The 123,224-nt window shown below is 51.0% G+C and overlaps 4 protein-coding genes across 5 annotated transcripts in view; 3 read left to right on the top strand and 1 right to left on the bottom strand.

Annotated features, from left to right (window-relative positions):
- VSX1 (visual system homeobox 1) overlaps window positions 1-3,930 on the top strand; it is a 7,754-nt gene extending 3,824 nt beyond the window's left edge. Inside the window, exons 4-5 of the mRNA XM_070382075.1 lie at window positions 2,144-2,324; window positions 3,641-3,930. Of these exons, the coding sequence (XP_070238176.1) occupies window positions 2,144-2,324; window positions 3,641-3,930 (471 nt within the window). The remainder of the gene's footprint in view (window positions 1-2,143; window positions 2,325-3,640) is intronic.
- Window positions 3,931-29,328: 25,398 nt separating this feature from the next.
- On the top strand, window positions 29,329-74,310 carry ACSS1 (acyl-CoA synthetase short chain family member 1). Of its 2 annotated transcripts, none has more exons than XR_011466488.1 (14): window positions 29,329-29,676; window positions 38,469-38,565; window positions 53,217-53,416; window positions 59,086-59,261; window positions 59,629-59,781; window positions 63,567-63,714; window positions 64,672-64,809; window positions 67,016-67,108; window positions 67,987-68,099; window positions 68,308-68,434; window positions 68,942-69,098; window positions 69,174-69,237; window positions 71,459-71,577; window positions 72,840-72,979. XR_011466488.1 is itself a non-coding variant. In XM_070381189.1 (14 exons), the coding sequence occupies exons 1-14, from the start codon at window positions 29,385-29,387 to the stop codon at window positions 73,017-73,019; spliced, it is 2,028 nt and encodes a 675-aa protein (XP_070237290.1). In that variant the 5' UTR covers window positions 29,333-29,384; the 3' UTR covers window positions 73,020-74,310. The 2 variants fall into 2 exon arrangements, 1 of the variants encoding a protein (XP_070237290.1); XM_070381189.1 differs by having other exon boundaries at window positions 29,333-29,676; window positions 68,971-69,098; window positions 72,840-74,310.
- A 5,480-nt stretch (window positions 74,311-79,790) lies between these two features.
- Window positions 79,791-110,190, top strand: APMAP (adipocyte plasma membrane associated protein). The gene is made up of 9 exons (XM_070381188.1): window positions 79,791-79,951; window positions 87,745-87,861; window positions 92,378-92,493; window positions 102,601-102,693; window positions 104,429-104,545; window positions 105,637-105,811; window positions 106,316-106,450; window positions 106,866-107,058; window positions 108,228-110,190. Exons 1-9 carry the CDS (start codon window positions 79,860-79,862, stop codon window positions 108,426-108,428), a joined length of 1,239 nt encoding a protein of 412 aa, XP_070237289.1. The 5' UTR covers window positions 79,791-79,859; the 3' UTR covers window positions 108,429-110,190.
- Window positions 110,191-111,292: 1,102 nt separating this feature from the next.
- On the bottom strand, window positions 111,293-121,058 carry CST7 (cystatin F). Its single transcript, XM_005900954.3, has 4 exons — window positions 120,941-121,058; window positions 113,550-113,722; window positions 112,652-112,768; window positions 111,293-111,688 (listed from the first exon to the last, which is right to left on the bottom strand). Exons 1-4 carry the CDS (start codon window positions 121,008-121,010, stop codon window positions 111,611-111,613), a joined length of 438 nt encoding a protein of 145 aa, XP_005901016.1. The 5' UTR covers window positions 121,011-121,058; the 3' UTR covers window positions 111,293-111,610.
- Window positions 121,059-123,224: the final 2,166 nt, after the last annotated feature.

Below are 123,224 nucleotides of genomic sequence, written 5' to 3'. Positions count from 1 at the left end.
GAAACCAGTGTAAGTAGCTGATGAGGACTTTCTGCACACCAGCCCCATGCCATATACACACTTGGCCCTGAAATACACACTCACATACACACAGAAGACTGGTCTTTGTCTTCACGTTAAGCCATCTTATGTCTGACAGCACATCCTCTCCAAGTCAGAAGACATGCCACTCACTCAAGTTTTATTTTAATTAAAAAATATATTTATTTATTTTAATTGGTGGATAATTACTTTATAATACTGTGGTGATTTTTGCTATACATTGACATGAGTCAACCATGGGTGTACATGTGTTCCCCATTCTGAAGCCCCCTCCCCCTCCCTCCCCACCCCATCCCTCTGGGTTGTCCCAGAGCACTGGCTTTGGATGCCCTGCTTCATGCATCAAACTTACATTGGTCATTTATTTTACATATGATAATGTACATGTTTCAGTGTTATTCTCTCATATCATCCCACCCTCGCCTTCTCCCTATAGTCCAGTAGTCTGTTCTTTACAGCTATGTCTCTTTTGCTGCCTTGCATATAGGATTGTCATTACCATCTTTCTAAATTCCATATATACATGTTAATATACTGTATTGGTGTTTTTTTTTCCCCCTATTTTCTTTTATTTATTTATTTTTTACTTTACAATATTGTATTGGTTTTGCCATACATCAACATGCATCCGCCACGGGTGTACATGTGTTCCCTATCCTGAACCCCCCTCCCACCTCTCTCCCCATACCATCCCTCTGGGTCATCCTAGTGCACCATCCCCAAGCTTCCTGTATCCTGCATCGAACCTGGACTGGCGATTCATTTCTTATATGATATTATACATGTTTCAATGCCATTGTCCCAAATCATCCCCCCTCCCTCTCCCACAGAGTCCAAAAGACTGTTCTATACATCTGTGTCTCTTTTGCTGTCTCACATACAGGGTTGTCATTACCATCTTTCTAAATTCCATATATATGTGTTAGTATACTGTATTGGTGTTTTTCTTTCTGGCTTACTTCACTGTGTATAATAGGCTCCAGTTTCATCCACCTCATTAGAACTGATTCAAATGTATTCTTTTTAATGGCTGAGTAATACTCCATTGTGTATATGTACCACAGCTTTCTTATCCATTCATCTGCTGATGGACATCTAGGTTGCTTCCATGTCCTGGTTATTATAAACAGTGCTGCGATGAACATTGGGTACATGTGTCTCTTTCAATTCTGGATTCCTCAGTGTGTATGCCCAGCAGTGGGATTTCTGGGTCATATGGCAGTTCTATTTCCAGTTTTTTAAGGAATCCCCACACTGTTCTCCATAGTGGCTGTACTAGTTTGCATTCCCACCAACAGTGTAAGAGGCTTCCCTTTTCTCCACACCCTCTCCAGCATTTATTGCTTGTAGATTTTTGGACTGCAGCCATTCTGACTGGTGTGAAATGGTATCTCATTGTGGTTTTGATTTGCATTTCTCTGATAATGAGTGATGTTGTTTTCCTGTGTCTATTAGCCCTCTGTATGTCTTCTTTGGAGAAATGCTATTTAGTTCTTTGGCCCACTTTTTGATTGGGTTGTTTGTTTTTCTAGTTTTGAGCTGCATGAGCTGCTTGTATATTTTGGAGATTAGTTTTTTGTCAGTTGTTTCATTTGCTATTATCTTCTCCCATTCTGAAGGCTGCCTTTTTACCTTGCTTATAGTATCCTTCATTGTGCAAAATCTTTTACATTTAATTAGGTCCCTATTGTTTATTTTTGTTTTTATTTCCATTACTCTGGGAGGTGGGTCATAGAAGATCTTGCTGTGATTTATGTCAGAGTCACTCACTCTTTTTAAATAATATTTGACACTAATCTTTTGTTAAGATAAAACAGTCCAACAACTGAGGTTAGAAGGGACCATTGCTTGGTGAACATTCCCATCAGAGTAAAAACTGGCTTCTTTGCACAGTGTGGGATACTCTGATTTTGTCTTGTCATCCTTCACTCCATGGAAACTTTGGTAGAAATTGATCCGGATCACCTAGTACTACCAGTCCTGTGAGCTGTGAGACAGGCCAGGTGCTCCCAGAGAGGGTAGCTGGCCCTTGCACCCCTCTGTGCTGGGGAGGGGGTCTCCTCCTATAAGCCTCTCTGCTTCCCCTCCCACCTCAATCTAGGTCTGGTTTCAAAACCGGCGGGCCAAGTGGCGGAAGCGAGAGAAGCGCTGGGGCGGCAGCAGCGTGATGGCCGAATATGGGCTCTACGGGGCGATGGTGCGCCACTGCATCCCGCTGCCTGACTCCGTCCTGGGCTCTGGGGAGGGCGGCCTGCTGGGCTCCTGCGCACCCTGGCTCCTGGGTAAGGAAGAGGGCCTTGTGGCCGCGCCGCACAGGCAATGTCCGGGGTCCCTATGATTGGAGGGCCACTGCCAAGCCAAGCAGTGTAAATTTACTCCGATTTTTAAATAATTACAAGGCTTGGACTCTAATCGGTTGCCTTTTCATTGGAACTGTGTAGGCAGTGTGTGGAGGTCCAGTCAGGCCCTGGTTCTCTGAGTGGAATGATACACATTCATTACGTGAAATATGTATTTCCAGTGTTGAGTACTGTCAACCACACAGTTCAGAGCTCATGGCAATAGGAAGCAAGATGGTGCAGGCAGTGAACCTACAGGCCGTTAACCACACGCACCCTGGACTCCAGAGGTCTGGTTCTTTGTCCCGGTTCAGCTGATAACAACCTGCAACATAGCTGTTCTGTCCCCTAGTTTTGTGCTAGAACTGTCTGCTCTGTTGGAGTTCAAGCTTTGAGGCTGGAATTTCTGAGAAGCTGGCATCCTTACTGGTCTGTTGGCTATTACCGGAGAACCATGGGCTTGGAGAAATGAGTTATAGACAGCATCCAGGCAAATTAGGTGGAGGAAAACACAAGGCAGAAAGTTAGGATTAGGGGGATGCTCGCAGGGGGCCAATTTTAGGCTGGGGAGGAGGAGGGTTTTTGTTCAGCGAAACTTTTTTGAACTCCTACCCACCTGAAACTATGCTGGGACTGAAGATATCAAGTTATCTTTGCCCTCAAGGACTGGAGAGCCTGAGAGGGAGCGCTGGGCAGGTCACCCGACCCACCCCTCCTAGCTTACATGGGCAGGTGGGGGGAGCTTACTGAGTCTGCAGGTCTGCGGCCTTACAGGAAAGTGGGCCTCAGGCTGCCAGACACCTGACTTTTTGAGAGAAGCTGGACATCTGGCTTTTGATGTAAATCTTTTGATTTTAAAATCTTGCCAACAAACTTTAAAATAAAAATTTAAAAACCACCACGTCATCCAAATAAGGCATTTGCCCTGGCTGTGCCCAGTGTACAAACCCTAATGTTGAGAGTTACCTACAAGACTCTCTGGTAGGCCCCAGACAGGCACCAGCAATGGAAATTCTAATGGGATTTAGAGAGCAATGACAAGGAAGAAATTTTACTTAATTGCTATATTTAAAGATTGGAGAAGGAAATGGCAACCCACTCCAGTATTCTTGCCTGGAGAACCCCATAGACAGAGGAGCCTGGTAGGCTACAGTCTATGGGGTCACGAAGAGTCAGACATGACTGAGTGACTAAGCACATATTTAAAGATATCTGTTTTTATTTATTTTCTTCTTCTTCTTTTTTTTTTTTTTTGCCAGGGATGCATAAAAAATCTGCAGGGACAATAAGGAAAGCAGAAAGTGAAGAAAAGCTGGCAAGACTCTGGGGCTCTGACCACCTCAAGGAAGGTTCTAGCCCCCATCAGGCGGGACCCCAGAGGGGCTTGGAGGAAGGCAGTCCTGTGAGCAGTGTGGAAGACGTGGTCATTGATCTCTCCAGCTCCACACGCCAGGAGACTGATAGAGCACAGCAGGGGGTCGGGGCCCAAGGACGTCCAGACTCTGAGGGGCTAGAGGGGCTCCAACCTGGGAAGGAGGGGGCCTTATGAGACCCTAGGCCTCTACCTGCAACACGCAAAGGCTGGAAATGTGCACATTCCTCACCAGCATTTTTCAGAAGACAAACGTTGTCCAAGACAAATGCTGTCAGCTGGATTTTCTTCTTCCTGTGTCAGGATAAAAGGCAATGTCACTTGCTTTAAGAAGACAAATGGTGACTCTTGGAACATTCCACTGCATTCTAGAATGGAAATCATTCCTTGAAGGCACGTGAATCAATTAATTAGATCTAATACTTGCATTCTCTTCTGTAGGTAGAACTTGAGGAGGGAGGATTTCAAGCCCCAAATGCATTCTCACTGCCAGACATTCTGAAGTTTGGTTTAGTAGACTGTGTGGATTCATAGGCTAAGTATGCTGTCCTTACACTGAATCAAAAAATACAGAAGTATTTAATCTACAGAGAATCATATATCTTCATAAACAGTGAAGACCTTGTGCAGCCCCCATATGATTGAAATATGATATTCTTACCTTGAACTTGGCTTTAGACATTTCCATTTTCTTGTTAGACAATGCTTCTGTGTCCCTCTGAGTGTCATTTGATTGGGTCTGTGCGTCTTGGAACAGTTCCTCCAAGGAAGCTCTCTCTCCCTTCCCTTCTGATACAGCAGGGAACCATTTCTGAACAGCTGTTGAATATCTATAAACAGTGTTTTAAGGTCAGATCAGGCTTCTCAGTTTTTTAAAATTTATGTTTGAGAGCACTTTAGAGACTTGATTTCGTGAATGTTTCCTTGCCTCTATTTCCTTCCTTTATTTATTATTTAAAAATAAATGTTTTATGGTTTGCTCGGTTCTCATGCACCCACTCTGTCCACATGTTCATCTACTGCCACCCTGACCAAGGGCATCCCCATTTCCTGCCCCAAACTTTATGCCTGAAGCCTTCATGCTTGGCTGCAGCTCTTACCCAGTGTTGCTCTGTAAACTCCTATAAGGCAGTGGCTGTATCTAACTCCTTTTTTAAAAAAAAAAAATGTTGTAATAGTTCCAGGTACACAGCAGAGCAACTCAACCATATATTATACATGTATCCATTCTCCCCCAAAGTCCCCTCCCATCCAGGCTGCCATGTAACATTGAGCAGAGTTTCCTGTGCCATAGAGTAGGACCTTGTTGGTTATCCATTTTTAAATATAGCAGTGTGTACATGTTGATCTCAATCCACCTGCAATGCAGAGACACAGGTTTGATCCCTGGGTGGGGAAGATCCCTTGGAGAAGGAACTGGCACCCCACTCCAGTATTCTTGCCTGGGAAATCCGGTGGAGAGAGGGGGTCGCAAGAGTTGGACACAACTTAATGACTAAACTACCTTCACCACATGTCAATCTCAAATTCCTTAACTATCCCCTTCCCTCCAGTCCTTTCTGAGTTCAGAGTCCAGAGAGAGCTTGCAGCTCACTGATGGGGAAGCTGAAGGGGAAAACGTGCCCCCCAGCCCCCCGAAGAGGCAGAGAGGAAGGAGGGTGGGGACCTTCTACAGATGACTTCCCCCCAGGAATGGGTGCAGCACCCCTCAGGCTGGACATGGCTCTTTAGTCTCTGCAGATGAGAAAACAGAGCCTCTTCCCTGTGGCCTCTTTTCTCATGCTGAGCTTCTCCCAGACTACTGTGGAAATTAAATGTCACCTATCCTTATGGTCGCAGCAGCAAACCACAAGCACCACTTTCTCTCATTCATTCTGGCACCTGGAGATCTCGCTCGAAGCCTGGGCCTGATGGTGGGAGGGCTGTTGTGAGGAGAATCTGGAAGTTGATTTCTCTGCCTCCCACTGGACTCACAGAGCAGGCCCCAAGTGACACGGCCACACTTAATCCATTCCGTCTCCTGCCTCCAGCCAGCTCTCGGATTCTTGCCTCCATCTCCTCCTAGTTATCCAGAATTGAGTTTGAGGGAGAGAGCTAGTAACCTGTGCAATTTATATATATCCCACTCATAAAATATTATGCAGCCACTAAAAATAATAACAAGGCATATTTCTGTGGAAACATGTTCATGAAATGTTACTGAGTGGAAAAACTCCTAAATGAATCCCCCAAAGGATACAAGTAGAAAAAAATAGGTAAAGCAGAATAAAAATGCAATAAAGAAACTTAACTGGCATAAAAACGATACAGATAGTAGACAAATTTCTAGGCAAAATTACCTAAAGGAGGAGAAGGCAGGTAGAAGCAAAAGAGAAAGGTCCTAGAGACAGTAATAGAGGCCATTTAAAAAGTATATAAGAACACTGGTGTCGCAGTTTTTTTCAGTCATGGAATGGGAATCATAATAGAACACCCTCGTTCCCGAAGAGAACGGAAAGATGTGAATAAAGTGCGTACCTCCATTTCCAGCATGGCAGAGAAAGAGAAAAATAAATATTGACTATTGTTGCCACTGTTACTGGCACTCCTCTTAGTCTTCAAGGCTCAAGGAAAATACTTGTCATCATCATTAGGTAACAACATGGGACCCAATAAATAAATAATTGGGATACAGGTCAGAGCACCGTGCAAACAGCTGTTTAAGAGCCCCAGGGGCAACGGCTTAACTCCACTCAGTGTCTGCGGACGCAGGAGAGGGACCTGCCCAACACGGAGAAACGTGCTTTGCCTGGTGAACTTGAACCTGGGCTGGGCCTTCCAGCAGCTGGAGGACGCAGGCACGGTCTGTCCTGACTCCTTCGCCTTTCCTCCTGGCTTGCCCCCCTCCAGACAGCCACTGGGCACTCCGCAGGCCTCCTCACTTCCCATTGGTCAGAATTACTGTCACTCTTAGGTCTAAACCAATCGTGAGTCAAGGGGACAGAATTCCTTCTTTGGCTTAGGCCAGAAATTCACTGCTGGAGAAGGACATGGCAACTCACTCTAGTACTCTTGCCTGGAAAGTCCCATGGACGGAGGAGCCTGGTAGGCTGCAGTCCATGGGGTCGCGAAGAGTCGGACACGACTGAGCGACTTCACTTCATTTTTCACTTTCACTTTTCACTTTCATGCATTGGAGCAGGAAATGGCAACCTACTCCAGTATTCTTGCCTGGAGAATCCCAGGGACAGAGGAGCCTGGTGGCTGCTGTCTATGGGGTCGAACAGAGTCGGACACGACTGCAGTGATTTAGCAGCAGCAGCAGAAATTCACTGCAAGGAGATCCAACCAATCCATCCTAAAGGAAATCAGTCCTGAATATTCACTGGAAGGACTGATGCTGAAGCTGAAGCTCCAATGCTTTGGCCACCTGATGTGAAGAACTGCCTCACTGGAAAAGACCCTGATGCGGGGAATTATTGAAGGTGGGGGAAGAAGGGGACAGAGGATGAGATGGTTGGATGGCATCACTGACTCAATGGACATGAGTTTGAGTAAACTCTGGGAGTTGGTGATAGACAGGGAGGCCTGGTGTGCTGTAGTCCATGGGGTTGCAGAGTCAGACATGACTGAGCAACTGAACTGAACTGAACTGAAAAATTCATCTGTGGTCCCCAAGCTCCTCTTGCCCTGAAACTAAGTATCCTAGGCTTCTCCCAGCAAAGAAGAAAAAGGAGTGGCCACTGACCAGCCAAGGGTCAGGCTGGCCACAGGCAGGATGTGAAATAATGTAAGTGACACTTAAAAAAGAAAGCAGATGAAAATCCTTTGAAATGTTCAGAGCGTTTATCTTTGGATCGTGGGTTAATGGATACTTCTTTTCATATTTTCTATGTTTTGTAAACTTATGTAAAAATAAAACAGTTAAGATGAATAATATTAAAATGCTAATTCCTCTTTCTTGATTTAGGGCTAAGTATACACAGGACAAGAATCTCATTTAAAAAAACAGCGAAGACATTTTATGATACAGAGTCCATATTTTGCCTGCATCTCTTGTTGGGTCGATACAAGTGCCAGGTTAATAGGAAACACATGGTCCCTTTAAACCCTCATTCAAATCATGCAGCCAATGGGAATCTGACCACTGACAGTAGGAAGGAATTGTTCCCAGCTTTCAAAATTGCTTGCCAGCTGAAATTTTGGCTGTAAAAGCCTAAAAAGGAGATTTTAAAAAATTATAATTTTAGCAAGGTCAATTTGGACGGATTCCTACTATGAACCGGTGTCACCCTGGCTGCCTTTTGGTGACAGGAGCAGTCCATCAGTGCATAAGAAATATGTATGACCCCAGGAGATATTTTCAGAAATGACGGAAGAACAAGATATGGCAATCAGCGTTATTTCTGTGGGTTCACCAGTATAAATACAATAAACTATTGTTCTCGGTGGTCTACAAATCATGTCCGTATTGTCTTTTTTGATTCCCACAACAGGTGAGAAACTGAGCTGCAGAAAAATTAAGTGAACTTGCTAAGCTGATTCTCAATTTCTAGGGCTCAGGGACAGAAGAGCTAAGTCACCCTTAAAGCAGACGGAGGTGGTGATTTGCTTGGCCACACATGAGCCCTGACTGAAGCTGTCTGCTCAAGCCGGAGAGCAGACAGACTGAAGAGCAGGGAGAACAAACGTGTGCAGATACACAGGTGACAAGGCTGGCCACCAAGGAAAGCAGTCACTTTATGTTTTAAAATAGTTATTTGGCTACACCAGGTCTCAGTTGTGACATGTGGGGTCTAGTTCCTTGACCAAGGATTGAAGTTCAGAGTCTTAGCCACTGAACCACCAGGAAAGCCCTGAAAGCGTTTACTTTTTGATACATTATTGGGACAATTGTTTATCTAAACGGGGGGGAAAATGAAATGGACCTAAGTTTCATGCCTTATAGGAAAATATGTCCAGATGAATCAGACAAACATGAAAGGCAGAACTATGGAGCTTTTAGAGGTCTGGGTGTAGAAGATGCTTCAGTTGCCCCAAAGCGGTGGTTGAAAACAACAACTTTATTTTGCTCACAGTTTCATGGGTCTTTTTACAGCATGAGGCTTACCAAGCCTCAGCTTCTCTTTCCATCCATCTATCATTTCATCTCTCTGTCCACACATTAGATACATTTTTCTGAACCATTTGAGAGGAAGCTGTTATCTCTGTTTTTCCAGCATTTATTGAGATATAATTGACATATACCATTGTGTAAGTTTGAGGTACACAATATGATGATTTGATACACATGTAACTTGTGAAATGTATTAGTTAAACCATCCACGTGGTTACTATTTTGTTGTTGTTATGAACATTAAACCTCTAGTCTCATAGCATCTTTGAGATATACAACACAACACTGTTACCTATAGTCACTGTGCTATAGTCATTAGAGCCCCAGAATATATTGATCTTGGAACTAAAAGTCTGTAAGCTTTGACTAACATCTTCCTATTTCCCCCATTTCTCTGCCACCTGTCCACTACCACCCTACTCTCCATTTCTGTAAGTTTGATATTTTTAGATTCTGCACAAGCCAAATCATACCTTGTCCCACCTTCTCTGTCTGACTTGTTTCACTTAGCAAAATTCCTTCAAGGTCCATCCATGTTGTTGCAGATAGTAAGATTTCTTTTCTTTCTTTCTTTGGGCTGCAACGAGTGGCACGTGGGATCTTACTTAGTTCCCTGACCAGGGATTGAACCAGAACTCTCTGCAATGGAAGTGTGGAGTGTTAACCACTGGAGGACTGCCAGGGAAGTTCCTGGATTTTCTTACTTTTTAATAGTGACTAGCATTCCACTGCACACACACACACTACACACACTACATCTTTACCCATTCACCTGCCAGTGGACACTTACATTGTTTTCATACCTTGACTCTTGCGGATGAGGCTGCAGTGAACATGGGAGGTGTGGATAACTTTTCCAGACAGTGAGTTTTATCTCCTTTGGATAAATATCCAGAATTGGAATTGCCTGATCATATGGTAGTTCCATTTTTAATTTTTTTGAAGACCTCCCCATGTTGTTTTCCATAGTGGCTATTCAGTTCAGTTCAGTTCAGTTCAGTTCAATCACTCAGTCATGTCCTAATCTTTTTGACCCCATGGACTGCAGCATGCCAGGCTTCTCTGTCCATTGCCAATTCCTGGAGTTTACTCAAACTCATGTCCATGGAGTTGGTGATGCCTTCCAACCATCTCATCCTCTGTTATCCCCTTTTCCTCCTGCCTTCAATCATTCCCAGAATCAGGGTCTTTTCAAATGAGTCAGTTCTTCGCATCAGGTGACCAAAGTATTGGAGTTTCAGCTTTAGCATCAGTCCTTCCAATAAATATTTAGGACTGATCTCCTTTAGGATGGACTGGCTGGATATCCTTGCAGTCCAAGGGACTCTCAAGAGTCTTCTTCAATACCACAGTTCAAAAGCATCAATTCTTCGGAGCTCCGCTTTCTTTGTACCTACCCCTTTATCTCTTGATACTGTGTGTATTTTTTAAGAATAAGGACATTCTCTTACATAACCTGAGTAGTTATCAACTTCAGAAAACTTGAGTACAATACTTGAAATCTCAATACAAAATTCTAAACCTGAGTAGAATACAGTACTCTGAATACAACACTTCTATCCAACACAAATACAGAGTTAATTAGATACAATATCAAATACTGGATTAAATACAGTGCTCTCATTTGAATACGAAGCTATTATTTAGTGCCTTTATCTAGTATTGATTACAATATTCTAAATCTGAATACAAGAGTTTTATCCACCTCTTTGCTCACATTCCAGTTCTGCCAACTGACAACAATGGCCTCCACAGATCCTTTCTTTTCCATCCAGGATCCAGTCCAGAGTCTCACATTGCATCTAACCATCATGTCCTTCATGACAAGATGTCCTTCTGCAGCCTTTTTTTTGTCTTTTGTGACATAGATATTTTTTAAAAGAGATTATTTATTTGACTGCACCAGGTCTTGGTTGTGGCATGTAAGAACTACTTCTCTGACCATGGATCAAACCCCGGCCCCCTGCATTGGGTTTTTGGAGTCTTAGCTACTGGACCACCAGGGAAGTCCCAGCATTGATATTTTTGAAGAACACGGATCAATTATTTTACAGGATATCCCCTCAATCTAGGTCTGCCGAATGTTCCTTCATGATGAGATTTCAGGTTATCCATTTTTGGTGGGAACAGCACTGAAGTGAGCATCTTCAAGGACTGAAAGGCTGACTCTGAGCAGAGAGTGAGAGACAGGAAGCCAGGGACTCCCAAGTTACCTTCTGGACAGCTTCCCATGTGATTGAATTTTTAATAGGGACATATCAAGCTTCCCTGCCAATTCAGGAGATGTAAGAGATGCAAGGTCGATCCCTGGATTGGGAAGATCCCCTGGAGGAGGGCATGGCAATCCGCTCCAGTATTCTTGCCTGGAGAATCCCATGGACAAAGGAGCCTCCCAGGCTACAATCCATAGGAACGCAGAGTCAGACATGACTGAAGCAACTTAGCACACATCATCGATGCAGTTTTTTAGCGTAAGAGAAAGGTACTACCGGAGGGCACCTAGCTTGGAGGAAAGTGTTGGGGGCCAGAGTGACTTTACAGGGGGCTGTCCCCCACCACCTCTTTCAGAGAAGGAGTTAACTTAGAGCTCCAGTTAATAATAATTCCTGGGCGTGATAAGAATGTTTTAACCTACAAACTCCTCTGAAGGTTCTCTAGCCTGCCTGACAGGCTTGTCTGGCCACATGTGATTGCTCACAGCCTCCAAACCATGAGAGGCACGAGATGCTTTAAACCTTCTAAAAACAGGTTCCTTAGAAAAGTTAGAAAACTATTAGTATAAGTATAATGGGCTGATTAGAAACTGTATTGGTGAAGGGTTTTTCATTTGTTGAGCCAATGTTTGTTGCTAAGTCTCCACATCCCCTGCCCTTACACACATTAATGAATATATAGAAGAAATAAGTATTAACCTTTGATATTAATCACGTTAGACCTTAGGCTAAGTAAATTCTTTCCTTAACTAAAACCCACTACACCCTCACCCTATAGGAATGTAACTTTATTTGGGTGGCGTCTGTTTTAAGAATAATCACCCCTGGAGAAATCAGTGTCCTGGTTGACTGACCGCTGTCACAAGGAGGGTCATAAATTGTCAGCAGGCCCCCCCTGGCCAGAAGATGATGTAACACCCCTAAGACCTCTGTATACATTTGTGTGAAGCACCTGACTTTAATAAAAGTCAGGACTGCTGTCCCCACGTGACTTTTGTATAACATCTCAGTGTATAAAAACAGACTCTGGAAAATAAAGAATTGGGATCAGTTTCTCGAAATACTGGTCTCCCCATGTGGCTCTCTCTCTCACTCTGGCTGAGTCTCCATCTGGAGCGCGGAACCCACCACGCTTACTAATTATGCCTGGGCTTCTAAGATCCGACCGGGGAGGCCTCAGTGTCTCCTCTCCTTCGGGAGAACTGAAGGACGCCTGTGGCCTACGTAAGTGGTGCAAACTTCTTGTTTTGAAGTTTTATTGGTCTCCCGCGTAAACCAAGCTACTCAGCCTCTTTTCTCCACTGAATTTTCCTACTGAGCTATCCTCATCCTATTACTCTTTATATCTTTGATAAAATATTTAAATAAATAGGTCGCCGACGCCGTCCCAGCTTCGAATACCCTGGATCAGCCGGGGCAGGACCCCGGCAGGTGGCGCCCGAGACAGGGATGATTCGAAAGTAGGTCCCCAACCCTTTCCCCCAGTGTTGAATTTTAGGGACGGATAGGACCCCACTCAGGGTGCTGTGGATCCCCCTGTAGGATAGACAGGGCGAGTAGGAGTGGGAAGTGTTGAAAGTGTTAAAGAGTTAGAGTTAGAGAGAAAAAATGGTTTCTGAAGTTAAAAGGCCAAAGAAAAGCCTGATCTTTTGAAAGCTAAAAGCTTTATCTTCTATTATATTTAACTTTCTGACATGGATAACACTGAAACTAAGAATGGCAACTCTTTATACAAGTAATCTTGAAACTGTTAAAGAGGCTACTGTTAATTTAGATACTTGGGTGAAGGTAAAAAAACCAACTAAACACTTATCCTATAAATATGATTAAAAATGTTCTGGATCCTCGTCATGAGGCTGTGGGATAGCCTATGGGAGAGGCTATAGCGGTGGATGGTAGTGGGTCTCCACCTTCTGCGCAGATCATATTTTCTGCCATTGACTAGGAAAAGGAGGGACACTGTGCTCTACCTCCCGAGGACTGAGAGGGCTTACAGGATGCTGCGGCCGGGCGCCCTGGCGAGCCCCCTCTCCCTCTACACTTTAAAACTTTAAACAACAATTTCTGATTTTAGGCAACTACTCCACCTCCACTTGCATCTCTCAGGGCCTAAGAATTCCCCAGTTTGCATCCAAAGCCTCCCAGAACATTGCCTAAGGCTGAAAAAGATAAAGTTTTATTTTTAAACAAAGCAGCTTTTAAAGAATACACAATATACAGAGCCTGCTCCTCGCAGAAAACCCCCTCTGGGGGGGGCCTCACCCAAGCAAAAAAAGAGAGAAAAATAAAAAGAAAAAAGAAAAAGTGAAAAAGAAAAAAGGAAAGAAAATAGAGAAAGATCTAAAGATAGAAAAAGAACTAAAGAGTGAAAAGGAGAGAGGAACGGAGGAGGAAGGAATCAGGGAATGCAGCAAGATAGAAAAAGGAAAAAAGGAAGTTAGAAAAAGAGACACAGAGAGAAAGAGAGGGAGGAGGAAAGAAAAAGTTAGAGAGAAAGAGGGTAAAGGAAAAGAAACAAAAGAAAGAGAAGACAGTAAGAAGAAAGAGGGAGAATGAAAGAGGGAAACAAGAAGGAAATGATAGAAAGTAAAAGAGAAGAGGAAGGAAAAAAGATAGAGTGAGGGAAAGAAAACTTGAGAAAGATTTAAAGAGAAGAAGGAAGAAAAAATCAGCAGAGGAGAGAGGAGAGGACTTACAGGACACTGTGGCCAGACGCCCTGGTGAGCTACCTCCCCCTCTGCTCAAACTTTAAAAAAAAAACTTATCCACCACTTTCTGATTTAAGACGATTGCTGCCGCCTCCTTTTGCGCCTTCCAGGGCCCAAGAGTTCCCCACTTTGCCCTCAAAGCCTCTCAAAGTGTTGCCAAGCCTGAAAAAGATAAAAAGTTTTTTAAACAGTGGAGCTTTTAAAACAGACTGTGTACACAATATGCAGAGCATGCTCCTTGGAGAAAACCCCCTCAGGGGGGTCTCACCCAGGCTAAGAGAAAAACAAAATGGTAAGGGGATTTAGCAACAATATTAACCCCTGACAAGCTGGTTACTCCAACGGGAGTGGCTGGCCCCCTACCTGAGGGCATTGTAGGACTTGTGCTCGCTTTCTTAAAAAAAAAAAAGAAAGAAAAAAAAGAAATAAAAAGAAAAAGAAAATTTCGGTGGTGAATGGTGTAGTAGATTCTGATTATGTTGAGAAATTAAAGTTTTGACCTCACCGCCTACTAAAACTGTGCAAATTAATAAAGGTCAAAGAGTAACACAGCTTTTGCTTTTACCTTAGTATCAGACAGGAAAAAACTTGACTTCTTAGGCTAGGAGCCACAGAGTATTTGGATTTAGTGATCTAGCCTTTTGGGTGCAGAAAATTACAGGTCCAAGGCCTTTAAAAGATCTTTTAATTCAAGAAAATAAAATGTCAGGGCTATTAGACACAAGAACAGACGTCTCTTAACATTGCTGGGAAAGACTGGCCCAGTTCCTGGCCCACGCATACTACTGAAAATGAGTTGGTGGGATTAGAGAAAGTGGTATGTGGGGTGGGAATGCTGTGGAGAAAAAGGTAAAGCAAAGTTTAAAACCTTGAAGAGTAGTGAGTTCTCCATTGCTGGAGGTATTCAAGCAAAGAGTAGATGGTTGCTTGTCATCTAAAAAGCTATAGACCAGATTTAGGTTACAAAACAATAACTGGAGAAGCTTATAAAGATGTTGTGCAACACCTCTTTACTTGCTTCTCATATTTAGGTGCCAAAATTTTGAAAACTGACAATGCCCCTTTGAAGCTGCGGAGAGATTGTTTACTAACTTTAAATGATTTCCAAAAATTATTAGGGGACATTAATTGGATATGCCCACATTTAAAACTGACTACTGCAGATTTAAAGCCTTTGTTTGATTGCTCAAAAATTGATCCTAATTCCAGTTCTAAGAGAAAGTTGACTAATGAGACAGAGTTAGCTCTTGTTAAAGTAGATGAGACTTTAAATGATCAATTAATTAGGATTAATATTACCAAAAGATGAGATTAAATTATTCTTGCCACAAAACATACACCTACAGGGTGCTTGTGACAAAAAGGCCCATTGGTTCCATCTACCAGTGACCCCAAGAAAAATAGTTTTATCTTATCCCAGCTTGGTGGCACAATTAATTATAAAAGGAGGAAAAAAAGAAGTGTGGAACTTTTTAGAAAAAGAAGTAGCAAACATAGTAATTCCATTCAATAAGGATTGCAAGTTGCCCTGATAGATTTCAGGGTAAATTTTGTTTCATTTGCCCTCAAGCCCCATAGTAGTTAAAAGTTCAAAATGTTAGATTGGCAGTTTGAAGATACCTGTGGAACTTTCCAACCCTACATAGTTCCTACGCTCCCCTTTACCCTATGGGGGGAGGGACGTGCTGTCTCAAATAGGAGATACTCAGAGAAGGGTTTTCTCAATTTCTTAGTTATCAACAGGCGGTACAATTAACAATACTATATATATTATTATAAATACATAATATAAATATATTTGCCTAATTGCAGTTTGCCTAATTAGATATGGATATAAATAAAATATAATAAAGGTATACCTAATTCTATTTATAGATCTATACTTAATTAATTTGTATATAATTAATATGTATAGTATATATGCATATTATACATATACTGTATAATTAAATGTATATTGCAGTAATATAATGTGTGTGGCTGATATTAATTGGTATGGTTTGATGTGCTGTGATGATATATGTTCTATATACTGTATAATTATATATGTGTGACATGTATTATTGCAGTACATTGGTTTGTGTTCTTATTGGCTGCTGTGCACATGTTGTATTGCTGTAATATATATTAATATATTAATTATAAAGATTGATTCAAGTATATTGATTTATATATATTATATGTCAATAAGTTTATACTTGTTGCCATATATAAATACATATATAAATACATTTTGCATTTAGGTATATTTGTTTACCAAAATGAGATAAGGAGGTTATACATTTATTATTTAAATTTATACAGAGACCTAAACTAAACATTAGACCTAAATTAACATATCCCTAAATTTATGTTGTTAAAATGTAAATTTTAAAAATTTAAAAAATTAAATTGACAACTGCTTGACAATTCCTTTGCCATAGAACCCCCATAGGTGTAATTGGGGTAGCCAGACAAAAAATTGGTTTTATGGCAAAACAGCCCCCCATAAATACTGAGAATAAAAATACTGAGGATAAAAAGCGATCTGTCTTTAGTCTTCCGGCAGAAAATCTTAAACAGCCTTATTTATGGTTTCAATGGAAGGTTTTGCCTCAAGGAATGAAAAATAGCCCCACCCTATGTCAAAAGTTCGTTAGTGCTGCTTTAGAAGATGTTAGAAGTAAATACGAACAAGTCTATATGATCCATTATATGGATGACATCTTAATTGCCCACCCTGATAGGGCTCATTTACAAACTGTCCTCCAGGATTTGACCCAGGCAGTAACAGACAGAGGTTAAAAAATTGCCCCAGAGAAAATTCAAGTCAATCTGCCCATAACCTACTTAGGACGGGTTATCAGTTCAGAAACTGTAACTCATGTCCCATTAAAATTGAGAAAAGATCACCTTTAAATGATTATCAAAAACTTTTAGGAGATATTAATTGGATCAGACCTTATTTAAAATTAGCCACTGCTGAATTAAAGCCTCTTTTTAATATTTTACGTGGGGATCCTGACCCAACTTCTAAAAGACAATTAACTGCTGAAGCTCAGGAAGCTTTAGACAAAGTAGAAGCAGCCCTATCTGATAGCTATGTAAAAAGAGTTTATTTACAGACAAACTGGTAATTCCTCTGCTTAGCTACTCCAACTGCGCCTACGGGAGTTTTATGGCAAAACAGCCCCCTAGAATGGGTCCATCTCCCCGCCCAAGCTAAAAAAACAGTGGCTTCTTATCCAGGACTGATACCTATGTTGATATTAAAAGGGAGAAAACGGAGCATTGAATTGTTCGGTAAAGAATCAGCAGAAATTGTAATTCCATATAATAAAGAACAACTTGATGCTCTTCTAATGTTTGATGAGGACTGGCAGATTGCCGTAGGAAATTATTGTGGTCAAATTCTGCATCATTTACCTTCGCATGTTTTGCTGAATTTTATATCCAGACATCCAGTTATTTTTCCTGTCAGATGTAAACAATCTCCTGTTCCAAATACGCAAATAGTTTTTACTGGCGGGTCAACAAACGGTAAAGCCTCCATAGTTACTAAAAATCACTAAAAGGTTTTAGAAACACGGGAAACTTCAGCTCAAAGAGCTGAAATAACAGCAGTCATAGAGGCTTTTGCTATGTTTGCAGATGAGGAATTTAACCTTTATTCTGATTCTCAGTATATTGTCAGGTTGTTTCCACACATTGAAACTGTGGTTTTTGTCTGACAATAAAACTACCGTATTTCATTTGTTAAGTAATTTACAGCAACAAATTTGGAAAAGAAATAAAATATTTTTCATTGGACACATTCGGGCTCATTCCGGATTGCCCGGCCCTTTAAATGCCTTTAATGATTTGGCTGACTTGTTAACCAGAAATACAGTGGCTACTGTGATTGAGGAGGCCAGAGCCCCTCACTCACTTCATCATCAATATGCTACTGCCTTAAGATATTAATTCCAAATTCCCAGAGAAACTGCTAGGGAGATTGTGCGTTCTTACTTACACTGCCCCACTGTTTATAATAGTCTACCTACGGGAGTTAATCCTCATGGTCTCAAACCTAACGTACTCTGGCAGACGGATGTAACTCATGTCTCTTCATTTGGAAAACTGTCTTTTGTTCATGTAACTGTAGATACTTTTTATCACGTTATTACAACTGCTCGTACCGGAGAGGCAGTTAAAGATGTGATACAACATCTCTTTACTTGTTTTTCATATTTGGGCCTACCAAAAGCTCTGAAAACTGACAATGCTCCTGCTTACACTTCTAAGTCTTTTCAGGAATTTTGTATAAAGTTTCAAATTAAACATAATACAGGCATCCGTTATAATCCCCGGGGACAAGCCATTGTGGAAAGAGCACATCAAACATTAAAGCTTCAAATTCAAAAATTAAAAGAAGGGGAGTTTAAGTATAGTTCTCCCCATCAAATCTTGCAACATGCTCTTTTCGTAATAAATATTCTAAATACTGATCTGGCTGGAACTACGTCAATGCTTCGTCATTGGTGCCTGGAGCAATTAAATGCAAAACCATTAGTCAAATGGAAGGACCTCCTCTCAGGACAATGGAAGGGTCCTGACCCATTATTAACTAGCGGTCGAGGATGTGCTTGTATTTTTCCACAGGATGCAAATTCTCCAATTTAGATCTGGGACAGGTTGATTCGCCATGTTGCAGACCCCCAGACATCCAATTCCCCCATTGCTTCGATCACAAAAGAGGAGCCTGCCGGCAGGGGAGACAAGATAAACATCGAGATCCCGGCGAGACTGACAGGGCTGCTGCAGCGTGAACTCCAGCCAGAAAATAATTCTACTTATTCTGTTTTAGCTTATCCACCCTCGCCTTATGTTTTCCTTTTTACTAATGACTCCAACAAACTTAATGTAGGCATGAATTATTCAGGTGGACCTAAGGTAGTGACTTGTGAACGATGTATGCTTTCATCTTGTTTAAACCCTCAATGTAATGTTTGCTCCTTTGTAGTGTTACAACGTCCACCTTATTTTATGATGTAACCACTTATTGATATGTTAATTATGGTCTCGCTGTGTTACAACAACTACAGGATTTAATGTGATCGTGACGGTTTGTGGGCCTACTTATTTTAGGAATATCAGCTTTGATAGCAACAATTACTTCCGTTACTGTGGCAGCAATATCATTGACTCAACAAGTGCATACTGCCCAACATGTTGATACCATGTCTAAAATTGTTTCTTTAACTCTAGCAACTCAGGAAGCTATAGATAGGAAATTAGAGATGAGAGTAGATGCCTTAGAAGAAGCAATTATGCATATTGGGACTGAGTTACAGGCTTTAAAGGTGAAGATGGCTTTGACATGCCACGCTGATTACAGGTGGATATGCGTGACATCTTTGAAGGTAAACGAGACAGATTATGAATGGGAAAAGATTAAAAATCATATCTCAGGTGTTTGGAACAGTTCTGATATTGGCCTGGACTTAGGGAAACTTCATAATCAAATACAGACCTTGGAACACTCTCGACTGGATTTTACCGCCACTGGAGCAGCTAATGATTTTTTTAACACCTTCTCTAATTTTATTTCTGGAAAAAATATTCTGTCTAATATCCCTAGTCTCTAATCCTACTTCTCATAATCATTCTTCCTTGTATTGTCAGGATTCTTCAGCAGAGCATTCGGAAGCTCGCAACTGAGCTGCATCCGGCTGTTTTAACAAATAAAAAAGGGGGAGATGTTGGGGGCCAGAGTGAGGTACTCCGCCCATGGCAAAGGTCATGAGGAAGGAGGCTCGACATACGCAAAGGCGGGATCGAGCCTCAGGAGTCGCCCTGGAACTCCTCGAGCATCTACCCCTATAACCAGAGCCTGCCTACTTTACTACTTTGTGCTCACCTACACCTCTGACTTTACGGGGCGCTGTCCCCCACCACCTCTTTCAGAGAAGGAGTTAACTTAGAGCTCCAGTTAATAATAATTCCTGGGCGTGATAAGAGTGTTTTAACCTACAAACTCCTCTGAAGGTTCTCTAGCCTGCCTGACAGGCTTGTCCGGCCACATGTGATTGCTCACAGCCTCCCAACCGTGAGAGGCACGAGATGCTTTAAACCTTCTAAAAACAGGTTCCTTAGAAAAGTTAGAAAACTATTAGTATAAGTATAATGGGCTGATTAGAAACTGTATTGGTGAAGGGTTTTTCATTTGTTGAGCCAATGTTTGTTGCTAAGTCTCCACATCCCCTGCCCTTACACACATTAATGAATATATAGAAGAAATAAGTATTAACCTTTGATATTAATCACGTTAGACCTCAGGCTAAGTAAATTCTTTCCTTAACTAAAACCCACTACACCCTCACCCTATAGGAATGTAACTTTATTTGGGTGGCATCTGTTTTAAGAATAATCACCCCTGGAGAAATAAGTGTCCTGGTTGGCTGATCGCTGTCACAAGGAGAGGGTCATAAATTGTCAGCAGGCCCCCCCTGGCCAGAAGATGATGTAACACCCCTAAGACCTCTGTATACATTTGTGTGAAGCACCTGACTTTAATAAAAGTCAGGACTGCTGTCCCCACGTGACTTTTGTCACGTGTATAAACATGTATACACGTTATAAACGTGTATAACATCTCAGTGTATAAAAACAGACTCTGGAAAATAAAGAATTGGGATCAGTTTCTCGAAATACTGGTCTCCCCATGTCGCTCTCTCTCTCACTCTGGTTGAGTCTCCATCTGGAGCGCGGAACCCACCATGCTTACTAATTATGCCTGGGCTTCTAAGATCCGACCGGGGAGGCCTCAGTGTCTCCTCTCCTTCGGGAGAACGGAAGGACGCCTGCGGCCTACGTAAGTGGTGCAAACTTCTTGTCTTGAAGTTTTATTGGTCTCCCGAGTAAACCAAGCTACTCAGCCTCTTTTCTCCACTGAATTTTCCTACTGAGCTATCCTCATCCTATTACTCTTTATATCTTTGATAAAATATTTAAATAAATAGGTTGCTGACACCGTCCCAGCTTCAAATACCCTGGATCAGCCGGGGCTGGACCCGGCAGGTAAGCAGGCAGGCTAATCATCTTCTGAATCCTTTGAATAGGCCAAGACTCAGTATTTAGGAAACCTTCCTTTCTGCCCAGTAGAGAAAGCCACTCTCCTCCCTCACCCCTGGCATTTATAGACTCTTGCAGCTGCTGTCCTGGGAGCCTGCTAAATGCTCAGAAGACCCCAGAAGGTCGAGAGTCCTGCCTTCTGTCTGCTCTGTTTTTCTATATTCCTGCTGGGCATGTAACGGCAGCCAGCAAACCAAGGGCTGTGGATCTGATCTTGCTTTGGGTATTCTTAGGGCCTCACTGTGGAAGCTAAGCTGGGGCTGCAAAGGTTTCAGAATCCTGGGAATGGGCTCAAGGATTTTGTCCTGTGTACAACCCTAGGGTGACCTCTTTCAGAGAATTACTGGGAAACTCTTTGTTTTCCAATCTTAACTTCTGCTTACCCAGACCCTATTCACGGGATTTTATCAGGGAGCCCACCTGGAGAAGGGCACGGCAACCCACTCCAGTATTCTTGCCTGGAGAACACCCATGGGCAGAGGAGGCTGGCTGGCTACAGTCCGAGGAGTCGCAAAGAGTCGAACACGACTTAGGGACTAACATGCACCAGAGCGCCCACAGGGTGTTCCAAACCCTGTTTGGGTGAAGATCACCTTCAGCCACACCCTCTAATGCTGTGAAAGTTTTCTCCTCTGGGGAATTTCTCATGCAGCTGTATTCAGCCCAAACAAGCATGCCATGTACTGGTCACCACTCACAGTCCCTGTTAGTGGTCGCCCCATGCTCGTGTAGGGCTCCCTGATGACACAAAGAGTGCAACAACTTCCGGAGAGAATGCACTGAAGAGTGTGTTGTGCTCTTTCCCATACCTGGCTGGGGAGAGCAGAACTGCACCCATGACATCCGAGCTCAAGGCCCAGATGCAAGACTTCTCTTCCAGGAGCATCTTACATTAAGGCTTCCTCTGGAGTTATCTTGGAGAAGGCAATGGCACCCCACTCCAGTACTCTTGCCTGGAAAATCCCATGGATGGAGGGGCCTGGTAGGCTGCAGTCCATGGGGTCGCTGGGAGTCAGACACGACTGAGCGACTTCCCTTTCACTTTTTCCCTTTCATGCATTGGAGAAGGAAATGGCAACCCACTCCAGTGTTCTTGCCTGGAGAATCCCAGGGATGGGGGAGCCTGGTGGGCTGCCCTCTATGGGGTCGCACAGAGTCGGACACGACTGCAGTGACTTAGCACTGGAGTTATCTGTCAACAGGGAACCGTAGGGACCCATGGCTTTGTTCCGACTTCTTTGGACCCTCTCCACTTAAAAATTCATCCAAGGCTGACTGCCTTCTTGCTCTTTCCATCAAAATGAATGGGTAAAGAAATCCTCACAGGAGCTTCCCTGGTGGTCCTCCGCACTTCCAATGCAGGGGGCCCAGGTTTGATCCCTACTCAGGGAGCTAGATCCCACATCACGAATAACACGGTGGTGCCACATGTTGGCAGGACTGTGGCTGTGCTTGGGCCTGAGTCGAGAGTCTGACTCCGTTTTGTCAGACAACCCGCTGCCCCCAGCCCACCCTCGGGCTGCACAGTGTAGCAAGGGGGAATCCTAGTTCCCCCAGCCAGGCATCCAAGCAGTGCCTTCTGTGTTGGGACCCCTGTGTTGGGACCACGGAGTCTTAACCCTTGGACTGCTAGGGAAGTCCCACAAGTCTGATCCATCTAAATGCACAGGTTGAACACATCTGTGTAGAGAAATTTCTGTTTTTCTATCCCCTTCCTTCCAACCCACCTACCGCTGTGGGCGTCTCCCTTTTGAAATATCTTCAGTCACATAATTGTCCTGTTAGCCACCTGTTGCTGTGGTTAAGTGCCCAATTTACGGTATTTTGTTATAGGACTCAGACACAAACCCTCTTCTTTTCTCAATTTATGGTCATTTAAAATAAAGAACCCATCTGCCAATGCAGGAGACATAAGAGACCCGGATTCGATTGCTGGATCAGGAAGATCCCCTGGAGGAGGATATGGCAACCCACTCCAGTATTCTTGCATGGAGAATCTCATGGACACAGGAACCTGGTGGGCTACAGTCCAAAGAGACGGACACGACTGAAGTGACCTAACTGCAATTACCATTATTCCCTCTGCCCAGTTGGTCTACCACCTTGATCTCTGATGGCTGTGTACAGTAGATCTTTTCCCTCCTTTCCCATTCCCAAGTTCAAGGCTGCCCTGGGCACAGTCAACCTTTGCTGACCAGTTCCTAGAGAGATGAGGACTGTTTAGAAGGCCTTGTTCAGGAGATGCTCCTGGACTTCCTTGATAGAGATGTGGCTTCAAGACCCCTGCTGTGTTCTGCCTGGTCCTGAAGCAGCTTAGTTAAAGGTAGAATCCATCACTTCCCTGGGGTTCCCTGGCATCTCAGACAGTAAAGAATCTGCCTGCAGTGCGAGCCACCTGGGTTCGATCCCTGGGTCCAGAAGATCCCATGGAGGAGGGCATGGCGACCCACTCCAGTATTCTTGCCTAGAGAATCCCCACAGATAGAGGAGCCTGGTGGGCTGCAGTTCATGGGGTCGCAAACAGTCGGACATGATTGAGTGACTAAGCACAGCACACAGAATCCATCGCCAGGTGGCAGTGTTGTCCAGCTTTAAAATTTGTCAAACTCTGCAAGCCTAGAAATATAAGCTATCCCTCGCCTTCTCATTAAATCGGTCCATAATCTGTCAATCCAGATTCCTAGGGCCCCGACTCAATCCACACATAACCCTCCTGGGTCCTCAGCTGGCACCTGCAGGGTTGGGCTCTGTTTATTCTGGGGCCCCCAGGGGCTGACCCCAGAGGAAGTGATGTTCACACTAGGAGGTCAGCACAGGTTTGCTGCTGACCCTTCCCTGTTGTGGGCTTTGTCTCCAAGTCATGTTCCTATCGTAAACCTCCACATTTGGGGTGGTTGAGCCGAGAGGCAGGGGAGCCCCAGAGACTGGTGGTGAAGTGGTTTCAGCTACCTTTGCTGTCTTGGACAGGAAAAGGAACTTTACTTCTTAGATCAGCCCAGAGGCTGCTGCCCGGTTTCACTCTGTTCCTCTCATCCCCGTCTTTTCCTGAGGAGCCTAGCATCCAGAGTGATCACTGCCAAACAAGCGTCTAAGTAAGGATATCCCCTAGCCTGAGACCTGGAGGGGGCAGGGTGGCCACTGTCATCCCGACCCACCCGTCCCCTTGCCCTTGGCAGTAGAGCCATCCTTCCCCCACCCCACCTGCCTGCTGCTCATGGTTGGGTCTCAAAGGAAACCCCGAGACTCAGCAGAGGGCATCCTCCCTAGTTGCCCAGCCCCTGAATGTTAATTTTAAGCATGTTAAAATACAAACCTTCCTAGCCCAAACTGCAAGCTGCACTTCTCAGAAGCTACTGGACCAAAATCTGTCAGTTGGTCTACCCCTGATTATACTTGAGTTCAGTATGGAGTTGGTTCCAGGGGAACTGACTTCAACAGGAAACTAGAAGTGATGAGTTGGGGGGTGGAAGGGCGTGCTGATATGGCTACTGGAGTCCTGAAGTGGGAAGAGAAACAGCGGCTGCAGACTGGGGGTGGGACAGCACCTCTCGAGCTGGGATGATGGCAGTCTGCTGAGTTGGGAGCCAAAGAAAGACAGGGAAGGGGTAGGGAGGGTGTAAGGTACGCAGAACTGAAGCCCCTCAGCCCTAAAATAAGTCTGTGCAGCCCCCACACCTCAGAAGCTATGATTTTACATAAATCGAAAAAGCCAGCACATCCTTATTGCGAGGAACTCACCACTAGACATCTGAGAGCTGAAGGGTTCAGGATCTCTCTCCCATTCATTCATTTTGCAAATGACAACACTGAGGTGCTTGCCTTACACATGGTGGGCTGGGGGCAGTGAAAAGGCCTGGTGCAGGGCTTTTGGCTCCTCCACAGTGCCCTCTGTCTACCTGGCTTCCTTGAGGTGGGCAGAGGAGGAAGCCAGGGCTTGGTCCACGGTGACAGCGGTCATGGCTCACAGTTGTTAGAGACTGGTCCTGAGCAGGACCTCCTGTGTCCTGTGGTTGCCCCTGGCTTGCTGTCACAGCAAGTGTCCACGCAGAGAGGCAGGGAGAGCCGTGGGTGTGAGGTCCCTGTGGGCCCGGGCAGTGAGAGAACTGGTTCCTTCAGGTACCAGTGACACTTCACAGGCAAAGCCACTGTCTTCTCTGATGATGCTCTTGACCACTGTGGGCTGTAGGGGGTGTCTCCTGGGGGCCACAGAGAACCCCAAGGCCAAAATCCTTTCTGTGCTGTGTGGGTGGTTGACACCCCTGTCTTTCCTGCTCACAGGGGGCTGGAGAGAGTTAAAGGCTTCCAGGGTCTGGTGTTATCGGCATTTAGGGAATTCACTGAGGGAGTTGCTTGAGAACAGACTTACCCGGAAGTCTGGTGGCTCCTCAGATGGGGGTCCCTGGCTCTGGGAAGACACCACTGCCAGCCCTGAGCCACCTGGAGTTCTCTCTGGTTTTCACCTGTGGCCTCTCCCACTCTTTGGTGGTGAACCCTCTCACCCTGGGGCCACTGTGTTCACCCTCCCTCCCGGGGGTCCAGTGTGCGTGTTATGGGGCACTGCATGGGGGTCGTGGAGCCCACCACTGCTGAAGCCATGGAGGCATGTCCCCACTCTCCACTGCTGCCACTGAGGTCATGGGAACATTGGGAAATGGGGACTGGAGGGCAGGAAGCCTGACAGCCTTGTGCGGCCAATCCCAGACCTCCAGCGGCTGCGTCCTTTCCTTCCTCCAACACACTTCAAGGCTCTTAGTGTGGATTTTTCTTTTTGGTTTTGCTTTGTGTTTCAGTCATTTGAGCTGATGCCTGTCTCCCTGCCACTCCCTCTCTTTGGGCTCAGGGGGTGTGTCTGGTTCATCCTTGTCCAGCTAACAGCCTCCACACTGGCCCATACACACAGCACGGAGGGACTCCTCAAATCCTGTCATTGAAGGGAGCTGGGGGAGTGATAACTAGGGCTGAGGAGCAAGAGGGTCTGGTGACTCAGTGCTGGGGGTTTCCTGGACCCTTATCTACAAAGCTGCTCCTTAGAAGGGCCCAGTGGCACAGCTCCGAGCAACACGGTAGGTGGGGCTTAAGAAGGCAAACACCTCAAACTGTGAGCGCTGGAGGCTGAGGCTCCCCACTTGCCAGCCATGAGACCTTGGGTGGGCTTCTCCCCTCTCTGCGTTTGCTAAGTGAGGATCAGAGCATCCTTAGGATTGTGAGGGTTGCTGTCTCCGACTTGAACATCGGGGCTGAGATGTAAAGTGAGCCCCATTTCCCTCTCAGGCCTCCCACGTCTGCACCTGCCAATGTGCTATTTTCTGCAGTGGAGGGCTCTGCTTGTGTTTTAAGGGCTGGGGCTTCTGTGATGCGGGCTGCCTGGAGGGCCGACTGTTCTCAGAACAGTCCAGGCCCCATAGGAAGCTGTTCTGTGGACGTGGCTGGGTGTGGCTCCACCTGCTGTAGTTCCCGGAGGAGAGCCGCTTCCAGGAGGCAGTCTTGGCCTTGGCCTCCGTGACCTCACCTTAGGTAACCTGGGCCGCAGGGCATGCAGTTCTGTACCACCTGGTTGGCTCTGCAGTGTTTTCTGTACACACAATAACTTCTCTTTATCCAGCCTGAAGGAAAGCCAGCTTCATACTTCTTGAGAGTCAATTCCATGTACTTTCCCTATTGTTCTTGCAGTAGGGGCGGGCAGGGGGCTGGGCAGGGCTGGCCAGCCGCTCTTATCACTCCGCAGCGGCAGTTAGAGGCCCTGCTGCTCCACCAACAGTCAGCTTGCAGCTGTCCCGGGTGGTACAGAGCACAGTGAGAGGTGGATTGTGGCCTTCTTCCCTGGGCCCTCCTGGCCTTCCAGTCTCGTGGTGGTGGGTTAAGCCTGGGGCCATAGGGACGGACTGAGAACTGTGTCTGGCAGAGTCCTCACCTCGGCTGCCCACCACCGATCCCAAGCTCTAAGCGGCAGCAAACCTCTCCCCCATCCCACCTCCAAGACCTGATGGCAGCAGCTGTCTCCATGGGTCGCCATTTGTGGAACCCCGCCCCACTATGGGTGGCTTGAGGAGCCTGAGTTGCCATCTGGGGCTGGGTGGGATCTAGGGACCAGGCTGTGAGGGGCTGCCTGCTGAGATCTGTCTCTTCAGTACACCATGCACCGATGAGAGGACCCAAACTGGATGCTGGACAATTGCTCCTAGGCAGGGTAACTGGCCTGCACAGGGACCCCTCCTCTTACCAAGGACCTGGGCCTCGCAGGGCAAAAGCTGAGCCTTGGGACCTTGAACCCGTAAAATGAGGGGTAATCATGTTGTTTTGCTTAAGAGGTTTGTTATGTGTTAACAGCTGCAAGGAGGCATGGAGACAGAATTAAATGACTCCCCTTCCCTTTCTGGTCAGAACAGATACTAACGTTTGTTTTGGTGGAGGTTTATAGGAATATCATGACTTGACCATGAGCTGACCTCAAGAACAAAGGCTCTGACAACATGAAGTCTGCAACAGCTACCCCACCCCCCCTCTACCTTTCCAAGAAAATGGCTTTGCTGAAAAGTTTTGGGGAGTTCAGGGTTTTTAAGGCATGAGCCTCCTCCCTCCTTGCAGGGCCCTGCAATAATCCTTTCTCTGCTCCAGACTCAGGTGTTTTGGTGTTGGTTGGCCTTATGTGGACTTGTGTTTGGTAACATTCTCTGCAGGGGTCTCTAGGGCCTGCCTCTGTGGCCTCTCAGGGCCTGGGCTGAGTCGGAGCAACACTGCTCATCCTCTTGTGGGGAACAGATCCCTCCTCTTGAGGGGGAGCCTCTCACCTATAGAGCAAATGCCTGGGAGTTTTCACCCACTGCTCCAGCATCTGTAGTCATCTTTGAGACCCCCGGCAACACTTAACGGTCTTTCTCTATTTTAGTTTTATTATTTATTCTATTAAAAATGGTGATTCAGGGAATTTCCTGGCAGTCCAGTGGTTAGGAATCTGTGCTCTCACTGCATAGGATCCAGGTTCAATCCCTGATTGGGGAACTAAAATCCTGCTGGCTGTGTGGCGAGGCTTAAAAAAAAAAAGTGATTCAGGCCAAGTGGTGAAGCAGAAATTGAGGTGGGAGTGGGGTTGCTGCCCAGCATGTGTTTATTTCTCAGGGCTCAGCGTCCTCATATGTTCCACTTGGGAGCTGAGAGTGGGCAGGACTTGATAGCACCAGATAATTTTTAAATTAAGTAGAAAAATGCAGGTCAAGCACTTGGCACAGAGTAGTGCCCATGTGTAAGTGCTAACTCTTCTCATTGCATCCCAGCCCCCCCAGCCTTAAAAAGCAGGTACCATGTGCAAGCAGGCAAGTACACGCAGGCGCACAGGAGGGGGGGCACACACACACACACACACACACACACACACACACACTCTGGGGCTAACAGCAGAAGTTCCTCTTACAGCTAATGGGATGGAACTCAACCAACCAACTTTCAGAATTCCCCTTTCCCTTCTGTTTATCTTATTTATTATGTGTTTAGTTTGTGGGTGTTGTGATATTCGAGTCTGGCTGAGGCAAGTTTCTGTGGCTTCCCTTCTATCTTTCCTGGCTTGATAACTGGGACACAGCCTCCATTCCCGGGCTCCCTGGGTACAGCTGGGAGAGAGAGATATCATGCGTTTCCCTCTCCCCAGGGCTGCACAAGAATAAATGAGTTGATGTCTGAAACTTGCAGCCTGCGAGGGACACCCAGGGAGCTCAGTAGCCGGGCTGGTGTAGGCACAGAGACATTTAAGGAACTCACCGGAGGTCAGAGAGCTAGAAACGCCAGGTTTTGAACCCAGGACACAGAAGCTGCAGCAGCGGGCCAAAACCCCCGGGCGTTTGCTTCGCTGCCACAGGAATGCGGCGGACCCTAGACCACCACCCTGGGTACCCCCACAGCCTCTTGGGCAGAGGATCCCACTTAGTCCACGGAGCGGGGGTGCTGCTTGTGTGTGTATATTTTGGCGGGGGTCCGGTGCAGGCAGACCTGCGGGTTCCTTCTCCAGGGCGCACGAAGAAAAGAATGCCTTCGGCCTCTGAGATGCTGAATGGACCTAACTGGTGGTTCCCCGGCTCCGCGGTCGCTCCCGCGCCCGGGAGAGCCTGCGTCCCCGGGTTCCCAGTCTTTGCGGTTCCCCGCGCCGCGCAGCCGTCGGAGCTGGAAGACGCACCGGTTGAAACGCCGGCAGCCCGCCCCGGGACCCCGTACCCCGGGCTCCGGGAGGCCCCCCTTCCCCAGCTGCTCCCCTTCCCTTGGCGCCCCGCTCTGGAGCGCGAGGGGAGGAATTGGGAGGGGCGGGGCGGGGGCAGGGCCTGAGGGCGGGCCCGGGGCGTTGGCCGGAGGGGCGGGGCGTTGGCGGAGCCAGGGAGGGGCGCGAACACGCGAGGACCGGGAGCGGGAGCGGGATTGGGCGAGGGCCGGGGCGGTGGCATGGGGGCGGGGCCTTTGGCGGGGCGGGGCCGGGGCGGGGCGTGGGCACGCGGGCGCCCGGTTGCCACAGGGCTCTGAGGCGCGGGACTCTGAGGCGCGATGGCGGCGCGCTGCTTGGGCCGCGGCGTCGGGCGGCTACTGGGCGGCCTCCGCGGGGTTGGGGTGCGGGCGCTGGCGGCCCCCCGGCTCTGGAGCAGCGCCTCCGCCCCCGTAGCGCCACCCGGCTCCTACCAAGAGCGAATCGCGCTTGCAGCTCGCGAGCCCGCCGCCTTCTGGGGGCCACTGGCGCGGGACGCTCTCGTGTGGGACACCCCTTACCACACGGTGAGCGACTGCGACTTCCGCAGCGGCAGGATCAGCTGGTTCCTGGGAGGCCAGTTAAACGTGTCTGGTGAGTGGTCCTGGGGACCGGGGCGCCCCAGCTCGCGCGGCCGGGGGACCCCGAGCCCAGCATGCGGTGGCTCCACACGCCCCCTCCTCGGCGCTCCGGCGTCGCTCCCCGGCAAGCGACGCGGCCACCCCGCCCCAACCCCTCCGGCCCGGGCCCGACTCCTCGGTCGTGGCTCGGGCTCCCCGGCGCCCCCCCGAGTCTAACGGTGGCCCCCACTGGCCCTAACACCGAGCGTGCCGCTCGTGGGGTGGAAGGCAAGGGGCGCGCCAGGAGCAGGACTTCCCGCCCGCGGGGCCGGCCGGCGACAGAACCGAAAAGCTTCTGGCCGTTGTCACCGCCAGGTGCCGGCCGGCGACCCGCCTGGGGAGCAGCCCTGCCCGTGTAAACAAACGGAGCCGCGCCGGGTGGCGGGGAGGAGGAAGCCGCGCCGGCAGCCGGAGTCAGCCCGCGGGCGGGCGGGCGGGAAGGAAGCAGTAGTGGGACCTCCCCTCTCTCAGTTTCACCTTCGCCCCGAAGACCCAGGGGTCCGGTCTTCCGAGGTCTCAGAAGCCAGCTGCATCCCCAGTCTGTCCTCTCTGGCCCCTACTGGAGATTGAATCCCCTACGGTTCTGTCCAGACTTGGGACTGGGGTTCACACTGCCAGCCATGCCCCTGGTCCGCCAGGGGCAGAAGGCCCAGCAACTGAGGGAAGGAGGAGGCAGGCTAGGTCTAGGGTGTGAGCAGCCAGATGGGGCAAGGTCAGACCGGCTCAAGGAGGAAGGGGGTAATGGGATAGATGGGAGTCTAGGGGCTGTTTAAGGAAAGGTCTTCCTGACCAAGGCCTGAACTGGGTAGCGGGGTCTAAGTCTCCAGGTTCCACTTCTTTACTGGTCCAGTTTTTCTGTTCCTCTGAGTCTCAGCATCCTCCTGTGTAGACTACTGCTACTGCTGCTGCTGCTAAGTTGCTTCAGTTGTGTCCGACTCTGTGCGACCCCATAGATGGCAGCCCACCAGGCTCCCCCATCCCTGGGATTCTCCAGGCAAGAACACTGGAGTGGGTTGCAATTTCCTTCTCCAATGCATGAAAGTGAAAAGTGAAAGTGAAGTCGCTCAGTCGTGTCCAACTCTTAGCGACCCCATGGACTGCATGCAGCCCACCAGGCTCCTCCGTCCATGGGATTTTCCAGGCAAGAGTACTGGAGTGGGGTGCCATTGCCTTCTCTGCCTGTGTAGACTAGAGGTCGCAATACCCACCTGAGGGGCTGGTTGTGATGACCAGGCACACAGGGTATGGAACAGACCCAGCACTTACTAGTGAGCAATAAGTGGTAGTGATTTTGACTTGTGAAATTTAGAAGTAGCCAGAGTTACAGGTAGTTTCTTGCAGTTATTTTTCAAGCAAAGATATTTAAGGGAACTTTGGACCAGACTTTTTTTTTGTATATTGTATATTGCTTTGCTGATTTAATAAAAATGACTCAGTAGATAAGTGTCTTCTTTAGAATTGAGTCAGCAGAAAGTGTCCTTGGATTAGTGGGAGAAAAACTAAACCCTTAGGTTTGCAGGGTTGGTGGAATGCACCCTGGATTGAGAGAGCTGCGTGCAGGGGGAAGGGGTAGAAGGTTGCAGTTCCTTTAGAAGCTGCCTTGGACTTGGGCGACCTGAGGCTGCCAGGGACATTCAAGGTGAACTCGTGCCACCTTTCACTCTCAGATAAGAAGTGGGGAGTGGTGGTGGTGGTGTAATGACAGATCCAATGCGACGGGCAGCCAGGGCCTTGTGAGCCCTACTCGGTCAGGTTCAAGGTCAGGGTTAGGGTGTGCAACAAGACACTCCTCTGCCTCTTTTTCTTCATTTATTTCTCCTTTATGGTTACCTTAGCCAGAAACTGAACTTCAGAAAACTGCCTTGTAGAAAAACAGCATTTCAGCCACATTCTCTCATCAAATGTGTATGTGACCCACTCATCTGTCAGAAATATCTCTGATGGTCACCAGTGTCTGTAAATCAGAGGTGATCATATGAAAAAGGACCAGACCAAGTCATGGCTATCCTGGGAGCCACTAGAAAAGTTGTGGGCTGGGGTGGGAGGGGGTGTGTTTTGGCATGCTCTGTCTGTGTGATGGTCGTGTGATGATGGCTTATTTCAAAGGAGCATCACTTAAAACTCAGTTTGCCCCTTCAGGAAGGTCTGTACGTACAGTTTTCAAAGTGTGGTCCCTGGATCAGCAGCATCAGCAAGACCTGTGAACTTTGTAGAAACATCCTAGATGGCCAGAGCCAGGAACCTGGGGGTGGATCCTCCAGGTGATCCTGATACACACTTAAGGTTGAGAACCACTGATCTGTGTCCAACCAGGGCAGGTGGGGCACCACTAAATGGGTGGGTTGGGATGAATGCCAATCTGTCTCTCTCAAACAAACAGAGTCCTTGGGTGGTACCGTACACTTCAGTGGTGCTGGGTGTGTCTTTGGAATCATCAGATCAGATCAGATCAGTCGCTCAGTCGTGTCCGACTCTGGGTTTGAATCCTTGTTTTCCCCTGACCATTTTTTTTTTCTATCTAAAGTCTTGCCAAGTGCTTAATTTTTTAAAATTCATTTTTTAGTTGGAGTATAGTTGACTTACAATTGTGTTAGCTACACAGCAAAGTGAGTCAAGTATATATATACATATATCCACTCTTTCAGATTCTATTCCCATATAGGTCATTACAGAGTACTGAATAAAGTTCCCTGTGCTCTACAGTAGGTTCTTATTAGTTTACACTATTTTATGTATAGTAGTGTGTCTGTGTCAATCCCACTCTCCCAATTTACTCCTCCTGCCCTTCCCTGACTGTTCTTTGGTGCGTCTCCTCATTTGTAACGTGAGAACAGTGCGTAACTGAAATTCTGTTCCAGTTCCTATCCGTGCCATTTTCTTAGTCTCTCGGATTCCGTGGGTCAGGACTTTGGACAGGGCCTGACAGGAGTGGCTTGCCTCTGCTCCCCGCTTGTGGGACTCTAGTCATCTACCTTGCTCACTCCCAAGTCTGCGGCCTGGCCTGCAGGCTGGGCTTAGCTGGAGCTGTGGCCCGGAGCACCCACAAGGAGCTTCTCACAAGGTGGTGACTAGACCCAGGGCTGTTGGCTACCAGAGGTCCCAGAGACCAAGGCAGAAGCTGCTAGGCTTCTGACCAGCGGCAGGTGACCTGGGACTGCGTGTTAGCATTGAATGTGAAAATGCTTGTGAAGCACTCTGCACTGTCTTCAGAACATTCCTTGCACCCAATCACTGGCCTTTGTTATTTATTAATGAATCCTGGGAGGAGGCTGTAACCTTGAACCTGCTCTTCTGCCGTGTTGCTTTGCCTCTGAATGGGACCACACAGGTTTTCCATCTGACCAGCCTATTCTGGGAAGCAGGCTGAGGAGGGCACGCAGGTGGCTGACGTGGCTCTGAAAGCCCTCCTGGACCATGGGAGAGCCAGGCCGGTGGGGGTTGTGGTGTCAGAGGGCCCTGGGAGGGGTGGGGTAGGGGTGGGGAGGTAGACCTGACACCCCCTGCAGTGACTGGTTTGCATGAAACCCGAAGCTCTTTAGAAAGCCACGTTCTGATAAAAACTCCAGCTTTTGAAGTTTGGCTCTTTCCCTCGCAGGGCTCAACAGATGTGTTTGCTCTGTGGGTATAAACTTGAGACATCAGGAAGCTGCAGATGCAGAACTGGAGGGTAGTGACGTGTTGCTTTCAGAATACAAAACGAAACTCTATTTTGAGTCTGAATTTGAAACACACGTATGTGTATTCTTACTTTCAAGCTTGGGGATAGACTGTTTATAACTAGCATTGAACACAGAGATTCCTTGGACACTTTTTGGAACATTCCTTGTAGCAGTGGAAACCATTTCGCTGTAGCTCTCTCCTCTTCATGACATGTCTCGAATAATTCAGACGGCAGAAACGTTGAGATGGCGAGAGCCTGCCTCCGAGGCTGCATTTCCTCCCAGTGGCTGAAGTAGCTCACTCAGGTCTTTCAAGGAACTCTCAGTGAACACATGACCTCAGGTCTTAGGAGGAGGGACCCTCGGAAAGCTCTGAATCCTCCCCAGTTGTTAGAGACATGACTTACTTTAAATAGCAGATGTTTCTGGAAAGTTGGCAAATACAGTTTTTGTGATTGACGTAATACCTCAAATTATGCCAGGGAGGTTTTCTATTTAAAGAAAACCTATTGTGACTCCTCTTGTGAATATTAACTCCCTCATCTCTTTGGATTAAAATTAAATTTTTGTAAAGGGAGGAGGGGCAGGGATGCATTTAAACAACCAACAAGTTTGTTGGATGGAAATGCCTGCATTCGTGTGTACATGTTTATGATGAAACTGATGACCCCCTGGTCACCTTTTCTTTTTTTAATAATATCTTAATTATTTTTTTATGTGGGCCATCTTTTAAAAGTTTTTATTGAATTTATTACAACATTGCTTCTGTTTTATGTTTTGATTTGTTTGGCCTCAAGGCTTGTGGGATCTTAGCCTCCTGACCAGGGGTCAAACCCTGCATTGTAAGGGGAAGTCTTAACCACTGGATTGGCAGGGAAGTCCCTCATCACCTCTTCTTAAAAAGAAACCCAAACTCACCACACACACCCGCTTACCTGCTTGCAGAGCCATATCAGGCCCGGGTGCAGACTTGCCCTTAGGTGAACTTTGTGATGCCTTATCTCATGACATCCTTGTGACACCAATTTGAAGTGTCTGGTGGCCCCATTGTACAGATGTGGATGTAAGGGCTCTAGCTCGTGTTTGGTGGGGATCATGCATAAAATGCCCCAGTGCCTTGGAGCCTGCATTCTGATGAGGAGAAGGACCACAGATCAGTAAAGGAGCAGGTTCACACTGGTGATAGTGCTCAAGGTTTTACAGCTGCTAAGGGGAGAATTAGGAAGTTTGTCCCTTCATCCCCTGCCCCCTGCCGAGGTGAAGGAATCTTAGGGAAGTGGTCCCTGCACATAGGGACCTTGTGACCCAGATGGAGGTGGATTTAGCAGAGCTGATGTTGTGTCAGAATGGGGGCTGCTGGGAAGATGAGTCAGTGACGAATGGGGTTGTGGGAGGAGAGATCACTGTGTGCTGGGAAGTTTGGAAAAGGATCGAAATAAGAGGTCGGGTTTGAGCCAAACCTTAAGTTGCTCTATCTCCTTGCCCAACTTTTCTTGGAAATACTTGGAAATGAAATTCCGTTGTCTTGCTGCCCGGTTCTTTGGTGGAGGCTTTTTTTAAAAAATGAGAGATGTAAGGGTTTCCTTCTCTTCCTCCTTTTTTTTTTCTCCCCTCTGCACTTGAGGCAACAGCAGGAGCAATGCAGATGTGTTAAAAGTCAACATACACATGGCATCATACAGCCACGTCACTTCAGACCTGGCCCTGTGCTTTCTCTGGACACTGTCATCTGAGGGTTGTCCATGGCAGCTGTGAACTCAGTTTCCTTTGGGGACACAGTCGCACCCCATGGCAGGAAAACTCCAGTGGCATCTAATTACTACCATGCCTCCTAGAGTCCGGAACCATTACCACCACCAGTTAGAGAGTAAGATTTAGAGGTGGTGTTTAGAGATAAATAGACGAGTCTATGGTTAGTGAGTGGTTGGACAGTGGCCTGACTCTACAGTGTGATTTTAACTGTGACCCCAGGCTGCCATCCAGTGAGGGCATGGCCGGATGTCTTGCAGAGATGGCAAGGGTCTTTAATTACTCCTATCCAGGAGTCAGACACAACTTAGTGACTAAACTGCCACCACCACCACTGGAAAAAGAAAGCTGCCCGGGACTCTGGACTGTACATACCAGGAGACTACATCCGCCTGTGTGAAAGAGGTCCTGGACCTGCAGTCACAGCATCAAGTTGGATCCTGGTAGAAGTGAAATCCTCAAGTCCACCCAGACCTGTTCAGTCAGAGACTCAGGGTGGGGCCTCAAAACTTAACATGCTCACAAGTCATCTGGGATCCTGGGGAAGTCAGAAGCCTTGATGTAGGCCCCAAAAGGAAACTTCTTGAGGGACAAAGCCAGGAAGATGAGAAGAGGTCTGTTCTCTCTCCCAGGCACGCACCCAGCCTGGTGTCAACTGGACCCCACATCATCCTCTAACTTGAGGACTTGGCAGGTCCATCCATCATGCAGAACTTAGGGCTTCCTGTGCTCGGAGCCCTGGGTCAGGCTGCAGGTGTCCAAAGAGGAACCGGGCATGTGACCCCTGCCCACAAAGGGGCAGCAGGCTGGAAACACCACAGTGGGTGTTAGAGTCTGGGAGGCATAAGGTCCCGGGGAAGAGTGGTGCTCCATAGCGGAGTGAGGACGTGTTGGCTGAGACCTGGGGGAGGCTGGGTACCAGATGGTGTGCAGCAGTGGGGAGAGGGGGATGATGTCCCCCAGGCAGGGAGAAACTGTGCAAAGGCCCCGAGGCAGGACCTGAGCAGACTGGGCGTGGCTAGCAAGGGGGGTGACAGGCCCACCCCTGCTGAGAGTGGCCACCACTCAGCTGCCAGGTGTGGTATGGCCTCAGCTGCTGACTGTTCAAGAGGAGTCAGAAACCTGTGGTCTTAGTGTGAAAACTCTTCTGAAGTTTGGACCAGGGCTTCCCTGGTGCTCCAGTGGTTAGGAGTCTGCCTGCCAGTGCAGGGGACTCAGATTCGATCCCTGGTCCAGGAACTAGGGTCCCACGTGCCATGGGACAACTGGGCCTGTGTGTGACAATTACTGAGCCCACGAGCCCCAACCACTGAAGCCTATGTCCCTAGAGCCTGTGCTTCTCAACAAGAGAAGCCAGCATGATGGAAGGCCCACACACCACAACTAGAGAGTAGCCCCTGGCTTTCTGCAACTAGAGAAAGCCTGTGCATGGCAATGAAGACCCAGAACAGCCAAACATAAATAAATATTTAAAAAATGAACTTTGGACCAGACCGACATACACATGACTGATGTCAGGTTTATTGTATAAATCCAAGTTTTGCCACCAAGCCCCTTCTCAGTTTGTCTTTCTGCTTTTGTCTCTTATTTTTTTTGGGGGGGGGTGGGGGAGGGGGGAGGATTTGTTCTCTTCTGTTTTTCTAGTAATTCAAAGAACTTTCCTGTGACAGTAAGTAGGAATTTTCCCCATGACATCCACCCTTCATTTATCAAGTTTGTGAGGTATAGCTTATATACCTGTTAGAAACTTGAAATTTTTAAAAAAATTTATTTTTAATTGAAGGATAATTGCTTTATAATATTGCGTTGGTCTCTGTCATACATTAACAGGAATCAGCCATAGGTTTACGTATGTCCCTCCCTCTTGAACTTCCCTCCCACCTCCCAGAGTAAGTGATAGATAAAATATCCTGCTGCTGCTGCTGCTGCTAAGTCGCTTCAGTCGTGTCCGACTCTGTGTGACCCCATAGATGGCAGCCCACCAGGTTCCCCTATCCCTGGGATTCTCCAGGCAAGAACACTGGAGTGGGTTGCAATTTCCTTCTCCAATGCATGAAAGTGAAAAGTGAAAGAAGTCGCTCAGTCGTGTCCGACTCCCAGCGACCCTATGGACTATAGCCCACCAGGCTCCTCCATCCATGGGATTTTCCAGGCAAGAGTACTGGAGTGGGGTGCCATTGCCTTCTCCGAAAATATCCTGAGAGGGAAAAAATGGGATTCATATGCACACAGGCACACACAGATGCAAGCTAAAGTTTGTAAATGTTTCCATGGGAGTTCACCCTCTCGAGGATTATGGGTTTGTTATGGGGAGAGTCTCCCATAACTTCTGTCAGAATGGTTTTCCATCAGGAAATATTTGTAGGAACTCCCAGCAGGGTGATTATCGGGTGGTGACTGACCTCGTATTCTTGTAACCTCTCAGGATTGCTTTCCATCTGATTCTGACCCAGCCCTGTGAGTTAGACTTGGCAAAGGGTACATCTCCCATTTCTGTAGAAGAAGATTAGTTAGGGAGAAGATAAATAACTGCCCCAAAAGACAGGAAAGGAAAAAATTATATACCTCGACATGAGGGTGACCCTGAAGACCAGGTGGGCAGTGGCTGCTGGTCCCAAAGCTGTTCTTAGGTATTTATTTCCCTGCTGATGGGGAGGTGAGGAATGAAGACAGGCCACGAGGGCTGGCTGGAAGGGGCTCTGGCAAAAACCGGCCAGAGCCAAGCTCACCTTGAAGTCCAGTCAGTGGTGGTGAACAGGAAGTTAGCAATGAACATGATCCTAATGATCTTCAGGTTGACAGTAAACCACCACAACCGACCTGTTTTTGTGGGCAGTCATATGACCTGAGCTTCGGTAACAGAGGGGGGGAGCGAGCCTCCTGGAAAACTAGCGAGAGATTTCCCTCGTCAATGCATCGCTTCTGGGAGCTGGGTGCTGGCTGGATACCTGAGAAGGGATGTGGGTCCTGGATTGCACCCCTACCCCACAAGCACCCTCCACATGCACTGCATGGAATCAGGCCATCCTGTTTGCATCGAGTCTTCTTTCCTGCAGCCCAGGGCTGCAGTGCTCAGCCCTGGCCGTGTCAGAATCGCCAGGGAGCCTTGAAAACCACAGGGCCAGTTGGGTCAGGTCACTGGTGGGGGGTGGGGGGGGTGGGGGCGGGGAATGAGGCTGGGGATTGGCACTTGGGGAGTGCTCCACACATGAAGCACTTCTTTAGAATTCCCAGTGGTCACCTGCACCTGAGAGGTCTCTCAACCTAGGGAGAATGGCGCAAACCAGGCCAGCTGGACCCTCCCCATTCTGACTCCAGTGGCACCAAGTGTAACGTCCGTGCTCCTGTTTTTGTGCAGTCAACTGCTTGGATCAGCACGTTCAGAAGTCCCCAGAGAGCATTGCTTTGATCTGGGAGCGAGATGAGCCTGGAACTGAAGTGAAGATCACCTACAGGTATGGTGTGTCCCCTGATGGTAGGTGCCTCTGCGTGTGCATGTGGGCACTGGTGCCAAACACTGCTGCCAAGCTGTGGATGGGAGGAGGCCTGGCATGCTCATCCACCTGGGCAGTACTTGGTGTCTTTAGATTCTGCTGGAGAGAACAGGGTCCTCAGAAACAAGTATGATGAATGTTCGAGGCACAGGGTCACTCTTGGTCAAGCAGTTCCATGTGCCTGTGACCAGTTCTGGGCACGGTATTATATCAGGGGGCATTTCCACTTTGGAAATGTTCTCTGGTCTCAGGAAAAGTGGATATGAACATGAGCTGAATCACATACACGCTGGGGTAACTAAAATCAGCCCCTCTTAGTGCGTCATGATAGTGGCACAACAGTAAACCCAAGATTTTGAAATGGGGCTAAAATAAAACAAGGGCCATGATATTTAAGGGATCAGAGGGTATCTGTGATCACGTATTCTGTACACCAAGTGTGTGCACTGGGGGGTTTGAGCAGACCTGGCATCGGGAGCAGGTACTTGTCTTCCTGAAGCCCTGCTCCTTCCCGGGACTGTCTTGCTCAGAGGTGTCTGGTCTGTGGCCACATCCTCGTGGGAAAACCCCTTGGCTCAAGCTTCAGTTCACCTTTACAGGGCTATTGCAGGCCTACTGGGAGCCTAGGTTGTGGTCCCTTAGTACCCCAGGTAGTTGTGGGCATGATTACCCTCCTGGTGGGTGGCTCAGGGCTTCTTGGCCAACCATTCAACAGGTGTCACTGAGTGCCACTGTAGCAGTCATGGCAGGCTGGGGTGCATTACAGTAATAACATCCCCAAGCCCATGGCCCCAGTGTGGGCCAGTGACCCAGTGAAGGTCGCTTTACATGACCTTCAAGCTGAGGTGCTGCTGACAAGGAGCAGCCTCAGGAAGATGGTGCAGCCTGAGGAAGATGGAGAGAGAACGTCCAGTCCTAGCCCAGGGATCCCAGGAACAGAGAGAAGGTGCAGGTGTGCTTGGCTGATGGGGAGGGGAGGAAAGGGACACAGCAGGAGGAAAGTTCAGAGTTCCAGGCCCCAGGGACCCCTGGTTTCCTGCTTGTTTCTCAGACTCAGGTTTTATCACAGATCAAGTGCACCAGGCCTGGTAAAGCTGTGTTCAGGTGGATTCCTGCAGAAGCAGCAAAGTGACGTTTGTTAATCTGCCGTGGCTCCTAGCGGGCCCTGCCCTGCTCATCCCTCCCCCTGCACCCAATACCCTCAGCTGTCACAGTCCCTTTCAGCCTTTACTGCCCATCACTGCACTGAGCTGGATCCCCTGGACAGATACCCTCCGAACCCCACGTGGCTTGGGAGCCCCGGGCTCTGCGCACTGGAGTCAGGGGCGCTGCTCTAACAGGTGAGCCGCTCCAGAGTTCTTCACCCTTACTGGCCCAACTTGATCTATGTGTGATTGTTCGGTAGAAGATGAAGGCTCTGTGATGGGGGTGGAGGAGGTGAAGGGGGTCCAGCTATGGACTAATTTCCTCCTGTCCTCCTGTGGATCCGGACCATGAGCTGGTGTTGGGCCATGTCGGGCCTCTGAGGGCCTCTGGGCGAGCCTCTGAGTGTGTGGTTGTCACTGTGGGAGAGTCTCAGGAAGATTGCCAGCTCGTTAAACAAAGAACAACTTCATTTCCGTTGCAAAGCTGCCCTGAGCAGGTATAAACCTATAAGTGCAGGCAAAGAATTTATTATTCTCTCTAAAAATACACAGACTCAGCCTAACAAAATGGTTTTACAAACTTCAGCTAGTCTTAATGCCCCGTGACTGTTGCTATTTACTGTTTGAGGGAAAAGAGAAGCGTGTGACTGGGTTGTCTGTAATGGCAGCTAGTTTTTGAGGGACCTGGATTAATCATTTTCCTGGTCATGTTAGGTTTTCAATGTGAGGTTTTCTCCCTCCTGTCTCAGAAGAGAGCTGCCTACACTTGGTGCTGGTTGTCCTGCCAGCATATAAACTGCCACTAAACTGAAGTGCACTCCTGCCAAGTGTCTCACGTGGTGGCACCCAAGGTGCCCCAGGACGGTCACAGGCCTTGGTGGCCCGAAGACAAAAGTTCCAGACCCGTGACCTGAGAGCCCTTGAAGGAGGCTGTGTGGGGCTGAGGTTCTCAGGGACCAGGGTGCCGAGGGCAATGTGCTTTCCTGGGACCCCACCTGCCTTGTCTGTCTGAAGCTCGGGGGACCCGTCTTGTTGCTCAGGGGCACAGGCCTGTCCTTTCTGAGTCTGCCGAGTTCTTCTGAGGAAGTGCATCTGAAGAATCAGCAGAGAGCTTGTAACATGAACCCCCTTCTGTCCCAAATACTAGTGACACATGGGTCCACATGTGCGCACACACCCTTGCACACATACCCGAAACGTGCACGTATCTACAGCCTGCTCTCCATGTCCAAGGATCCTCCTTGGACTGCTCTCCTGGGTTGCAGAGACACCGCCCTGCTCCTACTCTGGGAGTTGGGCCATTGCCTGGGGGTGGGGTCTACGCTGCCTTCAAGTTCTCAGTGCTGTTGGCATGTATTTCCAACTGTGCCTCCCTAGGGTGCGGGAGGTCTGGTAGGACCTGCTTTGGGAACCCTGGGGCAGCCCAGTGTCCCCATCCTGTCCTACGGCTGTCTGCAGCGCTGGCTGTGCCAGTTCCCGGGCGCCTCCTGCCTGCCGGGCCGAGGCACGGAGGCCACTAGGCAGCGCGGTGGGCCTTGTGTGGTGCTGGCCGCGTGGCTCTGGGAGAAGGACAGCCTCTTTGGCTGGGGTTCTGTCCTCCAGACACGCTTCCTTCTTCAGGCGTGGTACTCACTTCCTGATGGGAAGTAAAGGGGCAGGGATCAGCCTGGGATGGCCGGCAAACATCTCCCGGGGAGGAGGGGCAGCCTGTGACCTGAGGCCGGAGCCCGGGCCACAGGGCCGCCCAGCTGATTTCCAGCCTGCCTCTGCACAGAGGTGTGTCTGAACCCGTCTGAGGGAGCCAGCAGGCCGGCAATCCTGGGCCCTCTGGCACTGCCTGAGGTCTGTAACGCCAGGCAGGCACAGATAACTTGGGTGTCTCCCTGAGGGGGTTCAGCCAGATAGCACTGGCTGCTGCTCCTCCCAGCCGTCCACGTACCTATTTCACAAGCTGGTCCTTCATGGTCTGTTCAAGCAGACAGATTCTAGAGATGCTTGGGGGTGGGGATGTGCACAAACACAAATCCCTTTCCCCTAGACAGGTGGGGGACAGTTCAAGACCACTGCCTGCCTGGAGCCTGGAGTCTGGGCCAAGGATTTCCAAGTGGGGAATGGACAGAGGGCGGGGAGCAGAGTGGACAGCTGTGGCTGGCCCCTGTGTACTGCACTCGAGGCCTCTCAGCAGGGGGTGCCTCTGAGCCTGGTGCCCAGTCAGAGCACAGAGTGGGCTGAGAGTCTTCACCAGGCCCTGACCCAGGATCTCCCATCTGAGGCTCTCTGAGGAGGGGTCCAGACATGAGCCCTTTACAGTTGTTTTAAAACTTTATTTTATTGAAGTATAGTTGATTTACAATGTTGTGTTACTTTCTGCTGTACAGTAAAGTGATTCGGTTATGCATATATGTATATAAATATTCTTTTTCACATCGCTTTCCATTATGGTTTATCACAGGATATTGAATATAGTTCCCTGTGCTCTACAGTAGAACCTTGTCACTTATCCAAGACGTGACCTTTTAAAAAAGCTGGAGCAGATTTTAGCCCTGGCTTGGCCTTCCGCTGTGAATGTGGGTTACTGTGAGGGCAGTGCGGCTGCGGTCGCGGGCAGGCTGTGCAGCTGAGCTGGGTGGCTGGGCTGCAGTGAGGAGAGCAGGCCTTGTCTCCCCCGCCCCCCATGTGCCCACACGTGAGCTGAGTGGAGTTTCCATTGTGGCTTCAGCCCTGGAGGGGGTGATTTCTGTGGTGGTTCCGGCTGGGCTTTCTTATATAGAGGGTGCACAGTGAGGAGCCCCTGTGGAGGCGCAAAGCAGACACATGCCCGCCCTCCCCCCCCCCCCCCCGCCCCATGGAGGGCACCTCCTCCCTGGGGCAGCCGGCATTGAGCATTACTGGCCCCAGTGCAGAGGGGCCACTGGGAACACAGGATGGTCCCCAGGCTCTGAGGCGCCCCTCTGTCTGCGGCAGCCAGACAGCAGCCCTGGGCAGAGGGGGCGGCGAGGTCTGAAGCCTGGAGGTACCTCCTCAGAGGCTGGCTTGTGTCCCGGTTGTGGCCACTTGTTACTGTCACAGAAGGGCCACCTGGGCTCTGGCAGGAGGAAGCAGGAAGTCTCGCTGGGACGTGGCTGGAGACGACGTTGAGGAAGTCCTGGGAGTGAGTTTTGAGAGGCCAGGAGGGTTTCACAGGCCAGTGCGCTGAGGGCGGGGCAGCCGGGTAGGTGCCCTGTGTTCCCACCCGCTTTATCCCCGACTATGGGCGACCTAGAGAACATTTCTGGCTCACGGAGCCTGTTTTCTCCTCCCCTGGGTGCTGGGTGCTGAGCAGCCCAGGGAAATGAAAGCCCAGGCCAGGATCTGGGAGGATACAAGCCTCATTTAGCTGTAGGTCCGGGCCAGGCGAAGGGATGCCAGGAAAGGATTTCAGATTTGATGAGGGGAAGGGCTGGTGGCCCTGCTGCTGCTGGTGCTGGGAGGGGTGGGTGGGTTTTCCAGGAAGAGGACCTCACCTTGGGAGAATAATTTAGGGTCTGCTAAAAGGCAGCATTTCTGCTCCTCCCAGCCCCCAACCTTGCACCTGGCGCTTCTCACCCGCAGATGAATTACAGTTTGCAGCGAGCAAACTCCTGTATTAACAAATTAGGGCAACTAAAGGGGAGGATTATTAACTGGTATAGGGTGGTGGAGAGGTGGGGTGCTTTGGGATGAACCAGCGCCATTTACCGTGAGGCACCAGAACAGGGGCACCTGTCAGGCAGGGGAAGTGGGTTTGTGAGGGTGGGCTCCTCTGGGCTGGGGCACAAGAGGCCAAGGGCCGCCAGGCTTGTGTGCGGTGTCCCCTGCCTGCCTCTGAGTAACTCTGACTGCAGAACTCGGTCAGGAATCCCCATGCAGGCTCCCAGAATCCGGCAGGACTCCTGAGTTACTTGGATCAAGCTGGTTTTAAACCAGTATTTAAGTTTCCTTGAGACTTTAGTTTGAAGCTGGCAAATGCTTTGAATTCTTCTCTACAAGATACTGTTTTTCCCTCTTCTTTTGAGCAAGCTCTTGGAATCTCACATTTTAGAATGGCCCTATTTTGGCACCGTAGTGGGAATGTCCTCCACGAGAGTCGACCTTCTTGACGGGGCCTTTCTGGGAAGCCCCTGGCTGACGTTCAGTGTGAATAACAATCGCCTGCCTTGGCACTGGCCCCCTGTTTCTGTGAGCCCCCTTCGGCTGTGCGAAATGTGGGAGGGCCTCGCCTTGTGGGAGGACGAGCAGCCTGCCGAGGGGAGGGGCGGAGCTCAGGCACCCGGGGGTGGGTAAAGGGAGGGGCGAAGGCCTCCGCCTGGCCCCTTGGGACCAGCCTTCCGGGAGGGGAGGGGCTTCTATTCCAGCTGTGTGGTTGGGCTTCTGGCGGCTGCAGACCCGGTGTGCTGGGGGTGTGGGGACCAGAGCTGTGCCTGGGCGGTGTGGAGGCCCTATCGGCCACGCTCCTCCGCCACCCTCCCCGCCCCCTCCTTGGCCACTTCGAGACTCCAGGAGGTAGAAAATCAAGGCCCCCTGGAGGGAACGGCCCAGGGGGCTGGCAGCCCTGAGATCCCACAGGGCCACCTCGAGGCTCAGCAGACATGCAGCCGCCAGTGTCCATGGTGCCAGACCCTTCCATCTGCTGCCCGAGACCTGCTGCCTGGAGGGTTCCCTATAACCAGCCAGGGGCCTGCTGTCCTGGCCTTGACCCTAGGCCTGGGCAGCCTCTGCTGTGTGGGTGGCTGACGCCTACAATCTTCACTGGGATTCGCAGTCGTCCTCAGTTGTAAAGCATGAGACCTGACGCCCAGCTGGCCTCGAGGACTCTCAGGCTCCCCGAGCTGGAAAGGCCAGAAAGGGGGTCAGACAATGCAATGTCTGCTCTGTGGGTTGTGCTCCGGAGTTTTGGAAGTGGTAAAGGTGTGAACAGTGGGGCTGCCGGGTGGCCAAACCTGGTGACAGGCCTGCACGCCTGTGTGCAGACAACACATCCCTTCACCAACAAGGGCCGTGTGTTCCTGGCCCCCCGCGCCCACCCCAGGACAAAGTTAACCATGAATACTGACTGGAGAGGTCAGCGCCAGAGAGCTCCAGGTGGCCTTCAGGAGGGACAAGGGATGGCTACAGAGCAGGTGGGCCTGAGGGCGGTGGAGTCCTGGTGTGGCTGTGGGCTGAGGTACAGAAAATGCAGGTGCTGGAGTGGCTGGGGGGCCGGGCTTGGGGCTCTCAGGCTTTTAGAGGCAGGAGGGGTCACTGTAGGTACCAGGGGAGGGGTCATGGCCTGGGGAGGGAGGAGGGGCTGCCTGGCCCTTCGTTTTCTCTGCTGGCCCCCTGTGACTGTTTTGGACCTCATCCGAACCTGGGAAGGCGGGGCGGTCCAGATCCGGGGAGGCTTGACAATTTCCCATCAGCAAATACAGTCAGTGTCCTCTGGGAAGCTGGCGCAAGGTTTCTGGGCCACAGGGAGGGTGAATTCCTTTGCTCGGTCTGGGCTGACAGCCCCATCCTCCCTGCTGGTTATGGTTGGACTGGGGCCGCAGACTTCTCTCGCCTGGGGCTGGCAGGAAACTCAGGGGTTCTTAGTGGGTTGGTGCTGGCTCCCTCTTTGTGAGTGAGGCTCTGAGTCTGGAAAGGAAAGAACTCCTTTTCCAGAGACAAAACTTGGGCTGAAGGCCTGTGCTGAGGTCCAAGGGAAATCAGGCGTGAATTAGGGAAGTCTGACCTGTCACTTCTGTGCCACAGGGTGGTGTCTGGGTGGGAAAGACTTAGGTTGAGCGGGAGACAGACCCTGGGGCAGGTGGTTCTGAATGTGGGGCCAAACACTGAATCATGAAGTAAATCCACCCCCCACCCCATTCTCCTCCATCCTGCTGCTGCTGCTGCTCCTGTTGCTAAGTCGCTTCAGTCGTGTCCGACTCTGTGCGACCCCATAGACGGCAGCCAATCGATTAGGCTCAATTCAACTACTGTGAGTGGCCTGGAACACTTCTCTTGCTAATTTGAACCAACCCAAGTAAAAATGTTGGTCTTCCCTGGTGGCTCAGTGGTAAAGAATCCACCTGCAGTGCAGGATACCCAGGTTTGATCCCTGGGTTAGGAAGATCCTCTGCAAAAGGAAATGGCAACCCACTCCAGTACTCTTGCCTGAAGAGTCCCATGGATGCAGGAGCCTGGCAGGCTACTGTCCATGGGGTGGCAAAGAGTCGGACATGACTTAATAACTAAACAACAACAACAAAGAAAAACTGTTACACTGGACTTGGCCAATGGCAAAATTGTCAAGTCTGGGAGCCTTTGTAATAGTATTCAAGTTGTTCTGAAGCTGTGGGTTTTGAGAGCAGCCCTTGGGGCCAGACTGGGTTTTAATCTTGACCTGATTCTTGACCCTTTCAGCTGAATAGCCTTGAGAAGTCACTTAACTCCTCTGTGCCTCAGTTTCCTCATCTGGAAAATGGAATGGGTGATGGTAACTTCCAACCCTTGGGCTGTTGTGAGGCTCCATGGATGTGCCTAGGATTCAGAGCAGTGCTGGGCACAGGACATCTGCTCAGTAGCTGTTGTCACTGAAGGAACTGTGAATGGGAGTGGGGTGGGGAGGGTAGGAGGAGAGTGCTCTGGGCAGTGAACCCTCAGGGGCCTGGGGGTGGCTGAGGCTGCCTGGATGGCAGGGTCCTTGTGCTCACAGTGGGTGGTGAGCATGGCTGGAGAAGATGGGGCAGCTGGTGGAGGTGGGGGGGAGACACGACAGGTGGTAGAGGGGCAGGGGGCACCTGCCTTCCCCCAGCCTCTCAGAACCCCGGGCTGTGGCTGAGTACCTAGAACCTGCTGCTGACAGCGGCCTCGATTGTGGGTGATGTATCCTTCTCAGACCCCTCCCACCTCAAGCAAGGGCTTCCCATCAGTACCCACTGCAGGGCACGGGGCTGCAGGGGAGGGCTTCTGTAACTGTATTCAGATACAGCGGTGACCCTTATTCACCCTGAGCCAATGACGCAGCTGCCTGCAATTCACACAAAAGTAAACTGACATCCTCACTCTCCTTCCTGCTGTTAAGGAACCACCCATTGTCACCCATTTTCTTTTTCTGCCTTTTTCTGCAGTAATTATAGCTACTGTTTATAGGATGCTCTTATATGTGCCTAGAACTTCAGATTTGGTCCTGTCCTTTTTTTTTATTGGAGTATAGTTGCTTTACAACATTGTGTTTTTTGGCTGTACAGACCCTGTAGGTCTGTTTGGACTGCTGTAACAAAATGCCACTGACAGAGGGGGCTGAGAAATAATGGAGACTTATTTCCCACAGTTGTGGAGGCTGGAAGCCCAAGATCAAGGTGCCAGCATGGTCGTCTGCTGGTTGGGTTCTCCTGGTCATAGCCAGTGCCTTCCCTCTGTGTCCTTACCTAGTGGAAGGAAAAAGGGAGCTCCATGGGGTCTCCCTTGCTGCTGCTGCTAAGTTGCTTCAGTCGTGTCCAACTCTGTGCGACCCCAGAGACGGCAGCCCACCAGGCTCCCCCATCCCTGGGATTCTCCCTTATAAGGGCGCTAATCCCATCATGGCGCTCCACCCTCATGACCTAATTTCCCCCTAGTGCTACCCTCTTTGGGGGTAAGGACTGTGCAAACATTCAGACCACAGGAGTCCTGGAGACCGCCTTAGAAGTACTCCTATTATTGGACCATACTATGGTTGGGTCAGTCAGGACCCAGGTGTATGGGGAGCTGAGGGTAGGGGGGAGCCCCACCTCTAATCAGATGTCCTTCACTGAGACACTCTCCTGAGAGGGAAATTCTCTGAGTTCATAACTTTCCACAGAGTATAGCAAAGCCTCAAGAAAAATACATTTACTTTTTGTAAGGAATTTAGAAAACATGCAGCTTCAGTGAGCCTCAGTTCACTGGCTGGCCTAGGGTCAGCAGTGGTGTTTCATCTCTTGTTTGCTTCGAACCCTGAGCGTGTCTGGGGCTTCGTTGGCAAGGGCAGCTTGGGCGTATTCGTGTTGACATGTGGCAGTGGCTTTACAGTTCCCTGCAGCTTACCTTTGCTCAAGGTCATGGTCACGAGATCGAATCATGACGTGAGAGGAATTTCATACTTGGGTTATGAGCCCGCTCAGCTGAATTTCCTGGGCTTCTGTTCTCTGGTGGCAGTAAGTAGCAGAGTAAGCACATGGCCTCACGTTAGATCAGATTTAGTGGCTACAGTAATGTCTGGGCCAGAGGAGTTTTGCCAGAGGGAAGGGGATGGTCCCGAGGCCTGGCAAGCCTCTTTCTGTGGGAAGGGGTCCCTTCTGCTGTGCCCCACTTCTCTTGCCAACCTTCGCTTTTCTTACCATCTTCACCTTCCAGAAATGGCTTACTGAAGAGAATAGCAAAGTCTAGAGAAGTAGGGGCTTCCCAGGTGATCCAGTGGTTAAGAATCCGCCTTGTAATGCAGGGAAGGTGGGTCTTACCCCTGGTTGGGGAACTCTGGTCCCACATGTTGCAGAGCAGCTAAGCCTGCGTGCCACACTAAGATCCCGCACGCTGCAACTGAGACCTGGGGCAGCCAAAGAAGTCAAGTCTAGAGAAGCAGACTGAAGGAAGACCTGTCCTGTCCAGTCCTTCATCTGGACCCTGGGCTTGACCCCTCCCGTCAGCACCAGGCTAGGGGAGAGAAGACACTGTCGCAGGCCTCCACACACCCAGTGACACCGTTCCCTGGGCTCCTTCCCTTCTCGGCAGAAGGAAGCGTAGACAGAGGAGTAGCCATGGGCTGGCCTAACAGTGGGGTTGTCCTGCCCATTGCACTCTCTGAGGGGCAGGATGTTTCCTCCAATGTGACCCTCTCTCAGTGCAGGAGGCTGGGAGGCATCTGCAGGTGGACCAGCACTCACGGTTAGACCCCAGGCTCCAGTCACCCTGTGCCTGCCTGGGCTCTTTCAGGCTTACCTGCTGGTCTCTTCCATTCCACAGACATCTGTCACACACCTTATTCTGCACTAGGTCCGGTTCTGGATACTGGGAGGAAGGCAGTGAACAAATCCCTGCTGAAGGGAAGCTGATACTCAGTGGGGCAAGTGGACAATGAAGGAGGTAGCCTCTTAGCTAGTGAACACAAGAGCCACAGTAATTGTAGCAAGTAAGCAAGTTGTGTGTTCCACATTAGTTTCTTAGATACAGCAGCAGTGCGTGTGCGCGCACACACACGTGCACGTGCACACACACACATACACACACACACACACACCCCCCACGCTTATCTTAATTCCCCGGGTCTGTCCAGCTGTGTCCTGTTTTTATTGAGCTGGACCAGAGATGGCTTTCTTCTGTCTGTGTTCAGGCAGGTATTGTGTTGATTTCACATACTTGTGGTTGGATTAGCGTTGCCAGCTGAAGCTTAGAGTTGGCTGTGAAAGGTCTCCTTTCTTCCCCAAGGCCAGGCAGCCTTTTGCTGTTCAGCACCCTGAAGGCGAGGCAATTCTGTGTATTTGTGCCTGTCATTTTCGTGCCTCCACATGGAAGGCGTGGCCCTGAGGCGTCTCCTGGCAGACAAACGTAGATAGCTTGTTCAGAACCTGATTGACGAATAATGTATTGCTCCTCGCACTGGAAAATAGAACTCAAACTTATTTTGTTAGGTGATTTCTCAGAAAGCTGCATGTCACTGTCCCTTGGAAAAACCCCACAGGCAAGGAGGAAGCAGTGTTTCCTGCAGGGACAGCCCAGAGCACTGGTCACTGAGTGACTGCACTATCTATTTGATATAGAAGCAGCATATCGGTTTGTGAAAGTCTGAGAAGTCATGAATATCCAAGGACAGCTTTTGGATGATTTTTGAGTACCCTGGAGTAAATTTTTAAGTACCTGGAGGATCACTTGCATAACATGTACATTTTCGTGATTTGAAGATCTAGGTTTGCTGACCTTATTCTCCAGTGGTGTAAGTCTGGAGGAAATTGTTAACAAAAATCCAAGTTTTAAAAAAATAATGGGTGCGCTGGAAAGATGAGTAGAAATTGAGGTGGAATTAAATAGGGACAAATAGATAGTCTGGAAAGTCCGATTTTGAGAATTAATTCCCTGATTGTGATAGGGCAAAGCCCTGGTTAGTCCTGTTCTGGGTGTGGCGATAGTTAGTGGGTTAGTGACCTCATGTTGAATTGGGGCCACCTGTGTTAAGCATTAAAAATAAATGTGTTCTTCATTTACATGGTTAAATATAAAATTGGGGTCAAGGGTCTGGGTTTCCTTATTCTGACCCGAGCAGACACCATGGGAGTGCTGGGGTCTGTTTTGTGACCTGGAAGTTTCTAGGGTGTAAGAGTCGGTTCCTGGAGGGCTGGGGGAGAGAAGCTGGGAGAGAAAGGCTTTGTGGGATGGTGGAGGGAGTGTTCCAGGAATCTTAAGGGCTGTTATTGCATGACAGAGTTATTCTGGACATCTTTAAAGGCCTGAACTGGACCAAGGGCTGGAAATGGAACAGCCACAAATCTTGGCCTGATTCTAGGAAGACTGTTTCTCTATTGAAGTAGCAAAGAAAGAGGGAGTGCTGTGTGAGGTGACTCCCAGCCCCTGTTTAAGCAGAGGCTGGACTGATGGGGCCAGGAACCCCAAGGAGGTTTCAAGGATTTCTTCGACCCTGAGTTTTATGGCCTTGGTGGAGAGGACAGGAAGGGCAGTAAACTCAAGAGCTTTACCCAGATCAGATTCTTTATCAGAAACTTCTCTGGAGGCAGCAGCAAGAGTGCGGGACCCAGGCTTCCCAGGTGGCTCAGTGGTAAAGAATCTGCCTGCCAATGCAGGAGACACGGGTTCCATCCCTGGTCCCGGAAGATCTCACATGCATGGAGCAACTAAGTCCGTGTGCCTAGAACCCGTGCTCCACAGCAAGAGAAGCTACCACAAAGAGAAGCCTGCACACTGCAACTAGAGAGGAGCCCCCACTTGCCACAATGAGAGAAAAACCTGCACAGCAACGAAAACCCAACACAACCAAAAATAAACAAATATAAAAAAAGAGTGCGGGACCTAGCGGACTCAGTGGCAGGGCCCGTGGGGAGGCCCCTTGATCCTCCAGGGAACACCTTGGCTACTGTCGCTTGGTCTCCGCACCTTCCCAGGGCCACACAGGTCGGTTGTCCAGCTCTGGTCGCCAGGCAGCTTCTGGCCGGAAGGAATCCTCTCCCTTCTGCTGCCTTCCTCCTCCTCCCCACCGCTGACCTTTCCCGAAAGTTCTCCCTGCTGCCCTCAGCAATCGTACCCTAAACTGAGGCGGTGAACGCCCTTCACCCTCTCATGTGCCTTCACTTCCCCATCAGAGCTGGGCTGCCAGAGGACACTCTCCTCTCATTTCCTTGGTCTGGTGCCCAGCTTGCCCTCATGGTACCGAGAACAGAATTTTTAACATCTTATGAATTCACCAAAGTGAATGAGTTGATTTTAGTACTTTTAAAAGTAATTTCAAACAAAGATGCCTGATGGTAGAGATAATCTCTACTGAATGTTTGGCAGGGTCCTGAGTGGGTGATGCTTCTCGGTCACACGTGTGACAGTCCAACAAGGTGGAGGGGTTGTTTCTCAGGTGCTGTTTCTCAGGTGATCTTGTGCCGGCTGTGAAAGCTGAGCTCCCATGCCTGTCCAGCTACTGTAGTGAGTAACCCAGGCCACTCTGTCTGGGCCATTCTGTTCCTTCTTTCACTTCAAAATGCTGCCTTCCATCCTTCCGTCTGTAGAAAAAGGACAGGATTTCATCACCACTGATCTCTGACACACTTGAGCCTCCATCTCCTCAGCACCAACTGCATAAATCTTCAGGGCTGTTAAAAACAGCATGTGGGCTGCGCTTAAGTCACCTTCTGGGTGACTGACCATGACTGCCTCTTCAGTGCTGTCACATACAGGAGGCATGTTTCTGGGCCCTGGTTCTGGGGCTTTTGCTGTTGGGGGCGCTCTGGGTGCTCTTTCTTTCATCACAAGCTCAGGTGCAGGGTGGATGGGGCGCCAGTGAGTGGTGCTTTTGTCCTAAAGCCTTAAGAGAGGGGACGGGGTCTGTGCCAGTCTGGGCAGGAGTCAGGAGAGAGTGTAGGCCGCACTTGTGTTACCAAACCAGACTTGAGTCACTCCGCTCACCCGTGCACAGTAGAGCCAGCCTGCTGACAGCAGGTTGTGGTGAAGGAAAGTGCAGCGTTTATTGCAGGGTGCCAAGCAGGTGTCCAGGGTAGCTGGCGCTCAAAACACCTGGACTCCCCGATGGGTTTTGGAAAGCCTGTTAAAGTCCAGGTGAGGGAGGGGAGTCCCAGGGTATGTGAACAGCTTGTGCACAGTTCTCTGATTGGTTGATGGTGAGGTAACCGGGCTGTTAACATGATCAGTCCTCAGGCTCCAGTAGGTCCAGAGGCTGCAAGTAGTTCATTTCTTCCATTTGGTGGGGGTTTTAGCATCTGTAAGAGGACTCAGGAACGTGTATGAGATACGGTTATCTGAGTGTTTCAGAGAGGAGCTAAAGCGGAGTATATGGGGAGCGGTGTCCTACAAGGTCCTGCTTGGTTATGCTGGTGATCTGCTCTCATCTGGGCTCCCCCAAAGCCTATCACCACCCCCCCTTTGTTTCCTGGTGGCCCTTGCCAGGCTGCCCCTTTCTGGGTCTCTGAGCATGGGGCAACCACAAACACTCCTGGGTCCTGGCCACAAGGGTGGAGCCATGTGTGTGGGACGAACTTACTCTGCCCTTCCATGCCAGCTCTTTCTGTTAAATAACAAATACAATAAAACAAAAGCAGCAAAAATGGGGAACTTCCCTTCCTGTGGGAAGTGAGGTTCAGCAGGACCACTTGGGAAATAGAGTTGAACTCATTGTGCAGCTGCTTCTGCCCTCCTGTACTTCCCCCACCCCTGGTTCTGCTGCAGACCCCTGGTTTCTGGGGGAATGTCATCCTCCCAGGGTTGGGTTGGGTCATACACAAACCTCAGGCCAATCAATCAGCTGCACTCTGATCGGCTAGCCGAGCCTAAGACTGGGAGTGGAGGCAGGGGCCTCGTGGGTGTGTGAGGTGAGGGCATGGTGTTCAGCATCCCCATCCCTCACCCCCGCAGTCCTGCCACAGGCCCATGGGCTTCCTTCCTCCCCAAAGTTCTGTGGCTTCACAGAATTGGGGGTGCCCTGCTCAGCAAGGCCTGTGTTGACCCAGAGAACTGGGGCCTCTCAGGGTGGATGTGTCAGGAGCCTCGGGGACCAGATATCCCAGGTCTGAGAAGCCCTGTTCTCTGTGGACGAGGGGCAGGTGATTTTCCTCAGCAGTGTGATCGTGAATCCATGTCAGTACCAGCCTACAAAGTTACAATGTTTTCTGAAAAGATTGTCCCATGTACCAGGTGTTCCAGCGGCTGCCCTCTTCAGGCTGGTTGGGGTTGCAGTGCCTGCAGTTTGCAGAACTGTTCCAGCCCTCCCCCTTCTCTGACGGCCCTCCCTCCCTTGTGCTGCAGGGAGCTACTGGAGACCACGTGCCGCCTGGCCAACACACTCAAGAGGTATGGAGTCCGCCGAGGGGACCGAGTGGCCATCTACATGCCTGTCTCCCCACTGGCTGTGGCTGCCATGCTGGCCTGTGCCAGGATCGGAGCCATCCACAATGTCATCTTTGCTGGCTTCAGTGTGGGGTCCTTGGCTGGGAGGATCAACGATGGTGAGCATGTGGGCAGTGGGATGGAGGGAGAAATCTGGGTCTCCCTTGGCCTTCAGGGACTCAGGGTGGTGGCAGACATCACTGAAAGTCACAGAGACAGATGACAGGCACTGCCAAGCACAGTGTGTGGCTGAATGAGCGTTTGCTCTATGAGCTGAGATCCAAGTGCACTGGATTGAACCACATGAAGAAGGAAGATTCCAGGTGGAGGGAACGGCATAGGTATCCGCTGGAGGAGGCTATGTGGCTGCAGTGGAGGCAGGAAGAAACGTAGGGTGAAAGAAGGCTGGGGAGGCATAGGGAAGGTTCCATCAGTCAACAGATGAAAGCCTTTGTGGTGAGGAATGATGGAGTCAGATATGGGCCTTGTGGTGTATCTTTGACTTTCTGTGTGCAGGTAGGTCAGAGGCTCCCAGACAGGTGTGTAGAGCAATATCGTCTCCTTTTTTTTTTCTGGTGTCAGAGGGCAGAGTGTCTGCATGGTGGCCCCTTGTTTGTACAGCCAGATCCCTGCTCCCTTGAGATCCTGGAGGGCTTGCTGAGCTGGCTCCCCCAGGAGGGTGCCAAGTTCTGGGGGCCGTTGGGAATTCTTTGTGTCTCACAGAAGACTTGCCTTTGGGTAGTGGACAGAGCTGAAGGGCAGAGTTCTCAGACCTCTGCTGACCACCCTCTTTAGGAAAGACTTGGGAGCCTTTCTGCTTCCTTCCAACATTTCCTGTTGCTTTCAGGGTTGGTGCTGCCATTCCCTTCTCTTTCTCTCAACTTTAGCACCTACTGTGTGCCAGGCTCTGTCTAAGCAATCTGTGAAGGTCATCTCCTATAATTTTAATTTAGTCTTCATAAATACCATATGAGATAAGACTTTTGCCATTTCCACCCTCTCCTTTTTCCTGATACCATTGCATCACTTTAAAGTGTACAATTCAGAGACATTAAGCACATTCACAGTGTCGTGCAACCATCATCACTATTCCAGAATTTTCCACCCCTCAAATGGACATCTCATATCCATAAAGCAGGCATTCACCATTTCCCCTCATCCAGCCCCTGGCAACCACCGATCTGCTTTCTCTTTCTGTGATTTGTCTGTTCTGGATGTTTTGTAAAAACGGACTCCTACAATGTGTGGCACTCTGTGTCCCACTTCTTTCACCAAGCATGGTGTTTTCAAGGTGGGCCTGTGTTGTAGTGTGAATCAGTATTTCATTTATTTTTGTAGTTGAATAATATCTCACTGTATGGATAGATTACATTTTGTCTATCCATTTATCTGTTTATGGGCATTTTGACTTGTTTCTAACTTTTGGCTATTGTGAATAGAGCTGCTATGAACGTTTATGTACAAGAACACCTTCTTTCTATTGTTTTGGGTGTATACCTAGGAATGGAATTGCTGGCACATGTGGTAAATCTATTTTAACTTACTGACGAACTGCAAAACTTTTCCAATGGAACTGCTCTGTGTTCCATGTCCACTAGCAATGTGTGAGGGTTCCAGTTTCCCCAAATCCTCATCAACACTTATTTTCCTTTTAAAATAATTATAGCCGTCCCAGTGGGTCGGAAGTGGTATCTCATTGTAGTTTTGATTTGCATTTTCCAAATGACTAATATCACTGGATATCTTTTTATGTGCTTGTTGTCCATTTGTGTCTTCTTCGGAGAAATGTCTGCTTAAGTCCTTGGCTCTTTTTCTAATTGGTCATTTGTCTTTTTTGTTGTTGTTGAGTTGTGAGTTCTCTATATATTGTAGATACTGTACCTTTATCAGATATATGATTCACAATTATCTCATTCTCTGTGTTGTCTTTTTGCTTTCTCAATATTGACCTTTTATGCACAAAAATTTTTAATTGTGATAAAGTCCAGTTCATCTATTTCTTTTTGTTGTTTGTATTTCTGGTGTATTATTTAAGATTCAGTTGCTGAATACAACGTTATGAAGATTGGTCTCTGTGTTTTCTTCTAAGAGTGTTTTTAATAGCCTTAGCTTTTTCATTTAGGTCTTTGATGCATTTGGAGTTAGTTTTTGTATATGGTGGGAGGTAAGGGTCCAACTTCATTTTTTTTAATCTGTGCATATCCAGCAATAACAGAACCATTTGTTGAAGAAACGATTTTTCCCACGTTGAATGGTCTTGGCATCCTTGTCAAAACTAACTTGACTGTATATTTGAGGGCTCTTTTCTGAGTTCTCTATTATGCTCCACTGATATATATATCTATCCTTGATTTTCGTATGTTGAAACATCCTTGCGTTCCAGGAATAAATCCCTCTTAGTCATGATATATTGGAGAAGGCAATGGTACCCCACTCCAGTACTCTTGCCTGGAAAATCCCATGGAGCCTGGTGGGCTGCAGTCCATGGGGTCGCTAAAAGTCAGACACGACTGAGCGACTTCACTTTCACTTTTCACTTTCATGCACTGGAGAAGGAAATGGCAACCCCCTCCGGTGTTCTTGCCTGGAGAATCCCAGGGATGGGGGAGCCTTTTGGGCTGCCGTCTATGGGGTCGCACAGAGTCGGACACGACTGAAGTGACTTAGCAGCAGCAGTCATGATATATAACCTTATCGCTATGCTACTGGATACAGTCTGTTAGCATTTGGTTGAGAATTTTTGCATCAGTGTTTATAAGGGATATTGGTCTGTAGTTTTCTTTTCTTGTGATGTGTTTGTCTGATTTTGGTATCAGGGTAATGCTAGCCACATAGAATGAGTGAGAAAGCATTTCCACCTCTGCAATTTTTAGGATGAGTTTGAGAACGATTGATGTTAGTTTATTTTTATTTGGTAGAATTCTCCAGTGAAGCCATGTGGTCCTGGGGACCAAGGCACAGAGAAGTGAAGTCACTTGCCTGGGATCATACTGCTGTTTAGTGACAGATGCAGGGTTTGAACCCAGGCATCCTGCTGCTGCTGTTAACATTACATTAGGCTGCTCCTTTTCTGTTTTGCTGATGTGGTCATAGTTACCAAATGTTTCTGTTAAGATTCTCTGAAATAAGAAAAAGCAGCTGATTCTGGGGAATTGGTGACTGGATGCAGGGCAACTCCTAGACCTCGGGAATCCTAAACAGCCAGGCCATGGGAAGGCAGGGCCCAGTCAGCTCCAAGAGGCTCAGTAGGGAAAACTCCTATAGCTTTTCTCCAGAACTTTGCCATTAAGCAACTCTTCCCCAACACCCTACACCTCCATTCAGATGTCAGTTTCCTGGGGGTAAGACCCTATTGGGACAAATGTCTGTGTTCTCTTGGGTCAGTGAGGGTAGTATTTTGGTTATCTGTTGCTGTATTACAAGCTACTCCAAAAGTCAGTACTTAGAATAGTATACTTTCTTATTATATTTCATGATTCTGTGGGGCAGGAGTCAGGTGGGCATAGTGGGAATGGCTTCACCATGCTCTGTGGTATCTGGGACATCAGCTGGGTTGGCTTGGATGGTTGGAGGGGCCAGGGGTCTCTTCCTCTTCATGTGGCCTTGCACATGATTGATGTAAGCTCCCTCATAGCAAAGGCTGTGGGGCAGAAGAGTGGCCCGAGCGATTGCCAGTGCCCAAATCCCCAGTAGCTGTGAATATGTCCCTTCCGTGGCAGATGACCTCTGCAGGTGTGATGGGGTGCTAAGGTGGGGGATGATGCGGGTTGTCCCAATCTGACCACCCAAGTCCTTAAAAACAGAGAACTCTCTTTGGCTGAAGCTGTGGCAGAGAGGAAGGTCAGAAAGATTCAAAGTGGGGCAAGGACTTGGCCTGCCTTTGCTGGCTTTGAGGATGAGGAGGTGTTGCCCCGGGGAGGGTGTAGTGGTTCTAAAAGCTGAGGACAACCCCTGACTGACTGTCAGCAAGGTGGGGACCTCAGTCCTGCAGTCACATGGAACTGAGTTCTGCCAACACCTGAATAGCCTGGAAGCAGATTCTACCCCGAGCTTCAGGTGAGATCCCCAACCCCTGACCCCTTGATACTGGCTGTGAAACTCTAAGCAGAGAACCCTGCCGAGCTCACCCAGGCTACAGAACCATAAGCTAAAAAAACAAAATGGGTGTTCTGAGACACTAAATTTGTGGTAATTGGCCATGGGAGCAATTAAAAACAAATATAAGACTCCCCTGGTGGTCCAGTGGTTGGGAAATCTGTCTGCCAATGCTGGGGACATGGGTTTGATCCCTGGTCCCAGAAGATTCCACGTTTCCACAGGGCAACTACCTTATGTGCCACAACCACTGAGCCTGCGAGCTGCAACTCGAGAAGCCCTCATGTCCAAGAGCCATGCTCTGCAACAAGAGAAGCCACGCAATGAGAAGCCCACACATGGCAACTCGAGAGTAGCCTCTGCTCATTGCATCTAGAGAAAGCCCATGCATAGCAACGAGGACCCAGCATAGAGGAAAATAACTAAATATTAAAACAAACAAACACAGACAAATACAGATGCTGAGATCTGGTAAAAAAGAAAAAAACTAGGGTGAAAGCAAATTCCCACAAAGTGTCTATGGTCCCACCTGTGCTGATGCACTTGCTGCGGCCCTGCTGCCCGTCCTCAGGGGCCTCAGGGAGTGGAGGCTCCCCAAGCACCTCCTGGGGACTGGATCTGCCAGGGCCTGGAGGTTCCAGTCCTGGAGGACCACTCAGGCAGGGAGGCCTTGCACAGGTGGGCACCAGGAGGAAGGCCTGCATCACGGAGGCCGGGGTCCCAGCACCCAGGATGGGCAGGGGCTGCTGTCTCCTCCAGGGGATCCTGAGCATCCTGCCTCATATGTCCTTTCCCTCGGCTGGCCCGTCTCCCTTCCTGCCCGATGCAGAGCTTCCCTGGACAGTCCCCGCCCAGGGAGACGGGCCTGGAGAATCTCAGGCAGGCTCTGTCCACCTGTCTCAGGTGGCCAGGAGGGCTGTGCCACCTCCAGGGTTCTTGCTTGGGAGGAAGAGAGGCTGTGAGCATGCCTTTCGAAAGTGCATCTCAGACCGCGAAGCTGAGGGAGACTAGTGCCTCGGGTAGGGCCCCAGGAGCTGGTCCTGGAGTGAGAATTCAAGTGCAGGCAGTTCACTGGGGAGGGGGTCCTGGGAGGCATTGTGGGCTGTGGGGTGTGAGGCTGGGGACCTGCCCCCATGGGTGCCCAGGTCTCAGACCGCATGGGAATCCCGAAGGCTATGGGGCCCCATGCATCAGCATGACCCCCAAGGGGCAAGGAACCTGGTTGAGGGCTGCTGAGTGGGGTGGTTCCCCAGCACCTCTGCCCATGGCTCCGAATCAGGCCTCTGTGCCCACACCACAGGTTGAGGGCCATGTGTGGTCGTCAGCAGGGCAGCTGGATGTTTGTTCCAGGCTCTTCCTCAGGGGCCAGTTGTACAGTAGCCCACCTTAGCCCTGATCCCTTCAGTTTATTCCAGGTTTGGGTGTCGTGGGTGGAGGGTGGGTGGTGGAGGGTCCCCCCAGAGCAGGTGGGAGTGGGAATCTGGAAGAGTTGAGCTTCCGGTGGCTTCTCTCCATTATAGCCACTCCTCCCAGGTTCTGAGCACGAAGTTCCCAGAGCAGATGGAACTTCACATTTGCTCAAGGATGGACTTTCTCCATCACACCCTTAAGCCTGGGACGTGTGGTGGTCTGGGCTGTGAGAGTCAGAGTGGGGAGGAAACTGACCATAAATTCCTGCATTTGACTCCGATAGCCCAGTGCAAGGTGGTTATTACCTTCAACCAAGGACTCCGGGGAGGGCGCGTGGTGCAGCTGAAGAAGATCGTGGACGAAGCCATAAAGGTCTGCCCATCCGTCCAGCATGTCCTGGTGGCTCACAGGACAGACAACAAGGTCCACATGGGGCATCTGGATGTTTCCCTTGAGCAGGTGAGTCTATCTTTTTTTGTATAGTTTGAGCAGAAGAGGTTGCCATTGGATTAACTGGGTCTTATCAGAGTGTAGTTCTCAATCTGGGTCCCCCAGAGGTGCCCAGTGTTCCTTTGTGTTATCTGATGGGCTTCCATCCTGGTGGGGAAGATGGAACTCAAAGTCCACAAACAGAGGGAAACACTTCACATAACGAAATGATAGGATCCATCCTTTAATCTGGCATTAACTAGGGCGGGCTAGATAAAGTGAACTCTGAGCCTGGTCTCCCAAGTCCTGCGGCTATGGGGGAGAGGAGGTCTCTGGGAGGCTGGGTGTGGGGCAAAGTCTCTATCCTAGATGGGCCATCTGGTCCTCTCCCTCACAGGAGATGGCCAAGGAGGAGCCGGTATGTGCCCCGGAGAGCATGGGCAGTGAGGATATACTCTTCCTCCTGTATACCTCGGGGAGCACCGGGAAGCCCAAGGGGCTCGTCCACACCCAGGCGGGTTACCTGCTCTACGCTGCCCTGACGCACCGGGTAAGGCACAACCCTGGGGTGATCTGGGGGAGGGGCCAAGGGAGGCTGGACTGGGGGGCCACAACTGCTGCTGTGTTCAAGAGCAGGGCCAGGAGTGCTGGCATCAGCGTGGTTGGAGGGGTGGGCTTATGGGGCAGTGTCTGTGCCTGTCAGAAGGGCCTGGGTCCCGCACGCATGTCTCCTGCTTGTCCTCAGCCCATCACATGTGTGCTGAGCCTTTGTGGGGCCTGCCATGCTGCTGGCACAGCTGCTTTCCGGCACTGGATGCCCTGGACACTCCAGCTTTCCTGGGCCCTTCTCCCATATGACTGCACTGGTGTAAGGATGAGTACATTGCTGTTATTTTTGAAAATGCTTTCTTCTGTTTAAGAGATCTTTTGGATCTGATTTTAAAAGAAAGTAAAACATTTTCATGGGCCTCTAAAGTACTGTGGCCTCTAGGCTCTGCTTACTGGGGCCTCAATTTAAAAGGAAAAAATTTTTTTAAAGATTTGCTTTTATGAGGAAACTTAAATTTAGTCCATGGAGATTGCATCCAGAGGGCCGTCCTTTAAGGATTATGAAGCAAATGATCTGGAACAGCTTTATTCCAGTAAATGCATTTAAAAATCAGTACTCATTTAAATATGAGTGGGTTGGTGGGGGGTTCTGGTTACTGTGCATCCCTGGTTGCCTTGGGGAGGAGCTGACCCTTTCAAGGGGTCAGGGACGAGCTCTCAGGATACTATCTGTGGACCTGACTTTCTCTGGCCAGAGGCAGAACTCAGCCCCTATCAGCGTGAGCAGCAGTGGAGCAGACTGGCCAGGTGACCCGGAAGCCCAGGTCTATCCAAGCAAGGCTTGGACACTGAGAGCACCCACAGTCTGGCTGAGGTCTAGGGCCCTGTCCCTTCAGTCACTGGGGGGCTTGGGGGAGTGCTATGCTGATCAGCCAGGTCAGTCACTTGGAGGCGGACCTCATGGATGAGTGTGGACTAGGAGCCAGTGCTGGAAGGCAGAGATGCGGCCTGTGAGTGCTGGCCACTCGTGGGCAGCTCTGAGGTTGTGGAAGTGAGGCAGAACAATAGATATGGCTAGAACCAGGCCAGGCAGATGAGGTATTACGTTTGACACTATCCATGTTAAAGCCCCTGTTGTCTGGCTGCTGGGTGACCGTGATCATCACGGAGCCGTTCTTGTCTGAAAGTCCCTTGCTCAGCTCTGGGGAGCGTGTTGCAAAGACTGAAACGTTGGGTAAGTCAGAACACTTTGGAAAATGCAACTACTGAGACTGAACACTAAGAAGTCGAAGAATGGGTCAAAGTGTTTCCCTATTTCCCTAATGCTAACGAAATTAGCACTAGGGGTTCCCTGGTGGCTCAGATCGGAGAAGGCAATGGCACCCCACTCCAGTACTCTTGCCTGGAAAATCCCATGGATGGAGGAGCCTGGTAGGCTGCGGTCCATGGGGTCCCGAAGAGTCGGACACGACTTCACTTTCACTTTTCACTTTCATGCATTGGAGAAGGAAATGGCAACCCATTCCAGTGTTCTTGCCTGGAGAATCCCAGAGATGGGGGAGCCTGGTGGGTTGTCGTCTATGGGGTCACATAGAGTTGGACACGACTGAAGTGACTTAGCAGTAGCAGGTGGCTCAGATGGAAAAGAATCTGAATGTGGGAGACCTGGGTTCAATTCCTGGGAAGATCCCCCTGGAGAGGGGAATGGTAACCCACTCCATTATTCTTGCCTGGAGAATTCCATGGACAGAGGAGTGTGGTGGGGTCTATGGGGTCACAAAGAATCGGATACAACTGAGTATGAACACGACTAACACACACACAGCATTAGGGAAGCTGTCAATGTGGTGAAACAGTCTTCATTTGTTTTCAAGTGTTACTAGGGCACTGTCTGCATGAGCAGAAGCAATGGGGATGCAAAGGTGGGACCATCTTTTGAATTTCTCTTCAGTTCAGTGAGGGCATTTTAAAGCATTAGGAATAGAAACTTTCAGCCTTTTGTATGTAAGCGTGTGTCTGTGAGTGTGCACATATGTGTGTGTCCGTGCATGTGCTGAAGGTGTTAGGACTGTTGGTTTCTTCAGGGAAAGGGAAGTTGAGTCTGCAAGGGTGGCGGGGATGTGAGCAGGCTTCAGGGATGTGAGTGGTGGTGTCGGGGTGTCTTGCTGGTCCCGGGCACCTGCTGTCCTTCCAAGAACGGCAAGGAGACAGAACACCAGTCTCTTGAAAAACGTGGCATGGTGGGTATGCATTGTATTAAAACCCTCTCAGTCTCAGGATGCTGTGGGCTTTGGGGTGTGGGTGTCCTGCTTCACTGGTGGAGCAGGAGTGCTGTTTCCTTGAGATTCAGCCTCTGCTCACAGCTCCGCAGGGTCCTGGCCAACTTGGGACCGCTGTGCTGTCTGGGAACTGCTGGGGGACCTCAGGGTGTGTCTGTGGCAGCAGGAGATGGGACTGCTCATCCAAAGGTTAAAAACCACCTTTACTGCAAAAGAGAACACAGACACAGGGACTTCTCTGGCGGTCCAGCAGTTCAGACTCCATGCTCCCAATGCAAGGGGTCCAGATTCAATCCCTGGTCAGGGAACGAGATCTTGTATGCCACAGCTAAAGATCCTGCAGTGAAGACTAAAGATCCTGCTTGCCACAACTAACACCTGGCCCAGCTAAATAAAACAAAAACACAGATACAGAAAACCGTCAAAATGAAATGTGTGATTTCACAAATGATTGCTCAACAAACCCACTTCAGTCAAAAACAGGAATACCTCCGCCTGACATGGAAGCCCCTTCCTGGCCCACCTGATCAGAGTCCCCCCTTGCCCCTCGACATGCATACTGGGTTTTATAGTGTCCCTGCCCTGGTTTCCTAGTTTTGTCACCCTAACGTGCATCCCTAGATACTGTAGCTTACTGTTGCCCACTGATTGTTGTTCAGTCACTCAGCTGTGTCCAACTTTGTGACCCCACGGACTGCAGCATGCCAGGCTTCCCCGTCCTTCACTGTCTCCCGCACACTGGTAGTTGCGGGTAAGCCATGTTTACAGGTGGATTTTCCTCCATCCCTTCACTGCCTTAAACATTGTCCATCGTAGCGCCCGGCCCTGTGTCGCTCTTTCCCTTTGTCTCCTACAAACGGGCAGGTGGACCTGCAGACTGAGTCAGGCTCAGGTTTGACCCTTTGGCAAGAATAAGGAGATGGCCATATCTCAGGTTCTTAAAAGCTGATGATGCTTGATGTGTTTCTCGGTCAATTTGGCTTTTGTTTTTTTGCCCTTTTTAAAAGATTTTTAAAAATTATGGTGTAACTTAATACAGAAGAAAATGGCAACCCACTCCAGTAATCTTGATTGGGAAATCCCATGGACAAAGGAGCCTGGTGGGCTACAGTCCATGGGGTCGCAAAAGTCAGATATGAGTTAGCGACTAAACCACTAAAGGCAGAGGTGCCCTTATCTTAGACACAGGACTGGATGGAGTTCGCCTGTGGGTACACACGTGGCTCCCACCTGTGTTAGGACACAGGCTTCTCCGGCTCCCCCAAGGCCCTGACTTCTGCCCCCCAACCCCACCTCAGGACCAGTGCTGGGTGGCTCCTGGCACATGGGTGGGCTTTGTGCTGGGCTCCTGGAGTGTCCTCTCTGGAGTCTGGCTCTCTCTGCTGTCCCCAGTGGCCGGATCCTCGCCGTGGCTGCTCTGCCACAGCTGGGCTCGGTGACAGGACACGCCCAGTGACGTGCAGGAACTGCTGCCAAGCTCCTGATAGCCCCTCCCCTGTCTCTGCAGCTTGTGTTTGACTACCGGCCAGGTGACGTCTTCGGCTGCGTGGCTGATATCGGCTGGATCACGGGACACAGCTATGTGGTGTACGGGCCCCTCTGCAATGGAGCGACCAGTGTCCTTTTTGAGAGCACTCCGGTTTACCCTGATGCGGGTGCGGGCTGCAGGAGGGGCCGGAAGAAGGAGCAGAGGTTTGGGGGGGTGTGGGGCGAGTGGTGGAGAGTCCCGATGACAAAGCTGCCGGGCCAGGCCAGGTGTGCAGAGGGGTCACACGAGCAGTGGAGAGGGTCTGACCTCTGAAGGCTTCAAGAGACCACCCACCCTAACGTCCCTCTCACCTCTGCGGCCACCTGACTGGATCCTGCCCTTCCTCGAAGCCCAGGCCAGTGGCCAGCCTCCTGGGTCCCCTGCTGCCTGTCCTTCGGGCCACTCGGGCAGTGTGACCTGGAGCCGCTGCCATGGAGTGGCATTCCTTTGAGGACCCCCGTCTTGCTCTCCTGGCATCTCCCTCCCTCATGCCACCGCGTCCTCCAGCATCTGTTCAAATGTGACTGGATGTTGGAAGTTGTACCGAGGCTGTCGCCCAGGCAGTCCACGGCAATGATAGCTCTGTGCCCAGAACTTTGGTCCCTTGCCTGGGTCCTCTCCAGCCTCCTGCAGAGGCCAGCTGAGCTCCTGGAAGACATGCAGGGGGCCTGGCTAGGGATGGGAGGCACGTCTCAGGTGGCCTCAGTGAGTTGGGGGTGATAGGGCCCGTGCGTCCTGTGTGTCACCGCTGCTCCAGGGAGCACTGGTCACCTCTGGAGGCTGTGTATGTCCTCCTGGATGTGGGTTCTGCATTGGTGCTACTTCACCGTAACATCCCTTTGACTGCTTCCTTGCTGTGTCACGTGGGTCAGGACGTGGGCTGGCAGGCCCAGGGCCAGGCGATGGCTCCAGTCCCCCATGTGGGGTGTGCGGAGGTGGCGCACGGGGAGCCCCTCCCCTTCCAGCAGTGGTACAGAGTGGGTTTCGTGGACACTGCAGGTGTTTGTATACATCCAGCACATGGTAACGTGGGTCACCTCTGAGTGAGGCTCACGGAGGTGACATGACCCGGGGCCTCTCATAGGTCGGTACTGGGAGACGGTGCAGAGGCTGAAGATCAATCAGTTCTATGGCGCCCCGACAGCCTACCGGCTGCTGCTGAAGTTTGAGGACTCCTGGGTGAAGAAGTATGACCGCTCTTCTCTGCGGACCCTGGGCTCAGGTGAGCGGCTGCAGGCGCATGTGTGTTGGAGCTGCGCAGGCCTCTGGATGCTTCATCATGATGGCCGTGTCTGCGCTGAGTCCACTTGATGTGGCCACAGCCAGTAGAAAGCAGATGTCCTCCCTGGAAGCCCTTTCCTGGAGCCCACAGCCATGGAGGGACTGGAGCTCAGCATTGCGACCTTGTCTGTGCTCCATCTTCATTATGAAAACTCAGCAGTGTGGGAAGGTCAGGCCGGCCTGGTTCCCCGCGGCTGCCCGGGATTTTACCCGCTCTGTTCCTAGCACTGGCATCCGTGCCGTTCTGCCCTTGGGTGCGTTTCTCCAGGCAGGGACAGTGTTTCGAGATTAGAGGTTACCTTCACTTGTATGGTAATTTGGATCCATGTCGCCAGGTCACGTGAGGGCGTTTTGGAAAGGTGACCTAGGTGACCTTGAGTTGAGGTGGTCCTGGGAGGGGGAAGGTTTCAGGCCTGTTCTCCCGTAGGGGATTTAGTTGCTAAGGAAGCAGTATCAGGTAATGAGGGAGATGTTGTTTGAGGGTCTGTGTGTCTCCCAGGCCTGGCAGACTCCTATGAGCCTCACTCTCTAAAGCCTGTGACCAGAGCCACTCTCTTGGACCAGGAGTGTGCGAAACCCCCTGCCCCAGGGAGCCCTCACAGGCTAGCCGGGCCTCTAACAGGGCAGCTCAGCTGCATAACCAGTGCCAATAGCAGAGGCTTGTGTGGTATTCTGAGACCAGGGTATTGTCGAGGAAAATAGTCAGTAACCAGTGTATAATAAGAATTGTTGTTTAGTCACTCAGTCGTGTCCGACTCTTTGCGAGCGACTAATAAGAATAGAAGAGAGTTTTATTCAAGCCAAGCTGAGGAGGCTAGATCTGAGGAGCTGCTCCAGAGAAGTATGTTGTTGTTGCTAAGTCGCTTCAGTCATGTCCGACTCTGTGCGACCCCATAGACAGCAACCCACCAGGCTCCCCCGTCCCTGGGATTCTCCAGGCAAGAACACTGGAGTGGGTTGCCATTTCCTTCTCCAATGCATGAAAGTAAAAAGTGAAAGTGAAGTCGCTCAGTCGTGTCTGACTCTTAGCGACTCCATGGACTGCAGCCTACCAGGCTCCTCCATCCATGGGATTTTCCAGGCAAGAGTACTGGAGTGGGGTGCCATTGCTTTCTCTGCCAGAGAAGTATGGTTTTTAGCAATTCTATGTCTTATCAGAACAAAGTACATCAAACAAGTCAGGGATACATGCCTTCAAGGTTCTGAAGAAGCCCATCAGCACGTACACAGAGTCAATACAGCTGTGGCCCTGGGAGAAGAGTCTTATCATCAAAGGAGTCCCAGCGTCGGCATCCCAGGCAGGAGGCATTTATCTCTATCTCCTAAATTTCTGGTCAGTGATGCCCTTTCCCCTTTTCTTTAATGACTAAAGGAGATTACAGGGTCTGTTTGACAGGCCACAGACGGGCTGTCGTCAGCCTAAGTCCAAGTTAAATGGAATGTGAGCCAGAACGACTTTCCTGCACCTCGACATGTGGCTGCACTGGCAGAGGGGTGACCAGCACGGCGGCTCCTGCGCTGGGACCGCTCCGTGCTTTGGCCGGTGCTGGTCCATCAGAAAAGTGCCATGATTCACTTTGCCATTCTCTGCTCCATGGACCGTTTTTAGCTCCAGGCTGCAGGAACATCCTTGTCCATGTTTCCTTCTGGGGCTGGGCACTGGGAGTGGCCTTCTCATCACAGAATGAGTGTGTGTGGCTTTACTGGATTCTGCCAGCAGCAGGCCCCTAAAGCAGTTGCAGCAGGAGTGTCACTTCTAAACAGGAAGAGAGGGATTTCCCTAGTGGTCCTGTAGTTAGGACTCTGAGCTTCCACTGCAGGGGCATGGGTTCGGTCCCCTGTTGGGATGACCATAAACAAACAGGAAGAGAAATGCCTGCATCGCTCCTAAGCTGCACTCAGGTGGTGTATGTGCCGGTGTTTCCTCCACACTCTTGCCAGCCTCTTGGTTTTTGACCCTCTGATGGTGAAAATATCTCACTGTCATTTGTATTCTTCAGTGGCCATAAATAGGATGATCTCGCTACTTTCTCAAGTCTCCTGTGTGCCTTTCAGGACAACTAACAGAGCTGTTTTCCTCATGAAATGCGCTCCTTTGGTTTCAGCCCTGTTGAGTCTCTTAACACTTCTGTCTTGTGCGGTTGCAGTGGGAGAGCCGATCAACCACGAGGCCTGGGAATGGCTGCACAGGGTGGTGGGGGACGGCCGGTGCACACTGGTAGACACCTGGTGGCAGACAGGTGAGCCTGTCCTTGGGGGGAGGCTCAGCCCCATGGGCGCCTGGCGTTTGGGGAGAGGAGCTCGGGGTTGCTGCTGCTCTGCAGCTCTGACACCTGAGTGTGAAGGCTTCCCCGAGCCTCCTTTCCTCGTCTGTAAGGTGGGGTCTGGGTAGGCGTGGAGGGGGCGACACAGGAGCCCACGAGGGTCCCGTCCATGGCAGCCCACCTCCTGAACCCGGCACAACCCAGCCTGGGGCCTGCTGTTTAAGGGACCTTGAGTCTAGGATTAGATGCCAGTGGGAAAAGAAGTTTTATTTGCATTGTTTTGCTTTGATTTGCCCCTCTCTTCTGGGGTGTCTGACTTATCAGAATTTGGGGGCCAAGAGACCCCCACTGAAGTGGCTGAAGTCTCATCCTTCAAGAAGCCAGAAGGAGATGTTCCTGGTGGTGCAGGCCTCGTGGTTCAGAAAGGCCCTGGGTGTTCCCTGCAGCGGAGCCCTGGCGTGCCTTCCCCTGCAGGCTGATGGATCCAGAGAAATGACCAGGGGCAGAACCCAGGCTGCTCTTCTCCACTCTGGGGTCCTTGCCCTGAGCACTTCTTTCCCTCTGTCCTCCTTTCCACTGCCCCCCTGTCCCCATGACACGGGCTGGGGACCTCAGCTCCTGGGGCTGCCCCAGGTGCGCACGTTTCCACAGTGGAGGCACTGGCACTCCAGCCTGGTTTCTCCTCAGACAGAGGTCCTTTTGTCACTGGGGCCATTTCCTCGCCCCGGATGGCAGGTCCTCGCCTCCCTCTCTGGAGTGCACCCTTGTGTGCAGTGCAGACGCAGTGCCCATGTGATCTGGATGCACGTGTCAGTAGCCCCAGGCCCACCGGCGTTTCTTCTCACCCCCTGCAGAAACGGGGGGCATCTGCATCTCTCCGCGGCCCTCAGAGGAGGGGGCAGAGATCCTGCCCTGCATGGCGATGAGGCCCCTGTTTGGCATTGTTCCCGTTCTCATGGATGAGAAGGTGAATCACCCTGTCCATGCGCCCTGCCCAACCCCACTGCTTGTCCTGCCTCCCTGGCCCCCGCTGCCCTCTCCCCCTCACAAGGCACCCACTGCAGGGTCTCCTCTTAGAGGGGAAAGCCCCTCTGGGGTGCCTGTCCTGTTCTGCGTTGGGCCCAGCAGTTTGGAGAACAGGAGATGGTGACTCCTTCTGTCTCTTGGGTGTGCAGGGAAATGTCCTGGAGGGCGGAGACGTGTCTGGGGCTCTGTGCCTGTCCCAGGCCTGGCCGGGCATGGCCCGGACCATCTACGGAGACCACCAGCGATTCCTGGACGCCTACTTCGAGACCTACCCTGGTGAGCCTTTCCCTGCTGCTAGACAGTCTCAGAACTGTTTCCGAGGGGCCGGAGGTTATGTGAACTGTCCCTGTTTTCCCTCCCTCTGAGCTGGAAGTGGCCCCGCTCAGGGTCCTCCTGGAGGCTCAGGCTGTAGGCTCCCAGGAGAAGCACAAGGACGCCACCCTGGCAATGACGGTGGTGGCCCCAGGCCTTCCCTGTCTCCCTGTTGTCCTCCTGACTTGTGTAGTGTGGTTGGGCGGAAGTTTGCAAACACGTGTGCCGGTGGCAACTGATGCCCAGCAGTGGCAAGACGGTCAGAGACACTAATGGGGAAGCTGGAATGGGCTCCTTGCAGCTCCTGCTTCCAGGTTCAGCCTCCAGCCGTCTGGCAGCCGTTTTGCCCTTTACTGGCACCAGTGGGGCAGCACCTGGGGGGTGTCTCCCTGTGGAGTCTGCTGGGAGGGTTTTGGCACTTCCTCCTGTCCCTCGTGGAATGACGGGACCCCTACCGGTCCTGGCTGGGAGCTGGGGCCGACTCCCGCGCTGTGGTGCAGGCTACTACTTCACAGGAGACGGGGCTTACAGAACAGAGGAGGGCTACTACGAGATCACTGGGCGCATGGACGACGTTATCAACATCAGCGGCCACCGGCTGGGGACCGCGGAGATCGAGGACGCCATGGTGAGCACGGCCGCCGCTGGTCTGGGGGCTGAGTCTGAGTCAGTGCCTCACCTCTGCGTGTTCTGTCCTGCCCAGGCTGACCACCCCGCGGTGCCCGAGACCGCTGTCATTGGCTACCCGCATGACATCAAGGGAGAAGGTGCGTCCTCCACCCTCCGGCCCTGGGGGCGGGGCCTCTAGGAGGCGCGGACTCGTGGGCGGGGCCAGGGCTTTCTCTGGGGTCAGGCTGCTAGCTCACCCCTCCTTCAAGCTGGGGTTTGGGGGAGGGGGCCGAACAGCACGAATGGTAGAAAAAAGTCCGGATTCTGCAGCACCGCAGCTCTGCTGTCTGAGGGACACTCACTTGTGGCGAGCAGCCCTGACCTGTCGGCCCAGCCGAGCTCAGGGAGCTTCCTCCCGGTCCACAGGCCCCCCTGGCCGCCTTGCTAGGGATATGTGTGCAAGTGCCCCTCGCTGCCCGCATGTGAAAGGCCCAGACTCTCTGGGGGAGTCTGACCTGGGTTCCCCTGCACAGCGGTGGGCCAGGGAAGCGCAGAGCCCGTGACAGGACTGATCCTCACTGACACACTTTGTTTCAAAGCCTGCCAGTTTCTAAGTGGTGGGTCTGGGAAGGGGCAGGCTCATCTGAGTGCTGTAATGCCAGGTGGGCAGTGGCGACACTGGCCTGGCCTGACCAACTCTCCGTGTAGCTCTTCAGGACAGACGGAGCTCTCTGCCTGGAGCAGCCCAGGCACGCTTCCTCTTGGGGTCCCAGCATCTCCAGCCTCCTGGCCATGTCTGCGTGCTGCTCTTCTATGAGTTACTCACTGTCTCTAAGCCAACCTTTAGGAAAACTGAACACTTATTAAGTGCTTTAAAAAAGCGTTTTCAGTTACCATGGAAGGACACACCCGTGAGGCAGTGTGAACACCAGTTCACACCTTGTGAACTGGCCGAGACTCAAGGTGGAGGGTGTCAGGGGTTGAAGGGATGAGACAGGACAAGTCCTCGTGTGTGTGTCTCAGGGCCCTTGGGCCGTGCCACGTTCCACCAGCCTCCCTTGCCTCCTAGTGGCTCTGGGTGTTGCCTGCCAGGCTTTGGGAGAGAATTTGTGTATCAGCTATGGTTATGTGCATTTTCCTGATTTCTAACACATTTGAGCATTTGTCCCCTTGTAAAACATGAACAACAAAAACTGTGGATGTGTATTTTCCCCCACTCTCTCTGCACTTGACCTGATGGAGGGAGCTCCCCAGGTCTCGTGTGATTAGGACACAGACCTAGGGAGTGACCTAAGTCCCTGCCCTATGGGCTCACGTGCTGGAGGGGACCGGGGAGAAGAGAGAGGCAGCTGGATTGGTTCAGTGGGGTTCGTGGGCATCTCGATCAGGGGTGGGCTCGGGGCAGGCATAGGCAGGCCAGCGAGCAATATGGAGGCTACATGTGAAGGGAGCTGCGGTGGGAGGGGGCAGTGCAGGTTAGACTGTCCAAAGTGACGCTGGGACAGTGACCACTCACACAGAAATGGAGTTGGGTCCGTATGTAACATCGTAGTTAAGGAGACCTCCGGGAGCCCTGATCCTCGCTGGAGTACTGAAAACAAAAGCTGGTGTTTATGCTAAACTACTGGTTGCAATGACAACCCACTCCAGTACTCTTGCCTGGAAAATCCCATGAACAGAGGAGCCTGGTAGGCTACAGTCCATGGGGTCGCTAGGAGTCAGACTGAGCAACTTCACTTTCACTTTTCACTTTCCTGCATTGGAGAAGGAAATGGCAACCCACTCCAGTGTTCTTGCCTGGAGAATCCCAGGGACGGGGGAGCCTGGTGGGCTGCCGTCTATGGGGTCGCACAGGGTCGGACAGGACTGAAGCGACTTAGCAGCAGTAGCAGCAGCAGCGCAGCTCAACAGAGCTTCCTGCCGAGCAAGCCATTCATCTGTGTTGTCCGCACAGTGGCTCCCAGCTGCATTTTACACTGAATTTGTGTTTAAATAGCTACGGGTCTGGTGCCCACAGGCTGGACACAGGTCCACAGACAAGTGCCCAGGGAGTGATTCCACGCCCAATGCATATGGTGGAAAGTGAGTCTCTGACAGCCCATGTCACGGCTGTGTCACAGGCGTAAGGATAGAGGTGAGTCACAGCTCCAGGGTCTCTCCACACATGTGTCCGCCACTCTGGGGCACTCAGAGGAGCCGCTGGAGTCACTTCCACCTTGAATGAAAATGGAAATGCACCTTCAGGGAGGCAGCTGTAGGGACCAGTGGCCATGGGCGCACGGGCCTCTGATCTAAAACCTCTTTGGACTTAACGGCGATTGTGTGAAACACGCTGCCCCGGAAGGTGGTTCGTGGTCTGAACCTCTGCTCTCCTTCCAGCTGCCTTCGCCTTCGTTGTGTTGAAAGATGATGTGGGTGATGTGGACGTGGTGGTGAAGGAGCTCCGGTCAGTGGTGGCCGACAAGATCGCCAAGTACGCAGTGCCCGATCAGGTCCTGGTGAGTGGACGCCCTCCAGGGGCCACTGGGCTGCTGCTTTTCAGCCTCCTTTCTGCTTGCTACCATTGAGAGGGTGGCAGCAGGAGGTGGGTGAGGGGGTGGCTGCTGCATCCTCAGAGTGGGGGAGGAGATACAGTATCACCGTGGACAGCGCCCGGGCACTTAGGCCTGGCTGGGCTGCAGAGGGTCAGGCATTGTAAATAGAGGGGCCTCGGTCCGGACCAGATGTCCCTGGGCTGGTGGGGAGATGCCACCAGAGTCTGCCTGGGAGCCTTTGCTGGGGTGGGTTTTTGGGGAGGACTGGGCCATCTTCTCAGCCCCGCTGGCTTTTCAATCCTTTCAATACCAGCCCACGGCCTTCTTTAGCTGGGAGTTAGGCCTCCGAGGCAGGAGGGCCCAGCCTCACTTGGTGCCATATGAGTCACACTGTGGGCCTGGTGACCAGAGCTTCACCTCGACTCCCTGTCGATGAACAAGTTTCTTTCTAAGGACCGGCCACTGTTATAGGCCCTTCATGTATTGCCCTTCATGTATTGCCTTGACATTGAATGCCTGTGGTTGGATAATGTCAAATGCTAAATTTCAAACACTGAGCAAGATGACATTTTCCTCTCAAGCAGCTCCTACATCTTATGTTAGAAAAGCCAATTATGGTCCCAGCCAGGGGAGGAGACAAGGTGCCCCTCGAACACCTGGTTCTACTGTCACCCGAGAGCCCTCCCAGCTTAACTGGCGGGAGGAATGGGTGTCGGCAGTGAGGTCCACCAGGTATGGGTAGAGCCTCCACGGTGAAGATTCAGCTAACCCCCTGGCAGTGGATGGTTTCAGCTTTAGGTCCAGATGGAGGAGAACAAGGGCTTCCCAGGTAGAGCTAGTGATAAAGAACCCACGTGCCAATGCAGGAGATGTAACAGATGCGGGTTCGATTCCTGAGTTGGGAAGATCCCCTGGAGGAGGGCACAGCAACCCACTCCAGTATTCTTGCCTGGAGCATCCCATGGACAGAGGAGCCTGGCGGGCTGTAGTCCATGGGGTCGCAAAGAGTCAAACACGACTAAAGTGACTTAGGATGCACACTTGGAGAATAAAACCGGAGGCCACAGCCCTGCCACTCTCTGTATGGGGGGGCTGAACCTCAGCCATTCCTATTGGGTCCTCGGGGAGGGGTGTCTTCCTCCAGGACACCCTCATCTCAGTACAGCTGGACACTGGCTGGGAGTCTGAGCACCACCTAAAGGCTAATGCTGCACCTTCCCTGCCAGGTAGTGAAGCGTCTTCCAAAAACTCGGTCTGGAAAAGTCATGCGGAGGCTCCTGAGGAAGATTGTCATGGGCCGAGCTCAGGACCTGGGGGACACCACCACCCTGGAGGACCCTGGCGTCATCACGGAGATCCTGAGTGCTTACCAGGAGTACAAAGACAAGCGGGGAGGTGCCAAGTGATGGCTCTGCTGAGACCAGGCCCCTAATGCGTGCTCCTAGAGCACAGCTCCCGAGTCGGCTTGTTCCTAGACACCCCAGCAGAACCCAGGCTGCACTCCTCGAGAAGCCTGAAGTCCCCGCCTCCCCTCCTGGGGACCCACGACAGGTCCTCACCCAGGGCGAGCTTCCTCCCGCTTGTCCCGAATCTGGTTTCCTGGTGAAAAGTCCATCCCCCTGTCCCCTTGACAGCACAGGAAGGTGGAGCCCCTGTGTCTGCTCAGGTGGACTGGGAGCAAACAGCAGTCATGTTTCCTCCAGATGTTTCTAGAAACAAAAGGTGAAGATTTTATTTTTATACTTTTATATTTTAGAAGAAACATGGTGCCCACACACGTGCAGTGTGTGCTGTACTTGTACACACTCTTCTTAACAGTTATGAAAAGCTCCTTTTTTGCCTCCGCTCGTGGGGAAGTGTGGCGGGCTGGAGGGTGCACTTTGGGTTACTGTTTGGCTTGTTGGAAATTTAAGTTGGAAATGTTTGTGCCTCTGTCTTAACACAGCTATCTTGAAACCTCTCAAGCCCACAGCATCTATTTTTGGTGTGTTTCCACTTCTCTTGGTTTGTGTGTGATGAAACCTAGCTGCTAGAAGCACCTGTGGGGATGAGTTCTGGTCGTGTGTGTGTGTGCAGGCTGTGGTCTGGGATGATTACCCTCCCCTGGCCTGGGACCCTCTTAGCTGCCAGTTGGTGTGCTCCACTCTTGGGGCTCTTCAGGGAAGCTGGGGACTCACTAATGCAACTGAAACTGGGTCCCTGCAAACCGCCCTACCTCCCTGCTCTGAGCCAGTCTTTCCCTTTGCCAATGTGCCTTGAGTCCTCTGGACTTAACAAAATGATGTGGACTGCTAGGCTGCAAAGGGTCTATTTATAGCCAAGTACATGAGGGCCCACTTGTGGATCAAGGGGAGGATGGCCTGCTGAGCTGGGTCCCGGAGAACAGGGAGGGCTGCCCCCACCCGGCCCTGTGCCCCACAGTGGGCGGTGCCCTGCAGGTGTACAGGTGTTCACAGGGCATTGGGTTGCTTAACATCTGCTGTGGCCATGCTGGGTGGCCAGGTGAGGATGGGTGGCCTCGGCTATAGCACATGGCTCTAACAAAACCACACACCTGCATCTGTGGCGTTTCACTGGACTTGGTTCATTATAGTCAGGGCACTACTTAGGAAATGACTTCGCTATAAACTGGGACAGTGACCAGGGCCTCAAAATGATCTGCAGGGCCGTTCAAATAAAGCTTTATTTTGTTCATTCTCTTCTTTTTGTGGTGATGTTTTCTGATTAAAAAAATAAACTGTTATTCTTGGTTGCTGAATATAATCCTTGGAACAAAACTGGAAGAGACCCATTCACTCAAAAAAGAAAACTTAAAAAATTCACTGTCTTCCTGGAGGAAGTACAACTCCAGGAACCTCACCTATCTTAGGCTGTTATCTGGCTAACTTGATGTGTCTCTAGACCACGGTGCTGGCCAATCACTAGTTACACATGTCTAGTTAGATATGTTAAAAAAAAAACAACTAAAAATGTAGTTTCTTGGTGGCACCAGCCAATAATGCTCAGGTGCCACGTGGCTGGGAGCTACCAGGCTGGATGACACAAATCCCTTGTCAGCTGTGGGGGCTGATCTAGAGCACAGAGCTAGAGGGGGCAGAAGCCCACCCAGGCAGCACCCCCCACCCCACCCCGCCCTCTGCCGCCCAGAGATGGACAAGAGTTGTTTCCTTCGGTGGATGAGAGGCAGGCTTCAGAGAAAGACACATCGAACGGGCGCCCTGAGAGGTGGGGATGAGAAATGCTTCTCAGAGCTGGAGCCCGGTGGCCCAGGGACAGTGTCCCTCCGGAGCCCCCGGGCGTGGGGAGGAGGCTGGGAGGATGCTGAATTTATGAAGGCGGCTCACCAGGGAAAGACCAGGATCTACCTCTGGCTGCCTGGGAAGTCCCAGCCACAGCAGTCTGGCCCCAGGCAGGGCAGTGGGAGAGGGTTACAGGCCAACTTTTAACAAGTCCAGTTGCCCAGCGTCCCCTTCTGGTAAAGCCACCCTGATTTCGGTCTCCTGGGGGCTTGTGACCATCATTCCCAGGGAAACCACGTACAAGCCTCTGTGTCCTTATCTTTTGAAGTAAAAGGCTGATTCAAGAGTTAATGATTGGGAAATGTGAAGATGTAGAAGCAAAGAATAGCTCTTGGGCTGTGACGGCAGAACTGAACTCTCAGTTCCTTGAAAGATATGGATAAACGTCTGACACACATTCCTAAGTTGTTTTTACAGGCAGTAGATCCCTTCTGCATGAAAACTGCTGATCCCAAGAACACAGACCCTAGACTGGTTGAAACCAGAAGGCTGATACTTGAAACTCCACCTTGATGCCAACCAACCTAACTCCATGAGCTGATCCTGCCCTGCCCTCTAAACACTATAACACCTCCGTACTCCCTCCAGGGGGGGTCACCTGGTCTTGAAGGCATTAGCCTACTCTGCCCCCCTTTGCCTGGCAAAGCAATAAAGCTACTCTTTCCTATTTCACCCAAAACTCAGACTCCGAGTTTCTACTTGGCTCTGGGAAATAGGCCAAGTTTCGGCAACACTGGCATCACAGTCTTTGGCTGTGTGATGCATCTGGCCTCTAAGAGAACTTGGAGAGAGCTCCAGCAGAGCCTGCCTGGGACGGAGTGCGGCACACTGTCCTGCCTAACTCAGCCCCAGGCTTTGCTCCCTGCATTACCTGTCAAGACTGACGAAGACCCGACTTGGAGCCACCAACAGCAGACAGCAGAGCGGAGATGGATGACTGATGGTGTGGAAGCAGAGCAGGGACCAGAAGGGACAGAAAGACCACTGTGCTGTGACGGCACAGCACATCCCGAGGTGACACAGGCACACCAGGACACATATGCTGGTCCCGGGTCACCCACAGTCGCTGCACTTGCGGAGCAGGAGTGGTAGTGTCAATTCTCACTCCACTGCCTCAGCCTGACTCTAGTGCAATTAATTCAAGTCCTCCCAGACTGACTCGCCCTCACCTCCAGCCCTCAAGATACCCCATGTCATTACGGAAATGCTTCCATGGGGCTTGCCTGGTGGTCCAGTGGTTAAGAGACTTGGCCTGCCATTGCAGAGGACTTGGGTTTGATCCCTGGCCCAGGAAGATTCCATATGCTGTGGAGCAACTAAGCCCACACGCCACAACTGCACACACCTAGTGACGCGTGAGCACCGAGAGCCCATGCTCTGCAAGAGAGGCCAGCGCACCCCAACCAAGAGTAGCCCCATCTTGCTGCAACTAGAGAAAGCCAGAGAGTAGCAGTGAAGACCCAGCACGACCAAAAATAAATATGTGAGTTAAAACAAAAACAACAAAACCACTTCTGCTGCTGAAGGAGGCCCTGCCAGGTGCTCGACTCAGCCCAATTCACCCTCACGGCGCCTCCTGAATAGACACTTGTCCCCATTGGCAGAGGAGGTGGGAAGGTGGTGGAGTTGGGTTTGGATGGAGCCTGTCTGACTCCATCCTTGACCTCCATGCTCAGAACCCTCCTGAGAGAACTTAGGGGAGCATCAATATTTAACTTTTATTTTATAATTTTGAAGGCATCTTGTTGGCCTTTGAAATGCTATCTGGGATGGGGAAAGCCGAGGCAGGTGCAGGCCCACAATAAGCCTTCTGGGAGGCAGTGACTTTGGTGGGAGGAGGCAGGGTGCTGACCTCTAACCCAAGTTAAGGAGGTTTTTCCTTCATCATTGTTTGGGAATTCTGCTGCATAACAGGGTGAAACCAAGCAATCCTTTCTGGTTTGTGAACACCAGTTGTCTTTCGTTTCACAGTAATTCATTTCACAAATAAAACTTATTTATCCTGCTTGGGCTCCACAGAACTTCTTGAGTCTGTGGATTGATGTCCACCTGAACCAGTTTTAGAAATATCTCAGTCATTTATTGTATCTTTAAATATAATTTTTGTTATTCTCTCTTTTCTGAGAACACAGACGTCTCACGTTGCAATTTCTCATTCTCATTTCTCCCTGCCTTGGTCTCACCTGCCCTGAAGGAACTGCGATAAAGGCTTGTATGTGACTTACTTAGGAATGTGATTCCAGGAACAAGTGTGAGGGATAGGGTGTGAAACAGGAAGGCAGGCAAATGAGTGCCATGGCAACCATTGCTGACCTTCTAGGACTCAGGAGTACTACACCTGGGTCTCTGAACTGGCTGGCCTCTCAATCTCCTCTAGACCTGTGAATGCACCTGGGGAAAAAGTGGCTGCCAGCCCTGGGCTCATCTTCCCAGGCCTCTGTCATTCCTGGATCTTGATCACCATACTGGGCTTAGTGGTGAGTTCATCGTTGTCCTCACTGTGGGTGTGAGTCTATCACCTAATCTGCCATCACAGGAATAGAAAGTCATGCATAATGTTCCTTACATGTGAAAGGTTCTGAATTCCAACATCCATTTCACTCAAGCATTTCCTATGAGTTACTGAGGTTGTTTACATGCTACTTTGTATTGTTTATTCCCTCCCAGTACAATGTTAAGTATGTGTGCGTGCGTGCTAAGTCGCTGCAGTCGTGTCTCACTCTTTGTGACCCCATGGACTGTAGCCCCCCAGGCTCCTCTGTCCATGGGATTCTCCAGGCAAGAATACTGGAGTGGGTTGCCATGCCCTCCTCCAAGGAAGTTCCCAACCCGGGCACTGCACCTGCCACCTCTATGTCTCTTGCATCAGTATATTTCTGATTCCCGGATGATTTAATGTGCAGCTAAAGTTAAGAACTCCAGTCTTAAGGAGTGGTGGCACTGCAGTCACAGCAACCCGCAGGGCATTTGTCACTGCTGCCTGGCAAACGTGTTTATTTTCACCCTCATGTTATGCTTTTGGGTCCAGCTGCTGACACTGAAGGCCTCGAGACTGACTGTGGCATCTAGCCGCTGGGACAGTCCTCCTGGCCCAAATGACTTAAGAGCAAGCAACTGGGAAGGCAGCACCGCTGGAAGTGGGCCTCAGCCCCAGGCTCAGGGAGCAGCCATGAGTAGGTGGGGTGCTGCTCAACGCCCTACAATGTGCAGGTCAGCTCCTCCCTCTCTTCTCTCCAAAGAATTATCTGGCCCAAATTGTCAATAGTGCAGAGGTTGAGGAACCTGATCTAACCAACCAGGTGGCCCCATCCCCCCTTCCAGGAACAGGATAGCAGCTATCCTGGAGGGTATGGGGGGTTCTGAGAAGAAACCACAACTAGCACTAACTTAAAAGGTTAGTGCTAATTTAGTTTTCTTACGACACTTAAACAGAAAAACAGGACTAAACTGTGGCATGCAACATGCGGCTCCGCTTGTGCAGAGCACCAAAACCACTGACCCCTCCAGTGACTCTTCTGGTTACAAACTCTGACCCATCCTTGCCAAGACCATCTATGGTTAACTCCAGCCCAGACCCCTTGGAGACCATTCCATTACGCTGCTGTCCGGAGGAGACTCATGTGTCCTCTGATGCATTTCTTTGCTGAAGCAAGTTCAATAAACCTAAGTTTTTATTATTTTCTTGTACAGCCATATTCCTGTTTCCAGTTGGCGTGGAATACAAAAAACTCCATTGAGAGTGCCTTAGACACAAAGGTGTCCTGCTTGTAAAATTAGGGGAAGGATTTTCAGCAAATGACATGGGCCGTGAGACAAAAATGGTTTTTGGCCAAGTGGAGGTGAAGGAAAGCAGTATCAGAGAGACAAAAAATACTAGGGACCAAGGAAGGGAGGCACAGAATTAGAGACAGCAAGCAATCCTGAGTGTGTGAAACACAGGATTCAGGCCGGGAAGGATGCTCCATACAGGCAGGAAGGGGCTCATCCTGTAGCTGTTAAAACCCATCCCTGGGGCAGTGGCCGTCCTGGTGCATCAGCAGAGGAAGATGTTGCCCAGGTGTTAATTATATAACCTGGAACCCTGCAGACCTCGATTCACCAAGAACGCTTCATCTCCTCACCCTGGGTCTTGCAGATTTTTCTCGGGGGCAGTCGAGTAGGGGGGGGTGTCTAACGCCCGCCTCCCGCCCCCCGCAACTCCCCAGCACCCAGAAAGGCCCGGGGAGCGCACTGGCCTGGGGACTGCCTTGTGGAGCAGCAAGGAAAGCGATTCTCAGGGCTTCATTCTGAGCGGTCTTTTCTGGAGACGCTGCACAGTAAAAGGACCCGGTTTCCTCTGCCGGAAAAGCCCCGTCCCATTGTCTTTCCCATCCCGTCCATCTTTCGCTCCTTCATTTGCCAAACGCCCCCACGAGCCCGCTGGTTCCCTTCGGCGCAACTGCTCCTCAACACCTCCAAGTGTCTGACTACCGGCTAGAGGCGACTACCGGCTAGAGGCGCCGGTAACAGACCCGGCGACACGCTTATAAACTGCCCACCGTCGCTGTGGCCGTCACAAAGACGGACACGACCAGCCTCCCTTTTCCAGCGCGTCTTTCCCTCAACCCCGCCAGTTCGGAAACGGCCCCGGGATTCCGGTGGGGGGCCGCGTCCCGCCCGCCACCCGTGGGGCCCGCCTCACGGTCAGATCGCACGTGAGGGGCCGGGGCCGCCGGGGGCGAAGACGCGGCAGTCCGGACCCCGGAAGCCGCCACCGCCTCTGGGATGGCGCGGTGGTTAGGACTCGCGCGAAAGAATCTCGCAGCTACCACCTCCCGGGAGGCCGGAAGGGGCGGGCCCTACGTGTGTCCCGCGCGCGCCCGAGCGCGGAGGAGGAGTCTCGGTCGTCACTTCCGCGCGCCGGGCGGCAGGTGGTCAGAGCGGGGAGCTGACCGGCGCCTCAGAACCATGACCGAGGCTGACGGGCTGCGGCAGCGCCGGCCCCTGCGGCCGCAGGTGGTCACGGACGACAACCGGACACCGGAGGCCAAGGGCGGCAGGTAGGCCTGGCCTGGAGCGGGGCTGTGCCCCCAAGGCGGCGACAGCAGCTGGCGCCTCATTTAGTCCTCGGCAGCCTTGCTTCGCGGGTGGAAGCGGGCTCTCGCCGCGCGGTGCACCTGAGGCCCTTCGGCCCCGCCGCTGCGTCATTGCCCGGCCCCAGAGCCCCCCGGCCTCGGCCCTGCGGCACTTTGCCGCAGGGGCGTCCGCGGAGCCGCTTCCGCACCTGCCCTTCTCGGAAAGAGCGGGAAGCAGAAGGGACGTCGTTGGGCAGTTTCTGTGAGGGTCCAGCCTTGCACGTTTTCCCGGTAGGGACGGACATGCATAGGGCTCCGGCGACGTTGGTGCCTGATAAAGGGTATATCAGATCTTCTCCCAACTTCGCTTCTTCTAACCTGCCCGAGTGTAAATATACATTGCTTTGTTAGCTAGAAACTGAAGCATAAGCCTTTAAAGTTCTGAAAATTCTCCTCTTAACTTTGTGCCCCGAGGGGCATAACTTTAGGTTTTTAAGAACTAAGAGGCCCCACATAGACCCAGGTTCAAAGTTTGGAACTGATTGACTTATATGTTGATGGTAATATTGGGATATTTTTTGCCGTGCCATTGGGTGTGGTACATACTGAATGCAGCACAGTTTTTGCTGAGAGAGACTGAATTTATTCCCTGATGCTAATGAAAGGAAGGAGTGTTTGGTCTCTAAAAATCCACCATTTTCGGAGAAGACTTTTTCACTAGCAAGAGTCCTGGGACCAGTGGAAAGGTTGGGAATACACTCCTCTTTGTGGGGTGACCGGCCATTCTGCTTTGCTCTGGATTCTAGGGTGTGGGACTTTGAATGCTGACCGCAGGCAGACCACGACAAGTCGGTCACCCTTTTGACTCTGGATGTTGTGAGATCATCTGCTGATGACTTAGGAGCCTTCAGAGCAGACAGGCTGGTACTAGCAGTGCTGTGCAACCGTGCCCACTCGTTGCCGCACACTTGTGCCCAGGAGACCGGTGGGCAGCCGGCCTGGGTCTGCTATGAGGCACAGGGCATTGAGCACCCAAGGGCAGTAGTTGGATGGGCCCAACTCTTAGCTGGGCCCTGTAGGCCCCAGGGCAGGGGGCAGAGTTAATTGTTTTTCAGTTTCTCTGGGATTTCCTCCTTAATGGCAGGGTTACTTTGTGTTCCAAAGTCCTCACCTGTTACTAGTCTTCCCCTGGGTGCCTTTTGCTCTCTGTTGATTTAAGACATTTTCTTGGCTTTCCTGTGTTTCCCCTTCTCTACTTTGATCCTCTTCTGGGTCTTTGTAAGTCTGTTTCCTGTCACCCACCTTCCTTCTTATGTGTATATTGTGATTCTTTAGCTTTTTCTTATTTTTATCATTCAGTTTTCTAGTTTTCATTTCTTTTGTAGTGGTTTCTAGTAGTTCATCTGATTGTCATCTTGATTACCTTAAAATTTGAGGGTTCAATCTAAGACAAGAAAGTATTATGTATAATGAGTGAAGGAAAGGAATCTGAAGGAAATAGAAATGTGATGGCTATATAGTAAACTAGATGTGCTGAACTTTAGAATAAAGAAAGGGCAATTTACAGAAGCAGGAAATTTGCTTCAGTTTACAGAAGTAGGACAATAGATTTTAGTGGATGGGACACTGAATGATACCTTGCCCAGTCTCCTGGCTTCTGGCATGAGTGGTGGCATTAGCTCTGTTTTACTGGTGAGGCCATTGAAGTCTTTGTGAGTGACATGGTTTTTGTAAAGTTACAGAGGAATGGAGTTGCAAGAGACAGGAACACAAATGAAGGACAGAATTGGCTTCTGGACAATGGGAAGTGTATTTTTAAAATCAGGCTTTGGAGATAATGTTCTACTTCAAAGTTGTTGAGTGTCTGCATCTAAACAGTAATCTTTTTTTGGCCGTGGCATGCAGGATCTTAGTTCCTTGTCCAGGGATTGAACCTGTGCCCCCTGAAGTGGAATTGCAGAGTGTTAACCACTGGACCACCAGGGAAGTCCCCAGTCCAGGTTTCTAATGATTGTCATTCGGCATCAGTTTCCCCACAGGTTTAAGAAGTTTATTGACAGAGTGATTGTAACCCAGAAAGGATTCCTTCCCTTTGGGAACATAGTTCTGTCTGAGAGGCGAGAACAACTGTTTAATGTCCATGTGTACTTGTTTAGGAGTGAAGAGTTGAAAAGTTACCAGCTTCTTTTTCAATAAGCTTCCAAAGGGTTTCAGACTAATTAAAAATCTCTCGTAGGTCCATTTTCCTTTTTTAAGACTGAAGCATAAGGGAGGCAGTGGGGAGAGACAGCTGGGGCTGTTGTAATTCATGAGGTTGTGGGGAGCCAGGATTCCACAGTTTTCTCAGCCCTTCCCCTGGGTGTGTATTTTCAAATTGCTCTTTTACCATGTTTTCAATTTGGTGTCAGTGCTAAAACAATGCCTGCAGTCTCGGAGCCCTGGTTTAAAGGACTGGAAAGTGAACCAATGCAGGGCGTGGTCACTTGAAAGGACTGGGCCATTGTGCGTGAGTCTCAGGTTCCAGGGATCACCTCAGCTCCCAGGGTTCCGGTCTCTCGTGGATTTGGGCTTGAAATCACAGGTCTGTGTTGATCTCATGGAGCGTGTGGGTGGGGACTTCAGTTTGTTCCTCGAGGCCTTGATGTCTTGTGTGCAGAAGCTATTAGAGGACACCCTTCGCCACATTTTGCCCCAGTAAATCCCATTTAACAGGATTTTGTAAGTTGTGACTGAGCCGTTGGTAGTTGTCAGATTCTGTGCATCCCAGGCATGGCTCTGAGGGTGCAGGTGTAGAGATGGCTTCCAGGTGTAGGGGTTGGGGCAAGCAAGCTGACCTCCCGGATGGCACCTGGGAGGGAGGGGGCTGGCCTTCCGGGGTGTGTCAGCACAGACTGAAGAGAGTAGGATGGGCCTGTGCAGCACTTTGTTGGTGAAGATGGTTTGGATAAATGAAGGGTCCTTCAGATGAGTGGACATAGTGTAGGTGTGCAGGGCTTCCCATGTGGCTCAAGTGGTGAAGAATAATCCACCAGCTAGTGTAGGAGACGCAGGCAGGAGACGCGGGCTCGAGCCTTGTGTTGGGAAGATTCCCCTGGAGGAGGAAATGGCAACCCACTCCAATATTCTTGCCTGGAGAATCCTGTGGATAGAGGGGCCTGGCGGGCTACAGTCCCTGAGGTTGCATAGAGTCAGACACGACTTCGCAATGGAGCACAGTGCAGTGTGTGGTCGGGCAGTTACAGAGCAGACGCAGAACTATAGTTGACTCTGAGTTCACAGGAGCCAGCAGTGAGATGGGCCGGCCAAAAAAGTTTATGAACCTTGGGCTACAATAATCGTGCTCCCAGAGCCTGGGTCAGGAGCTCTCTGACCTCACCTCCAGGAGCTGTGCACCTGCCAGTTACAGACTCAGTGCCCAGGGTCGTGTGGCTCTCACCTGTGCCTGGAGCTCGTTGAGTCCTGTTTCCTCGGTTGCGTGGCTCTGCCCAGTTGCTTCTCCTGAAATCTCTGTGCAGAGTCCGTGGGCTTCAAACCCTCCCCACCCTCTGCCAATCTGAGGCACTGCTCCTCTCTGTGCTGGTTGCTGCTTGTCTGGCCTTGCCCACCCCAGGCTGCATGGAGGGCAGGCACTTGACTGCTCTGCTCTCGGGGTGAGCTGCCTGCGGCACTTGCGCAGGTGGTCACGGAGTGCTTGTGGACTCCCAGGGGATGCCGTCTGATGTGGCAGTCACTTGGCCGCATGTAACTAGTTAAATCTAAATTAATTAAAATGAACCAAAATTAAAAATTCACTTCCTTGTTTGTGTTATGTAGCGGGTTTGGGGGTTGCTGAAGCTGATGAAGGAAACTGATATGGCTGTCAGGTGGCAGGAGCCACCTGAGCTTTGTGAGTGACACTGACAGGTTTGCGTGTGGGGGAGTCTCATAGGGGAGGGGACGAGAGGGGCTTCTGGGTCAAGGTGAGGGTCAGAGAGCTCCAAGGGCAGGAGTTGGGGTAGGAGTGGAGTTCAGTTCAGTTCAGTCACTCAGTCGTGTCTGACTTTTTGCGACCCCCATGGACTGCAGCACGCCAGGCTTCCCTGTCCATCACTGACTCCCAGAGCTTGTTCAAACTCATGTCCATCGAGTTGATGATGCCATCCAACCATCTCATCCTCTGTCGTCCCCTTCACCTCCTGCCTTCAACCTTTCCCAAGGGTCTTTGCCAAGGAGTTAGTTCTTCCCATCAGGTGGCCAAAGTATTGGAGTTTCAGCTACTGCATCAGTCCTTCCAATGAATATTCAGTAGAAGTGGTGAGGCTCTGTTTTATTGAATGGTAGCCACTGTCTGGATGAAGCACAAACTGGAATCAAGATTCCCGGGAGAAATATCAGTAACCTCAGATATGCAGATGATTTCACCCTTATGGCAGAAAGCGAAGAAGCACTAAAGAGCCTCTTGATGAAAGTGAGAGAGGAGAGTGAAGAAGTTGGCTTAAAACTCAACATTCAGAAAACTAAGATCATGGCATCTGGTCGCATCACTTCATGGCAAATAGATGGGGAAACAGTGGAAACAGTGACAGACTTTATTTTTGGGGGCTCCAAAATCACTGCAGATGGTGACTGCAGCCATGAAATTAAAAGACGCTTGCTCCTTGGAAGAAAAGTTATGACCAATCTAGATAGCATATTAAAAAGCAGACATTATTTTGTCAACAAAGGTCCGTCTAGTCAAAGCTATGGTTTTTCCAGTAGTCATGTATGGATGTGAGAGCTGGACTATAAAGAAAGCTGAGTGCCGAAGAATTGATGCTTTTGAATTGTGGTGTTGGAGAAGACTCTTGAGAGTCCCTTGGACTGCAAGGAGATCCAACCAGCCCATCCTAAAGGAGATCAATCCTGAATATTCATTGGGAGGACTGATGCTGAAGCTGAAACTGCACTACTTTGGCCACCTGATGTGAAGAATTGACTCATTTGAAAAGACCCTGATGCTGGGAAAGATTGAAGGCAGGAAGAGAAGGGGATGACACAGGATGAGATGGTTGGATGGCATCACCGACTCAATGGACATGAGTTTGAGTAAACCCCGGGAGTTGGTGATGAACAGGGAGGCCTGGCGTGCTGCAGTCCATGGGGTCACAAAGAGTCAGACGTGACTGAGCGACTGAACTGAACCGAGCCACTGTCTGGGGAGGTTTCACCAAGCACATAAAGCAGGCAGGCTCCGAATGGCTAAAAACTTCCGTGTTTGGGCCATTTGTCAAGTTACTGGATATGTAAAGTTGGAGTTTGATGGCCCTGCAGAGCTAAGGTCTCAGCCTGCAGTGAGGAAGTAAACAGCGTGGGGCCAAGCTGCCGGTTCTAAAACCTGACCCTGTACGGAGCTTTCCAGTAGGAACTGGCTGGTGGTCAGCCAGGGTGCTGATGGACTTCTTTCCCTGGAGAGGGGTTGGATCAGGTCAGCAGTGTCCAGCCGCACATCAGGAACAACTGGGGCTTGAGTCTGCCCGGCAGGTTGGAGTGTGTGGACACGAGGCTTTGCTGGAGTTCCGGCCACCTTTCTAGCTGCAAGCAGTCACTTTCTATCCAGGCTGGACTTCTCATTTTCCCTGTCGTAGGAAGGGGCAAGCAGGTCTTCAAGCACGCTGCCACAAGCTCCGAATCACATTCCTAAATTCAGATTTTAAAATATACACTATCACATAGAAAAGGAGAGTTAGAACAGAGTCCAAGTTAGACAGGAAGGACCTGTTTTATGTAGAAATGTGTTTGGCAAGGAAAAGGGAAAGGGACACTTTGGCCAGTGTCACCACTTTTGTTGGTGAGTTTGCACAAGGCAGCTTCCCCCAGGGGCTGCAACTCTCTGCTGGGTGGGCGCGGGCTGATTGCATGAGCCCCCTAGGCAGGACGCCGTCCTTCCTCGTGGGCTCTAAGGGACGGTTTGTGCAGTGCCATGTGGCCCGCCCTTTGGGACTCTACTTTTGAAGGAACCACAGGACCACGTCATTCCTGCCCCAAGCCCTTGCAGACACCCTCTGCCCGTGCAGTCGCCGGCTGTGGTCATCGCACTGACAGATCGGGCACCCAAGGAAGTCCTGAGTGGCGTGTGTCCCAGCCTCTGGACAGGCGGTCACTGACTTTTACTTTGTGGACATCTTTGTGGAGCTGTAATTCGCATATCATCAGTCACCAGTTTAGAATGTCCAGTTCAGGGATTTTTAGCTTATATAGAGAGATTTGCTAAAGGGACAAATCACCACAGTCTAAGTGAAGAACATTCTCATCACCGTTGACATCTTTTTGAGTTGGGGTACATAACGAAAAAGGAACCTCCTTAGAGTGCATACGGTTCAGCAATGTTTACTGTTGGGCAACCACCATTCTTGTCTAGTTTCAAAACTTGTCCTCGTCCCATGAAACTGCTTGTTGCCATTAAGTAACCCCTTCTCATCTCCCCTCCCAACAAGTGTCCCTTAGTAGGTGAGTGGAAAACTTCTGTGTTGTTGAGTGATGGAAGGCACGACAGGAAGTGCTGCCTTGGGCTTCTTCTGGGGTGAAGCGGGACACGTGGTGCTGAGCACAGGCTCACAGGGGCCACACTGGGTGTTTGTCTTCACCCCAGAATCCCCCAGGAGAGCAGACATGGTCAGCTTGTGCAGCGTGTTTGAAACCTGACTCTGGGCTCCGGGTCCAGGCATCTCCTCCTGTCCTCGGCAGGAGGTGTTAGTGGTGACCCTCGGTCCCGTCCTTCTGGCAGCGGACTGCCCACCCCCGCCCACACATTTCTGCATTCTCAATTGAAACTGTTGTCAAAAAGCAAATGAAACATTGCCCTTAGTTTGTCAGGTGTGAGTCCTAACTTTTTTCAAGTCAGCTTTTTTGGATAGAAAAAGATTTTCCACTTTAGGAGCTCAGGATTTTAATTTGCTCTAAGTTACTCTTCGGAGAAGGCAATGGCACCCCACTCCAGTACTCTTGCCTGGAGAATCCCAGGGACGGGGGAGCCTGGTGGGCTGCCGTCTGTGGGGTCGCACAGAGTCGGACATGACAGAAGCGACTTAGCAGCAGCAGCAGCAGCAAGTTACTCTTGGTTTCAGGTGTTAGTGAATCTGAACATCCTGATGCAGGCAAATAGTGATCCCGGCAGTTTATTTCTGAGCCGGAGGCTTCACGTGCTGCCTGGCCCACGAGTGAGTGAGGTCGTTTGTGAGGGTTGTTGGGGGGTGTTTCAGCCCCGGTGGTCATTTGTCCACACACTCTGCTTGAGGTCCCAGGCCACTGCCAGGTCTCCCCATGGCTTTTGAAGGGGTGGTCTGGAGGTGTGGCTTTGCAGGTTCTCCAGTGTCTGGAAATGGTTGGGTTTGGACCTTCAGGATGTTCTGCCTCTGTTTCCTTTGTGGATGTGTCTCTGATCCTTGCTGCTCTGAGCCTCGGTGGTCAGAGGTGGAGACGAGGGCGGCTCCTTCCCACAGCTTCACTCACACCTCTGTCACTTTGTGCTCATTGGTTCTTTGAGTTTACTGGCTTTTAGCATCTGCTGGAGGATCCAGGATACCGCTCATCAGACTACCTGGGAGGTAACTGTTGAGTGTTCCATACCCCAGAAGATTAAAAAAAGAACAAGGGCATGATTGCCATCCTAGCAAACAGTGCTGACCTTTAGTCACCACCACGGAGGTGGTGCCCTCGAAAGGGGCAGGCCGGGTGGGAGGGCTGCCCCTGCCCAGAGGGCTGAGGGTGCAGCCAGTCGGTCTGAGCCCCGCGGATGCCTTCATGTGCTTTGTGTCTGGCAGCTCCTTTAGCGGCAGAGTATTCCGAGCCACCTTCCTCATGCTGGCAGCCTTCCTCACCATCCCCCTGCTTGGCGCCCTGGTGCTGCTGGACTCGCCTATAGACCCGGAGCCTCTCAGGTGAGTAGCCGCGCAGCTCGGGCAGGGTGGGTGGCGCTGCTCGACAAAATTGGGCTGAGAGCTTCTTGGCTAATAAATCAACCTGCTCTGCAGGGTGGGTTATGCTGAGCAGGAGAGAGCGTGAGCTCGTTAGTGCCTGTGGTCCGTGTTGAATCAGGTGTTACACAACATGTGCCCAGTGTTATGCATGCTACTCTTTCAAAAACAGAACTGTGCAAACCAACATTAAAAACTAGAAAAATCCCAAACAAGAGAAGCTTAAGTGTTAGAGGTGATTAACCTGAATTCATTTGAAGTGTTGAGAGCACAGACACACAAACGAAGGTTAAGTTCAAGTTGCCATGTTTAAATTTTTTAAGTAGCTGCTTTTTAAAAATTATTAATAAGTGCTATTTGGCAGTCACAACTATGTTTCCTGAAGTAAGGATTTACTTACTTCAGTAGTAGTTGATTTTTAATAAACCTTGTATAATAATTACTGTTCTATTTTTCCTAAATTACCCTTCATCAGTGGGGATATGTAGGTAATGGAGTCCATCATAACTTGAAAAACTAGTGTGCATCTCAGGTCTCGTGAAGGTATTCACATTTGTAGTTACAGTCACGCAGAGCCAGGCTCCTCTTGATGTGATTGTTCATGACGTCAAGGGCTGTGCAGTCTGGTTTCCCCTCAGAGCTGCTCAGGGTGGTGAAGCTGCCTGAAGTTTGCTGTGAGTTCATGTAAAGTTGAAAAGTTCAGATAAGAACCCCGTCTCAGCATAGAGGGAAGCTAACAGGTGTAACTGAATGATGTGTTGTTTTCTGAGTGAGAGTGGAGGCTTCACAGTGGGCAGTGTGTTGGGCGTCCTCTCTCTGAAGGTCTCCCTCCTGCCAGCCCCCCTCACTGTGTAGAAGGAGGTGGCTAAACTGGCCTCAAATGCAGACTGCCTGGGCCTTTCTGCTAATCCAGTGTGCCAGGTGGGAGTGAGATTTGTGTCCAAAGCTGGGGGTTGAAACCTGGGCTGGAGAGCTGGCCATGGAGAGTGAGGTGGTGGGGAGCAGGTGGACATACGGCTTCTAAGGGGACCCAAGACCTTTGATCTCAGTAGAGGTCGTTAATCGTGCCAAGAGTGGTGAAGAAATTCAGGGGAAAGGTAATGTGACGTCCCGGCAGCCCGGAGAGGAGCCAGGTCAGGAAGGCTTTGAGGCTGTGCAGAACGAGCCTTGTCGGTGGAGTAGATGTGCCTGGTGAGGAGAAACCCATAGAAACCGGTGTGGCTGATGGGTCTCTCCTGGGCTCAGAGTTGGGGAATGACTGGCTCCCGCTTTGGGGGTGTGGGCCCCCGAAGCCAGAACGAAGGCAGAAGATGCAGACAGTGAGAACGGGAATGAACTGAGGTTTGGGGAATAGTACTGGTAACAACAGCAAAAAGGTCTTCTGTGAAACTCTGATCAGAGCAGAAAGAGCAAGGAAAGGGGCGGACACTGCCTGGGATGAGCGGTGCCGGCTCCATGCTGGCGGCTCAGCTCAGGGGGTGCCTGGGGGCTCTGCCTTCAGGAGACCCAGGAAATCAGCGGACAGACAGACCTGGAGGGCCCAGGACTGGGGGAGACCCTCCCAGGTGGCTGGTTATGCAGATGGTGGCAGCCTTTTAGCGAGCAGAGTCACCAGGGAGGCCGCCAGGCTTGGCCAGACCGTGCTGTGCACAGCAGCCTTCTTTTCCTCGTTAGGAAGAGCTGGGGCTGGTGGACATGACACCTGTGATGTCCTGATTCCTGGAGGGTGTTGCCCAGCGTCTGTTGGGACACATGGGTTCCCAGAGGTGGGATCACAGCAGTGTCATCAGGCGTGGATGACGTGGGCTCAGGAATATCCGCTGGTGGATATTCCCTCCTTACCACAGGGGAGTGTCCACCTGTGGAGCCAGAGAGTTGGAATGGGGGCGGGGGGAGGGGCACTCTACAGGTTTCCTGAGCATCTGTGAGGAGCCCGGGCTGTCTCCCTGCCTGAGGGTCGGGGGCATGGGCCACCATCCTGCTCCCTCCCCCACAGGTCTCCTGGGCCTTGCCCAAGTTTTATTTCTGTGTGTTTCTGTTTGCCCCTCACATCCCTGACTACCCATAGCACTTTGTTGCTGCTTTTTATTTATTATCTTTGAGTTTTACAGTTTTACCCTGTTAATAAAATGCAAATTTTTGACAGTTAACGGTAATAGCTTTCAGTTGCTAGAAGAGTTACTGTCCCTGTTGGTTTTTAAAATCATAGGCACACAGGAAGCTTGGGGCTGGTACACTGGAATGACCCAGAGGGATGGTATGGGGAGGGAGGAGAGAGGGGGGTTCAGGATTAGGAACATGTGTACACCCGTGGCGGATTCATGTTGATGTATGGCAAAACCAATACAATATTGTAAAGTAAAAAAAAATAAAAAAATAAAAACAAACAAAAAAAATAAATCACAGGCACAAAGTCTCTTCTCTACAACACTACTGTGTCTTTTATGTTAAATTTTACAGTAACTGAAATATGTTTTAAATATGACAGAAACGGTCCTGTCTTTTCATGAAAACTCATGTTTCTGTTCCTTTCTGGATGGAAACCCAGTCCTTCCCCAGAGTGGGCAGTGGAGGCCGCAGTGACCGCTGCTGAGTCGAGGCCACTGGCCATGTCCTGGCCCCATGCTTGTGAGACATACTCACAGCTGGTGCGGACATTTTTATCAGTTTGATTTCAGAAGAAAGATTAAAGAATGACCCTAATCAGATAGAAAGAACCATGGGGAGAAACAGGAGAAAACCGGAAACTGAGCATAGGTGGTGACTGAGTTTAGGAGAGTCAGCAGGAGTGAGCGCCTGTGCTGCCGTCCCTGGTGCCTTTCTTCCGGGCCGCTGCATTTTCTCCTGTGTTTTTCCATCTCCCCTTGGGGGCAGGGACAGTGCACCACCCTGACTAGTTTGATGCTGCAGCCCTTCGAGGCCTTCCTGAGTGCAGGGAATCTGGCAGCGCCCACGGGGATGGCGGGGAGGCTGGGACTCGGGGAGCGCCCCGCCCCCCCGCTCCGTGTGCTTGTCCATTGTCGTCTGCACACGTCCCTGCCCCTCCGAAGGTGTGACCTTCCTGCACAGAGCTTGAACCCAAGTGTGTTGCAGGTCCCAGTCCTACTCTCCCCCTCTGGAAATAAAGCTCTTTAGTGGAACCACGAGTGTGCTTTTGAAGAGCAGTTAGGAAGCTGTATTTGTGAGACAGGGCCAAGGGTGGAGGGGAAGGTTTAGTCCCAGGGGAGTTGTGCTGAGCCCTGAGTAGGGGCGGCAGCAAGTAAAGAGCTTTGTTTGGAGGGGGTGGGGATGGAGAGCTCCCAGACCGCCAGCCCCACCCTCCCCTTGGTTCTCCTCCTGGGTGGGTGGGGTGGGTGTGGTGCGGGGGGAGGAGTGACACGTGGGAACTCCCCTCCCCTGCTCCCTCCCTCCCTGGGAGCCTCCTGGGGGCGGCGTTCAGGATACAGTAGTGAGAACCCAGCAAGTCAGTGAGAACCCAGCAAGTTGGGGGCACAGGCAGCTGACAGAGGAGTGAGGAGTTGACGATGCAAACACAGTGGTGTGGGATCTGGGCTTCTGGGGACAGTGCTGCGTGTTGCATTACGTGGTCAGAGCAGGCTTCACTGAGGAGGTGATGGGAGGAGGCAGCAGGTTTAAAATGGGAGATGCCCAGGGCCCTTGGTGACCGGCTGGGAGAGCAGTGCGAGGGGAGGCTGTGGCTGGACTGTTGGGTGAGGAGTTCGTGGGAGACTTTGGCTCTGGGGAGAGGGCCCGTTTGCAGGTATTGAGGGGTGGACACCCTTGATCTGTGTCTCACAGAGTGCAGGTGGGCTGCTGGGTCACAAGCAGACTTGGGGGATGAGGGAGGAAGTGGGGAGGGAAGATGGTGGCGTGGCCCTGGGTGGCAACAGTTGCTGACGGTTTGGGAGAAGCAGCGTGTTTGCCTGTGGATGGAGGAGACGGGAGAGCTCCTGGGCACTTCTGCGTGAGCCTGGGGCGGGGGTGAGGGTCCAGGCCACAGTGGGGTTGCGCCTGTGTGGGCGCAGGGGGGTGGCCCCAGGCCCAGCTGTCTTCTGTTCTCTCCATGGAGCAGGAAGCAAGGCCGTCCCTGTGAAACGTCCTCTGCGCTCTCTGTCTCGGTTGGGCCTGGATGGCCGGGCAGCCAGTGGCAGAATAAATGCCAGGCTTTGTGAGCTGGAGGGTAAAGTTTGTTGGATGGGTTGGGGAGGCCCGGCACCCTGGGCCTCAGGTGACAGGAGAGTGTTTTTGCGTCAGCCACATTGACGCCTTCAGTTTTCTTCTGTGCTGTGACCTTTCCTGATATCCTGGGAGGTTTTTTCTTTTAACTAGTGCTTCTGGCAACTAAGGATATTATTGTAATGTGTGCCCTTTGTCAAAGAATGGGGAATTATGCATGTAGGTCCTTGCAGGTACCTGCTTCAGTAAATACTTTCTTCATATATTTTTATAGACAAATCCCTATAATTGCATTATTTTACAGCTTCAAAGAACCCCCTCTCTTCCTTGGTGTGCTGCAACCAAACACGAAGTTACAACAGGCGGAAAGGCTATTTGAAAATCAGCTTGTTGGGCCAGAGTCCATAGCAAATATTGGGGGTAAGTAGACCCCTGGGACTTGGCGCTGTCTGCCGCCTGAGCGGGGTTCTGTGGGGACAGTGCCAAGGGGAGTCCTGGGCAGCCTTCTTGGCTGCGATTGTGCCTATTTGTCTAGCAGATGCCGAGGGAGCCTCTTGCCTCTCTGAGTTGCAGGCTGTTTTAGTGCTGGGTGATTTTGAGTTCCTGTCTGACAAGCTGTATTCTGCTCAGACTGTTGGACCCTTTAAAATGAAAGGAGAAAGGAAAAACGTGAACACTGGTGTTTTAGCTCATTTGTCACAATTGGGTAGGTGTTACTTGATGTAGCACAGGTTGTCTTTGTGTAGATTTCATTTTTGACAAGAATTGGAACTGTTCTCAGTATTTCCACTTTTTTTAATGGTCATCTTGGTGGGTACATTTAAGGGTAACCATCTGCTTTAGACTTGCCCGAACCTCCAGACTAGAACAGGGTCTGTTTCTAATTCTTGAGTCTGTAGAAACCTGGAACAAGCCTTTCCTGTCTGTTAGAATTTAGCTTAGGAGTCAAAAGATACGGTTAGTGAAGAGGTTGGCGAGGATTGAGACGTGAGGATTTCCTGCAACTTGTTACCTGAGCTTGCTGGCCATCACCCCAGAGCGTGGTGGAACGGCCATGGGTGACTGCCATGCTTCCGTTTCCTTCTGAAGGCCTGTCAGGCCCGCGCCCCCACCTCCGAAGCTATGAACCAGCCTGCCTTTCCCAGCCTTGCTCTTTGGCTGGCCTGAGGACTGGGTGTTTCTGTAGTTGGTTGTTGCTTTTGTCTGGCAGAGTCAGAATTGCTCAAGAGAGATGGGCATTTTGTGATTGAGCTTTGTGTTTCTCTTAAAAAGACATTGCTGTTTATTAATTTCAAAAATTTTGTGGTTTTGGTTAAGAAATCTAGTACTGACATTTAAAATTGGAATTTTGAGGAGTCCCAGTGATTCCCCCCCACCTCAGATCTCCCAGAGAATGCTTTTTTTTTTGTCTTTTCCATTGGGCCTGATGCCTTATCTTGCTCTGTCATCACACCTCCTTTTCTCTCTTTTCTCTGCTTGTCCTTTGGTGACATTTCTGATTATCCCCTGCAGGTGTGAACTGCATGAGGGCACCTGGACTCACTGCTACTGACAGTGGAGAGAGGCACTCACCTCGGGAGGTGCCAGGAGAGGAGTCACCAATGAACATCATTTAGACTTTACTTTTTAGAGCAATTTTGGAGTCACAGCAACATGGAGGGGAAGATACAGAGATTTACCATATATCCTCCATCCCCTACTTGCCGCATTATTAACATCTCCCCCAAGATGGTACATTTATTGAGAGTACAGTTGACAACTGCTCATTGTCACATCATCATTACCGGAGTCCATAGTTTGCGTCAGGGTTTACTCTTGGTGTGTATGTTCTATGGGTTTGGACAAAGGTTTAATGACATGTGTCTATCATCAGATTATCATACAGAGAATTTTTACTGGCCCTTAAAATCTGCTGTGTTCAGCCTCTTTGTCCCACTCTGCCCCCAAGCCTCTGGCAACCACTGATCTGTTTCTTGTTTCCATAGTTTTGCCTTTCCCAAATGTTTTAGAGTTAGAATCATACATCAGGTAGTCTTTTCAAATTGACTTCTTTAACTTACTGTTATGCATTTTACGCTTCTACCCACTCCAGTATTCTTGGGCTTCCTTGGTGGCTCAGATGGTAAAGAATCTGGTTGCAATGTGGGAGACCTGGGTTGGGAAGGTCCCTGGAGAAGGGAAGGCTACTACTCCAGTGTTCTTGCCTGGAGAATCTCCAAGGACAGAGGAGCCTGGTGGGCTACAGTCCATGGGGGTTGCAGAGTCAGACATGACTGAATGACTTTCACATTCACAAGTCTTTTATAGCTTTATAGCTCATTCCTTTTTATTAATGAATAATATTCCATTGCCTGGATGTATCATAGTTCATTTTTCCATTCACCTTGTTTAGTTTTATAAGTTGCCAAACTGTCTTCAGAAGTGGCACTCCCCCCAGTCATGAGTGGGATCTCTTGTAGCTCCATACCCCTGGTGTTGGGTACTGTCAGTGTTCTAGATTTTGGCCATTTTAATAGGTGTGAAGTGGTATCTCATGGCTATTTTAATTTGTAGTTCCTTGATGTATATGATGTGGAACATCATTTTGTGTGTTTGTTTTCCACCATAGTAGATCTTCTGTGGTGAGGTGTCTTAAGTCTTTGGGATATTTTTTAAATTGGATTGTTCATTTTCTTTTTGTTGAGTTTAAAGAATTTTTTGTATATTTTGGATGCAAGTCCTTTATTAGATGCATTGTTTGCAGATATTTTGTTCCAGTCTGTGGCTTGTCTTCCCATTCTGTAGACAGTGTCTTTCTCAGAGCAGAAATTTTTAAGTTTTAATGAAGCCCAGCTTATCAATTCTTTCTTTTATGGATCATATCTTTGGTGTTGTATTTAAAATGTCATCACCATACGCAAAGTCAGCTAAGTTTTCTCCTTTTTTATCTTCTAGGAGTTTTGTAGTTTTTTGTTTTATGTTTAGGTCTGAAGTCCATTTTGAGTTAATTTTTGTGAAGGGTGTAGGGTCTGTGTCTAGGTTCATCTTTTTGCACGTGGATGTCTAGTTGTTTCAGCAAGATTTGTTGAAGAGACCGTCTATACCTCATTGTGTTACCCTTGCTCTTCTGTTAGAGATGAGTTGTGGGTCTACTGCTGGGCTCTGTATTCTGTTCCATTGATCTGTTTTTCTGTTCTTTTGCTGTTACCACATTGGCTTCGTTATTGTAGCTTTATAGTAAGTTTTTTTTTTAAGTCTTTATTGAATATTGCTTCTGTTTTTTGGTTTTTTTTTTTGGCCGAGAGGCATCCCTGAACAGGGACCAAACCTGTGCCCCCTGCATTGGAAGGTGAAGTCTTAACCACTGTACCGTCAGGGAAGTCCCTGTAGTAAGTCTTGAAGTCAAGTAGTGTCCGTCCTCCAAGTTTGTTCTTTTTCAGAATTGTGTTGGCTCTTCTATATGTTTGCTTCTTCATGTAAGCTTTAGGATTATCTTGTAGATTATCTACAAAATAGCTGCTGGGATTGCTCTGAATCTAGAGCTCAGGTTGAGAAGAACTGACCTTTTGACAATGTTGTATCTTTTAATCCATGAGCATGGGCTATCTCTCCCTTTATTAAGTTCTTTGATTTCTGTTATCTGAATTTCATGGTTTTTCTTATCTAGATCGTGTATATGTTTCATTATATTTAGACCTAAATATTTCATTCTTTTTGGAAGGTAGTGAAACACCTGATACTCTGATTTTAATTTCGGATTTCACTTGTTCATTGTTGGTGTATAGGAAGCTGATTGACTTTAGTATATTATCTTTGTATCCTGCAGCCTTCCTATAATTGCTTATTAGTTTGCAAGAATTAAGTGTTCTTGATTCTTTGGGATTTTCTACATAGACTGTCGTGTCATGTACAAATGAAGATAGTTTTATTTATACTTCTTATATCCTTTTCTGGTCTTACTGCATTAGCTAGAACTTTCAGCTAATTGTAAAGAAGTGATGAAAGGGGACATCCTTGCTTTGTTCCTGATTTTAGTGAGAAAGCTTCTAGTTTTCACCATTAAGTATGATGTTAACTGTAGGTTTTTTCGTAGATATTCTTTATCAAGTTGAGGAAGTTCCCCTCTGTTCTAATTTGCTAAAGGTTTTTATCATGAAATGGGTGTTGGATTTTTGTCAATACTTTTTCTGCATCTGTTGATAAGTTCATGTAATTTTCCTTTAGTCTTTTAATATTATGGGTTACTTAACTGATTTTCAGATGCTACACGAGCCTTACATACTTGGGATAAATCCCATTTGGTTGGGGTGTATAATTCCTTTTATACATTTTGGATTTGATTTGCTAATATTCTATTGAGAATTTTCACATCTTTGTACTTGAGAGATATTGGTGTGTAGTTTTCTTGAAATGACTTTATCTGGTTTTGGTATTAAAGTGATGCTGGCTTCATGGAAAGAGTTAAGAAGTATTACTCTCCTTCTGTTTTCTGGAAGAGATTATAGAAAGTTGGTACCATTTCTTCCTTCCTAAATGTTTGGTAGAATTCATCAGTGAACCCATCTCAGCCTGGTGCTGTTTTGAAAGGTTATTAACTATTGATTCATTTCTTCAATAGATACAGATCAGATCAGTCAGATCAGTTGCTCAGTCGTGTCCCACTCTTTGCGACCCCATGAATCGCAGCACGCCAGGCCTCCCTGTCCATCACCAACTCTCGGAGTTCACTCAGACTCACATCCATCAAGTCAGTGATGCCATCCAGCCATCTCATCCTCTGTCGTCCCCTTCTCCTCCTGCCCCTAATCCCTCCCAGCATCAGAGTCTTTTTCCAGTGAGTCAACTCTTCGCATGAGGTGGCCAAAGTACTGGAGTTTCAGCTTTAGCATCATTCCTTCCAAAGAAATCCCAGGGCTGATCTCCTTCAGAATGGACTGGTTGGATCTCCTTGCAGTCCAAGGGACTCTCAAGAGTCTTCTCCAACACTACAGTTCAAAAGCATCAATTCTTCGGCGCTCAGCCTTCTTCACAGTCCAACTCTCACATCCATACATGACCACAGGAAAAACCATACCTTGACTAGACGAACCTTTGTTGGCAAAGTAATGTCTCTGCTTTTGAATATGCTATCTAGGTTGGTCATAACTTTCCTTCCAAGGAGTAAGCGTCTTTTAATTTCATGGCTGCAGTCACCATCTGCAGTGATTTTGGAGCCCCCAAAAATAAAGTCTGACACTTTCCACTGTTTCCCCATCTATTTCCCATGAAGTGGTGGGACCGGATGCCATGATCTTCGTTTTCTGAATGTTGAGCTTTAAGCCAACTTTTTCACTCTCCACTTTCACTTTCATCAAGAGGCTTTTTAGTTCCTCTTCACTTTCTGCCATAAGGGTGGTGTCATCTGCATATCTGAGGTTATTGATATTTCTCCCAGCAATCTTGATTCCAGCTTGTGTTTCTTCCGGTCCAGCGTTTCTCATGATGTACTCTGCATATAAGTTAAATAAACAGGGTGACAATATACAGCCTTGACGAACTCCTTTTCCTATTTGGAACCAGTCTGTTGTTCCATGTCCAGTTCTAACGGTTGCTTCCTGACCTGCATACAGTTTCTCAAGAGGCAGGTCAGGTGGTCTGGTATTCCCATCTCTTGAAGAATTTTCCACAGTTTATTGTGATCCACACAAAGGCTTTGGCATAGTCAGTAAAGCAGAAATTGATGTTTTTCTGAAACTCTCTTGCTTTTTCCATGATCCAGCAGATGTTGGCAATTTGATCTCTGGTTCCTCTGCCTTTTCTAAAACCAGCTTGAACATCAGGAAGTTCACGGTTCACATATTGCTGAAGCCTGGCTTGGAGATTTTTGAGCATTACTTTACTAGCGTGTGAGATGAGTGCAATTGTGTGGTAGTTTGAGCATTCTTTGGCATTGCCTTTCTTTGGGATTGGAATGAAAACTGACCTTTTCCAGTCCTGTGGCCACTGCTGAGTTTTCCAAATTTGCTGGCATATTGAGTACAGCACTTTCACAGCATCATCTTTCAGGATTTGGAATAGCTCAACTGGAATTCTATCACCTCCACTAGCTTTGTTTGTAGTGATGCTTTCCAAGGCCCACTTGGCCTCACATTCCAGGATGTCTGGCTCTAGATGAGTGGTCACACCATCGTGATTATCTGGGTCGTGAAGATCTTTTTTGTACAGTTCTTCTGTGTATTCTCACCACCTCTTCTTAATATCTTCTGCTTCTGTTAGGTCCATACCATTTCTGTCCTTTATCGAGTTCATCTTTGCATGAAATGTTCCTTTGGTATCTCTGATTTTGTTGAAGAGACCCCTAGTCTTTCCCATTCTGTTGTTTTCCTCTATTTCTTTGCATTGATCGCTGAAGAAGGCTTTCTTATCTCTTCTTGCTATTCTTTGGAACTCTGCATTCAGATGTTTATATCTTTCCTATTCTCCTTTGCTTTTCTTTTTTCTTCTTTTCACAGCTATTTGTAAGGCCTCCCCAGACAGCCATTTTGCTTTTTTGCATTTGTTTTCCATGGGAGTGGTCTTGATCCCTGTCTCTTGTACAATGTCATGAACCTCATTCCATAGTTCATCAGGCACTCTATCTATCAGATCTAGGCCCTTAAATCTATTTCTCACTTCCACTGTATAATCATAAGGGATTTGATTTAGGTCATACCTGAATGGTCTAGTGGTTTTCCCTACTTTCTTCAATTTAAGTCTGAATTTGGCAATAAGGAGTTCATGGTCTGAGTCACAGTCAGCTCCTGGTCTTGTTTTTGCTGACTGTATAGAGCTTCTCCATCTTTGGCTGCAAAGAATATAATCAATCTGATTTCGGTGTTGACCATCTGGTGATGTCCATGTATAGAGTCTTCTCTTGTGTTGTTGGAAGAGGGTGTTTGTTATGACCAGTGCATTTTCTTGGCAAAACTCTATTAGTCTTTGCCCTGCTTCATTCCGTATTCCAAGGCCAAATTTGCCTGTTACTCCAGGTGTTTCTTGACTTCCTACTTTTGCATTCCAGTCCCCTATAATGAAAAGGACATCTTTTTTGGGTGTTAGTTCTAACAGGTCTTGTAGGTCTTCATAGAACCGTTCAACTTCAGCTTCTTCAGCGTTACTGGTTGGGGCATAGACTTGGATTACTGTGATATTGAATGGTTTGCCTTGGAAATGAACAGAGACCATTCTGTCGTTTTTGAGATTGCATCCAAGTACTGCATTTCAGACTCTCTTGTTGACCATGATGGCTACTCCATTTCTTCTGAGGGATTCCTGCCCTCAGTAGTAGATATAATGGTCATACCCCTCATCCAAGGTAAGGAGCAATGGCTGCACTTTGCTGGAGCAGCCGTGAAGAGATACCCCACGCCCAAGGTAAGAGAAATCCAAGTAAGACAGTAGGTGTTGCAAGAGGGCATCAGAGGGCAAACACACTGAAACCATACTCACAGAAAACTAGTCAATCTAATCATACTAGGACCACAGCCTTGTCTAACTCAATGAAACTAAGCCATGCCCGTGGGGCAACCCAAGACGGGCGGGTCATGGTGGAAAGATCTGACAGAATGTGGTCCACTGGAGAAGGGAATGGCAAACCACTTCAGTATTCTTGCCTTGAGAACTCCATGAACAGTATGAAAAGGCAAAATGATAGGATACTGAAAGAGAAACTCCCCAGGTCAGTAGGTGCCCAATATGCTGCTAGAGATCAGTGGAGAAATAACTCCAGAAAGAATGAAGGGATGGAGCCAAAGCAAAAACAATACACAGCTGTGGATGTGACTGGTGATAGAAGCAAGGTCCAATGCTGTAAAGAGCAATATTGCATAGGAACCTGGAATGTCAGGTTCATGAATCAAGGCAAATTGGAAGTGGTCAAACGAGATGACAAAAGTGAATGTTGACATTCTAGGAATCAGTGAACTGAAATGGACTGGAATGGGTGAATTTAACTCAGATGACCATTATATCAATAGATACAGACTGATTCAAATTGTCTCTTGTGTGAGTTTTGGCAGATTGTGTCTTGCAAGGAATCGGACTGTTCCATCTACATTATCAAATTTGTGGACTTAGAGTTGTTCATAGTGTTTCTCTAGTATCCTCTTAATGCCCAGGGGGTCTTTCGTTTCTGATACTGGTAATTTCTATCTTTGTTAGCCAAGCTAAAGGATTATTTATTTGATTGATTTTTTTCAAAGAACCAACTTTTGATTTTGTTGATTTTTCTTCATTGATTTCCTGTTTCAATTTCGTTGATATCTGCTCTAATTTTTATTCTTTCCTTTGCTTACCTTGGGTTTCCTTTGTTCTTCTTTTTCTAGTTTCCAAAGATGGAAGCTTAGATGACTGATTTTAGGTCTCTTTCTTTTCTAATATGTGTCTTTGATGCTGTAACTTTCTAAGCACTGTTTTCTCTGCCTCCAGGAAATTTTTGGTAAGTTGCATTTTCATTTTAACTTAGTTCAAAATGTTTTGTAATTCCTCTTGAGATTTCTTCTTTGACCTATGTATTAGTTAGAAGTGTATGCTGTTTAATCTCCAAGTAGTTTGGGATTTTCAGCTCTTTCTTTTAGTGATTTCCAGTTTAATTTCATGCTCGTGTGAGAGCAGACATTATATCATTTCTGTTCTTTTAAACTTATTAAGGCATATGTTATGGCCCAAAATGTGGTCTGTCTTAGTGAATGTTTAATGTGAACTCAAGAAAAATATATATTTTGCTGTTTGTTGGATGAGGTGTTGAAGGGTGTCAATTATATCTAGTTAATCAATGGTGCTGTTGAGTTCAACTGTGTCTTTATTGATTTTCTTATTTATTTATTGTTTTTGGCTGCACTGGGTATTCGTCTAGTTGTGGCGAGTGGGGTTACTTTTTTGTTGCAGTGCACGGGCTTCTCATTGTGGTGGCTTCTCTTGTGGAGCACTGGCTATACGCGAATGGGCTTCAGTTAGGGTTGATTTTTTGTTGGCAGGATCTGTCCATTTATTTATTTAGACATATAGTTGATTTACAGTGTTGTGTTAATTTCCACTATACATTAAAGTGACTCAGTTATACGTATATGTATATTCTTTTCCGTTTTATTTTTCATTATGGTTTACCCCAGGACGTTGCAGCCAGCTCCCTGTTTTCTGACTGTGCTGTGCAGTCGGATCTTGCTGCCCGTCAGGGTCTTTCTGTTTCTGAGGGAGGGATGCTGGGGTCTTCTCCTCTGATCCTGGATTCCTGGGCTTCCTTGCAGTTGTATCAGTTTTGCCTCATGTATTTTGACAATTATTATCGGGCGCATACATGTTAAGGACTGTTGTGTCTCCTCTACAGTTGACCTTTGTTGTTACCTGATGGTCTTCTTTATCCCTTATCATGTTCCTAGCCCTGCAGCTTTATTTTAATTAGTGGTAGTGTGGTGTATTTTTCTTTACCCCTTCATTTTTCATCTCTATGTGTCTGTATATTTAAAGAGAGCTTCTTACAGACTGCATTTCGTTGTGTCTTGTTTTCTAATACACTCAATGACAATCTCTGTCTTTTAATTGAGGTTTTTATGCCATTAATATTTAAAATGATAATTGATATACAGTTGACCCTTTAACAACTCAGGTTCACTTAAACATGGATTTTTTTTCCATTGAACACATTCTGCAGCACTGCTGCATCCACAGTTACTTAAATCCATGGGTCTGGAATCCTGTGATGCAGAACCTCGCAGATTCAGGACCTTGAGGATGTGAGGGCTGACCATAAAGTTATCCACAGATGTTTGACTGTGCAGAGGGTTGACGCCCCCTAACCCCCAGTTGTTCAAGGGTCAGCTGTTGTTGGATTACTCTCTCGCATGTTTGTTACCGTTTTCTATTCATTGCTTATGTTATTTTCTTCCTTATTTTCTCATTCACTTTGGGAGTTCAGTAGTTCAGTTGAGCATCTTATATGATTCTCTTTTCTGTCCATTCTTTGCCTATCAGTTATACTTATTTTAAATACTTTTTTTAGTGGCTCACCTAGAGTTTGCAATATTTACATTTAAAAATATGGAGCATTTCATGAATTTGCACATCATTGCAAGTTCTGCGTGGTTCTGATTCTAGTATATGTGCTGCTGAAGCGAGCACTTGATTTTACACCCAGGGTCCTTCCCAGCAGTTGTTTCCCTTTGGTTGGATAGTCACCTTCAGCAATTAGACACTGCCATGAGGCAGATGTGAACAGACCAAAGTGCTGAGCATCAGCCTGAGGGTTCCCACTTCTTTGCAGGTAGCAAATCCTGTTTTTATCTCTGACTGGTGTCTGCTGTGCCTTTGCTCCAGCCTCAGGGTCACTCCCATGCTGGTTCCAAGGCCCCTATGGCATTATCGCTGCACTTGTTAAGGCTTTTGGCCCCAGACACCACTTGGTTTCATTTTCAAAACTGCCGTTTCCTCTCTGGAAACAAAGCACAGACTGGCCACCTCTGTTGTAGGTGGTGGTGAGAGCATAGTTCTTAGGCTAACCTAGTAATACCCTTATTCCTTCCTGTCTTTGAACAGATGTGATGTTCACGGGTACAGCAGATGGCCGAGTTGTAAAACTTGAAAATGGTGAAGTAGAGACCGTTGCTCGCTTTGGCTCAGGCCCGTGCAGTAAGTTTTGGTGACCACCTTTGTGTCTCTTCAGACACCCAAGGAAGGTGCTGAGAGGAGCTGTTTCCTGGAAGTCAGGTCTTTGGAAGAGGAGAGCCCCGCTGTCCAGCTGAGGCTCCCTGTGGTCATACTTTCCCTCCAGGCCCCTCACACCCCTCACCTCAGCACGCACCCCAGAGCTTCTGTGGGAGGTGCTAGGCTTTGTTCCTCAGGTGCCAAAGTGCATTCCCGCACTAGCCTACCGTGGACCTCAGCCCTTCATCCAGAGTGAATTACCCTTAAGTCCCTCAGGTTTTAGAAACTCACTATTTAAGCACTGGTAGGTGGGCTGCCATCTATGGGGTCGCACAGAGTTGGACACAACTGAAGCGACTTAGCAGCAGCATCAGCAGCACAGACTTACTTTCCCTTTTGTTAGGAGCTAGAATGTTTTTGTAAAAATGATGCATTTTTATAGTAAAATGGGAACAGCACAAAGAAGAAAGTAAAAATCACCTAGAGTCTTCTCAGGTGTAACTTGTTAACAATGTAACAAATAACTTTTCAGATCTCTTTCTGTTCATGGACTCACACCCACACATGGTTGTAAGTGATGGGATTATACCCTGCTTATGAGTATTCAACCTGCTTTCCCACTCGGTATTGTGGCCATATGTGCCTCTGCAGTAAGCATCCTGTGATAAGCATCCTAATATAAGCACGCATGGTAAGTGCCTCTGCAGTGTGTCCTGCAATAAGCACTCTGGTAAGCACCCTGCAATAAGCACTGAGTAGTAAGCACCCAGTAGTAAGCACCCTGCAGTAAGCACTCTGGTAAACACCCTGCAATAAGCACTGAGTAGTAAGCACCCAATAGTAAGCACCCTGCAATAAGCACTCATTAGTAAGTACCCTGCAGTAAGCATCCTGTGGGAAGTGCCCTACAGTGAGTGCCCAGCACTAAATATGCTTTACCACAGGTTTAAAAAGAATATAGGTAGTAGAACAGGAGAATGGATCTAAGGAGTAAAATGGTAGCTTTTCCTTTATGATGGGTGGAGGGACCCTGCCATGTCCTTGGACGGGCACAGCGTTCAGGTCCAGCTGTGGGGCTTCAACCCCACTCCTGGAGTGCTGGGGGATCCAGGGGTGGGGCCTGTGCCTGCTGGGAGATCTGGGGGTGGGGCCTGTGTCTGCTAAGGGATCTGGGGGTGGGGCCTGTGCCTGCTGGGGGATCTGGGGTTGGGGCCTGTGTCTACTAAGGGATCTGGGGGTGGGGCCTGTGCCTGCTGGGGGATCTGGGGTTGGGGCCTGTGTCTGCTAAGGGATCTGGGGGTGGGGCCTGTGCCTGCTGGGGGATCCGGGGGTGGGGCCTGTGCCTGCTGGGAGGTCCGGGGGTGGGGCCTGTGCCTGCTGGGGGATCTAGGGGAGGGGCCTTTGTCTGCTAAGGGATCTGGGGGTGGAGCCTATGCCTGCGCTGACTGTTTTGAGTCTCCAAACGCTGATGTGAGCGTGATCCTTGAGTGCCAGTTGCTGTGCGTGTGTCCACATCCTGACTCTCTGGTGGGCCCTCTGGACAGACTGGACAATCATCCTAAGCTCTCAGGGCCTGGGACACGGTGGGGGCTGATGCCACGGTCAGTTTTGTTCTCTGCAGCACGATGCAGGTTTAGGACGGGATAGATAAGGTAATTGGACACTGATGGGCTACAGGCAGAATCTGGGGCCAGCCACTGATTCCTGTCTGTTTCCCTAGAAACCCGAGATGACGAGCCTGCTTGTGGGAGACCCCTAGGCATCCGGGCCGGCCCCAACGGGACCCTTTTTGTGGTTGATGCGTACAAAGGACTGTTTGAAGTAAATCCCTGGAAACGTACGTGCCAGTAACTTGCTTCCTTCTGTGATGATTGTGGATCTTTTAAATAAGTGTGTATTTATTTATAAATGGGTTTAGTAGAACTTGTTCAGTACAGCCTACCGGAGACCCTGGTATTTTTCTTACGTACCGAATGGTACTGAAGGTCTTGCCTGCAGAGAGCACCAGAATTCACGTCATGTGGCTCCTCACTCGAGCCTGTCTCAGGTTCATACCTTCCTCTCCCCTGACCACCGGGTCCCAGAAGGTCTCATTCCAAGGGTGTGAGGCTCCTCTTCCTATCTTCACTTTTCTGTGTGTCCGTCTGGGCTCCCTATTTGTTTTCTGCTTCTCAGTCTTCTCTTTTTCCTTCCCCTTCATCTCTTGTCTTTTTACTTTTCCTTCCTCCAGCTGCTTCTGCTGTTTCCCTCCCCTGACTGGTCATGGTGTCCTGTGGACCAGTGCTGTGATATTGCTGTGTGTGCTTAATTGGGAGGGTCACGTGGAGGGAGGAGTTGTCATCGTGGGTGGTGCACAGGGCCCCTGGGTGGCCCCCACTCTGCCGGGTGCCGGCATGTGCCAGTTACTCAGCCTCTGAGTCCGCTTGCCTCACCACAGAGTAGCGCTGACGGGAGGGCCTGCCTTGGGGGATTGTTGTGGGGGTTTAAATGGGGTTGGACGTAAAGAGAACTGAGCACTCCATGAGTGTCTGTGCTACAGCCTGAAAAGACTTTATACTACTCCTGCTTTTCACATTTAAAAGCAGGTGAGGGGAGCATTGTGTATTTCTCTCAAATAGAAAATTGCCTTATTATCCCCAGACTCTTCACAGATTTTTAAGTCAGTTGGTCTTGGGGAAAGGAGTTCCTCATCCATAGGGAGGATTCTGCCTTTAGTGGGCTTCTAAAAAGTTCATCACTGAACAGAAAGGAGGGAAACACTGTGCGAAGTACTGCATCTTCTGACATAGGGAGTGGGGAAGCTCCCTTAGTTTTTCCTTTTAAATAAGTTAGGTTGATTAATAGTTTGAAACTATTGAGCCACATGTTTTTAGAATGAAAGCAAGTCTCCCCCCTTTCTTCTTTCTTTCTTCCTTCCCATCCCCTCAGGTGAAGTAAAACTGCTGCTGTCCTCTGAGACCCCCATTGAGGGGAGGAAAATGTCCTTCTTGAACGATCTTACAGTAACTCGGGACGGGAGGAAGATTTACTTTACGGATTCTAGCAGCAAATGGCAAAGACGAGATTATCTGCTCCTGTTGATGGAGGGGACGGATGATGGGCGGTGAGTGTCCTCCTAACTCTGCCCAGGGCGGCTGTAGATGGGCAGGATGACGTCAGAGAGTGTATCACGCCCAGGAGTTGGTGGGTGTTTCTGAGCATCTGCTCAGCTATTAAGGGGGGATCTTAATGTCTCTTGGAAATAGGTGGTAGACACAACAGGGCAGCGAGATGTTCTCACTTCTCTTTGGAGAAATGAAGCTAAGAACAGCCAGGCCATCTGAGGGTGTGGGGCGTGGTCTAGCACCTGGCAGGAAACCTCAACTCCTGTGAGGCTGGAGCCATGGTGACCCACCCTGGTGTGAGCTAGCGAGAGAACTGACCGTAGGCTTGTCTGGAGGGGGGTGCCTGGGGGGCTCTCCAGGGCCAGCCTGGAACTGGTCTGAGAGGAGGATGGGGGCCCTGCTGCTCCAGTGGAGGCCAAGTGCTCCTGCACAGGCCCTGGCCCAGGGCTCCAGCCCAGCATGGCTCCCAGATGCCCCGTGACCCTCTGTGTTGGCGCCTGCAGCCTGCTGGAGTACGACACTCAAACCAAGGAGGTGAAGGTTTTGCTGGACCATTTGCGGTTCCCCAACGGGGTGCAGCTGTCTCCTGCGGAGGACTTTGTCCTGGTGGTGGAGTTGGCCATGGTGAGGATCAGGAGGTGCGTGAGCTGGCTGGCGTGACGGGCGCCGGACCGGGCTGAGGGGTGGGGCGGGGCCTGGGGGCCTGGGTGAGAAGCGGGGCTGGGCTGGTGTGAGAGACCCGCTTTAGAGCCTGGGACGTGGCAGAGGTCGGTCCTTTGTCAGGGGAGAGTTGTCTTCTCTCTTTCCCTCAGCCTTTTTGAGTGTCGCGGGCTGGGAGAGTCTCGGAAGAACGCTGATTGTGGTCCTGGCCCGGCCCGGTTTCCGCCGTGGCCCAGTTCCCGCCCCTGCTTCTTGCTGGACCCAGGATTCTGAGGCCCTTGCAGCGGGCCCTTGCATGATGTGCCCTCATTTGTGATGGATATATTGGTGTTTGGCTCCAATTTTTTGTTTTGGGGGGCTGCTGTTCATTGCCTGCTTGGTTGACTTTTTCAGGTTCTACGTGTCTGGCCTGATGAAGGGAGGGGCTGACGTGTTTGTGGAGAATTTGCCTGGCTTCCCGGACAACATCCGAGCCAGCAGCTCCGGGGGGTACTGGGTCAGCATGGCGGCCATCCGCGCCAATCCCGGCTTCTCCATGTTGGATTTCTTATCCGAGAGGCCTTTTCTTAAAAAAGTGATTTTTAAGGTAAACATGAAAACTATGATTTCAAGAAACAAAATGAAATTGCATCTCATTGGGGGTTTTTTTGACCCTTGTGAAAGCTCTAAAAATTCTAGTTCTGCTTATGGTATCTGATACTTTCAGTGACTTCTTTAAACTTATCCTTTGCCTTAAAATGTGAATTTACATCTTTGAGCCCTCTGACTCTTGCCCTCCTTGTTTCCTCATCTGGAATTGTCACCCTCACCATCATGACCTGTTGGGCCTCTGTCCTGCTTGTTCCTCTTACTCTCCCCTGGACGCCCAGCCTTTGGCTCTTCCTCACGTGGTTTAGGTGCCCCTTCCTTCTGCCTCCCCGGAGCCTCGTCATGCCCTCCGTGGGATCCTGCCCATGGTACTGGTACTGAACTGTTTGTAATCTAAGGTCCTAGAAGGTGCCAGGCGGCGGTTCCTGAGTGAGTCTGTGCACATGTGCTCATGGACAGACCTTTGTACCTACATTCATATATCTTTACCTGTTCCTTTAAACTGAAAACTCTTAAGTAAGACTGATGTTTCTAGTCCAACACCACAGGATCTGTGCCTGTCTTCTTACCATCCATGTTGGTACTTCCTTTCTCTAAGGGTGAGAAACCTGGGTCCCGTGCTCCCTCATGCCTGTTTGATCGATTCCCCAGTGTCCACATTTGTAGCCTTTGTCCCCAGCATCACACGGCCCTGGTTAGGGCTCTGGTACCCAGGCCAGCCCTTCTCCCTCCTCCCAGTTTCTCCCTCCTCCCAGCCACGTGTAGGGGCCTGCTGTCTCCTTGGGGGCCCACGGCCTGTGCCAGCCACTCCGCTGCAGGACACCATCTCCCCTGCTTGGAGCCATGGCCTCTCCTCCAGGGTGGAAGCTCCCTACTCAGACTGACTCCCTGGTTTGGGCGACCCCTGCACGCACCTAGCCTGCTTAGCCCCACAAGCCATTTTTTGACTAAATGTTTTGGGACCAATAATTTTAAAAGGCAGTAGCACTCTTGTGTGGAGGGGAGCAGGTGGGGAGGTGGTTCAGTGGGGGGCAGTGCAGGTGGGATGCACCCAGCAGGTGACAGGACTGGGTGCCTGGCTGCGGGTCTCCAGGTGGGCTTGTTGTCTGGGCTCCAGGGTCTGCACCTGCCCTGCCATACTCTCTCTGCTCTGTGCTTCCTTTGCAGCTATTCAGCCAAGAGACGGTGATGAAATTCGTGCCACGGTACAGCCTTGTCCTGGAGCTCAGTGATAGCGGGACCTTCCTGAGGAGTCTGCATGACCCCGAAGGGCAGGTGGTCACCTACGTGAGCGAGGCGCATGAACACAGTGGGCATCTTTACCTGGGCTCCTTCAGGGCCCCCTACCTGTGCAGACTCCGCCTGTAGTCTGCTTAGGCTTGCTGTCACCCTGTGCCCGTTGTCACCCAGAGCCCTCTGTTACCTGGAGCCCGTTGTCACCCCATGTGCCACCCTTCCTCCATGCCTGCTGGTCCGGGAGGTGTGTGGCCCCAGGACACCTTCACCTGAGCTAGGCCTTGAATTTGCTGAGGGGAAGATGAGTCCTTGTAAAGCCATTTTCTCTTAAAAACCTCCCCAAGCGTGGTGATTGTCTCTGGGACCTGGGGACTTGGTGTACTTGGGTGGGGATGGATTTGTGGGTGGCAGCTGGGGTCTCGTCCCTGCTGCTGGCTGTGTCTCACCAGCCTTGGTATCTTTGCTGTTAAACAGGTGATACCTGCCTTTGGGGGAGGGACCCCAGGAGGGTGAGGAGAGCTCAGAACAAATGTGTGTGAGACCTCAAGATGGGCTGTGCGGGCAAAGACTTCCCCAGAGTCGTAAGGGACTGGGCCTCAGCCCTGGGCGTCCCTCCTGTGGCTCCCACCCTCTTCCCCAGCCCAGCCCCCGCCCTCCGTCCCTGGGCCCCCACCAGTGTTCTGAAGGCAAGGACCTGGATGTGTGTGGAGGAAGAACATGTTGATTCTAGCTGCTCAGAGGACTAGCCGGCTTCTCTGTGTACAGCTTGCTGTGCAAATCACAGGATGGGGATGGAAGGTGGGCGCTGGGCACCAGGAGTCCTGTTCACAGCTGGTTCCTTGTCCCCGGACCCAAGTGTGAACAGTGCATGTGCTGGGGTCGCTTCTGTTCCGGTGTCACAAGCCTGACAGATGTGCCCACACGTGGTCCTGGTGGTGGGCGACCCTTGTGGATTGACCTGTGGGTGGTGTTGCCCGAGACTTTGTTCTCTGCTTTGATTTGCTCCAACAGCGAGTGAGGTCTATTTTTCCGTGTGTCGTGAGGGCTGTTCTGCTGGGATCGTGCTTGCATTTGCTTGGTGCCTCCGCCATGGCCTCCCACACTGACTCAGTCCACATGACACCGCTGTTCTGTTTCCAGCCTGCCAGGTAGGGCTGATGTCTGCTCCTCCCTTTCCTGGCATTTGTGAGAACACATCAGGGATTGTGTGTTGGAGTTGTCTTTGTGAGTTGAAAAGATGGTATTTTGAATGGATGACAACAGTGAATGACGTCAAGGAGGGCCGACAGCAGCGGTGAAACCTGAACCGTTTGTGTCGTGTGCTGACTCAGGTTCCCCCCGCCCATTTTAGGGGAGAACAATCAGTCTGATGGGGGCCCGTCCTGGGTCGTCTTCTGCTCAGGGCCAGCTCCCCACACAGCTGTGCATGGCAGTCAGACTGGCTGCGTGGCAGTGACCCGTGTCCTGTCGGGTGATGCAACCTCATGGGAAGTGGTGTTTAATAGGCAACAGTGCACCCGTGTATGACGTCTGCAGGAACAGTAGGGTAAAACCTGACCATTCTGCCATGAAAACGCAGCCCAGGCGCGCTGACCCTGAACGTTTCTTGGTTGGGAGCCGGGAGCCGAGGGCTGCACTGTCAGTGCAGAGGAGCTCGTAGCTTTTCACAGTTTTCAGCAAAGGTGTCTTTTTTTTTCCCCCCTGACTCAGGTGTTGCTTTTCTGTCTCAAAGTGTCATTTCCTGTGTTCTTTGTGGTTATTTGCCATGGTAAGGTGTAAAGTATAGTTTCATTAGTCTTAAATATACGATAGACTTTTGTTGTAACATAAAATGAATTTGTTCTAATGTGAATTGGTAACATGCTCTTAAAATTAAAGCAAGTGATTCATTCATTGTGTGCTGCTTTATCATCTGTTATGAAAACACCGTCAGTACTCCGTCACTGCCTTTTATAGGACCGAGGCTTCACGTTGAGGTTCTGTCGTCAGCGTTCGCTCTGCCGTGCTAAATGGTTTTTACATGTGCTGACCTCGTAATGATACAGGGAGACTGGCCGAGTCTCACTGGGAGCGGAGGCTGGGGAGGGAGCTTCCCAGAGGTGCAGGCAGCCGGGGGCTAGGGGCAGGGTGACTGCCCAGCCCAGGGCTCAGACCTACGGGTACCTGGGTCCCTGGCACCGAGGCTGGGCAGCAGTGAGACTAAGCCTCGCGGGCAGTTAGTTCACCGGGCAACGGGTGTTCCTCAGAGCCTGGTCCATCTGCAGCCCGGGGCGGGGGCGGGGGGGGGGATGCCTGGAGCTTGATCCCAGAGTCTCCACGGCTGATGGACAGGGGCAGAGGGCCTGGCAGGGAGGCCGGGGAACACTCAGGGTGGGCTTGCTGGCTGGAGTTTGGTTTTGGTCAGTTTGAGACCTGAGTGTTCCTTCATGGTGGTAACTCTGTATGTCTTAGAATCCCGGGTCCTTAACTTGACATTTCTTCGGTGACACTGAATGAGATGGAGGGCCAGCTTGCCGCTGTCAGAATCATTCACTCTGAGGGCAGAGCTGCTGTGTTTTAAAAAGCATGCAGACTGGGTGGCAGTGCGGGCCTCGAGGCCCCTGCTAGCTGACACCCTCCTCCTGCGGTATGTGACACTGTCATGGGCACAGGGGGCTCAGGGGTGGGGGGCCCTGGGGCCACTCCCCCAACACCTCTCTGTTCTGATGTCCCGGGAGGCCTGTGGGGCAGCATTGGGTGGCCCCATGGTTGTCAGGAGAAACCTGGCCTTGTGCTTCAGTGCATGTTGGTGTGTGAAGACAGAGGGGAGTTCAGAGCCTGTGTGCTGCGTCAGGTGCGGTGGCCCCACAGGGGTGTCCCGAGGCACTGGGCCCGGGGTTCCTGCTGTGCCCCACCGTATGGTGGGCCCTCCTATCACTGAGCTGCCTTTCCAGTTCTCCCCTCAGTGGGTCAAGCATCAGGCAGAGCTTTGAGGGGGTCAGTTCTTTATTCAGGTTTATTCCTAAGTGTTCACCTTGGAGGTCATTACTGAGCTGGTTGGGTCCCTGCCCAGTGCTGGGATGATTATTCAGCCTGAAGGACGGCCCTCTGGGCTTTCCTCGAGGGCCTGGGACCTCGGGGCAGTCGGGTGGGAGGGCCCTTGGGGTCCAGAGCCCGTGTAACTCGCACCAGAGGACTTGCCCCATCTGTGCAGACTGGCTTCCCATCCCCGCAACTACGTGGCTGTCCGTGGGCTCCTGGTGCCACCATTCTGTTCCTGGCAGATGCCGTTCCCGAGGGTGGGTGACAGCGGGGACGGAGCTGGGAGGTGGCAGTCAGTGACAGTGGAGGAGGGACACCTCGGTAGTCTGCAGCCAGGGGACGACCCAGACTTCAGAGTAGCAGCTGAGGGTCTGAAAGGAGGGGTGGCCTGAGGGTTCCCTTTCCGGAGGCTGCCCACCCCACCAGGGCACCCCCACCCGCTGCAGAAGTGGGTTCCCAGTGCCACTGCCTCGGGGGGGGGTTATGTACACACACGTGTGCTTATGTGCATGTGTTCACGTGTGCACGTCTGTGTGTGCACCCACAGATAGGCATGTATGTTTTCTTTACTGAAGAGTTCTCCTCCTGCCCTGACTGTATTTTGAAAAACTTCAAATCTACAGGAAAGTTGCAGGAGTAATTCAAGAATACACACTTGGGCTTCCCTGGCAGTCCAGCGGTTAAGAGTCCACTGCCAGCGTGAGGGCACAAGTTCGATCCCTCTTCCGTGAAGATCCCACTTGCTGTTGGGCAACCAAGCCCGTGAACCACAACGAGTGAGCTTGTGCTTCGCAAGGAAAGAAGCCTCCGCAGCGAGAAGCCCCTGCACCACGACCAGAAAGTAGCCCACTTCCAGCCACGAAGACCAAGCGCGGCCAAAAAGAGGAAATCAGCACGTCCTCCACACCTCTGTTTATAGATTACCAAGTTCTGCTGCTGGCAGCCCACTCTAGTACTCTTGCCTGGAGAATCCCATGGACAGAGGAGCCTGGCAGGCTTCAGTCCGTGGGGTCACGAAGAGTTGGACATGACTGAGTGACTAACCCTAAGTTCTGCCGCCTCTGCTCTCCCTGAGTGTGTATATATAACTTCTGAATTATGTCAAAGGTGTCTCTGCTCTCCCCGCACCTCCATGCCTGCAGTATGTGCTCCTGGACATGTGCTTCTGGGAGCAAGGAGGGCTTGGCGTTTGGGAAGTCCCAGGGGGCCGCCTCCCACCCTCTGGTGTCGGGGTGGGATCTGGAGCCTCACAGGGAGAGAAGCGCTGAGGGTGAGCTCGAGGCTGTGGAGGCGGTTGGGAGGTGCGAGGGGCGGGAGGCGAGACCCCCTCTTACCCACTGCAGGGTGCGGTTGGTCTGGAAGCTGCAGTCATCCAGGTTTGCGTGCCCGGTCTTTTTGCAGGTGGTTCTGCCGATGTCCATGTCCAGCATGAACTTCAGGCCTTTCACTATCTGAGGGGACAGAGGGTGGGCCTGGGACACTGGGTCCAGGACATGGTGAGAGGGAGTGAGCTGGGGGCCGCCTCCCTCCCTCCAGGCTTGGGCCCGGGTTCCTGCAGGCGGTGGGGAGGAAAGACCCCGATCCCCCGGTCTGGGCCCCTAGAGCCCTGATGCAGCTTTCACCCGCGCAGACTGCCCTCCACGATCCAGACAGCATCCTGCTCTCAGAGTTTGCAATCGCCAAAGAGAATAGAGATAACACAGTCACCTGCCAGTCCTATGCCCAGAGGGTGACCATGAGTGTGTGTCAGCATGCCGGGTGGTGTTGGGCAGCCTGCGTCCTTGGGCCAGTGGATGTGAAGCTTGTGACCAGCTGCCCTGGGCCCGCTTTTAGGGGGTGAGTGACTGGTCCTGTACCCTCGACCTGTGTTCTCAGGAGCCAGGCCTGGCTGCCCCATGGGGTCCCTGTGTGGGGAGCATTAGGCCTCCCATACGGGGTCACTGAGAAGCATGGGGACCTCCCAGGATGTGACGCATGTGGGGACGGGGCACGGTGGCGGCAGCGTGGCCAGAAGTGCTTTGGGGCTGTGGCGGAGCCACCCTCAGGCAGCCCTGAAGGTGGGCAGCAGTGCAGCTTGTGTCCCCACCCCAGGGGCTGCACTGTCCACCCTGGGGAAGCCAGGTCTGCTGAGAGATGGTGCGGGCCTTGGAGCCTGATGCTGGTGGCCCCAGGCTGGTTCTGGGAGGTCAGATCTGGTCAGACCTGGCTGCCCTGCGCGAGCCCAGACCTCACCTGGACAAGGGCTCTGCTAACACGGGACTCCCGGAACAAGAAGGCGTCATTGCTGCAGTTGTTGAAGCTCTCGGCGCTGTGTCGGGCCGCCCTGAGGACATCTGGGTCGTTGGTCTTGATGGTCTTGGGAAATCCTGGTTTCGCATCTGACTTAAGGATCTGGGAGCAAAAGTCTGGACGAGAAACAGAACCAGACGAGAACTTTGCTGAGGGGTGGGGGCTTGGCCCAGGGATCACGCCTCCCACATCTGCTCCCAGTGTGGTCCCCACCCGTCCACCCCCTCATCCGCCCACCTGGCCTGTCCCCCCCGCCCCTGGTCGTGTACCCTCCCGGCCCGTCCACCCCGTGCCTCCTGGTGCATCTCCTGTGTGTCTCCCGTGGCTGCCCTGTCCCCAGCCGAGGGCCAGTGTTGTGGGGGGCAGAGAGATGGGTAAGAAGAGGTCCCGTCCCTGCCCACTTGGCCCTTTTCAGAAGCCAGGTCATCTCTGACAGTCACAGGAACCTGGACAGCCCCCCAGAGCCTCTGTCAGAATGAGCCCTGGTGTGCAGAGAAGTTGCCCCTGGCCTCTGAGGCTGCCCTCTGGCTCTGACCCCTCCGCTTGTCTCCAGGAAGTGGCCAAGGGGGAGGTGCCTGGAGGCTGTCCATCACTCCCAGGACTCTGGACTGAAACCACCAGGCTGCCAGGTCCCCGGGCCACCCGTGTGCTGCTCCTCTGGAAGTTCAGGAAGCAGGTGGATGGCAGAAATTGTAGTTGGTGGTTCAGGGCTGACTTGATTTCAACCATTTCTCAGTTTTGCTGCAGTGGTCACAGACTACTTGTGCATTAAAATCAAAATTGTGGGGGAGGGAGAACGGGAGGAGGGTTTGGGTGGTAGATTACTTCTCTTTACTAGGAATTCCCCCGATTTTCCTGAAGTCATGTGTCCGAGGTGACCCAGAGCTGACCCATCCCCCAGTGACCGCTCAGCTGTGGTCTTCCTCTGAGTTGCGTGGAGTATGGGGTCCCCGTTTCATGCACAGCCCGAGTTAGGGCTCAGCTGCGTTCTGGCCAGTGTGGATGGTCTGTTGGCCTGTGCTGCCTGGAGGGTTACTCTGCCTCCCTTGGCCGTGACCTTGGGGAGCATCTTTTGGAGGATTCAGTGGGGCTGTGGTCAGCACAAGGTGGTCAGGCTGGAGCCACAGACGTGTGGACGAGCTTCCAGGTGTAGAGTGTGGAGAGAAGGGGTCAGTGCTGCCCGGGTCCCTCCTCACGGGAGACTGCAGACTTGGGGTGCTGGGTGTGGGCCCCACTATCAGAGGATACAGAGCTCCCTGGTTGTGAAGAAATCTTGACTCCTGGGAGGAAAACTGCTGTGAGGTCAGCAGCGCGTGGGGGCTTCATTCCTCAGGGGCCAGACTGGGGGACAGAGACCCCCCAGTCATGAGGCTGATGGGCCGAGAGGACCTTCAACTTGAGCTGGGGGTGGGTGGGGGTTAGGCCCAGTGGGCTGGTTGGGCTGGGGCCCAGGAACCTGGCAGGATGGCTTGTGTGGGTCTCTGTGCCCAGGGGCCCGGGCTGGGGTCAGTCAGAGATGCTGGAACCTTTCCTGGGGCTGCCTTGTCCATGGGTCCTAGCAGAGGCTGGGACATGGCGGACGCCCAGCTCAGCTTGGCAGGGTGGTCTTGCTGGGGTGTCAGTGATCCCATAGCTTAGATTGAGGCTCCCAGAGGAGGCTGGTTCCACCGTCGTCTGAGGTCTTCACAAAGCCCTTAGAACTGGGCGTCTGATGTGGCAGCGGGTACAGAGACCCCCACCAGGAGTGAGAACCAGGCTGGCTGGGCCGGCCACATCAGCCCAGCTGCAGGGTTTCCTTTCTGTGTGCGTGGAGCATGGAGGGGGCACTGGCTGTGGGCAGAGAAGGCGTGGGCCCCATCTGGGTCTGGGTAGGGTCTCCATAGGCCCCCTGACCCTACGTGTGACCCGCTGGTGCCTGTGACAGCCTCTTTGTCAGGGGGACTGGCACTGGCTGCCCGAGTGGGACCCCTCCTGGAAGGTGGGCCCAGCTGGGTCCCTGGTCCAGACGGAGCTCTGGATGGCTCTGCGAGGGCCACTAGGGGCCTGCTCCACTCTGGTGAGAACCTCCCAGCACCAAATGCTGTCACTGGTCCCCCACAAAGCTCTGTCCCCAGTGTCTCTGAGACTCTCCTTTGCGGTGACCCGGCCCTCATGTGATGTCCCACAGACGCCGGCCGTGGCTGAAGTCTCTGGACATGGCAGCTGTGTTGGTTGGCTGTCTGGGCCCTGAGCCCGTGGCTCTGACTCTGGTGCTGGAGAGCTCCTGGCCTGCTATTGATGCCGGGAAGTCCAGTGTGGTTTTCTTTTGGGAGAACAGCTTGATTCCTGCTCATCAGCATAGTCTATAAACAGCAGGAGCACCTGGTGGACAGCCCAGTCTCCTGTGTGTTTATCCATGGCTGTCGATTTTTCCTTTGTACAAATTACATATATTGCCTTTTCTGATTATAAGCTTACCTATCTGGTAGGAAACTTGAAAAATATAGAAAAGTATAACAAAAACGTTAGAGCTCACTCTCAGTGTTGCAAAGATAATCACTGTCGCCTGTTTTTTAAATAAAATGTATTAGATTTCATTTCACTTGAACTTAACATGAGTGTTTTAATAACGAAGTGAAACTAGGCGAGGCCAGACCTCCTATGAACGTCCCTCCCAAACGTGTGACGTCAGTTCCTAAGTGATTTTGGTAAAATTACAGAGGTTATGAGAATCATTGAACTTGGTTTATTTTTAACTACATTTCCTAAAGTATAGGCTTCAGTTCACCAAGGCCTTGTCAGCAGAGCTATCAAAGCAAACGATAGAACCTCATTTTTAGTTTGAAAAAGTTGAAAAGTCAAACCTATTTTCAGAATGGTTCTTCAAGACATCAACAGGGAAAAGTTGTGGGCAGAATAAGCCCAAGGTTGGGGGCTCTTCTTTCAGAAGAGAGGCAGCTGGGTGGGGGCCAGGTCCCAGCCAGGTATCCCGGCCCCCCACCCCCGCCGAAAGGGTCCTGGGGGCTGTCTTCCTCGCACCTCTACCCCATCTACAGGGAGAAAAGAGGCCTCCAAGGAGTGCAGGGCAGGTTTAACTCCAGGTTCTGAAGCCATGCTGTTTTTCTCTCAAGAGGTGTTTCTGGAGGGGTGCTGGGAGTGATGCCGGGGGCTGGGGGGGCACACAGTCCAGAAGGTGGGGGACAGTGATGGTGACAGTGACCTGGCAGAAGGGGCTTCAGGAGGGAGCCAGGTGGGGACCAGTTAGAGGGCTGGGAGGTGCGTGGGGCTGGGGGGTGGAGGGTGGGAAAGGAGAGCAGAGAGAGCCCTGAGCTAGAAGCTGGGTGTGGGGTCTGGAGCGGGACTGTGACTCACCCTGGTGGCAGGTGGTGGCCTGGTGACATGGGCTGAGAGGACCACCAGGAAGCGAGGTTGTGAGGAGGAACAAAGGCTCTGCCTCCCACACCCAGGGGCGGTGTGGATGGAAGTGAGGTCTCCGGATGAGGTGGGGCAATGGGGGCTGCAGCCCTGAGGGGCACAGGGGAGACAGAGGTGGGCAGATTCCTGAGGGGGGTGGCTGAGTCAGGAAGGAGAGAGGAAGCTCCCTCACGACTCTGGAAGAAATAGGCGGCAGGAGATTTGGCAAAGAAGACATGGAGGGGCCAGAGACTTGGGAAGGTTAGGGGGATGGCGGCAGGTGGCAGGCACCAAGTGGCGGGGGGGGGGGGTTCTGGCTGCCCCCAGGGACACAATTGTCATGACACCTGGATGAGCCCCTGGGCAGGAGCGCAAAGGCCTGGAGGGGAGGACGGCAGAGGCCCAGCCTTCCCGCGGCCAGAGCAGACGCCCCCGGTGGAGACGGGGTGTCGTCTCAGACCAGGGTAACAGAACTGGGCCCGGACAGGTCATGGGCAGGAACTTGTGCAGGGCCAGCTCTTGGCAGACCCTGCCCGCTCACCCTGACGTCACCAAGGCTGCTCCCACTGACCTCCGGGCGGCTTGGACCAGGCCGCCCCGGTGGACTCCCTGGCCACTCCCTTCTGTGAAGTCACCCCAGGCCCCTTCACCCCTGGATTCAAGGGAATCAAGGACTCTCTCCTCTCCTGGTGATCAGAGTGGGAAGCAAAGCATCAAGGAACCGTTCTGATGTTTCTGGCTGAAAAGTTAACTTTCCATCAGAATCCTAAGTGAATCCTCCTCCAGCTCCTGTCCTCCCTGCCGGACAACCCCTTCTTCAGAACCAACGCCAGCCCCCTCCGTGCTGTTGGTGGCCAGGCCCTGTGCTTGCCCTCACGGGGTGGGGCACTCCACTCCCACCAGGAGTGTGTGGGCGCTTCACAGACGTCTAGGGGTCAGGGCAGGTCCACTGCTGACCAGGTGGACCTGAGCTCGGGATGCTGTCCGCAGCAACAGTTAACTGTTTCCATGCAGGTTACAGAGGACGGGGTCTGCCCTCGAATCACCACCAAACGTTCAGAAAGCGTCCCGGGAGAGGACAGCAACTTCCTGACAAGGACCGGCTGTAAAATGAATCAGTAGCAAATGTTTTGCGTAAACAAATGTCCCTTAACTTGCTTTCTTAAAAATGAAGACACGTGGGAGGCACTGAAGCCTGGGATGCTGGCTGTGGTCCACGCACTGAAGCTGGGGAGGGGGCCGGGCCCGGCCTTGCAGTCCCTCCCCGTGGGTGGATGAGCGTCCCTGCGGGGAGGGGAGTTTCCTGGTGTAGAAGGGCAAGGGGGCTCCTGGGCGGCCCGAGGCTCCCCACCCCTTCCTGTTTCAGGAATGTTCTTCTAGGTGTGCCTGGGAGGCGGGGGGAACCCGAGAAGAGAACCAGGGTGCCCACGAGTGGAACGCTCTGACGTCTCTGCTGAAGGCCCACCCCCCACCCCGTGTCCTTGGGGGTTTCCTCCCAGCGGTTGCTTCCCTGCCAGCTTCATGGGGCCCTTGTCGTGGGCAGGGCCTGGGGCTCACACGGGGGGTGCTGGGAGGGGTCGTGCCCAGGAACTGGGGTGCTGGTGTCCATGGTCTGCCTGGAGATTCACCCTGAGCCATGCCCCCTCACGTGATATCACATCTCAGTGAGCCAGTGGTTGCCCTTAATTCTGTGGGGCCACACCCACCGGCCGTGCTCTGGGGGCTCTGAAGGATGAGTCGCCCTTCGTTCAGGGGGCGTATGTGTCCCCCGGCACAGACAGGATGCTAATTAGTCCCAGCCTTAACCCATCGGGACCCGCCCAGAGTGAATCCCAGCTCTGTCTCTTAAAGGCTGTGTAGTCCGGGGGAAATTGCTTGACCTCTCTGAGCCTCTCTTGATGGCACCTACTCCTGAGGGTTGTGGTGAAAGTACAGGAGACCGTCCCTGGGAAGGTCTTGTCGCTAACGGGCGTGTAATTGTGTCGCGACTGTCAGATATCAAATATGCAAAATGGCTGCAGTGGGGGTAAAGGGTGTCCCAGCTGGAAAACAGAGATCTCAGAATGCAGAGGGTGGGTCAGGGGCCCCCTTGCCGAGATGTGGCATTCCCCTGCCCCCCGGGATGCAGCCTAGCCTGGGCCTCCCTTGTGGAGGGTGGTCTCTGGGTGTGCCCAGGTCCTGTCACTGGTGGCCGATGGGCTGGACCCCCGGCCCTGCCCAGGTGGCCTGTGGTGGGAAGCTGGGCCCCTGGGAGCCTGACTAGGGGGGCTTCCCAGGAGAGATGAGAGTCAGCTTGAGAGAGAAGGGCTTTCCATTCTCAACCGAAGGTAGAACAGCTGAAGAAATCAGAGCAGTGGTTTCCTAGGTTCTAAAGGGCTCAGGTTAGCACAGTTCAGCACCAGGGGTGGGAAGAAGTCAGGTGCCCAGGGTGTGACACTGGGGGCCCCGGTCCCCCCGCTGTGAAAGGCTCTGGAATCTGTTCTTGGAGGAGGGCTGTGGTGAGAGCAGACTTGGGGCCGGGGCTGAACTGTCTCTGCTGGACCACCAGCCAGGGGCCTCCAAGCCCCTCACTGGGCCTGGCCTCTGTCACAGCAGAGAGAGTCTGTGTGGCATGGGGGTTACGGCCAGCAGAGGTTCAGGACCTGGGGTTTGGGCGGGCGACTGCCCAGCGCCCCAGACCCAGGGGGACTGCCTTCCTTGGGCCACAGCAGCCAGGCTCCTCCTGGGCCTCAGGCGGTGAGGTGATTTGCCCATTTCATGGATGGTGAGACTGAGGCTCAGAGAGGCTCAAGCTCCCAAGGCCTCTGCATGTGAGTTGGACCCTGGGCCCTCCTTCATCTTGGGCTGCAGGGTTGTGAGCCAAGCTGACAGGGGAGGGCCCGGCCAGCCAGAGGGGAGGAGGGGGGCGGTAGGGACAGGCCTCTCCTGCTGGGTTGGAGATGGCTGGGTCCAGGGCCAAACCCTGGCAGAGGACAGGCAGTCCCACCAAGGGAAGAGGCCCGTGCCCAGAGCCTCTGGGCCAGGATTCTCCTCGCCATCCCCTTGTTAGGGGAGGAAGGGAGGCAGCAGAAGAAGCTTAGGGCAGGGGAGGGCAGGAACGCCTACTCCAGTGCTGTGGAGACGTGGGCCCCTCACTCAGGCTTTCCCTTCGGACGGGCACTTGGGCATCCCAGGCAGACAGACGGCCCAGAAGAGGCCCCGTGGGGTTCACAGTGTGAGCTAAGACTGTGGTCCAGGGGAGGGGACCAAGGCAGGGTGTCTGGTCCCTGTTATCCCTGAGATGGGCCAGAGCCCCAGGCAGTGTCTCCCACTCCCTAGGCTATGACCCCTCCAGGGACTGAGAGGATCAGAATGTCTCCTTGTCACCTGCCCGGGCATCTCCACCTGGTCACCTGTGGCCATGCTTCAGCCCCCTTTGAAGACAGAGGAAGGCAGAGACCAGTTGCTGCCTGGGCACTGCCCCCACCCCTCACACTACCGCTGGTCCGGTTTCATTTCAGCTCCGGCCAACAGCTTCCTTGTGCACGTGGTGACAGGTGCTCAGGGGCTGTGTGACTGGGCAAGTCACCTACCCTCTCTGGGCCTCGTTTCCTGGCGGCTCCCCTCGCCTTCCCCTAGTGGTGGCCTGGCCGGAAGAATAAAGGTTCCCCCAGACAAGTCACAGGGGCGCAGTGGAGGCCGGAAGGATGCGCTCTCAGAAATGGCCTGACCCTGCGAGCTGTCCCCATGGAAGGGCCCTGGGGGGGGCCTCCTCTGGGCACACACAGACACCAGGAGTGGCGGGGAACAGAAGGCACTTCCCTGGCCCCCAGAACCCCCAGTATCCCCAAAGCCTGCTCCCCACAAAGGCAGCCACTGTGAGATCCCCTGGAACGTGCCTTGGTGACAACATGTGAGCAGCAAGTTCACAGCACCCAGGCAGTGAGGAGATCCCCTCTTACCTGGTGAAGACTTCCCCAAGACACCCAGGACCAGGCCACAGACGGCCAGCAGCGCCCCGGCGGGATGCATGGCTGTGTTCAGACTGTGCTGGGCAGGGGTGCCTCCCCGAGGTGGTGGGGGAGCCCCGCCCAGTGAACCGCCTGTCTGGGGTGGGCTGGTGGTTTCTTGCTCTTCACCTCCACATCTCTCAGCTACAAACTCAACCACTTCCTTTCTAAGAATTTCCAAACAACGATCATTTGCAGAGGGAGGAGGGAGAAGTAAGAGCGGCTAGCAAAACCTCTGTGATTTTCTGCCCTGGAAACATGTGGAAGAGATGTCCAGAGAAAAACGAGCAGGAATTTTCAGAACAGATGCTCGGGGTTTCTCCTTCAAAGGCCCAGATTCTGGGATCCGAGTGGCCCCCTGCAGGAGACCGTCCTCCTGGCATGAACAGGCCAGTCTCCCTGGGAAGTGGCCAGAAACCAGGGTGCAGATTGCAGTTCAGAGGAGCCAGGTGAGGAGCAGGTTTGCTGATGAGTGTCTGATCCTCCAACCTTTGGCTCAGAGCTGGCAAAGGAGAGGAAGGAACAGGGCCTGGCCCGGTGGTCCTGGTCCCCTGCCCGAGCGCCCTCTACAAGCCCAACCCCCGGTTAGGAGAGGGGGCTCTGGAACCATGTGGCCTGTGGCTTAGCCCCTGAACACCTGGGTGACCTGGGGCGAGGGTCTCCAAGCCTAAGTTCCTCAATTAGTTTGTGCTGAGGATTTGCAGACATTGTGAATGTAACAGCCCTTGCTACAGCCTGTTAGTTAGTTAGTGTGAGTCTCAGTCGCGTCTGACTCTGCGACCCCATGGACTGTCGCCCACCAGGCTCCTCTGTCCATGGGATTCTCCAGGCAAGAATACGGGAGTGGATTACCTTCTCCAGGGGAATCTTCCCGAACCTGGATCTCCTGCATGGCAGGCAGATTCTTTACTGTCTGAGCCACCAACTACCTGCGGCTTCCACCAGGTGCGGCAGGGAGCTGGGCTGTCCTGTGCTCATGGCCTTGACCCTGCGGTAACTCAGGGGCCTGTGGTCACTGCTGCCGGTCCTCAGGACCAGGGGTCATTCCCACTTTCAGAAGCTCTGGGGTAGGGGGGCTCAGAGTGGCTATGGGACCTGCCTACGGCCCATCTCTGGCCTTGGCCCTGTCGTCTGTGAATGTGGGTGATGGTCCACCTCACCGCCCAGGCCTTAGGGTTAGCAGAGGCCCGGAGATGAGGAAGGAGTGTGTTACGGGCCCTGGGGAAGTGTGTGTGTGTGTGTGTGTATGTGTGTGCACCCTGGGGAAGTGTGTGTGTGTACTGTGTTACATGTGTCCTGTGTATGCATGTACACCCCAGGGAAGTGTGTGTGTGTATACTATGTATGCATGTGTACCCTGGGGAAGTGTGTGTGTGTACTATGTTACATGTGTCTTCTGTATGCATGTACACCCCAGGGAAGTGTGTGTGTGTGTTACATGTATGCATGTACATCCCGGGGAAGTGTTTGTGTGGTGTGTGTGTACTGTGTTACATGTGTCCTGTGTATGCATGTGCACCCTGGGGAAGTGTGTGCGTGTGTACTGTTACATGTGTCCTGTGTTACATGTGTCCTGTGTATGCATGTACATCCTGGCGAAGTGTGTGTATGTGTACTGTGTTACATGTGTCCTGTGGATGCGTGTGCACCCCAGGGAAGTGTGTGTGTATTGTGTATGCATGTGCACCCTGGGGAAGTGTGTATGTGTGTACTATTACATGTATCCTGTGTTACATGTGTCCTGTGTATGCATGTACATTCTGGGGAAGTGTGTGTGTGTGTCCTGTGTTACATGTGTCCTGTGTATGCATGTACACCCCAGGGAAGTGCGTGTGTGTATACTATGTATGCGTGTGTACCCTGGGGAAGTGTGTGTGTATACTATGTTACATGTGTCCTCTGTATGCATGTACACCCCAGGGAAGTGTGTGTGTGTGTTACATGTATGCATGTACATCCCGGGGAAGTGTTTGTGTGGTGTGTGTGTACTGTGTTACATGTGTCCTGTGTATGCATGTGCACCCTGGGGAAGTGTGTGTGTGTGTCCTGTGTATGCATGTGCACCCTGGGGAAGTGTGTGTGTGTGTCCTGTGTATGCATGTGCACCCTGGGGAAGTGTGTGCATGTGTACATTACATGTGTCCTGTGTTATATGTGTCCTGTGTATGCATGTGCACCCCAGGGAAGTGTGTGTGTGTGTATACTGTGTATGCACATTCAGCAGTCTTTGTTTCAG

This window comes from Bos mutus, chromosome 13 (assembly GCF_027580195.1).
Source record: "Bos mutus isolate GX-2022 chromosome 13, NWIPB_WYAK_1.1, whole genome shotgun sequence".
Taxonomy (NCBI): domain Eukaryota; kingdom Metazoa; phylum Chordata; class Mammalia; order Artiodactyla; family Bovidae; genus Bos; species Bos mutus.
Note: the sequence above shows the minus strand (reverse complement) of the source record. Positions and strands in the feature narration are given on the sequence as shown.

Excerpts from the sequence above, each read along its gene's own strand:
- APMAP (XM_070381188.1), top strand. The coding sequence starts at position 79,860 with ATGACCGAGGCTGACGGGCTGCGGCAGCGCCGGCCCCTGCGGCCGCAG. Across the intron at positions 105,812-106,315 it reads GAGGGGACGGATGATGGGCG|CCTGCTGGAGTACGACACTC; the intron begins GTGAGTGTCCTC and ends TGGCGCCTGCAG. Across the intron at positions 107,059-108,227 it reads TTAAAAAAGTGATTTTTAAG|CTATTCAGCCAAGAGACGGT; the intron begins GTAAACATGAAA and ends CTTCCTTTGCAG.
- CST7 (XM_005900954.3), bottom strand. The coding sequence starts at position 121,010 with ATGCATCCCGCCGGGGCGCTGCTGGCCGTCTGTGGCCTGGTCCTGGGT. Across the intron at positions 113,723-120,940 it reads CTTGGGGAAGTCTTCACCAG|ACTTTTGCTCCCAGATCCTT; the intron begins GTAAGAGGGGAT and ends TTTCTCGTCCAG. Across the intron at positions 112,769-113,549 it reads TTAGCAGAGCCCTTGTCCAG|ATAGTGAAAGGCCTGAAGTT; the intron begins GTGAGGTCTGGG and ends CTGTCCCCTCAG.
- ACSS1 (XM_070381189.1), top strand. The coding sequence starts at position 29,385 with ATGGCGGCGCGCTGCTTGGGCCGCGGCGTCGGGCGGCTACTGGGCGGC. Across the intron at positions 53,417-59,085 it reads GGCTGGGAGGATCAACGATG|CCCAGTGCAAGGTGGTTATT; the intron begins GTGAGCATGTGG and ends TGACTCCGATAG. Across the intron at positions 59,782-63,566 it reads ACGCTGCCCTGACGCACCGG|CTTGTGTTTGACTACCGGCC; the intron begins GTAAGGCACAAC and ends CTGTCTCTGCAG.